This window comes from Dama dama, chromosome 23 (assembly GCF_033118175.1).
Source record: "Dama dama isolate Ldn47 chromosome 23, ASM3311817v1, whole genome shotgun sequence".
In the NCBI taxonomy this organism is placed as follows: Eukaryota; Metazoa; Chordata; class Mammalia; order Artiodactyla; family Cervidae; genus Dama; species Dama dama.
The window spans coordinates 17,847,115-17,965,694 of record NC_083703.1 but is presented as its reverse complement, the minus strand read 5'-3'; the positions used below and the strand labels follow the sequence as shown (position 1 = coordinate 17,965,694).

The 118,580-nt window shown below is 38.8% G+C and overlaps 1 protein-coding gene and 1 pseudogene across 1 annotated transcript; both read left to right on the top strand.

The window, feature by feature from the left end:
- Positions 1-9,805: 9,805 nt before the first annotated feature.
- On the top strand, positions 9,806-100,354 carry UPF2 (UPF2 regulator of nonsense mediated mRNA decay). Its single transcript, XM_061126074.1, has 22 exons — positions 9,806-9,919; positions 14,920-15,299; positions 17,941-18,720; positions 28,126-28,286; positions 31,231-31,428; positions 31,898-32,047; positions 33,267-33,370; positions 35,921-36,006; positions 47,397-47,505; positions 54,579-54,692; positions 57,296-57,412; positions 64,957-65,142; positions 67,084-67,287; positions 68,002-68,277; positions 70,615-70,798; positions 75,575-75,714; positions 80,584-80,688; positions 80,997-81,095; positions 86,001-86,168; positions 93,475-93,616; positions 94,888-95,008; positions 99,072-100,354. Exons 2-22 carry the CDS (start codon positions 14,938-14,940, stop codon positions 99,079-99,081), a joined length of 3,816 nt encoding a protein of 1,271 aa, XP_060982057.1. The 5' UTR covers positions 9,806-9,919; positions 14,920-14,937; the 3' UTR covers positions 99,082-100,354.
- Positions 62,929-63,048, top strand: LOC133045378 (small nucleolar RNA U3; annotated as a pseudogene).
- Positions 100,355-118,580: the final 18,226 nt, after the last annotated feature.

Sequence of the window (118,580 nt, the reverse complement as noted above, 5' to 3'; positions counted from 1 at the left end):
ATGGATATGGATTTATCGGCACTATGGACTGACCCAGGCAGAGATTCTTGTTTTAGTCTATGTGTTGGTTGGTCTTGTTAGGACTAAATTATAAAATTATGTCTTTTCTTATTCTATACTCTGTGTAAAACGGCCATCTGTATTAACCTGTGTATGGTATTGTACACAGTTGTGTAAGGTAGAGAAAACACGCTAGAAAAGGAGGAAATATTAAATAAGGCTGTGAACTTTAGAATCAGATGGTCCAGAATGGAGGTTCTATTTAGTAGCTGTATCATACTGGGCACATTATTAAACTATGTTAAGTCCTAGTTTTGCCATTTATAAAAACAAGAAAAACAGTAACTACCAAATAGAAACATTAGGTGGATAAATGCCTGATACACATTAAGAAAGAGGTGTCTATCTTTCCATTCATCCATTCAAAAGTAATTCAAGTTTTTAACCTCCCAGTGTTAAAAATTTGAATTACTTTTAATGGAAATCACGAAAAGGGAAATGGAATCCTATATTTGGATTGTTAAGATTTACTATTGTTTTTGCCTGAATGCTTTAGTTGTGTCCAACTCTTTGTGACCCTAAGGACTGTAGCCTGCCAGGCTTCTCTGTCATTGGAATTTTCCAGGCAAGAATACTGGAGTCAGTTGCCATTTTCTCCTCCAGGGGATCTTCCCGATCCAGGGATTGAACCCATATCTCCTGCATTGGCCGGCAGATTCTTTTACTGCTGAGCCACCTGAAAATGAAATTTCAGTCTTTAAAATATTCTGTTCTTTTCACTCTAGTTTAATTGTACACATTCCTGCATAAGTACACAGGTTTTTCTGTCTCTTCCAAGAAAAAGTTTTATGGAAAGGAAAATTCTTTCTCTCTACCCTTTTAGATTTAGCACCTGGGGTGTATGAACTAAACTGACAACAGATTAATACAGGGAAAAAAGTATATAAATTTAATTGATGCTTTTAATTTTGCATGAATGGGGCTACACAAAAAAGAAGTGAAAGCCCACTGAAGCAGTTAGACTCAGAAACTTATACATCGTTTTAACAAAGGGTGACTAGAGAAAAAAAGGGGTGAACTTCTGGGGCAGAAAATTGTAGGAAGGCAAATACATGAAGTAAGCAATGGAACTAATATAAGATGTATTACCTGTATAAACTATATGTAGGCGTTATTTTCCAATGCAGAGTCGGACACGGCTGAGCGACTGAACTGAACTGAACTGAATGGTTATTTTAATAAGGTTTGTTTGTGTAGATTCATCTTCATGTTGGCTTTTCATCTTTAGAGCCATAAATCTCCCAGGGAGGATATTTATGGCAGACTCCATTTCTCAACAGTTTCTGCTTTTAGTCAGATAAAGGGAGCTCCAAGAAGTTTTCTTTCTTCATCTGTTGACTCTTAATTGCCTTCAGCTCAAAATAATCCATAGGCCAAAGTCTAGGCATATGTCGAGGTGGTATATTCTAATCCTTTTCATATTCATTCATTTTTTAAAAAAATATTGGAGTATAGTTGATTTATAATGTTATATTCATTTACTTTTATTTCTTCTCTCAAAATGTGATTGTGGCCCCAGGACACAAAGATAAATATGATACAAATCATAGTCTCAAGGAGCTCACAGTCTTAATGGGAAAGCAAATACAAACAAATGACTTCAATATAATATAATGAATGTTGGAATTGAGTTGTTCAGAGACTACTATGGGAACCCAAGTAGGGACAGAGACTTAATCCAACATATGTAGGGTGGTGGGGATGAAGAATGCCTTTAGCGACTAGGCTGAAAACATTCATGGGAGAAAGTATTCTAGGCAAAGTCATGATATGCGCACCAAGGGAAGAGGAGGCTCAGCTCACGTGCTGTGCTGTGCTAAGCTGCTTCAGTGGTGTCTGACTCCGTGAAACTATGGACTGCAGCCCGCCAGGCTCCTCTGCCCATGGGGTTCTCCAGGCAAGAACACTGGAGTATGTTGACACACCCAACTCTCCTCCACAGGATCTTCCCAACCCAGGAATCGAACCTCTGTCTCCTGCATTGGCAGATGGATTCTTTACCATCTAGCGCTACCTGGGAAGCCTGGTTCAGTACATGCAACTTATTAACTACAGCTAGAACTCAGACCTGTGCAGAATCAGCCAGAAACTAGATATACAGGCAAGAGCTATGAAGATCTCCTGCTAAAGACTGAATTTTACCCTCTGAGTCAGTGGTTTCCAAAGTCACTTGGAGATATGCAAAATGATCTATTCAGGCAAAAATATTAGAACTTCTAACTAGGGGTGTGTACTATTATGTACAAATTTAGGTAGTAATACATATACACACAATTTATATCTAAGTAAATAGACATGACTTTGGAGTGTATGCCCTCCTCCCCTCCCCATGGGATTGTGACCAGAAAAGTTTGGAGACTATTGCCATTAAAGGGTGTTTTGCACAGGAGTTAAACAGTTAGATTTGTGCTTGAGATGATGCTAAGGTCAGGAGGGGACAAAATTAAAAGTAAGTAGGTAGAAGAATTAACATTGTTGCCAATGTTGAATTGATGTTGGTCTCAACTAAGGTTGTGGCAGAGGGATACAGAGGTAGACCGAGGTAAGATCTTTTTTAAAATTTTATTCATTTATTAATTTTGGCCCTGCTGAGCGCAGCTTGTGGATCTTAGTTCCCCAACCAAGTATTGAACTCTGGCCAAGGCAGTGAAAATATTCTAACCACGAGACTAGAGAACTCCCAAGGCAAGATCTTTTTAAGACACACCAATTTTGGGCTTTACTGGTGGTTCAGTAGTAAAGAATCTGCTTACCAATGCAGGAGACACAAGTTTGATCCCTGGTCTGGGAAGATCCCACATGCCATAGAGCAACTAAGCCCGTATGCCACGACTACTGAGCCTGTGTGCCCTAGACTGTGCTCCACATGAGAAGCCACCACAAAAAGTAGCCTGGGTACAGTAACTAGAGAGTAGCCCCTGCTGGCCACAACTAGAGAAAAGCCTTCGCAGCAATGAAGACCCAGCACAGCCAAAAATAAATAAATAAATACAATTTAAAAAGAAAAAGAAAAAAAAAAAAGACACTGATTGCATTTGGATAAGAGATGATGAAGGACAAAGAAACTATTGGGGAGGAATAACTTTTCCTCTATCCTCTTATGGAATGCTGGGCTGGATGAAGCACAGGCAGGAATCAAGATTGCCAGAAGAAATATCAATAATCTCAGATATGCGGATGACACCACCCTTATGGCAAAAAGTGAAGAAGACCTAAAGAGCCTCTTGATGAAAGTGAAAGAGGAGAGTGAAAAAGTTGGCTTAAAGCTCAACATTCAGAAAACTAAGATCTTGGCATCCAGTCCCATCACTTCTTGGGAAATAGATGGGGAAACAGTGGAAACAGTGGCAGACTTTATTTCCTTGGGCTCCAAAATCACTGCAGATGGTGACTGCAGCCATGAAATTAAAAGATGCTCACTCCTTGGCAGGAAAGTTATGACCAACCTAGACAGCATATTAAAAAAGCAGAGATATTACTTTGCCAACAAAGGTTCGTCTAGTCAAGGCTATGTTTTTTCCAGTAGTCACAGATGGATATGAGAGTTGGACTATAAAGAAAGCCGAGCACGGAAGAATTGATGCTTTTGAACTGTGGTGTTGGAGAAGACTCTTGAGAGTCCCTTGGACTGCAAGGAGATCCAACCAGTCCATCCTAAAGGACATCAGTTCTGGGTGTTCGTTGGAAGGACTGATGTTGAAACTCCAATACTTTGGTCACCTGATGCAGAGAACTGACTCATTGGAAAAGACCCTGATGCTGGGAAAGATTGAGGGCGGGAGAAGGGGAGGACAGAGGATGAGATGGTTGGATGGCATCACCGACTCAATGGACATGAGTTTGGGTAAACTCCTGGAGTTGGTGAGGGACAGGGAGGCCTGGTGTGCTGCAGTCCATGGGGTTGCAGAGTTGGACACGACTGAGCAACTGAGTTGAACTGAATTTATGTTCTTAATTGAGACTGTGCAGATTAAACTAACAAAAGATAGATTATTAGGAGAAAAAGGAATTTTCACTTATATTTATGAGTTCACAGAAAGTGAAACACAAAGCAGTTAGACTCTGGGCTTAGGTACCATTCTAACAGAGGAAGGGGAGCTTGGTTCTCCAGGGATGACAAAGTTGTGTTAAGTCACTAGAAAATATATGGGGGAACTAATGGAAGATAAGGATTATTTTAGTAATGTTTTTTTTTGTTGTTGTTGTTATTATTATTTTGTTTATGTAAACCCATCTGGGTGTTGTCTCTCCATCTCTGGTGACAGTTCTTGATGCTGGGGTTGAGGGTTGGGGGATACACTTTCACAAAGGGAAATCCATGCTCTGCTTTTAGGCAGTTAAGCATAGTTCTAGAGAACTCTTTCTGAATATGTTGATTCTCAGTTGCCTTCCTGGTGGCTCAGACGGAATCTGCCTGCAATGCAGGAGACCCAGTTTCAATCCTTGAGTCAGGGAAGATCCCCTGGAAAGGGGAATGGGAACCCACTCCAGTATTCTTGCCTGGAAAATCCCATGGACAGAGGAGCCTAGTGGGTTACAGTCCATGGGATCATAAAGAGTCAGAAAAGACTGAGCGACTAACACTTTCACTTTCAGAACAATCCTTAGGATAAACTAGCACATTTTGGTGTGGCCTATCTGGTCCCCTTTAGCATCATTAACTGAAAGAATAAAAACAGAAAAAGAAACAGGTGGGATTGGAGGCCAATATTAAGTTCAATTTTGGACATTTTAGGTTTGAAGTGTATGTGGTGTATTTCATCACAGTTATCTCACAGCAAAGACTTAGAAATATAAGTCAGGAATTAAAGAACTGAGATCAATTAGATGACATAGGGTTAGTTTTCTCACCACTTACTTACCCATTAGTTTCCCCAAAGAATACTGAGGATGGTTATTCTACTGGGCAATAAAGTGAAACCAGAATTAGAGATATTTACACACCTCTGTCTTTATCGTTTACAGTAGGGGAGAACACAATTTCTTTTTTCTTCTCTTAGTCTTATTGGGGTATAATTGACAAAATTGTAAGAAATGTAAAATGTAAACTGAGGTGATTTGACATTTCCCCTTTCTTTTTTATCTTCCTTTTTAGTTTCTTAGCAGGATACATAATGTTGGAGTAAAAGGTTCCTGGTGCACCAGTTGCATACCAGTGGGAGGGCAAAGAAAAAACTGCAAAGCCATTCAGACGATAGTGTTTATTGTTAGCAAAATGATTCAGTAATAGCTAACACTCAAAGAGCATAAACTATGAACACTGTGTTAAGTGCTTTTATTTAAATCACCTCAATTACTATTCACAAAACCCTAGAAAAAAGTACTGCTATTATCACAATTTTCAAGAATAAAAAGCTGTGAAGTTTCAATAGCTAGTAAATACCGGGACTAGAATTTGGATTTACGTAGTCTGATTTCACGGAGAAGGCAATCGCACCCCACTCCAGTACTCTTGCCTGGAAAATCCCATGGACGGAGGAGCCTGGTAGGCTGCAGTCCATGGGGTCGCGAAGAGTCGGACATGACTGAGCGACTCCACTTTCACTTTTCACTTTTCTGCATTGGAGAAGGAAATGGCAACCCACTCCAGTGTTCTTGCCTGGAGAATCCCAGGGATGGGGTCGCACAGAGTCGGACACGACTGAAGTGACTTAGCAGGAGCAGTCTGATTTCAGAGATGCTACAGTGTTTCCGGTTTCCCACCCTAGCTTCCAAACCAGTTATCTTCCAAGAACTTTGACCCTGTTGGGCTTGCTTCTTCTGTCTACACTTCCTGCTATGGTAACTCTTCAGAACCACTTTCTGATGTCTTTGTCTGTCCCCATTGACTCACTCAAGGTCTGGTTCTTTTGTCAGTTTTCTTTGCAACCTGTACTCCTATCAATCTGTTAACCCCATCCATACTCACATATAAACATTTCCCTTTAACTTGCCTCCAAATCCAGTGTAGATCCTACAATCCTTCATTATAATTGTTCTTTTGCAAACATCCACGATACCTGTAGTTGTCTCTCTGCCATTAGTCTCATGGGGCGGGGGGGGGGGGGGGGGGGCGAGGCGGGGGGAGGCAAGCTGATTAAATCTAACTGTCCATTTATTCTGGGGATATTGGCAAATGTAGGCTGGATGGTTTTAAACTCATGACCACATGGTGCTCGAGAAGACTCTTGAGAGTTCCTTGGACAGCAAGGAGATCAAACCAGTCAATCCTAAAGGAAATCAACCCTGAATATTCATAGGAAGGACTGATGCTGAAGCTCCAATACTTTGGCCACCTGATTTGATGAGCTGACTCATTGGAAAAGCCCCTTCTTCTATCAAAGACACTCTTCCCATTTGTACTTTATCTTTAATTTTTTGACTGTGCCACACAGTATATAAGATCCCAGTTCCCTGAGCAATGATCGAACCTGTGCCCCCTGCAGTGGAAGCTTGGAGTCTTAACCACTGGACCACCAGGGAAGTCCCTCCACTTGTACTTTAGATGCTATTCCATCACAGTGATTTTCCTCCTTTGCTATCTTTTTTCTCCCTCTTGCAACCCCAGTATTTCCCTATTAGATCATTCCTATTAATAAACATTCTCTGTATTTTTCATTAAAAAATACAAAAACAACATAAAAGATACACAAACAAAATCCTCCCTGACTTCACATTCTCCATAGTTCATTTTCTACCAATCTTCAGAGTAAAATGCCTCAAATACTTGTCTTCACTTTTTTCATCTGCAATTTCAGTTCAGTTCAGTTGCTCAGTTGTGTCTGACTCTTTGAGACCGAATTTAGTCAACTATTCCAATCCATGCCCACTACTTCACTGATCTGGTTCTGAAAAACTCAAGTGTTGAGCCCCACAGTGTCAATCCAATGGGTTCTTTCCTGCCTGATGTTACCTGTTCTCTCAGTAACATTTGAAATATTTAGCCACTTCTTTTCTAGGCTTTTACAAAGCTATACATTCCAGCTTTCCCCTCTCTGCTCTGTCTCCTTTTCAGGGACTTTAAAGTCTATATTTGGAAGTTTTTCAGGGCTTAGTCCTGGACCTTCTTCTCTTATCACATTTTCTTTGATCTCATTTTTTCTTACGACTTTATGTATGTGTGCATTTATTGGCCACACAGTACAGCATGCGGGATCTTAGTTCCCCGACCAGGGACTGAACCTGGTCGAGAAAGTGCAGTCCTAACTAGACCACCAGGGAAATTCCCTGTTTTTTTCATGTGGTATAGTTATGTCAAGTGAAGCAGGCAAAAGGAGAAAAATGGACGTTTCTGAGAATTTTCTGAAATACTTAAATAAACACCGAAAAACTTAATTTAGCTTCAAGAAATAGTGAAGTTTTGAGTCATCACAATGCAAAAATGATGGCTTCTTCAAAGCAACGTATTCCCTGAAGGTAAGATTCAATGACATCCCCACATCAGAGGGTTTTTGGTGGTTTGCCTGACATGCTCCTTTGGAAAGAAAACGATTGGCAGCATTTTCAGTCTATGTAAAAATGTGCATTAAGGCAGTGGGATACAGCAAAGAGAGCTTGGGTTTTTGCAGTTAAGAGTTCAGTATGATAGTAGAGAATATATTTACTAGTTTTTTTATCTTTAATAAATTAATCTTTTGTGATTCAGTTTCTATAAAATTCAGAATACTTACCTACAGGATTATTGTGATTATTAAAATAACAAATGTAAAATAGCAAATACTCTCTTCTTTTTTCATCCCCGTACTCACATGGTTTCTTTTTAATACCTGAATTCTTTTTAACACCTGATGACAAACAAAGGATTGAGAAGGATTTACTGATCAACAGCACATGTGAATCTTCTTAAGGTAATCAGACAAAATGCAAAAAACTTCAAGAACTTGGTGGCTTGGTGTTTTAGGACTGTTCTCTCATAATGGCTCATCAATGATACAAAAGCAGTATTTGTCTGTCTTTCTCTTTCACTGTCCTTTAAAGGTGGGCCTATCGGTAGGGTTTTTTTTTTTTTTTTTTAAGTACAAGAAGCATCAATGCTAAGATAAATGGTCTAAGTGTAAGCAACCCATGTCCACCAACAGATGAATGGATAAAGATGTCACACATACACACTCAAGCATAAAAAAGAAGGAAACTTTGCCATTTGCAACAACACGATGACCTTGAAGCATTTTGTGCTTAGTGAAGGAAGTCAGACAGAGAAGTACAAATACTGTATATTATCACTCATGTGAGATCTAAAAAAAGAAAAGAAACTAGTAAATATAAAAGAAACAGACTCAGATACAGAGAACAAATCCATGGTTACCAATAGAGAGCTGGCAGGGGAAGGGGAAACAGGTAGAGGTTAAGAGATATAAATTCTATGTACAATAAATAAGTTACAAGGATCTAATATACAGCTCAGGGAATATAGCCAATATTGTGAATCACTATAAATAAAAATTGTGAACCACTATGTTGTACACCTGAATCTTATATAAGATTGTAAATCAAATACACAATTTTAAAAAAGAACGGTAAGTAAAAACAGTAAATTGAGACAAATGTACAAAAGCTGAACACAAGTGAACTTAGATACGCGTCAAGGATTTGAGGTGGCTAGTAGCTTACTTTGTAGGCGGAGCACCGCACGTAAAAACAAGAATGAAGACCAGCTCTGCACCTCTGTTCCTTTGGCTCCTGACCAGCCAAAGCCGACAGTACTTAACACCCAGATAGATTCTGTTGGCAAACCTCACACTTTTTCGATAAATATTAGAGGCCTGATGCACGAATTCATCAATTTAAGAGAAAATGAGTTTAGATAAGCTGGGCCATTAAAAAAAAAAGACTCGGTTCCAAATTTACAAGGAATGGCAAGACTGGCCAATTTTTTAACCTGGGGATTTCATTCAGTAATTCGGGGAGATGATGCTACTGTAAAAAAACTTCCTGGCTCCAACTGGGTACTTTCTAAGACCTGTATGAGCAAAGCCTTGATCCTTCTTCAGCCGTGGGGTACTTACAGATTGAACAGCTAAAACTGCTTCTGGAAGTTCCCCCACGGGACTTTCTTAAATCTAGATCCGTCCCTTAACAACCTGTACCTTCCTCACCATACATATTCTTAGCTTCTCCAGTTTTCAGCTTCCTAAATCCTCAACCTCACCCCACGAATTAGTCCAATCAAACTCTGCCTTCTTAGACTCTTCCTTATATACACTCCAGGAAACTCCCCTGAGAAACACGTGGCTAAATTTGTCCTTAATGGCGCTCCGTAATTCGCCTACTCCTCCACCGCCCTTCCTCACCTCCTGTTAGCTCCGCCTCTCCCCATTCTCGCTTTCCCCCTCCGGCCTCCCGCCCCCAGTGCCTGCGCTTGCGCACCTCCAATTCAGGCGCTTTCCCTTTCCTGGCGACCAATCCACTTCCTGCCTTCGGTCCTCCGAACACTCCTCCCCTCCGCTGAGGTCCTGGCTGGAGGTGCAGGTTATGGCTGCCCTGCGAATTGCCTGTGTGAAAAATTAGCTCCTCTCCTTGAGTTGGGTAGCTTGAAGCCGCCGCTCTGTGTGTGGCACCTATCTGAGCATTCACGCGCGATCCTTCGCCCCGGAGCTAAGCTAAGAGCGAGGGAATGCCGGCGGAAGGGAAGGCCGGACTGTTTTCTACCTGGCAATAGTGGGGACAGCTGCTTCCTTTCCGCCGTCCTCCGCCCCGCCCCCACTCGCAGCCCGGCCGCGCTGGTGAGTGGCGGACAGGAGGGCCGCGGGCGGAGGGAGGAGGGGGAGGTGAGGGAAGGCGGGCCCTCGGCTGCGAGCTAGGTGGGGGGAGGGGAGGGGAGAGCCCGAGCGCTGGAGTTGGTGCTGGGAAACCCGGGGCTAATGTTGACAACAGGCTCGAGGTGAGTCCCGGGGAACCTCCTTCCCCTCAGCTCCAACGACCAGGAGGGAGCGGGGCTGGGGGGGCACCGGCCTGGACTCCTACTCCCCCGGGGACCGTGAGGCGACTCGGCACCCCAGCGCTCCGGGGACGGCGAGCAGGAGACGGACCGCGGGTCCGGCGTCGTTCTCCTCAGACCCCTCTCCTCAGGAGGCTCCCTTCAACGCGGGAGGGAGGCAGGAGAGGCTGTCGAGGGGGTGCCTGCTCCATATGCCCGGGGTGGGCCTCGGGGCCGGAGGCGGGGAGCCCGCCGTGGCGGGGTGAAGAGGTTTGGGGGTGTGGAGGAGAGCGAGGGGAGGCTGGGGAGAGCTCTTGGGGAGCCGGGAGGGAAGCGAGGGCGAGGAAACGGGGAGGGTGTGTGTGGGAGGATGTGGAGCCGGGAGACCGGCCGGAGCGTGTCGGGCTCCGGCGGTGAGAGTGTGTGGGGTGCGAAGTTAGGGCTGGGGCAGGGACGGTCCGCGAAGGTGACCGTGGACCCCGGTGGGAAGGGGAGTTGTGGCGAGGAAGCGAGCGGAGCTGAGGCGTGTGGAGCGAGAGCAGGGGGTTGTGGGAGAAGAGGGTGAAGAGGACGGGGTTCGGTGGATCGGAGAGTGGTGGGCAGGCTTTCCTGGGTGGACTTCTTTTTCGTCCCATGGGCTGAGGAGTCTTCACTTTGCCTTCATCCCGGGCTTCCCGGTCCTCCTGTTGAACTAAAGAGGCGAGCGCGGGGTGTTTGGTTGGCGGAGCAGAGCCAGCTTATAAGCTTGAGGGGACAGTCTGGACCGGACCGTCGGCTCTCCTGCTCTTTTAGGACTTGCACGCAGTGATGCATCAGACCTGAGGAAAACTCTCCCTCACTTTTCCCCTTTAGCAGAGTTATTAAGTGTTTAGAAGAACTGTACCACTCATCAAGAAGACCATTTTTGAATTCTGGTGGAATTTGTAAAAACTTTGAATGAGTCCTTTATACTGAGGACGTTCTTTAAAGTCAGAGACTGGGAGGTAATGCCCTTGGGCTGTTCTGCCCTTAGAACATTTTAAATGAATAACCCAGAATGAAAAGATTAAATATCATTCTTTCACTCTGGAGCATTTTCAGAGCAGTCTCATTGTGATTTCATACATAATCCATATGATCCTTTGCGGAGAAATAGCTTTAAAGGGAAACACCCCTTTCTCTGCACTCTCCCAACAGACCGTCGGAAGTACCTGTTTTACTAGTAAAGTAGTTTTACTTTCTTCTGGAAGTTCAGGGTATATTTAGAAAACCAAAGAAAATATACAGCCCAAGGGCCAGGACACTATTTTGGGAGCTAGAAAGGTGGTTTTAAAGCATGGCTTCCTTTTAAGGACTGTGGGAATGTAATTATACTGGCTTGTAGGAGCTAATCATATTCCAATTAAAAAGATCACTAATTTTTATCTTACAGACTCTATTTAAAAGTTCTAGTTTTTATTTGAAAGACTTGAGGTAAAATATTAAACCATGAGTTTATTAAAATGTGAAATGCTAAAATTAGCATTTCACAATATAATTTTCATATTTGAAATTTGATGTGATACAAATACATACTTAATCTGAATTCTGTAGCTTGTATTTTTTACTTGGCTTTTAAAAAATATTTATTTGTTTGTACCGGGTCTTAGTTGGGACATGCAGGATCTTTAGCTGCACCATGTGGGATCTTTAGTTGCAGCATGTGGGACCTAGTTCCTTGACCAAGAATCCAACCCTAGCCCCCAGAGTCATAGCCGCTGGATCACCAGGGAAGTCCCTACTTGACTTTTTAAGTCTTAGGATATATAGGGGGAAAGAACACTGGACACAGAGTCTCAACCCAGTCACTAAGCTAGTTGTGTAGTCTTGGGCAGTTCACTCAGTGTAAAAACTGAGAATTGGAGTAGTTAAAATCTAGTACTCCTAACTCTAAAAAATTCTTATTTTAGGCTTAACTCTTCAGTTTTCTCTGTGAAAGAGAATAAGCGTTTGTCGAATGGCTCTCTCATGCTCTCTTCTAGACTTGAAGTTTGAGCAGTCTGTAAGAGAGGTAGCAGTATCTTCATCTTATTGATGGACTCAGAGAAGTTACATTGCACTGTTTCCATAGCTAGCAGGTTGTAGAGTTTGCAAACTTAAAAAAGTCTGAGTGACTTTAAAGCTCATATTATTTTCTCATGGTGCATTGCTACCTTAACATGAACCTTAAAATTTTCATCATATTTTTGTTCACTTAAATTTAGTTCCAGGTGTACTTTGGGTATATGTTTGTAGTATAAGGATGAAATGGTTCAAAGAAGGTACCACTGCCAAGACTTGAGGGACTTGTTGAGAATCTGTTTTTTCATGCTCTAGAGCAGAATCTAATTCATGAAAGACTGCTGCAGTTTGATATAAAAAGCATTTAAAAGTCTGTTGAATATATGAGTACTGTGGAAAATCACAAAAGTTTGGGGGGACTGTTGTGCTGATAAATGATGATCCTTTATAAATTTGTCAGATTCCAAGTATGTTTCTTAATGTTTTAACAGAACTTAGTGTCTAATTTTTGTCTTCATAAATGAAATAATATAAATTTTGGTACCATTCTTTTTTATATTCTGAGAACTGTTCTTTCCCGTATTAGCTGAAGTGTTGCATGTTGCTGCTTCACATCAGAAAGTACAAATTCTATATAAAACTTATTATTTTTTGCATATAATTGCAGATATCCCTAAGTAAGTTTATCTGATTACCTAGGAATTACCTGTCCCCATATCTTTTAGCTAGAATATGCCAAAAGTTAAAACATAATGTAAAAACTGCTTAACCATTATCAGGGACTCTTTCTACTCTGAGATATGTAATTCTGATTTGTGTAGTCAGCATCTCTTGTCAGGTTTTCCTGACAAGAATCCTCTTCAGGATTCTTAATAACTTTGGTTAAGCTCTGTCACTAGCTGTAGAAGCCTTGGTCAAGTTACTTGGTCAGGTCTCTTTTTACTAATTTATTAAATAGGGAAAATAAAACTTATCTACTGAAGATTTTATTATTAAATGAGATAATGTATGTAAAATGTTTACTTTGTGAGAAGTAGCTAATAGCTATTAGTATTCGCTCTTGAAAGTTTGCTTGCCTTAGGGCAGTCACTCAGTTTAGGGCAGTGGTGGGTATTTAATTGAAACTGCATGAGAAGTTGATACTACATTTTCCAGGTAATATAAATATTAACAATGTCTTCCCACATAAATAAGTAGTTATGCTCTTATTTTGATGAATGTTTAAACAGGATTAACAGCCCTTTTTTGTTCAAGTTCCACAAGTAGGGTTATCTGAAGCCTTTGGCTGTCATTGTCCAAAAAAATGCATAGAACATGGAAGTGGAGGAGAATAAGAGTAAAACAGAAAAGGGGAAGGAAGAGGTGGCTGAGATAAGATACAGACTATGCCATGTGCCTCCAAAAATCACTGAAAGTGCTTCAGTTGGCTTAGACTGTCTTTCTCTGGTAATATTTTATTAGAGGGCTGAAATAAATGCTTTGTGTTTATAAAATATTTATTACTGCAAATGTTTTATTTGCTAATATAGTTTTTATTGATGTAATTTAAAACGTATATTGAAAATACTTGAGTACCGTGTTTAGCTTAAAATAAAAAAAACCCTAGGTAGTTTAAGTAATTCTATACTTCTTAAATGGAAAGTATTTTGATTTTCTTGTGTACAACTTTCAAATGATTTAGGAGTTAAAACATGAAGTATTGTCCATAAAAGAAACGACATGAGAACACTGAGCTCTAAGTAGACATGTATTTTTAGAAAAGAAAATCATGAATTTTGCTGGAGAATACATTTTTTGTTCCAGAGTTTATTTCCAGTAAACTGTATGAAGCCTGTACTATAGACCAGTGGTCTCCAATAGAACTTTCTATAATGATGAAAATGCTCTATATCTGCACTGTCTGAGGCCGTACCCACTAGCGGCATGTGGAGTTGAGCACTTGGATTATGGATAGTGATGGAGAACTGAATTTCAGATTCTGTTTAATTAATTTACAGTGTAAGTAGCCACGTGTGGCTAGTGTGGTGGTTTTCAGCTGGTAGTGATTTTGCCCCCAGGGGAAATTTGGTGATGTCCGAGTAATTTTTGTTTTTTAAAACTGGGGCGATACTACTGGCATCTACTGTGTAGAAGGCGGATACTTCATTTACACTTTGTGCAATGCACACGGTAGCCTTCCCTCCTCCTACCAGAGAACTCTTGCCCACAATGTCAGTACTCTTGAGGCTGGAAAACCCTGGGCTGGTGGCTTTTATATTGGCAAATATAGAACAGAATATTTAACTTACGTATTATTTATAGTAATCATTATGTTTATAGACTAATTTTGACTACTAATACAGAGATGAAAGGTATAGTCTAGTTTGGGATAGTTAGCAGTTTTTGTGTTTGAAAGTTTGATACAGTTAGAGCAGTGAGATGAAATTTACTAGTCTTGTCCATTTTACTAGTTGCTTCATAGGAGGTAAGAGCTTGTTTATTCTCCCACTTAAATACTTGAATATTGTATGATGTAGTGTCACCAGCATTTCTTAATGGTTATGAAGTATGGTGGGTGAAACTGGTTGAAAATATTCTCACATAGTACTGAAGTACTTATGATTAAATGATATGTCATTTAATATCAGCTGTGAAGTTGATAGTGGTTGGATGTAATGGGTACATGGAGGTTCCTTATATTGTGCTCTCTACTTCTTGTAGAGACTTATTTCCTGACTAAAAAGTAAAAAGAAAAAAAGTGCTTAGACATAAGCATAACTAATAATGATAGAATATGGAATATGATCAGTGAATTATTTTATCACTGAAATAGTATTTGTTTTGTATGCATTTTATTTAATCTCACAGTTGCCAAGTTGCATTAATATGTTCCACTTAACAAAATAAGTGTCACATTACTAAAAAAAAAAAGTCACTGCGATTATAATGCTGACATTCTTTTACAGATTGTCTTGGGTAACATAATGCCAGCTGAGCGTAAAAAGCCAGCAAGTATGGAAGAAAAAGAATCTTTACTAAACAGCAAGGAAAAAGACTGCAGTGAAAGGCGGCCAGTGAGCAGCAGGGAGAAACCAAAAGAGGAGATCAAGCTTACCGTCAAGAAGGAGGTTATTAAGGTCCCTGAAGATAAGAAGAAGAAACTGGAAGAAGATAAAAGAAAAAAAGAAGACAAGGAACGAAAGAAAAAAGAAGAAGAAAAGGTGAAGGCAGAGGAGGAATTAAAGAAAAAAGAGGAAGAAGAAAAAAAGAAACATGAAGAAGAGGAGAGAAAGAAACAAGAAGAACAGGTGAAACGTCAGCAGGAAGAAGAGGCTGCCCAGTTGAAGTAAGAACATTTATTCTAACTATTGATGTGTAGAAATAGGAAGATTGGAATATTTTGGAAAAACAGTGATTATTTGAAATAAAATTTGCAAGGTGCAGTTGCTTGAGAGTTGAGAGTATCTTAATTCACTTGTTCTGTTAGTTTCACTGACTACAGGCATGCGTACAGTGCTTTAACTTTTGAAATTAAATAGTAACCTTTAAAAAGTTTTTTTTTGAGGTGGGGCAATTTGAGCTGTTTGTGGTTTTTAGAAAATCTTTTTTTCATGGTATAGTATGTCGTCTTTCTAAGTTGAAAATCTTTCTTTTTTGGCCATGCTGTGTGGCTGGCAGGATCTTAGTTCCCTGACCAGGGATTGAACCTGAGCCCTGGTGGTGAAAGTCCTAACTGCCAGGGAATTCCCGAAAATCTTCAGTTCTTAGTGGCTGCTGTTGCATTTCTTATATATGCCAAACTCTATATTTGTATCAGTACCTGTCTTTAAGGCAGTCCTAATGAAGTAAGCTTGTTTTGTGGATTAATAAAATGAAGCTTCAAGAGATTAAATGACTTGCCTAAGGTCACAGTAAATAGTAGAGCAGCTGATTTTTGAACCTAGTAGTAAAGCGCATCTGTCTGCAATGCTGAAGACCTGGGTTCGATCCCTGGGTGGGGAAGATCCCCTGGAGAAGGAAATGGTAACCCACTCCAGTACTCTTGCCTGGAAAATCCCATGGACAGAGGAGCCTGGTAGGCTCCATGGGGTCGCAAGGAGTCGGACACGACTGAGCAACTTTACCTTTACCTTACCTTAGGCTGACCTTAAAACCATTGTCTTTAAGTACAATTCCAAAATGCTTCCCTTTTTTATCTTTATCAAAATCTATTTGTAACCTTGTAAATCTGTGCAAGTGACATAATGAACTGGTGAAAAATGAGGTAGTCCTCTTAGGAAGACTACCAGGATGTAGCTGAAATGACAGTTGATGAATAGTGCATGAAACCTAATCCAATAATGCATGGGCTCTTCCCTTCATATATGTAATTTAAAAGCTGTTTGCAAATACGAATTTTTATGAATCTCTTGAACAGCTCAGTTACCTACTTACCAAAGTTCTTTAGTACCTCTGTTTTTAATGAGGAACTGGAGTCTTAGGTCTGAAAAGCAATAGCAATAGTTTTGGAATATTCAAAACTATGATTCTTGAGAGTTTCTTGCTTATTTTACTTAAAATAATTTGGAAGGATATTGCATTTCACCATTAACTTTTCTCTCACCCTTCCGATAACAAAGAGCTTAAAAAAAACAATAGTAACCAAAATGCCAACTTTTTATTTGGAAAAATTCAAGCATGTAAAAGATAGAATGGAATAAATTAGTACCCCTTCCCATCTACCCAGCATCTGCAGTTACCCTTTTTTTTCCTTGAGTATTCTAAAGCATCACATTATTTCACCTGTAAATAAATAAATATGTAAGTATAAATATTTTCATTTTGTGTGTATATATATATATACATTATATATCAAAGTATTTTTAATAAAGATCATATTTGAGTTTTTGAATGCATGTAAGTAATGAGTTATACTCTCTTAACAAGTATTCTCACTGCTAGTCTTGTTTTTGTGTGGCTGGGAGGCCTCCAAGAGATTCATGTCCCTGTTTTCAGTGATAGATGTAACTCTTTGTTAGCATATTGTGGAAATATAGCATATATTTGTTAGCATATATATAGCTAATATATAATATAGCGATAATAGCATATCGCTATTAGTGGAAAAATTGTAGAATTATAGAGTAACTCAGTAATGGTTATCTTAGAAAGATGAAAATCTGTTTTATTAGAAATATATATTTTAAAGTTACATATTTTGGTGTCTCAGAAACCTCAGATTATCCCCATTCTCCCACTCGTGCCCAAGTTATTTTACTACTTCTGCAGTTTAAACATGTCCCATCTTTTTAGTGGAAACATAAGTAGATTTGTTTTTAAATCTTCTCAGGGTAAACAAAGTCTGCTAACCTTTTATTAAAGTGCTTTTATCCTATCGTTTTTCTGGTTCCTAAATGAGCTTTTAATTATACTTGAATTTTAAGGCCTAAACTTTTATTAAGAAAGGTACTTTTATTAAGAGAGGTTTATTTAATGCTGAAGTATGGAAAAATGGTACCTAACTCAAAGCATTTTAATGTATTCTTTTGTAATTTTGTTCTTTAATTATTTTTTTGTGGATTTTTTTCCCTGTTTCCCCAGTGCTTTTATTTGGTTTAGGTTTTATATTTTCCCAAACATATTACTTTGTTTTTTTGTATTAAGAATCCTGTGTTTTATCCATTTATTTTTTTCAGCTTTATTGAGTTACAGTTGACAAGTAAAAAGTTATATTCATTTAGCTTGCCAGTTGGCAGAATGATTTTTAATCTAGTTATTAAAAATGCTCCACTCTGCCACTTTTGGTGTTATCAGTAGAATGAGTTCTCATTATCTTGTCATTAATCAGATGTCTTTAAAGTGATGAAAGGGCCTTTTGCATCTTTTGTTCCTCTTGGATTCTGTTGCTTTTCTAATTACTTTTTCATTGGCTTTCACTCTTATGGGATTCATCAGTTATGCTTCAAAATATACAAGGTATCTTACTTATTTGTTTGTTTTTTATATAGAGAGAAAGAGGAATCCCTTCAGCTTCATCAGGAAGCTTGGGAACGACATCAGTTAAGGAAAGAACTTCGTAGCAAAAACCAAAATGCTCCAGACAACCGACCAGAGGAAAATTTCTTTAGCCGACTAGATTCGAGTTTGAAGAAAAATACCGCTTTTGTCAAGAAACTAAAAACTATTACAGAACAACAGAGAGACTCCTTGTCCCATGATTTTAATGGCCTAAATTTAAGCAAATACATTGCAGAGGCTGTAGCTTCTATTGTGGAAGCAAAGCTAAAAATATCCGACGTGAATTGTGCTGTGCACTTATGCTCGCTCTTTCACCAGCGCTACGCCGACTTTGCCCCATCACTTCTTCAAGTTTGGAAAAAACATTTTGAAGCCAGGAAAGAAGAGAAAACACCTAACATTACCAAGTTAAGAACTGATTTGCGTTTCATTGCAGAATTGACAATAGTTGGGATTTTCACTGACAAGGAAGGTCTTTCCTTAATCTATGAACAGCTGAAAAATATTATTAATGCTGATCGAGAATCCCATACTCATGTTTCTGTGGTGATTAGTTTTTGTCGACATTGTGGAGATGATATTGCTGGACTTGTACCAAGGAAAGTAAAGAGTGCTGCAGAGAAGTTTAACTTGAGTTTTCCTCCTAGTGAGATAATTAGTCCAGAGAAACAGCAACCTTTCCAGAATCTTTTAAAAGAATACTTTACGTCTTTGACCAAACATCTGAAAAGGGACCACAGGGAGCTACAGAATACTGAGAGACAAAACAGGTGATTTTTCAAATGTTTCTCAGAATTGAGAATTTATTTTGGAGCTCATACTTTAAAAAATGTAAAGTCTTCATGCCACTGAAAGAACTTGTGGAAAAGGGCTTATTGCAGGTGTTTCTTAACATTCCAGGAAAATTTCACAGGGTAATAATAGTCTAAGTACTCATGTTTAAATGTGAGTCTTTGATAGATTTTGTTTCTGATTTAAAAAAAAAGAAATTGGGCAAGTATATGATGAGTTCTACATTGTGGATTTTTACTGTGATTTAAAAATCTCCTTAACGTTGAGGGATAAGTTTTCTTTTTCTATCACTTTAACTTATCTGCTATTATTTTTTTGTGTGTTTCACTGTTTCTTTTCTATAGCAGGTTTGCTTTTGTATTTTAGTTGATTGACATCACCATTGATACTTGCTCTTTTCAAGAGAATAGGTCATACATTAGTGATATCTTAGATCAGAAGTTTGAAAAATAGTGTACCGAAGTAACTGTGAAAAAATTCTTTAAATGCAACTATGTAAAGTGCATTTACAGGAGTCTTTCTCCTGGGGACATCCATTCAAAATTCTAAAGGAATAATGTTTTTGCCTGTGGTGAAGATCCCTAATTTAGGCCACCCTTGATTATAATATACTGTAGACTACTGTGTATCATCTGCACCTAGAAGGCATCAAAAGGCTAGAAGTTGATGCAGTTGGTGGATATTAGGTCAGTATGGAGGTGTGTATGTGGAGCAGGGCTGAGGGTGTGCAGAAAGGAGGCAATAAGCGGTAGCCTTTGGCTGAATACTTTGCACCTATTGTAAAGTTCCTGTGTGGGGAGAACATTTATTTACTCTTTTAAACCTGTAGTTGGGGAGGACTGGTTTACGTAGTTACCTCTAGAAGGTGCTTAACTTAGCCACAAAAGACTGCAATAGTGTATGCCAGTTGTTCACTTAGGTAAGGGATAAGATAGGAGCAGAGGCTATATGGATAAATCTGTGGTGGCTGAAGCTCACTCAGAGGTGAGAATTTAAGATGGCAGTGGTGTTCCTTAATGTTTCTTTAAAAAAAAGTCCTCATTTTGTGCTTTTGAATATCAAGGACTGTTTTAAACTTTGAAGAGGCAACTTCAGAATGTACTTCTGTAGTCAGTAATGGGTTAAAAAAGAAAGTAGTGTGTCTCTATTAATAATTTTCACATATATTAGCCTTCTTAGTTATGATTTACATAGTCATTTGTATAGTCTTTTTCCTTTTCATATATGTTTTATCTAATATGTCACAGGTTATTTTGAAAGTATGCTTTTTTTTTTTTTTGGCAACTTTCTAAGTTTTTTTTTTTAGTTAAACTTTTTATTCTGTGTTGGAGTATAGCTGATTAACTGTGTTTTGATAGTTTCAGGGGACAGCAAAGAGACTCAGCCATACGTATACATGTATCCTTTCTACATTTTCTGTTTTTGATTGGCCTCACAGAAGCTTTTAGGGTCTTAGAGTCTATAATGATTTAATCTAGTCATCCTTCCAATGCAAAATGCAATCCATTTAATAGATTATCTGACATAAATTATTCTGAAAACTTCTTGAACTTAGTGCTCTGAGCCATTTCACTGTTGGACACACCTATTCCTAGCCTGTTTGCTGGGAATTTAAGCTGAAATTTAACTCTCTATATAATGGTTCCCTTTGATTTACTTGTTTTTTTCTGGTACAGACAGAATAAAGCTACTCTGAGTGGGGTTCCATGAACTGTTTACCTGTTCCCAGTGAATTAAGTAGAGAAACTGAGACAATACATTTAGACATTTTGATAGCAATTTTTCATTGCCATGATATTGTCATTATATTTTATAGCTGTGCAGTGACTGGAAAGAAAATTATTCCTTTACGACAGATAGTTTGAGAAGCATTGGCATGGGACATGTCTCTTCTTTTACACCATGATGTCTCAGAGTATTTGCAGACTGCCAAGGTGTTTCCCTTCGATCTTCTCCAGGCTCAGTATGTCTGGTTCCCTCAGTTTGCTGCCTGATTTTCAGACACTTTGGATGTTTGTTTTTGATGCCTTCTTTTCTGCCTGTGGCCTACAGTTTTTATAGCTGCAGTCTTTTGACTTTTTGTTATACCTAAAGACAAATTTTTCAAATGGCATGCTGCCAAGCCAGTTCTTCACTTTGAACTAGAGACATAATTTTTTATTCCTGATACAGACTTAATTCTTAAACTTTAGGTACTTTTGGCATATTATGTTAGCCTAATGATAATTGATGGTGATAATTGATATAAATATATATATATTTTTTTCCATGCCACATGGCTTCTGTCATCTTAGTTCTAGGACCAGGGATTGAAATGGTGGCCCACGGCATTGAGTGCCCAAAGCACTGAGTCCTAACCACTGGCCTGCCAGGGAAATCTCAGTGATGTATATATTATTAATTATACTTATCCACTGTTCACATTTAGATTAGATTTCACATTTAGATTAGATAGGCAGACCTGTTTTTGTTCATGATTAAAGTCACAGAAGAAAATTTTGAAACAGGATACAGTGTTGAGACCACAGCTTTGTGGCCTTTTCCTAGAAACTTAGCTCGTGTTAATACAGAGCTGTTGACCTATGGTTGGTTATTAGAGGAGGCTATTTACTAAATGTAAATTGACCTTAGCCTGGGAGCAGTTATTTTATCACAGGAACTGTCTAATTATATGTAATTATTTGGAGGATGTGAGAATCTTAATCACAGTGTAGAAAACAATTGGCATACGGCTTAGTAAGTCACTCATGCCTTAGGATAGCTTCAATTTGAAGAGCCTTTGTAAGTGAGGATTTAAGTGCCTCACTGAGCAAAGACAGGAGGAATTGGATTAATGCAGAGTCCCTACTTGGCCTAATGTTAGTCTCCTTACTTCTAAGAGGGTATTTTACAATTAAAATGGCCAGTTTCCAGAAGTTTCTTTCTGCCAATCATTATCCAGTAGATGTTTTGAAGTTTTTCTCTATCATAGGAATAGATCACAGATGGTTGTTTTTCTCAGTCAGGTTTCTCTTAGGCATGATAATGCTAGAAATCTAGGTGCCAAGCTAGTGAGTATTTAAGACTCATGTAGTTAAACTACCTTAAGCCTTTATCCACTGTCTTTAATGATGGTTTTTAAAAATGTGAAATACCCTGTGTTTTTAATCTATGAATTGTAAATGCTCTTGGTCATTCTGGTTAATTTGGGAGATGGCATGGTGCTTAGGGATTGTGAAGTGTTAGTCTGTACTCATTGAAGTCTATATTTAAAAATTTATTTAACCAATTAAAAGAAAAGTAATAAAACCTCTCGTGTTTTCTTAAAAACACTATAATGGATGAATGAAGGCATGACTGAATGAGACCTGTTGAGTCTCAGCTGTTCCTTTCTGCTGTTAGCTATGCTGATATGTATTAGTTACAAGCCCCTGAGGATTTACGGTTGTTAGCCAGCAATAAAATTCATCCTAGGGTTGGGTGAATTCTAATAAATGTGAATTTATAAGCTTTTTGTACTTGCTAAGTACAAAAAATCTTATTTTTAAATGCATTTTGGTTAAGTAATTGATCTGAAGAGTTAAAATTAATATTTGCACATTTAAAATATCATCTAGTAGTATTTTCCAGTCTAGAATTAATAGTTTTACCTCTTGCCAAGTGTTATTTTTTATTATTTTCAGTGCTGTTACTTTATACTCGAAATGCTTTCTACTTTGAGATTTTATTCTCATTGAGGTAATATAACCTAGTATTTTTTTGGCATTTAATAAAAATTGGTTGAATAAATGATTTAATTTTATTGGATATAACTTAGTTATGTAACAGTTAATTTTTTGCAGTATAGTGAAATCATGAATTTAGATTCTAAGAATACTTGCTTCAATAATTCTGAAGTGTCTTAATTTCTTTTTTTTCTCCTTTATTGGTGGGAGTGAGGGCACATTTTCTTTTCAGTACTGGTGAATTATGACCTTCATGATTGCATGCTCAGTTCAACAGCAGTAAATGATTTGATTTAAAGTTTTGGAAGGAAAAAAATGTAGGTAGAATGTAGACTTTTCCCTTGTTAACGTAACCAGAGAGGTTTCTTTTATTAATGCAAATTCATGAGGCATTACTTTAACAGTGTTGAAACCTGAAAACACATTCACCTGACATTCAGTAGTATTGCTTTTACCTTTCATATTCTTTCCGGTTAAGTTGTACCTTGCCTTTACAGGAAGATTGTTTATTAAATGCAGTCCATGGGGTCGCAAAGAGTCAGACATGACTTAGCGACTGAACAGCAAGTATTAAGCACTATTAAAATGTTATGTATCACTGTACTTTATATTTACAGAGACTTTAGCAATTTTATAAGTGTTTCAAAATTGTTACCTCCTAGATATTTTCTAATCGAGTCAGTGATGTTGATATAATTCATTAATCACTGGGTACAGTTATGCTTAATTGTTGCTCTGTGCTCTTCATATAAGATTGTACAGCATTCATAACCAACTTCAAAATTGCTATCTCCTTCTAGATATTTTCTGAGTCAATGACTTTGATATTAGTTGATTAATAAATCTCTGGGGACAGTTATGCTTAACTATTGCTCTACTCTCTTCATGTAAGATTGTTCAGCATTCATAACCAAATTCTAAAATGAAACCAGAAGAAAATTCAAGTTCTCATGAGAGTTTGATAGAACAGTAAAGATGAAAAGTGAAACCTAGTAGTTTTTCATGGGTCTGCTTCATGGTTATTTTTTCAAGATTTGGCCATGTGTTCTATGTTATTTTACATGAGTGGTTAAGGACAAAGCTAAAATAGATTTTCTGTATTCAAGTTTTTTTTTTTTTAATTTGGCTGAAAGAAGATTAAAATAATACTTAAAATTTTAAGTTCTTGCCTTTGCTACAGTGGACTCTGGCTTTTTTTTTCCCTCATGAAAATACTGTTTTACTTTGATATAGTGCATCAGGTGTATGATCTCATTTGATCCTCACAGTACCCTTGAAAGAAATACCTGTATTTTGAAGGTGATAGATCAGATTTAGTTATTAAAGACCTTGCCCAATATGACTTTGATAGCAAATGACAGAATCAGTTTCTTTCTTATCTCTTCATTCTTTATTTTTCACATCCTCCATAGTATTCATCTTCATCTGCATTTTGTTTAAGGTGTCTAATAAACCCATTAGCTACTCAGAATTTATAAGTCAAATCCAAATAAAAGAAGGACCCAAAAGAGAATATAAAACCAGCACCTTGGTTTGGGAAAACTTGCCTTTGATATATGCATTTGAGAGACATCCTAATTCAATATATGGTACCAAGTGGATAATTTGAGAGGCAGTGTAATCCAGGAGTTAAGAGAATGAACTTTGGAACCAGACTGCTTGGGTTCAAGTTTTAGATTTGTCATTTACTCTGTAACTTTGGGCAGGTTACCTCACATCTCTGTGCTTTGGTTTTTTTCTTCTGTAAAATGGGATGACAGTAGCACCATATCTCTGAGGTACATGTGAATGATGCATATGTGAATGCATATGTGTAAAGGCATTTAATAACAGTATCTGGCACATTGTAAGTATCAATAAATGTTGCCTGCTCAATTCTTCAGAAAGTTTTTCGAATGAGAATTTCTTTTTGTGCCAAAATGATGCCCAAAATGTGTATGTTAAACTTTTTAAACTTTCATAGCTTATTTTTAAAAATTCATTTTTAAAAGCAATATAAAGCAACAGAATAAACACTGTACAAAATAAAAGAAGTAGCATGAAGGCCAGGCAATAATAAAAATTTTAAAAATGGAAAAAAATGAATGTCTCAATATAAGAATTTTTTGAGGCATATGTGGCTTTCCTTATGAGATATATTGCTTGATTCCAGAATGGACTATTTGAGATAGTCAGATTTACAATATTAAATTAATGTTAAATATAATATAAAAAACACTCCAGAAATCAAGGACTGATGTACCTTAGAGGTGCTCCCAGATAGTGATATCTCATATTTTAGGTGCAAGACATCTACTTTCTTTTTTTTTTTTACAGTGAATAAGACTTCGAATTAATTTTGTTTTCATTGCTTGCTTTTCATATCTTTAAAATAGTACCAGTTCCTCCCTATCATGCAGTGAAACCAGGAGAGGGAATGAACTTGTTTATAATATATTTAACAGTTGTACTTGGTTATCTCCAGTTATGACAAGGATTGGCAAACTGGCTTTCAGGCCAGATTAGTAATTACATGATGTTCAAATTTCAGTGTCCATAAATAAAGTTTTATTGGAACATAGTCACACTCATTTGTTTACATATTGTCTGTGCTGCTTTTGTGCTATGCCATCAGACTTGAGTAATTGCAGCAAAGACCATATGGTCTGCAAAGCTTAAAATTATTATTTGTCCCTTTGCAGAAAGTTTGCTGACCTCTGATTTATGACAGCCTCAAAAGAATGGTTTCAGTGCAACTTTCTGTAATAGATGTGCTTCTGAAGAGATCATAATTAAAATGATACATTATGAACCATATTTTCAGCTTGATTTTGCTTAGTGTTATATTCCCATGGAATTTGAATTCACATAAGAAATTTTGGTGAGATTTACACTGATATACAGAAAATGTACTCTGGTCAGATGTGCTGTGTATGTGTAGTTCCCTTATACAGGCCTTCTAAAATTTAATCAAACTGAAAAAATTTCCTGTGGACTTCATAAACTTATAAGAACTGACTTATATAGTGCATTCATTAGAAATTGTTTCATTTAAATTTCTTTAGAACTCCTAAATGACTAGGGATTTTGAATTTTCAGGCACCTGCGATGGCTTCTTTCTCTGCTTGAAGTTTGTAGTCTTACTACATGCTGTGGAATTAGATATTAAGGAAATATATTTTAAATAAATGGTCAAGGAAAATACATATGACACTGTATGTTTTGTATATAATGGATCTCTTCTAATGCCTTTTCATTGTTGTCCTATACTGCTTTCTGACTGTACAGTGTAAGGTTCTATTGGAAAATCAACCAAAATCTAAGCCCCCCTGCCCTCTAGGACTGTTCGTATTAGACAGTAACCTAAACATGTATGAATTAAGTAGTTAAGTAAATTAGTATTATTAAAAGTTTAATCATGGAATTGAGGTTTTGAGGAGAGCGAGGAGTATCTCCGGAGCTTCAGAGTTTTAACTGGTTGCAGGAGGACTGACTGGAAGAGAATCCCTCTGCCAATGCAGGAGACGCAAGAGATGTGGGTTCCATCCCTGGCTCGGGAAGATCCCCTGGAGAAGGAAATGGCAACCCACTTCAGTATTCTTGCCTGGAAAATTCTGTGGACAGAGGAGCCGGGCAGGCTACAGTCCTTGGAGCTGCAAAGAGACGTGACTGTGTGCATGCGCGCGCGTGAGGACTGGATAGGAGCTGAATGCACACATAGGATAGAATTCAGTCATTTAATTGACTGAATGCAAAGTCCAGGCCAAAGTTTCAAAGTGAGGTTGATACGGAAAAAAGTGTTCACTTTCTGTTTTGATAAAATAGACACCGTCTTGCTACAGCTTGTATGTCATAAATCTTTAGTGAATATTGTATAACCTAAACTGGATGTGTTTTCTTCAAATGACCAGAATGCTAAATTATTAGAGAAGCAAAGTTCCATGTTATGGTATTTTGAGATATTTTTAAATTTTGTTTTAAGCACCGAAATAATTTTGAATCTTAGTTGTCATTAGAGGTTTTGAAATTCCTTGGAACTTGTATCCCTTTTAACATAATTTGCTTCTGAATAAACTTTAAAAATTTTTATTAATATTTCTCCTAATTGTAGAACATTCTAGAGTAGCCTGCTTTTGAGTATAATTTATTCAAATCATTTATTTAATTTTAATGGCTTTTTTAACTTGAAAAATGATGTGACTTCTAATTAAAAGTTCTACCAAGCTCATTTGAAGTAATGTCAGTCATTTTTCATGGCTTGAATATTTTTAAATGCTTGAGTTTTTGTTTTAATTTAAAAAAATTCATTCATAAAGCTTAATGAAAGGAAAGTTAGTTTGAAATAAATATTTGAAGAGAGAAATTGTTCTTTAATGACAGTGTTATTAGAGGAATACTGTTTGGCCTGGATTATTATGGTTAAACTGTCTTGGCATTTTACTAATTTGTTTGTAAAATGATATTATCTAATGTGTATTTAAATCATAAGAAAATGAGTGAAAAATTCTCAGTTTAGATCCTACTAGGCCAGATGTTGGGGAAAAAAGGATTGGATTTAATGAATTGTAGTTGTTCTTTGTATTGATCTATCTAGTGTTTGTAAATGGGACCTGATATTCCTAAAAATAGAAAATGTTAATATTTTAAATATTGTAGCATTGAAACAGAAGTTCCTGTTGATAAGAATGGGGGAAGATGGGGAAGTTTAGAAATGTTCCAAATAAGCAGAGATAATTAAGTGTAGGCAAGGATTTTTTCTTCATGAAAACTTAATTTTATATAACTTTTAAGAAAATGACAACACAAAAAAAACCCATCTAACTTATTTTCTTCTCTGTTCAGAAGAAAACTCAAGGAATAAAAATACTTTTATATATTACTTTTGAAAATGACTCAGTTTACAATTTATAATTGACTTTTTGAAATCCGTATTGTATTTGCATTAAGGTTTATAAATTTCATGTCTTACACTACTACATATTTAGTTGTAGAAAAATTGAGTCCAATTATAGACATTTCAACCATCTAAGCTAATATAGTAAAATTTTTACTTGACTGTACAATTGAAAATTTTCATTACTTTTACATTTCTGTTAATAACTGGGGGTGGCTTATTAATGAACTGTTGCAGAGTAGAAGAATACTTGTGTCCTCTGCTCCTCAGAGTGGCCTGTCCTTGATTAAGTGGGTTGCTCCCGTGATATTTGTTAAATGACTAGATAAAAGTGCTTACATAGTAGATTGAGAATTCACTGTAGGGAAGATGCAGTCTATTTCAAGATAATCTTGAATCAAATCATTGTGAAAGTTTAAAGGTACTGAGTCTCTAACCTGTTTTTGAAAACCAACTTGTGTATCTGGGGTATATGACTGTAACAAAATACTAAAAATCGATTAGTGGTATACTGTTAAATTCTGTATTTCTCCACGCATACTTGTTAATCACACTTCATATTTTCTGAAGAACCAATGTTAAATTTTAATTGCTTACAAAATGTGTTTGTTTAGATGAATTTGATGATGTAAGTTTTGATTTTCAGATACATCTTATCTTAAGTATTAAACATAGGTTATTAAAGAAGGTTGTGCTAATAAGCTTGTTTGAAAATTTCAGATTTTTACGGAACATTCCCAGTATAATAATAGATGATCACATCTGTTTTGATAAGATTGTCAGATTATTTCATCATTTGTTTATAGGCGTATTCTACATTCTAAAGGGGAGTTAAGTGAAGATAGACATAAACAGTATGAAGAATTTGCTATGTCTTATCAAAAGCTATTGGCAAATTCTCAATCCTTAGCAGACCTTTTGGATGAAAATATGCCAGATCTTCCTCAAGATAAACCAACACCAGAAGGTAAGATATCCTTAAAAATAAACACTGATTTTTTTTTTTTTTAGTAAGCATTAATCACTTCTATCTCTCTAGTCTTCTCAGATGTATATTATTGAAATTGGATGTTTTGAAATGCCTTTAAAATTTTTTTAATGAAGTAGTATTAAGACCTAATAAAAATCTTGGAAAGCTACTTAAAATGCTTCTCTGAATGGAAAAGTCTTTGTGCTTAGAGCAGTGAAGCCTAACTCATAATGATATGATGGGTTTCTTTAGGTTCTTTTGTAATAGATATCCTTAGATTGTATCTAACAGGGCCTGTCTTAAACCGTATTTGGGACTATATAAAGATTTACGGTATTTCTCAGGTAATAAGGTGGATTGGACCTTTGGGATACTAATATTTCTATGTTTATTTTTATTTTTAATTTAGTTGTTTTGAATGGTGTATTATCATAAATTGTTACTTAGAACTAAAGCCTACTTTGCAGTTTTATAAGATAAACTTACCATTTTGTAAAATGAGTTATTTCTCATATTATTGCAAAGGTTTTAAACTTCCTTTTTGGTAGGGCTCCTAATACATTACTTTAATATATTATACCAACTACTTGAGAAGTAAGTTGATAAATGTTAATACATTATTAATTTTAAAACTATCTGAAAATCCTGTTTACTTAAAAATCTTAAGAGTGAAGTATTTGTAAAGTATCCCTTTATAATACAGGAAGGTATTTTGTATTTTACATCCTCAATAAGAAAATATCCATTGTATACTGTGAAAACATTTATAGTCCTTCCTTGGTATCTTCAGGGAGCTGGTTCCAGGACCTCTGAGGATGCTCAAGTCCCTCATAAAATGGCTTAGGATTTGCATATAACCTGCACACATCTTCCCATATACATTAAATCATCTGTAGATTACTTATAATACCTACTACAGTATAAATGTAAATGCTATGCAACAAAATTAACAAAATTCTGCCATCATTTTAAAAAGATATTTTCACTTGGTACAGAATTTTAGGGTGAGATTTTTTTTTTTCTTTCAGTATTTAAAGATGTTGTTCCACTGTCTTCTATCTTTCATTGTTTGAAGTGAGAAAGCTGCTATCATTCGTGTCTTTGTTCTTTTTAAAATAATGTGTATTTTTTTCTGATTGTTTTAAAATATCATTATCACTGATTTTAAAGAACTTAATTATGATACTGGCTTGGTGTGGTTTACTTCATGTTTCTTGTGCTTGGGGTTTGTTGGGCTTCTTGAATCTGGGTTTATAATTATCAAATTTCTCAAATCTTGACCTTATTTCTTCAAATATGTATTCTATTCCTGTCTCCCCTTCTATGGGAATTCAAATACCACTATGTTTGAAGTTGTCTTCTCTGTGCTTTAGTATTTTTTTTCTGCCCTGTTTAGTATTGGTTAGTTTCTATTGCTGTGTCTTCCAAATCACTCTTTTTTCCTGTTATGGTATATGATACTCTCATGTAGAAGCTAGTTATGTTTTCCATGGTCTCCGGTATGCTTAGTGTATCTTCTAGCTTATTGAGAATGTGAGATATAGTTGTAATAACTGTTTTAATGTCCTTGTCTTAGTTATATCATTTATATCACTTCTGCATTTATTTAATTGATTGATTGATTGATCTCTATACCTTTGGTAATTTTTCTACTTTGGTGATATCAATCTTTTAAACATAATCTAATGGGTCAAAGTAATAAATGCTTGTTTATTTAGCATTATCCTGATTAGTACTGAGGTTAGGATCTTTTCATATACTCTTTGACTTATCTGTTCAGAGGCTTTATCCATTTTTTTCTATTGAGATTTTGGACTTTATTTGCAGAAGCTCTTTATATCATGGATATTAACTCCTTTGTATAAATATTGCCAGTATTGTCTTCTGGTTTGTCCTTTGCCTTTTTTTTGCCACACAGCATAGCTTATGGAATCTTAGTTCCCTAACCAGGGGTTGAACCTGAGCCCTTGGCAGTGAAAGCTCGGAATCCTGACTGCTGGATCGCCAGGAAATTCCCTGCTCTTCTTTATGTTTTTGTTAAAAAGAAATTAAATTTATCACTCTTTTCTCTTATATTGGTTCAGTGTCCTGTGTTTAAATATGTTTTTTTGTAAGGCATGTAAGTAATGAGTTAGAGAGCCAGTCCTTTATTGTTTTTGTCCTGTTCTTCCTAAATGACTTTTAATGAATAATCTAATTTTTCTCAGGGTTAATTTTAATCTGCATGATCATTTTCTTATAATTCTAGTTTGGAGAGAAGTACAGTGAGAATAGATAAAATCATGAATGGTCTTGTGATCATGAAGTAGGAAATTGTTTTTAATGTTCTGAGTTTTAAGCATCTATAGTTGTATGCAAATGTAGACTATGTGTGTGTGTACAAACACATGGTTTTCCACTCCCTACTGAAATATGTGTATATGTCTTCATCATTCCTTCCCTTCGTTTCTAGTTATTTATCAGTTGACCATTATGGCAATCTGTTTTATACCAAGTGTAATACCTAAAGGAGGGATGCTTCTTAAGGGTTTATGGTAAGATAAACCATAAACTTGTGAACATAATTGAGATAAAATCATACAGAGTGTTGGGAGTAGTAAAGATGCTTCACGGCGGAGGTGGGACTTCAAGCTAAATGTTTAGGAATTGCCAGACTTATGTATTTCTTACGTTGGTTTTAAGCTTTGTGAAGATGGGCCTAATATATCAAATAGATACTTAATCTCATATCAGTTGTTTAAAACTTCAAGAGAAAAGCATGTTTATCCTGTACTTTTCTTTGATCTGTTCTGGTTTAGAGCTTTACTTAAAACAGAATTTGATTTTCTGGTAAAGATGGTTACATGCATAATCAAGAGTGCTTGTTGACTGAAGAAGTATCTGTTACTTGAAACATTGAAGATTCGTTGGTTTTAATTCCCTGTGATTTATTTTACTGTAGAGCATGGGCCTGGAATTGATATATTTACACCTGGTAAACCTGGAGAATATGACTTAGAAGGTGGTATATGGGAAGATGAAGATGCTCGGAATTTTTACGAGAACCTCATTGATTTGAAAGCTTTTGTTCCAGCCATCTTGTTTAAAGATAATGAAAAAAGTTGTCAGAATAAAGAGTCCAGCAAAGATGATTCCAAAGGTAAGTGCTAGAGGACAAATTTTTATATTAAAGTGCTAGAAATTTTAGTTTCAAAATAATATTTGTAAAAAAAATTTCTTTACTTACTAGTTTTGTTATATGAACATTAAGTCACTAGATTAAATGAATGACAGAATAATATGGGCATCTTAATTAATTTGAGTCCACTTTATCTAATCAGATTTATTTTCTCCTCAACATTACCACAAATCCTTATGGCCTGTATGTCTCCATTCATCAGTCCATCCATCCATTCATTTCTTCACTGAACAGATGGCATACACAAAGAAATTATGGTTTTTGTCCTCCATGAGCATAATGTATTTTTAAGAATTTAAACATCAAATTTGCCGGATATAAATGTAGATTCTAAGAAAAATGTTGCAGATTTTGTGAATACTTAATTTTTTGCAGCAGGATTTCAATATGACTTTTAATTCAGAGATACTGATTCTTTGATTTCAAACAGAGACAAAGGAACCTAAGGATAATAAAGAGGTATCAAGTCCTGATGATTTGGAGCTTGAGTTGGAGAACCTGGAAATTAATGATGACACATTGGAGCTAGAGGGTGGAGATGAAGCTGAAGATCTTACAAAGAAACTTCTTGATGAGCAAGGTAAACACTTTTGCCCAAAATTTTAATTTTTGATGTTTTTTAAAAAAATGTAATGTTTTATTTATTTTTTGGCTATGCCATGCAACTTGTGGGATGTTAGTTCCCTGACCAGGGATTGAACTCAGGCCCTAGGCAATGAGAATGCAGAATCCTAACCAATGAATTGCCAGGGAATTCCTAACTTTTGTTTAGTGTTTATACACAAAGCTCTTGCCTGTGAATATGGGTCTTTACTCTAATTCCTTGTTCTCCTGTTGTTTCTAGGCCCTCACTTTTTTGGAATTTGATTTAGAACAGAAACACTACATGTCCCATATTATGTGACTACAAACTTTAGTGATAATCTAAATCTTAATATTTTTTGCACTTCCGTACTTTTAGCATTGTCCTTAATGTATTTTATTTCTGATATAATCTTTACAATCTTAACATAAATGCATTTGAAAGTTGAGAGATATAAAGACAATTGGTATATCAGTTCATCTGTCACTTTTATCCATCTTTACTATTGAGTAATGTTTTGTATTTAGTAATAAAAATATCAGTTTATTATTTCCTGAATACTTCTGTCAAGTTTCTTTATTAGTTAGGATTCTTTATTAGGAGAATGCCTTTGTCAGGGTTGCCTTTCTCTGTGGGCTTCATTGTTTCCTACTGCAGATTCTCTAGCTCTCCACGTCATGAAGGGAGGGAGGCATGGCTGGAGGGTGCCCTCGGCTCAGACCAGCTAGTGACATCTGAGAAAAAGAAGGATTCTCTCCCACTGTCTGTATATAAATATCTTGGAAGGAGTTGGCTAGTCCTGTGTCATGCTTGCCTGTGGCGAGAGGAGTAATGGTATCTGTGCTTGGGCAGCACCCTTTCCCAGCAGAATCCCGTGGATTGCCTTTGAGGGCAAGCAGTGATCATACTGTTAATTGAAGACATGGGAAAGTGGATGTTCAACAGATAAAAATAGTAGATCTGCTCTTAAAACTACATGTAACTTACGACTTCTCATGTAAAATTTGCCCTTTTATAGTTGATAAAGACTAGTGATTTAGGCCTATGATTCTAAAGATACCCTTTCTTTCAAGGGTAATATCTGAAAAGTGCTTCATTTTTCATAAGAAAAGTGCTTTAGATTATCTGTGCCTCAGATAACATCTTATTAAAGGTTTTTATTCTCACATTGTCTTTGTATATTTCTGAACCTACTTAAAATCCAATTTCATATTAGAACAAGAGGATGAAGAAGCCAGCACTGGATCTCATCTCAAGCTCATAGTAGATGCTTTCCTCCAGCAATTACCCAACTGTGTCAACCGTGATCTGATAGACAAGGTATGAGTGCCTCTGTGTAACTTTACTCAAAGCACGTAGGATAGCTCAAATTGGGAATGTCTGTGGTTTTTGCAGTTTTGCCTGTAGAATGAACCATTTCTTCAAATGGAATCTAATATAGGAATTCAGAATGAACACAGTTGGAGCCATTTGTAGATACTGTGTTTGGGGGTGGGACCCTCTAGAATCCTGTAGACTTGACACTTCTCCCCTTCGCATATTGCCACAGTGTGAAAAATACTGTTTTAGAGCAGATGTTTTTAAAGTACTCTCTGTAGATTCCTGGTGTCTTTTCAGGTACTTTCAGGGTGTCTATAAAGTCAAAACTCTTTTCATACTAATACTAGGAGTTTTCCCCCCACCTTTTCACTGTTTTTGACATTTGCAAAAGGGATGATGTGTAAACCTGGCATTTTAATGTGAAGTCAAGCTGCATTGGTAGCAGACTCTTAATAGTAGCCGTTGTAGTCTTCATTGCTGTGCATTTGCAATTAAGAAACAATGTCACTTTAACTTAAAGATCTCTTTGATGAATCTATAAAAATTAGTGATTTTGTTTCATTTCAACCTCTGAGTACACTTCCTTTTAACTTGATAAAATGAGAAGGATGTGTAAAGCGTGTCTACTGACTCAAGGTTGCTTCGAGCAAAGCCATTTGTATGACTGATTTGCAAGCTAAACTGCTGCTTTTTATAGAGAGTACCATTTTTACTTGAAAGAATTGAGGGATGAACCATGGTTATTCAGACTTGGGTATTTAACAGCCATTTTTCTAACATGAACAAAATGAGCCTCTCACTTCAAGGGAAACAATTAAAAAGTATTTACTGCCAGTAGATAGTAGTTGCCAATTTCCTAATTTTTGTTGAAACCTAGTCCATTATTAGCCGTTAAATGTTTTTCTTTATTTTTTCTTTTTATTTTTCAAAAAATGTTGACTTGAGAGGTGTGTGTGTGTGTGTCTGTGTGTGTGTGTGTGACATTTTCTAGTGTTAACCAGTTTTTTTCTGAGTGGATGACCTTTGGGGTTTTTATTATCCTAGTCCACAATTTTTCAGTATTTCATGTGGGTGATTTACTTGAAGGAATTTTAGTGTGCTTTCAGCTTTTCTTTTTGTTATTCTAATTAGCTGTAGAAAGCTTTAATGTTATAGAATATAAATTTTAATAAAATTTATTATACTCCCTTTACAAGCAGAAGAAAAAGTTTAAATTGGTTTTACTGTTGACTAATTCAGTCTTGGTGAATACTTTCAATGTGCGTTTACTGGGTTTGAATCTAATCAACATTAATTGGGTTTTATTTCATCAAAAGTTTTTAGCAAATGGAAGGTGTTTCAGTGAGTGTGTCGCTGAAAAGTTGACATCCCTTATAGGGAAATCAGAGAATCTTTGTAGAAAGAAAGAAAAGTGAAGTTGCTCAGTCGTGTCCAACTCTTTGCGACCCTGTGGGCTGTTGCCCACCAGACTCCTCTGTCCATGGGGATTCTCCAGGCAAGAATACTGGAGTGGGTTGCCATTTCCTTCTCCAGGGGATCTTCCCAATCCAGGGATCGAACCTGGGTCTGCCACATTGCAGGCAGACTCTTTATTCTCTGAGCCACCAGAGAATCTTTGTATTTGATCCTCAAATCTATCTAAAGGTTGAGAAATTAATGATAAAATAATTATGTGAAGCTATAGAAGGAAAATACTGGTGATAACCAATAGGGTTATTTGATAATAGTTATTTTCTTTTTAAAATCATCTTAAATGTTTTCATAAACTATGTGTATTGAAAACCTTTAAATAATATATATACCTGTATTTTAAAAATACTGATTACTCATTGTTTTGTTTTGTAGTGGTTTCCCAGAACATATACTTCTCCCAGCTTTTCTTCTACACTTACATTAGATTTTAGATACATGTATAAAATATTTGACACATTTTTGTTATTAAAATATAGAATAGTGGATTGCTATACTAAATAACAATTATAGTCCTATGATGTGGTTTCTTTAGTTACTATATCTGATTGTCAACAGTAAACCATTTTAGTTGGTGTTGAAGCACTTACTCTTAAATGTTTCTGGTTATAATCTGTGTCTATCTCTCATACCTGGTTTGTCTTTATTCTTTTTTAATCCTTATTAGCATTAATAATTTTCTTGGTTCCTGGCTTCTTGCTACTTTGTAACTTCTATCAGAAAGCTTTCCTGATATTAACATTGATCTATGAGATCAAAAGCATGGTTTGCACATTTCATGCAATTATTTGCCAAACATGTCACCATAGGTCTTCAATCTACCCACTGGAAGTTCTCTTTTTAGCACTAGATTGCAATTAATAAGTTTGTGAAATATGTTTTGAGATATATAAGGAAAGAGCTTAAGCTTGATGATGGTTAAAGTTTGAAATATCCTTGTAATACTAGTGTCTTAAAACCATTGTGAACTGTTTAGGAACTGTTAGGAATCCATTTTAGCATACTGTTTTAGTAGGTAAATTGAGTTTTTTGTTTTTGTTTTTATTTTTTTAAGAAAAAAGTTTGCTTTTTCTCCTTTAGGCAGCGATGGACTTTTGCATGAACATGAACACAAAAGCAAATAGGAAGAAGTTGGTACGGGCGCTCTTTATAGTTCCCAGACAAAGGTAGGTTTAAAAAGAAAAAAAGAAAAGTAATTCTTAGTGTCTTCCTTGTCAACGGAAGTTATTATCATTGTTAGCATATTTTCTAGAACTTAACTTCTCACTGATTTTTGTTCGTGAACTCTAGTGGAAATATTCTGTCTGACGCTTTCCTGTTATTTTAAGAACAATAGGTACTTAATAATAACTTAATCATTGCTAGAAGCAATTTATTTACAGCTTCTCCTCTGAGGAGAAAAAATAAATAGTATTTTTTTTTTTTTTGGAGAATTTTTATTTTGTGGAAAGATCAGAATAAATTGATTGTATCTAGTTCTTAAGTGTTGTGTTTAAATGAAAATTTTCAAGGTTTATTTTGGTCATTATGCTGGTTTGGACTTGAAAGTCACATTGGTGATTATGTTGCTAGTAATTCAGGAGGTGTATTCTGTTTCATAATGCTGATAGAGAGTTCTAATGCTCTCTTAAACTAAGTTAAAGCCTCTACTTCACCCACATATTTTAGGACCATAGCAGGTCATAGGCTGTTGACTTTAGGAACTTGGAGAAGATCTACTTCTGTTTATTCAGTATGGAATAATTACAGGATTTTGTTAACTGTTACGATGATTACATACATCACAGGTAATATAGATACTTCCTCCAGAAAGATTCTGTGGGATTTCACTAAAGATTTCTTAAGCAAAATTTTAATTTGGTTCATTTGTTGGTCTCTGATTGGTAACATTACTCAGTGAAACCAAATCACTACTTTTTTCATTTATATTGGTTTTTATCCCTGTCAGCAGCCTTAATATGAGCATTTGGTTTTTCATTTTATTGGGGTAAGGGAGATAGGATGTGCTAATGTAGTGAGTAGTAATTCAGAATTATCTAATTGAGAAAATCTTAGATGAATTACTTTTATTATGTAAAATTATATACTACATTTCATCAAATCTGAGGTGCCATCATTGACGAGGTGCACCTTTATTTCATGAACAACTAAGAATATAATATTGCTGGTTGCTTAAAAGGTTTCTGATTGTCAGACACATTCTGCTCTCAAACTCAAAATTTCAAATAGTTTTTGCCTTAATATTTTGGACCATTTTTAAAAAGTGGTTCTTTTTTACCTTTGCAATGGAATGTTTACTTGCATAGTTTTCTTTTCAACTGTTTATATGAATGAATAAACACGTAGTAACAATTATCTGAACTTCTAGCATAGAATGAAGAAAATTAAGCCAAAATAAAAGGCTTTTTTAACAAAAGAATTATGCAGTGATATTAAGTAGTTTGTTTATAAAAGAGCATTTTGTCTCCCTCTATCCTCATTCCATCCCACTTCCCTGTCCATGGAGAAGACTGAAAATCTATATATATACACTCTTACTTGGTCTTATGCCAGTTACATTCTTTGTTACTGGATTTGTCTGCTTAGCTCAGCAGTTAGCCGCAAACTAGAAGTAGTTGGAATCTGCTAGAAACAGACTTGAAAGTAATAGGAAGTGACAGTTTATGGTCTGAGAGGAGAGAAAAAATAAAGATATATGTACTTAAAATGCATGGCCTTTTGGAGCCATGAGGATATACCTGAAATATAAAAATAAAATAATTTAGGTTTCTTACAGTCAGCTTGAGTGATCAGGAAAGTTAAAATTATGTTCTAAAATTTATTCATTCACTAAAGATCTACTCTATACTGTGATTAGTGCTGGAGGTACAGTAGTGAACAAGACAGATTCAACTCTTATATCCGTGCAGCTTACAGTTTGGAGAGGAAGAGAGAATTCCAAGTGCAGTTGACAAGAAGAATCCCAGCGCTCTTTGGAGTATGAAACAGAGGAACTGATTGATTTAGTCTCGGGAGTCAGAGAAGGCTGCCTGGAACAGGGGTCATTTAATCCAGTTACTGGGAAAGGAGTGAGTGAGGCGAGGCATGGGTGAGGAGAGGAAGTGTCGAGAGCATTTCTGATAGAGGCAACGTTGTGTGCAGAGCCAGAGACAAGGAAGGTCACACAGCAGACTACTGCAGAGACCTCTTTCTTGGCTTCCCCGGACATTGTTGTCTAGATTAAGCCGCAGGAGGGAGGCGTTTTTACTTCTTTTTTTCCAGCACTGAGCACAATGCCTCACAGACAGAAGGTGATAAACTTGTGTAACATGGTATTTAATGCTGTTTCTTATCTAGCCCCTTTTCAACTTCTTCAGTCTTCATTCTAGCTATTCTTCGTCTTGCAAAATCCTGCTCTGTAATGATTTCTTGAATACCCTTTGCTCTCTACTTGCAAGCCTCTGCTTTCTGCTCTGTCTGGTATATCCTGTTTTTATTTACCGAAAACTTCTGACTTAATCTTGAACTCTTAGGATGAGAATTATCTTCTCTGAACAACCATCCTTATTTTCCTTATGTATATATAGGTGCTCTTTTATAGACTTTCAACATAATGTCTTCACACACATGAAGAATTTGGCACATCACATTAGGCATATTAGTTACAGCCCAATGTTGGTTTGCTGCCTGTATTCCTATGAAACTAAAAATACGGGGCCTTTAAAAGAGGACTAGATCTTTTCATTTTGAACCTCCTCAACATCAAGTATAGTATTTGGTACACAGTAAGTGCTTCAAAATATTTGATGAATTAATATTGGTCATATGCAAATTAAAATTTTTATTAAAAAATAAGTAAATGAATTCATAGGACGCAAAACACTGAAGTGAAAAAGCTTGTGCTAAAAAGTGTCTTTATCCTTGTCTCCGCATCTACTCTCCTCCAAGTAGGAAGCCACTGTCTTGATTATTGTGTATCCTTCCAAAATTTCCTTTGCATGTGCAGGAATATGCCAACATTCTTATATTTCCTGTTTTTTACACAGGAGCAACTTATTGTACTTATTCTTCCAAATTTTACTATTTCACTTAACAGTATCGCTTGGAAATCTTTCATATCAATAATTAAGACTTCTAGTGTTATTTTCTTTTAAATTTAGCAGCAGTTTCCTTTTATGAATGTACTATATTTAATCATTTTGGACATTCCAATCTTTGCCATTACAAACAATCCCAATTTTGTACTTTTCCTCTTTTTTTTGTACTTTTTGTACTTTTCCTCTTTTTTTTGTACTTTTTGTACTTTTTTTGGTACTTTTGTACTTCATCCTCTTCATTATATTAGCTAGTAGATTATTCATTTATTTATTTTTCATTATTTTAGTTTTTTTCACACACATGCACACAAAAACCCAGTTTCTAGATTACCTGTGTGTTCTACCTGTGTTTTATTATTTTCCTATTGATTATTTTTGGATTTTATCTTTTATTTTCTTCTTTTTTGTTTCATTCATTTTGTTCCTTTTTTGGCATTTAATATATTGCTGTCCTCTTACCTGGTTTTAGCTGTATCTATTAGTTCTGACATGTGATTTCTATTTTTATGTTTTCTAGAAATTCTTCATTTTCTGACTTGGTTAGTAATTCATATTTTTATCATACTATGATTAGAGAATACTGTGTGATTTTTGCTTTTTGAAATTTTAAAAAATTTTATTTGTGGCCTATTACATAGTCAGTTTTCATGAATATTCTCAAGCATATTTGGGGAAAGGGGGTGCCTCCCTCTGTGTGTGGCATTTCCCTCCCCTTTCTGTAAGGGACGTGAATCCTAGTGAGTGTCTTTATTTTTCTCTATGGCCAAGAGTCCCTCCTCTGTCCATTTAGTCCATCTAGCCTGAGTTGACGAAAAAAATAGAATCAATTATTTAATAGTTACTTGAGTGCCTATGACTGTGAGGACCCAAAGGTTTTATATGTGTGTATATGCGATAGAGAAGTTAGCTGCCTTACCTTGTCTGTATAGTTTGGTTAAGGAAGCACTAAACTAAATAAATCTTAAGAAGGTCTTTACAGTTCTTTTTTTTTTTTTTTGGTTTAAAAAATAACAGCAACCAGCTTTATTGTGATATAATTCACATAACCATACAGTTCACCACTTTAAAGTATATACAGTTTAGTCTTTTAAATATATTTAACTATCACAATAATAAAAAGTTTAAGACATTTTTGTCCTCCTAAAAGAAATGTTATATCCTTTAGCAAGCAGTTCCATTTTCCACCTCCCCATTGTCTCCCCTGTCCTGCTGCTACTGCTGCTAAGTCACTTCAGTCGTGTCCGACTCTGTGCGACCCCGTCCCTGGGATTCTCCAGGCAAGAACACTGGAGTGGGTTGCCATTTCCTTCTCCAATGCATGAAAGTGAAAAGTGAAAGTGAAGTTGCTCAGTCATGTCCGACCCCATGGACTGCAGCCTACCAGGCTCCTCTGTCCATGGGATTTTCCAGGCAAGAGTACTGGAGTGGGGTGCCACTGCCTTCTCTGCTCCCCTGTCCTAAGAAACCACTAGTCTACTTTCAGTTTCTATGGATTTACGTATTCTAGGTATTTCTTATAAGTGAAATCATAAAATATGTGGCCTTTTGCACCTCACTTCTTTGGCTTAGAATGATGTCTCCATGGTTCATCCATGTCATAGCATGTATTAAAAGTTCCTCTCTTTTAAGACCGAATAGTATTTCATTGTAGAGCTCTACCACATTTTGTTTACCCATTTGTCAGTTGATGGACGTTTAAGCAGTTTTCACTTTTTAGCTATTACGAGTGTGGTGTTGTGACTCTATGCAAGTTTTTGTGTGAACATACGTTTTCAGTTCTCTTGGGTATCTATCTATGAGTGGACTTGTTGTGTTATGGGGTAAATATGTTTATTTTTTTTTTTAATGTATGTTTAATATTTTTAGTAACTGCTGAACTGTTTGTCACAGTGGCTGCACCATTTTACATTCCCAGTAGCAATGTATGAATGTTCCAGCTTCTCCATATCCTCACCAATACTTTGCTTTTAGCTGTCTTAGTGTGGAGTGGAATGTATCTCCTTGTGGTTTTGTTTGCATTTCCCTAATGGCTAATAATTGTGAGCATTTTTTCATGTGCTTATTGGCCATTTGTCTGTCTTCTCTGGAAAGCTGTTCAAATCCTTTGTCTCCTTTTAAATTGTATTATTTGTCTTTTTATTGTACGAGTTCTTTGTGTATTTTTTGTACACATCCCTTATGGGATATAATTTGTAGATGGTTTCTTTCATTCTTTGAGTTGTCTTTCACTTTCTTAGTATCATTTGAAGGACAAAAGTTTTAAAAATGGATTTATTCCATCTTTACAGTTCTTCAAGTTCTGATCTGAAGCACTGATTTAATTTTCAGTTGTATTCTTCCTTCATTAAATAAATAGTAGTTAAAATCTTTTTTTGAAAAGGTTGGACTGTACCTCTTAGCCTGTTGATTTGAAGGAATCCACTGAAATGAAATCTATAGAAATCCCCTCAATTATATATTTATATATCATTCTATAATTAATTTGTAGCATAACTTCACACATTTAATTGAAATTTCACAAAAAGTGCTAATATCTTGTTTTAAAATTTTATTAAAGTGTAGTTGATTTACAGTGTTAATTTCTGCTCTGCAGCAAAGTGACTCAGTCATATATATTCCTTTTCATATTCTTTGCCATTTTGGTTTATCAGAGAATATTGAATATCCCTGTGCTGTTCAGTAGGACCTTGTTGTTTATCCATCCCGTATATACTGGTTTGCATCTGCTAATCTCAAGTTCCCAATCCTTCCCTCCCCTACCTGACTTTGCCTTTGGCAACCACAGGTCTATTCTCTGTGTCTATGAGTCTGTTTCATTTCCTTAGATATATCTGTTTGTGTTGTATTTTAGGTTCTGCATATGATATCATATGATATTTCTGTTTTTCCTGCCTTACTTTACTTAGTGTAATGATCTCTAGGTCCATCCATGTTGCTGCAAATGGCATTGTTTCACTTTTTTGTGACTGAGTAGTATTCCATTATACTACCTTATTTATCCATTCACCTGTTGATGGAAAGTTAGGTTGTTTCCATGTCTTGGCTATTATTAATAGTGCTGCTGTGTGAAATAGGGGTGCAGTATCTTTTTAAATTATAGTTTTGTCTGGGTATATGCCCAGCAGTGGGATTGCTGAACCATGTGACATAAAGTGTTTACATCTTAAGTATTATGTGTGTATCCACACGTAGATCAAGGTAGAGAACACTCCTAGCCCCCTCCCAGGGCTTCCTCACCTAAGTGAACTTTCAGGTATGAAGTCAGCCAGAATCAGGGAACATTCCTAAGCATCTCTTAGTTCTTCATTCTGAAAATTGATGAACGTGGTATTGGTTTTCATGACTTTGAAGACCTGTGGATTTTACCATGTTTTAGAAGATGGGTGGATGTTCAGAGTCTCTTTACGTTAATAAAGACAGAATACTCTTCAACAGTGAAGTGCTTCACTTAAATCTTAGCTTTTCCTGATCCAGCTTTTAGGAGCATTTGCTGGAATTTTGGGGGGAGAGTTTCTAATTGAAGCTTCCCTTGCTAAAAATGAGAAACTGAGTTTTGGGAAATCTCTTAGCACTGTACCACTTGATGGCACTGTTGCATGAGGAACATGAATGTTGTGGGAAAAGTTACCAGGGCATTTGCTTGTCTGTTTCAGAGTAAATGATCTCATTTTTGTTTGTTTGTTTTGTCCCTTTTGAATCATCATCTGCTTTAGTGTTTCCTATGAAGAAAAACCTTTGTATTCTTCAAATAAGCAGTAACAGTGTTCTTTCACATTAATTTTTTCCAGGCATTTTTGAGCACAGAAATATAATAGCTTTCAGCAGTTAAATTCTTTAGATTTAGAGAGAAAACAGCTAAAAAGCTGATAGATTATGAGGTTAAAAACCTTTAAGATTTCCCTGCCCACCTTCCCCCCAACACCCCACCGGTCAGGAACAAAACCGTTTAATTCTGCTTTCTTGTTTTTACTTGTAGTTAATGACTAGATGTTTACTTACTTGATGATCATTAACTGCTTGTAGGATACTTAAATGTGTGATTTGGGAGACCTTGAAAGTATAAGCAAGGTTTTATTATTGTTTAAGAAAGAAACATTCTTTTTAAATTGTTCACTCATTAACTGTTGGTAAAAGTAATTATCACTCAGAAAATTGTAAAATTCAGTTTTTTAAGTTTATTTTCTAGTTCACTTTCAGGAAAGTTAAATAAAATATGTTTAGCTTAAAATTTAATGCAGGAAATTTGCTTTTTATATTGATTAAAGTGTCTTATAACATTTATGTGATTGGTACAGCATTTAGCACTCCATTTCCTTTGAGCTTGCATTTTTAGGAAAGTGAAAAAGCAGGAAGGTTTTACTTAAATAGTTATGAATGTTGAAAAATATGTAATTTCTTACATTATGTACAATATAAGGGATCTTATTTTGTGAAATAATGAATATTCACAGAACTTGAAGGTTTAAATGGGCAAGATGACTTTTAGTATCAACTGTCCATTTAATTGTAAAAAGTATAGGGGTAAAAGAGGAACTAGGAACTTCTTGGCTCGAGAAGGATTTGGTGAATTTGCTAGGAGTAGAGGATTCTGAGAAAATGGACTCTCAAAAGAAACAAAAACTTGGGTTACTGACTACTTGGAAGGTATAATTAAAAGAGTTAAGATCTTCTAAGGTTTCCTTAAACTAATTTTTAAGTTCCTGTTGAAGCTGAAAGCACTGACCTATGTTAGTAGTTTAATGATGTGAGTCTCCGTGGATAGCAAAGGCTGCTTTACTTTCTAAATATATATATATATATATATGATATTATTTATATTTTTGGTTGTGCTGGGTCTTTGTTGCTGTGTGGACTCTTTGTAGTTAGGATAGCGAGGGTTGCTCTCTAGTTGTGGTATGCAGGCGTCTCCTTGCCGTGGCTTGTCTTGTTGCAGAGCGTTGGCTTGAGTGCACATGGAGTTCAGTAGTTGCAGCTCCTGGGCTCTAGAGCACAGGCTCTGTTGCTCCATGGGATGTGGGATCTTCCTGGACCAGGGATCAAACCTTTGTCTCCTGCATTGGCAGGCATATTCTTTACCACTGAGCCACCAGGGAAGCCCAGGCTGCTTTTCTTTAAAATGGATGGGTCTACCCATCTTTCTTTTAGAATTGGAAAAAAGCTTTGAAGTAGATTGAACTGACTGGAAGAAGAAAATAATGAAGCAAAGTATAGATGACTTGCCCAGGAGAAGAAGGAAAAAGGAGATGACATATTTCAGTTAGGTTTTTGATGCTGCATGTTATAATCTCAAATTTTATTGAAAAATACATTGAAAAAGACAACCAAGAATTGATTTTGTAAACTCAGAAGCTAGTTCTTAAAAAAAAGAGAACCGTTTAGCAAATATAAAAAAAGTAAAAACTTTAAGAATAAGCCAGCTAATATGCTAGAAATATTTAAAAACCACTTGAAAACCTCAGTGAAACAGGTAATTTTTTGTAAAAAATATACATTTTCAAAATTGATTCAACACAAAATTAAATAGACCAGTGATTATGGAAGAAAATGTAAAAAGAGACCAGAGTTATGTCTCTGCTCAATCTTTTTTGCCAGAGCATAGGAAAGAAAAACTCGTCATTTCATAATATGGAAAAATAGGCAGAATCTTACCAACAACAAAAAAAGAGCATAGACATCAAAAGTATGGGTCAGTCTCACTTTTAAGTGTCGATACAAAAATTCTTAAGTAGAACTAACAAATTATATTTACTAGTATATTAAAAATAAAAATGCACCTTGATCAAAGATAATTAATCTTAGGAATGAAAAGATACTTTAAATAGGAAACTTATTAATATATATAACAGCAGGGACAGTAAACTATGATTACCCCACTAACTACATAAAAGATATTTGATAAGCTCTTGTTTTATAAAATATAAAACTTGATCAATTTAATATTATTTTTAAAGAAATAGAATGATATTTTCTTAATATGTTGTAGAATATTTTAGAATAAGAGGTAACAGTATTTATCTAAGAAGTATCTGTCGAGCACTTATTCTACATACTGTTTTGAGTGCTGACGAAACTGTTTCCCGTGGAGCTTACATTCTAGTGGGGAAGGGTGACAGACCACAAATATAACAAGTAAGTAAATTATGTATGTTGGAAAGTGATAAATTTTATTTTTAAAAAAACAGTGTGGGATAAGGAGATGGGAGTGGGATGTATTTGCAGTTTCAGTGGCATATTCAAAACGGGTCTCATGGAGGGGGTGTCATTGGAACTAAGACTTGACCTTTGTGAGGGAGTAAGTGGCAGAGATATTTGGGGAAAGTAGACTCCAGCTGCTGAGAACAGCCAGTACTGAGGCTCTGAGGATTAGTGGGGGTCTGATGAGACTGGAGAGACTAGTAGGAGATGAGGTCAGGTCAGTTCTTGAGATCACGCAGGTACTGTTTGGGAGAATTAGTACCTGAGCCTCTCAACTCCCAGTGCGTAACTCTTTGTTATCCCATGACCTCAATTTTTGAATCTTAATTTTTCTGACCTGCAGTGTGGCAGTTGGGAGGGGTAGAATTTGGGCACAGATTTAAAGCCCTATATTTGTAATTGATCATGAACTGAAGGGAAAAAAAGTATTTGTTACTAAAGTGAATATGAAAAAACCAACATTGTAACTAAAATATAATAGCAATATATTAAAATGTAATATTCTAACTGAAGTTTGAATATTTAGAAAGTAAATTTGATATTAGTATGAATCTGTCTATAATGCTTGAAAATTAAGTCTGCAGTTGCTGTAGGCTTTTTTTTGGGGGGGGGGTTACTAGCACATGTTAAGAGAATTATTACAAATTTTTGAGAGTGTTTTACAGGATACCTCAGTTCTTTACAGAGTGGATTGTGCTTTTCATTTCTTTAAAGAAGGATGAAGTGAAATGAACGTCGCTCAGTTGTAGCTGACTCTTTGCGACCCATCCATGGAATTCTCCAGGCCAGAATACTGGAGTGGGTAGCCTTTCCCTTCTCCAGGGGATCTTCCCAACCCAGGGATTGAACCCAGCTCTCCCACGTTGCAGGCAGATTCTTTATCAGCTGAGCCATAGGGGAAGCCCTAAAGAAGGATAGAATGCATTTAAAATATGTTGAAGTACTACTATGGAGCCACCATATTCTTGACTTCTCAGCATCTGTAGCCTTGTTTCTGAAGTGGTGATTATGGTTATTAGGATCCAAGATAAATAATGGATATCAGATGCCTAGGACAGGGCCTGGCACGCTTGTAAGAAAAAATAAATGATAATTTAAAAAATTGTGATGGTCAAAGAGGAATATGAAGTGTTTGAGGCTCTGAGGCATGAATTTAAGTACTTCCCTCCCCTTGACTCCACCTTTCAAGTTTATCTCCATTCTTCCTTCCTCACTATGTCCCTTCTCTCAGCTAAGGCTTATATCGATCCACACTGGGAGTTTTGCAGATCTAATTTAAGTCTTTCATGGTAGGCAGAGTTTTCTCTGATGATAAACCATTTTCATGGTTCTGTAGTATAATGATACATTCAGAGATGTGTAAGACTTGTAGAATTATTTCTGTCCGTTCTAAATGGCTTTGTGTTGTAGTTTTTGAGCTTTTGTTTTGAATTTTTCTAGTTTTTTGCTTCCTTCCTGACTGTTAGCTCCCATTATTGGCTGCTTTTACTTTTTCCTCATGACTTCTCATTTTCAGAGTCTGATCTGCTGAGTGTTGGTTGATTCCTTGGATAATCGGGTTTTATAAAATAATGTGTGGCAGGAATTGAAAATAAATTTTTAGTTTGTGTGTTGATTCTGATTAGTATTGGCAACCTGGAGTGCTGAATCCTGGAGTTGTATCCAAATTTGGTGAGAAGGTGCTCTGATGATGAAAGGGGGTGGCAGCAATGCATATTTGCAGTGATTGTCTAGAGAAAGGGTAGGTTGGCCCCATGTGAGTGAGAGTCCAAGTGGGCTTTATAATGGGTAAAATAAATTAGTGTATGGGTTTTGTGCTGTTTTTTTGACTTACTCCTTTGGTTATTGGTTAACCCTTTTACTTTACTTTGAAGCTTCTAAATAACTTCTCTGTGGATAAATGAAGGAAATGATTAAAAAGGATTGTTTTGTTCTATTTAAGTTATCTTTATGTTTCCTTCCCAATAATTGTGTGATTAAAATTTTAAGCCATGTTTTCTTTGCTATTTCATATTTTATCAGAATTGTATACTTGATGAAATTTGCAGATGTGCAATAATTGCACTGAATGGAAAATACCAGATGATTAATAAACTTTCACAAGGCAAATTGAATTGAATTTCCAAATACTTCATTATAATGGCAATAAATGGGCATGTCTATATGATTACTAGTTTTTATAATCTTTTAATGTGTGACTGTATCTGAGAAAGTTTAAATTATTTTAAAATGAGTTATTTCTGGTGTGCTTTTCCTTTTACACATATCACATATAACTTTTGCAGGTTGGATTTGCTACCATTTTATGCAAGATTGGTTGCTACATTGCATCCCTGCATGTCTGATGTAGCAGAGGATCTTTGTTCCATGCTGAGGGGGGATTTCAGATTTCATGTATGTATTTAAGCATTTATTTTGTAATACATATATATATATATATATATATACACACACACTTATGAGTGAGGATTCTTTAGTTTAAGAATATGATTATTTTATTGGTAAGCACATTTTGAAATCTGATAGTGGTATAACAGTTCAGAATGTATGGACTTCTAAATTTTTAAAATGTGAATCTATTCAACAACACTTGAATTTTGTAAATGCTATTACAATTTGGAGATGAGTGGCTGCTGCTACCTTGTTTTCCCATTGTAGGTCCTGTACTCTGCTTTCGTAAAGTAAAACCATTCTCCAAAGTCAAGAGAGCCAGCAGTCCTCCTTGGGGTCACCAGAAGAAACATAGGGTTGGCCGTGATTCAGGGCACAGTGTCAGTAGGATGCCTGTTTAGGTGTTGGGGTCCTGTGTTTGGGGCACATGAAGTTTTGATCTCAGTGAATGCTGAGATCATAGACCATGTTTTTATTCATTCTTGCCTTAAAAATCTTTACCTTAAAGATTCTTAATAGAGTGTCTGTGAGTGGTTCTCCCAAACCCGTGTTACCCCATCATCTTGGCTTGAAAGAAGTAAAATGATACCTTAGGAGTGACAAAGTGAACATTGGTAGAATTTGAAAAGACCTAAAATGCAAGTGTTCATGTATGCCAGTGGAAAAATTGTTTGTAAAATTTAGCTTTATATATCAAGTTGCTTGGAATGCACATAAATGTTTGCTGAGCTCGATATGTACTTTATTATACTTGCTCTAGCCATGTCAGTAGTAGGACTGAGCACCAGAATAGAAATAGTTCTTGAGCTCAGGAGTCTCATGATATAATTAGGAAGATAAGGCATAAATACAAAAGCAAGAGTGAAATAAAAAATTAAACCCTAAGTGTATATTGATGTTATAAGGAAATACATGCTTAATTGCCAAATGAATTGTTGGCGAGTCAGTACCTTGAGTGTAGAGGAGGCAAATTCTCTGTGGAGGTGGGTGGTCTCTGAAGGCTTCTTGCCATAGGTGTTAATCGTTAGTATGAGATTTGTGGGTGAATTTTTCTGCACCAGCTTTTCTGCTGAAGTGTGTTTCAGACATTTGTAGATATTACTACACAGGGACAAGTTTCTGTGTCTAGAAAAGTTTGGAAACACTGAGATCAAGAAAGTCAGACCATTTTGTTTTTGCTTTATGGTAAGAATTCTCAATGTTTTAATAGGATAATGAGCACTATGAACCTAACCGGAAGGGGCTGACTATACACTCGAAGGACACATTTTGGTAAATGCTACTAGTTTAGGGGCAGATGGGCCTGAAGGCATATAGTTGATATCCCCTCAGGCAGATACAGACAAGACAGTGTTTTACTAGCAGGCAGTATGACAATATTGTATGAGTTACATGCACATACCCCTCTACCAAAGCTACAGTCAAACAAAATATAAGTTGCTGGACCACACATGATTAGTGCTTTTGGTGAGAAACCTAAAATTATGGAAATTCTGTTTTTGTGTACTTCTCTCCCATCTTTGAAAATTGGGGTGAGAGTTGAGGGGATTGGCATTTTTGTTGCTGTTGTAAGGTTTCATTACAACACGGAGAGTATCAGGATTCCAGAGAGTATTTGGGAGCTGCTGCTCTCAGGGGAGAGGAGAAAGGTCACTTGGTGTCAGCCATCACCTCTGCTTCCTCTTGATTCAGGCTTTCCCACCATCAGATCTGCAGACTTGCCATTGACCTTTTATCAGGCAGTAAATGTGCTCAGCCCTGTCCTGTCTTTAAAATAAGGTATAAACAAGAATTTTTACGCACCTGCAGCCCTCCGCATCCTCTTTCATTTCCTTCTTACTGGAGTGCTGTAGAGTATACTTGTGTCTCACACTTCTGACAGTTGCTCTTTGTTTTCCATCATAGTGCCCTGGAAGAAACCTTCACTGCTCTCCTAAGCACCTCATCCTAGTTGATGTCCCTGAGGATTCTGACTATCACTGTGACTCCACAATGACCAAGTTTTCCTTTTATTAAATGAGATAATTTGTATCTTTTAAAATAGGATTGTTCTCAGTGATTAAATGAGATAATGCATACAAAGCTCATCACACAGTGCCCGGACACAGATGTCCTTATAATAATAATGACCCCTTTTGTGTACCACGCTCTCCTGCTTTTCACTTCTGACTCCTTTCCTCAGTATGCCCTTGCTCTTTTTTCCAGCTGAGTTTATGTGGAGGTATTCTTCCTTCACACTCCTTTTTAACAGAATGCAGTTTCCCTGGGGTTTGGTTGGTATTGATTTCCCAGCAGCCTCACGTACCTGTCTCTTACCAGAGCCTCTCTCCTGGTGCTTAATAAGTTGTCATGTACTTTTAGCTAAATACGTCCATAAGACAAACTCATTTTCTTTTAAAAAATATCTTTATCTTTCCCTTCCTCATACAAACTTCTGTATTCTTCCTGTAAATTTGCAAAACAGTTTATATAATTACCAAGGGAAATAGCTTTACTTTTGCTCCTCTGACATTCAGGAACCCGTGTTTGCCAAATTCTGTTGATAATACCTTCTAAAACTCATCCTTAGGCTAGTATCTCTGCTTCAGTCCCAGTGCCACTCTTTCACTTTCTGTAGCTTGAATTAGGAGAATAGCTGTGTAACCAGGTTCCCCATCTCTGCCTTCTCTCTAGCTGTAACATATTGTCACAATCTGATCCTATTTGCTCCTTGCCTAAGAAGCTCACCTGAGAAAAAATTCTGGATGGCAAAACTATATAAAATCTTATCTGGTAGTCAAAGAAATTCTAGTTAAGACAACAGGTTTGTTAATTTGACTGACTTCTTAGTGAAGGTAATAGAAAAGAGAAACCATTCACATATACTTGAGATTGGAATTTGGAGAAAGGAATTTGACAGTATGTTTCAAGATCATTGGAGGTATTCATACGGTAGACAACTCTGAGAATCTGTTCTAAGCAAATGATCCTGAGTACCCCAAAAGCTTTATTCACATCATGAATTATAATAGGGGAAAAAAGGAAAATAATCTAGAAGTCCAGCAATGGATTAATCAGAAAATGGTTGTATAATCACAATGCCAAAATGATATAGAGCCATTGAAAGTCTTATTTACCAAAAAGTTTTCAAATCATATATAAAGTACTTTTAGGGGAGAAAAAGCAAGCTCTAAAGTCTTAAACATGATAAATTTACAGTTATGTTAAAATGCTTAGAAAGTAAACAATAGAAAAAAGTATATATCAGTATGTTAGCAGTGGCTGTTAGATAGTGAACTTATGAGAAATTCTTTTCCTTTCTAGTTTTCTGTGTTCACATTTTTAGCAAGGGCTGCTTGAATAATGGAGAAGACAGCTTTTACTTAAATATAGATTAATCACCCTCACTGTTCAACATTTTTGAAATCTGGTTTTTTAACTTTTTTGTTCAAACCTCTCTGTTGGTAAAATAAGTTGACCACATATCCCAGTATAGGCATATTTATTTATAAGTTATATGCATTTTTAATTCTACCAGGTATTTTATGTATATCATAAAACATATAAAGGTAACTTTAAAGTATGAGATAAAAAACAAAAACATAAGTAGAAGTTTTATCCCCCCACCCCAGTATATCAAGTGTCTTATCCTCCCTACTTTGGCGATCAGTAGTCCTTAGAATAATATAAATTAAGTTTCTTTGAAGGCAGATTTATTTATTTATAAACCCAATGCCTACTTAGTGTTTAGTGTATAGTAGATTTTCCAAAATATTAGTTGAATGATTGAATGTTTGTGTAAAACAAATAAGCTAATTATGGAGGGCATACAGTATGATATTTGGGTGAAGTTATTGAGGGACCAGTTGGGGGCAAAGAGTTCTTCCTTGGGGGAATAATGAATGATAGGCCTTGGAAGTTCTTTCTTTTGTATGTTGACATCGCTGAAGAGATTTTAACTCATTATATGAATTTAGTTATTCAATTAATCTCGGTTTTAGCTGTCACTAATACATGAGTTGTAAGTAGCATTTTTGCTGAATTTGATTATATAAATAAAATCTTTTAAGACATTATTGAACTAAAACTATATAGAAAATTTTATATTCATCTGTATTTACTTTTGCAGAAGTGTTTGACATACCTTTAGATCATAAAGAATCAACAAATGAGATTAGAAAATATTAAATGAGGAATCAGAATAAGTTAGTCTTTTTTATCGGTCAGTCTTTTGAAAAACCTTCAGTTTTTTTTTTTTTTTTTTTCATTTGAAAATGAGGGAGTGAGATGATTCATACCTCATTTTAAAAGTCTATAATCTTGTCATTTTAGTTAGATTGTACCACCTTAACCTCAATAATATGTAAGAATAATTGTGAATGATACACTGTGTTACTTGTTTTAGAAACTATGATGCTCGGTAATACTTAAAATTGTATGATCCTTACGAATTTGAGTCAGTTCTAGTGAGGTGGATGTACCCAGAGCCTGCTATACAGAGTGAAGTAAGTCAGAAAGTGAAAAACAAATATCATATATTAATGATATATGTGGAATCTAGAAAAATGGTACTGATGAACCTATTTGTAGGGCATCAATAGAGATGCAGATGTAGAGAAAAGATATGTAGACCCAGCAGGGGAAGGAGAAGGTGGGACAAACTGAGAGAGTGGCATTGAAGCAAACACATTACCATATGTGAGATGATAGCCCGTGGGAGTTTGCTGTGTGACCGCAGGGAACTCAACCCGGTGCTGTGACCCCCTAGAGGGATGGCACGGGGTGGGACGGAGTTCAGGAGGGAGGGGACATGCATGTACCCATGGCGGGATTCGTGGTGATGGATGGCAGAAACCAGCCTAACACTGTAAAGCAGTTATACTCCAATTAAAAACAAATAGTTAAAAAAATTATGTGATCCTCCACAGCACAGAGCTTGTACATCTAGAATCTCCCAAGGAGCTTTGTGAAAGCATATGTATGTATTTCCTTCCCAGCTTTCTCCTTTTAAAGATTCAGCTTCAGTATATCATTTTTGAAATGCTGCTTTTTACTTTTTCTGCTTCTGTATTTCTTTAATTGTAAAAGAAACACATACTCAGACTGGATGTTTTAGAAAATACAAAAACACATAAAGAAGAAAGTGGGGGGCAATCTCATAATTTCATCACTTAAACCTTGTTAATATTTTAGTTTAGTTTTTTTGTTTCTTACTTTTTTGCCTTTGTAGTTTTTCATGGATGAATTTATATTTAGTACAATTTTTCATTTTTTATTTCTCAAAAGCATTTTACTGTATCATTTAAAACACTTTGCAGGCATCATTTGTATAATCTTTTTCCTGGACATTAGTTGCTTAGTATTAGGTGAAGTGTAATTATCATCATTACCGCCCACCATCATCATCCTTGTTTTTATCCTTATTTTTCCAAGTGAGTGAGTAGGTTCAGGGAGTTTTATATGCATTGTCCAGGATAATATACCCCCACCCTCACCCCTAAAAGGCACAGAATGACTACATGAGCTCAAGTGTTGTGAACTGCACATCTTAATTCTTTCATGGCACTGCAATACATGTGTAAATATTAAGCATTTTCATTAATTTGTTCAGTCAGTGAACATCGATTTTGTGCCCATGTATTAGTGATGCATGTACAAATGTGGATATAACTCATAGTGACTAGTATTTATTGAACTCTTTATGGTCCCAGTCACTACATTATTGATTGTGCTTTGTATGTATCAGTTCATTTAATAACCACAACCCTATATGATACAGGTTACTTTAATTAGTTCCATTTTACAGATGAGAAAATTAAGGCATAATGCTTGCTACAGAAAGTTGGTCCTTAAAAGGAAGATGATGAATTCCATTTAAGTGTAAATTGTCTATGTAGAAGATTAATACCTATGTAAAAGATTGTCACTCATTGTCCAGGTGTGGGTGAGGTTAGAACACACAGACACACACACACACTCACAGACACACACACAGATACACACACAGACACACTCTCACACACAGACACACACACACACTGTCTTAACCACTGGACCACCAGGGAAATCCTGGTTAAGACTTAATTTTGAACCCCAGCACATGCTTGAGCAGTTAAATTCTCAAATGTGAGTTAGGAGACTGGGATTTTGGTACTGATCCTTGATCAAGTCATTTGACAGCTTTGTGTTCTTCTGTTGTTGTTTTAACTATTAAATCAGATTTATACAGATTTTACTCCTTTCTCAAGAGTGTTGTTGTGTGGAACAAATAGGAAGTATTCTGAAAAATAAAGACAGTAAACTCAAAGAACTGCCATATTACTGTTATTGTTCAAAGAAAAGTCTTCTGTACTGTAGGTTTGGTTTTCTGATGAAAATATAATTCTGAGGTTAAATCCATTTACAGTTATCTTGATGTGTCTGTTCACATTGTACTGTTGTAATAGGATTTTGTTATGTTCAGTATTTTTTGAAATGTGTGCCTGAGTAGAGGCTTATATATGCAAAGGATTTGAACTTTGATATACGACTGTGACTATTGATAATTTAAAAAAAAAATAGTGGTTGTATTGGAAATTTCGTTGTTGGAAGTACTAATGTATTTACAATAAAAAATGTAGTATATGGTTCATAACTATAATACACTGACTAAGCCTTAATATTTTTTGCTTAAGTGAGCTTTATGCATTTATTATTTTTAAAGGAACATTTCCTAATGTATATTCCTTATAATATTAATTTAACAAACTAGTAGTTGTTAACATTTCAAAATCGGGATTTATGTTTTATGTTGCCAAGGAAATTTGAGGAACTTTGAATGAAGTTAAACAGGTTTCTTTGTTTGAGAGCCTCTTTAAGGCTGCTGAAATGCATTGTTTCCCCAGATTACTTGACCATGAAACTGTTTTGGAAAGCACCTCCTGGCCCTGGTGTTCCACGGAGCTAATTTTGTCTTAACTTAGAATAATTTGAATATAGCAAGAAACTATACCCAAATTTATTTAAAATATCTTGAGTGAATTCAGTCTTACTAAAATAACAATTCTTATCACAGATTTCAGACTATTAAGCAATGTCTCTTTTCTTTTAATTTGTAGGTACGAAAAAAGGACCAGATCAATATTGAAACAAAGAACAAAACTGTTCGTTTTATTGGAGAACTCACTAAGTTTAAGATGTTCACAAAAAATGATACACTGCATTGTTTAAAGGTAAGTGCTGAATCATTTGAAATATTTTTAATAGATAAATCTAAAGTTTTAATGCTTTAGTTTATAAATGCTGGGAAATGATGCAATTAAATAATTAATCTGTAGGAAGACAAAAAAAGGAGTAAAAAGGAACAATTAATAGATGAGCAAACTAGAGAACAAATAACAAGATGGTGGATACAAATACAGCTATAACAGTAATCACATGTAGTGTAGAAGGACAGACTACATTAAGTAAAAGCCTTAAGAATATAAGATTTGATTGAAACAACATTATATGCTGCCTACAAGGAAGATGCCCTTAAAATATTAGGACCAGGAAGCCTAAAGTGAAAAGATGGGGGAAATATACCAAGGAAGCACTAAAAAATATAAGATAAAGCATTTGGCTTCATTATTGTCAGACAAAGTAGGCTTTAAGGCACAAAGCATTGTTAGAAATAAAGAATCATAGTTCATAAAGATAGTGTTACCTTCCTGAATCAGTATGCATCCAATATTGTATTTTCAAAATACATGAAGCAAAAATCAATAAGGAGAGAGAAATCTGCAGTCATAGTGAAAGACTGAAAAACACCTTTTAGTAGCCGAAAGCATAGGCAGGCAAGTGAGTGAGTGAGTATGTACCAGATTGGACAATGCAATTAATAACCTTAATCTAATTGACAATATTTCCAACAGAATCAGAATGTACAGTCCCTTCAAATGCACATGAATGAACCAAAATCAATCAGAAAGTCTCATCAAGTTAAAAAAAGGAAATTACTCATATTACAATTTTTTGTCCACTAAGGAATCAAACTAGAAACTCATTAGTAACTAACTAGTTATGTGTGGTAAAGCTGATAACAGCATCAGTTCAGTTGCTCAGTCATGTCTGACTCTGTGACCCCATGGACTACAGGCTTCCCTGTCCATCATCAATTCCCGGACTCTACTCAAACTCATGTCCATTGAGTCGGTGATGACATCCAACCATCGCATCCTCTGTTGTCCCCTTCTCCTCATGCCTTCAATCTTTCCCAGTATCAGGGTCTTTTCAAATGAGTTAGTTCTTTGCATCAGATGGCCAAAGTATTGGGAGTTTCAGCTTCAGCATCAGTCCTTCCAATGAATATTCAGGACTGATCTCCTTTAGGATGGACTGGTTGGATCTCCTTGTAGTCCAAGGGACTCTCAAGAGTCTTCTCCAACACCACAGTTCAAAAGCATCGATTTTTCGGCGCTCAGCTTTCTTTATAGTCCAACTCTCACATCCATACATGAGTACTGGAAAAACCGTAGCTTTGACTAGATGGACCTTTGTCAGCAAAATAATGTCTCTGGTTTTTAATATGCTGTCTGGGTTGGTCATAGCTTTTCTTCCAAGGAGCAAGCATCTTTTTAATTTCATGGCTGCAGTCACCATAACAGCACAGATGAAATAATTCTTCTACATTTGAAATTGGTCATTACTAACAATAACAAATTTTTTATCAAGTTGATTTCCTTGAGATACCACTACCTATGTCACACAAAATTGGTCTCATGGATTCGGATACATTTGGAAAACCCTTAGTTAAATAAACATGTTTCTTTACTGCATGATTTCTTAAGAATGTTTAAAATATTTTTAACAATCGTTGCAAATATCCAAGGGGTTTAGTTTCTTAAACCTACCTGGAGCATCTCAGGAGACTACAGAGTACATTAGGGAAACTTTGGACAGCATTTTAAGAGAGGTGGTTAAAGTTTTTTCAGTGCTGTCATTGAAGGGAATCATGCCATGAACAACTTAAACATTAGTATATCTCTGTGTTAATTACTGACATATATAGGAAGAATATACATTTGTTTGACTCAAGTTCATTTCTGTAAATTTGGTTTAAGGAAATAATCATAAATGTATTTAAATTTATCTACAAAAATGTTGCACTACACTGTTGTTTATAGTAGCAAAAAATCATAAAAACATTCCATCAATAAGAATTGGGGAAGTTTTAGTATAATTCATAAGTACTATGTACCCTTTAAATTATACCATAGAAGGAAAAATAAGGACATGGAAAATACTCATGTTAGCCAAAATAAAAGCCAAAGTATTAAATGATATGACTAAACCTGTTTCGTTTAGAAAATATGCACAGAAAAATATTGGGGAGATAAATAGTAAAATGTTGTAATGTGTTGTTAAGTTTCATACAAATAAGCCTTTTGTTGTCAAAATTTTAAAGGTAAATGTCATGTAAACCCAAACCAGAAAATATTTAGAAAATGCTAGCTATTTGTATGTGGCATTTATTTAAATATGTAGCATCTCCTGATAAATATGAGTTTTGATAAATTAATTTTCATATATCTAAAAGGAATGACATTAAATATATTGATGTTTTTAGATAAAATTTTATGGTTGAACACAAAAGATACCCTGTGATAAAGCTTGACATCTAAAATAGACTAGTTTTTTTTTTTAGTTGAAAGTATAGTTGATTTATAATGTTGTGTTTAGCTTTTCTTTTTTGTACAGTGACATTTTTTAAAGGTGTTCCACATAATAGGTATATAATGTTTTCTTTAATAGGACTGAAATGTCTTTTGGGTTTTTATCATTATTATTATTACAGATGCTTCTATCAGACTTTTCCCATCACCATATTGAAATGGCATGTACCCTACTGGAAACATGTGGAAGATTTCTTTTCAGATCTCCGGAATCTCACCTGAGGACCAGTGTACTTTTGGTAAGGTCTTGAGGATAGTAGCAAGATCTTGAAGTTCTTGATTTATTCCAGGGGTTAAAAATTTTGACCAGTGCTTGTTACCTTGATCAACCATTTAAACATTTTTACTTAAGTAAGAACTCCAGCCATTCCTGAAGAACTATGGGAGATTTTCTCATTTGGCTGTCAGTGAGCTCACACTATTGTAGAGTGGGATTGAATTCAGCCCCAGATAACTTTTGATAAACTTAGAGCCATCTTTCTGAATGTTCTTGGTACATTGTTACTGTGCCATAACCACATAAATGATGGGGCTTAAATTTTTAAAATTAAAAAACAAACATAAGCTTAAAAAATTAACTTGGAGAAGAAGGTATTTCTTAAGCTAATTAGGATGTCAAAATGGCAATCATGTTTTTAAGCAGTTAAGTTATGTTTATTGGTAATATCCATGCACTCACTTGGAGCCTCACAGGGGAGACAGTGTGGTGAGGGAGGGGAATCAGAATTAGTGTCAAAGAGAGCACTGGGTTAGGAATCTCTGGACATAGACTGTCATTGCATCAGTGTTGCTTTTATAGAAGTGCTGATTGTGTCTTTTTCTCTATGTGTGTTGTTTTTTTAGAATCTAGTTATAAGCTTGACTACTTCTCTGACAATGATATTTAAAATGAAAAAACAGTAATTTATTTCTAGTAGACAGAAATATTAATGGGACAAGCATTAGTATTTTGTCTAGTAGACAAAAATATTAATGTGAAATCATATGGAGTTGACGTCCACATTCTTTTTAGGCTTATGCAAGTGAATAATAATCATTCCAAGTTCAAATTTTTATTTTAACATAGGAAAAACTCTTCCCCCTCTTTGGCTCTAGCTGATACGGCTAAATGAGACACTACATATCATAAGAGATGCCAAGAAAGATTAGCTTTTAAAAGTGACTATATTTTGTTTGTAATACTGAACTGTCTATGTTTACTGTTTGCTGGGGAAAGTTTACTAGTCATGGTATGGATGCTTATCCCATTGCTGCAAACCAAAGTCCTTCTTGCTTGACTGGCTTTCGTGGCTCAGTGTATCTTTCCCTGTCTTGGAGTAAGAGCAGCGAGCCTTATCATTGATTGTCTTGCTTTCTGGATAGGAGCCTTGTTTATCATATAACATTTTGGGGGCTTCTCCTGTGTGTCAGGCACTGAACTGCAGGGATGATGTTCTTGCTGATTGGGAGGGGTTAGTACAAAGAAACAAACATAGTTGGCATCCTTAAAGTGGTCCCTATCTAGTGCTAATTCCAGTATAGTGTTCTGCGTGTTTTAACAGGGAAAGGTGTGCAGAGGATCTTATGCACTTAACAGAGGGAGTACTTTAAGCTAGACTTAATGAGTCAGAAAGGATCTTCCCTAATAGCTGCTTGGTATTCATTGAGTGCACACTCCTCTGTCAGACCCTTGGGATATAAAAGTGAAAAAGATAGTCCCTGGCCTCAGGGAATTTATAGTCTTATAACACTGATGAGTAATTAGACAACTGAAATACACAGAAGGGGAATGTGATGTGATCTAATACTGTGGGTCAGCATAGGGTAATATATGTCTACATAGGAGAGGTGCTTCATCTAGTCTTGGTATGTCAAGAAAGGTTTCCTGAAAAAATAGTATTTATTTTAGAGACTAACCTAAACCTCAGAGGCAGAGAAGAGAGACACACTCAGAGGCTGCAGATAACACTGGAGAGGTGAACACAGCCTAGATTATAAAAGCACCCTGAGCCTGAGTGCTATGCTAAGAAACTCATACCCCCTCCCCCTAATGGCAGTGAGTAGCTACTGAAGGAAGTTAAGCAGGTAGGATAGGTATGATCAGATTTAATTTTTTAGAAAGATCAGTGTCGAGGAGATAATTGAGGTGGCTGAGGCTGGAGGTAGACAGAACAGTGAAATGTCTGTTTTCAGATCTTACAGAGAAAAAAAGAAATGGTAAGGGTGGGAAGATGAGGAATGGTAACTGGCTGTATGAAGAATTTTAGGAGGTAGAACTGATGTGATGTGGTGAGATAATGAGAAAGAGAAAGTGCCCTAAGGTAAGACCCAAGATTCCATCTTGAGCATGCCAGCAGATGATGGTGCCAGTCACAGAGATGAGAAAATAGGAGAAAGGAAGAGAGGGTGAGTTTGGTTTGAAATACACCGATGCTTATTGGTTCAGTTCAGTCGCTCAGTCGTGTCTGACTCTTTGCGACCCCATGGACTGCAGCACACCAGACTTCCCTGTCCATCACCAACTCCCAGAGCTTGCTCAAACTCATGTCCATCGAGTTGGTGATGCCATCCAGCCGTCTCATCCTCTGTTGTCCCCTTCTCCTCATGGCTTCAATCTTTCCTAGTATCAGGGTCTTTTCAAATGAGTCAGTTTTTTACATCAGGTGGCCACAGTACTGGAGTTTCAGCTTCAGCATCAGTCCTTAATGAATATTCAGGACTGATTTCCTTTAGGATGCATTGGTTGGATCTCCTTGCAGTTCAAGGGACTCTCAAGAGTCTTCTCCAACACCACAGTTCAAAAGCATCTATTTTTTGGTGCTCAGCTTTCTTTATAGTCCAACTCTCACATCCATACACGACTACTAGAAAAACCATAGCTTTGACTAGGCAGACTTTTGTCAGCAAAGTAGTGTCTCTGCTTTTTGATATGTAGTCTAGGTTGGTCATAACTTTTCTTCCAAGGAGCAAGCATCTTTTAATTTCATGGCTGCAGTCACCATCTGCAGTGATTTTGGAGCCCAAGAAAATAAAGTCTGTCACTGTTTCCATTGTTTCCCCATCTATTTGCCATGAAGTGATGGGACTGGATGGCATGATCTTCGTTTTTTGACTGTTTAGTTTAAGCCAGCTTTTTCATGCTCCTCTTTCACTTTCATCAAGAGGCTCTTTAGTTCCTCTCTGCTTTCTGCCATGAGGGTCGTGTCATCTGCGTATCTGAGGTTATTGATATTTCTCCTGGCAATCTCGATTCCAGCTTGTGCTTCACTGAGCCCAGCATTTCACATGATACACTCTGCATATAAGTTAAATAAGCAGGGTGACAATATACAGCCTTGGCATACTCCTTTCCCAGTTTGGAACCAGTCTGTTGTTCCATGTCTGGTTCTAACAGCTGCTTCTTGACCTGCATACAGATTTCTCAGGAGGCAAGTAACGTGGTCTGGTATTTCCGTCTCTTGAAGAATTTTCCACAGTTTGTGGTGATCCACACAGTCAGAGGCTTTGGCATCATCAGTAGAGCAGAAATAGATGTTTTTCTGGAACTCTCTTGCTTTTTGATGATCCAGCGGATGTTGGCAATTTGATCTCTGGTTCCTCTGCCTTTTCTAAATCCAGCTTGAACATCTGGAAGTTCATGGTTCATGTACTGTTGAAGCCTCGCTTGGAGAATTTTGAGCATTACTTGCATGTGAGATGAGTGCAATTATGTAGTAGTTTGAACATTCTTCAGCATTGCCCTTTTTGGGATTGGAATGAAAACTGACCTTTTCCAGTCCTGTGGCCACTGCTGAGTTTTCCAAATTGGCTGGCGTATTGAGTATAGCACTTTCACAGCATCACCTTTTAGAATATGAAGTAGCTCAACTGGAATTCCATCACCTCCACTAGCCTTGTTTGTAGTGATGCTTCCTAAGGAATGTGTAGTGATCACATTCCAGGATGTCTGACTCTAGGTGAGTGATCACACCATTGTGATCATGTGGGTCATGAAGATCTTTTTTGTATTGTTCTTCTGTGTGTTCTTGGGCTTCCCTGGTGGCTCAGAGGTTAAAGTGTTTGCCTGAGTCTGCCCGCAACGCGGGAGACCTGGGTTCGATCCCTGGGTCGGGAAGATCCCTTGGAGAAGGAAATGGCAACCCACTCCGGTATTCTTGCCTGGAGAATCCCATGGACGGAGGAGCCTGGTGGGCTACAGTCCACAGGGTCGCAAAGAGTCGGACACGACTGAGCGACTTCACTTTCTGTGTGTTCTTGCCACCTCTTAATATCTTCTTCTGTTAGGTCCATACCATTTCTGTCCTTTATTGAACCCATCTTTGCATGAAATGGTCCCTTGTTATCTCTAATTTTCTGGAAGAGATCTCTAGTCTTTCCCATTGTATTGTTTTCCTCTATTTCTTTGCACTGATCACTGAGGAAGGCTTTCTTATCTCTCCTTGCTGTTCTTTGGAACTCTGCATTCAAATGTGTATATCTATCCTTTTCTCCTTTGCCTTTAGCTTCTCTTCTTTTCTCAGCTGTTTATAAGGCCTCCTCAGACAACCATTTTGCCGTTTTGCATTTCTTTTTCTTGCGGATTGTCTTGATCGCTGCCTCCTGTACAGTGTCACGAACCTCCATCCATAGTTCTTCATGCACTCTGCCTATCAGATAGATCTAATCCCTTGAATCTATGTGCCACAGTCAGCTCCCGATCTTGTTTTTCATGACTGTATAGAGCGTTTCCATCTTTGGCTGCAAAGAATATAATCATTCTGTTTCGGTATTGACCATCTGGTGATATCCATGTGTAGCGTCGTCTCTTGGGTTGTTGGAAGAGGGTGTTTGCTATGACCATTGCGTTATATTGGCAAAACTGTTAGCCTTTGCCCTGCTTCATTTTGTACTCCTCAAGGCCAAATTTGCCTGTTATTGCATGATTCTTGACTTCCTACTTTTGCATTCCAGTCCCCTGTGATGAAAATGACACCTTTTTTGGGTGTTAGTTCTAGAGGTCTTGTAGGTCTTCATAGAACTGTTCAGTTTCAGCTTCTTCAGCATTACTGATTGGGGCATAGACTTGGATTACCGTGATATTGAATGGTTTGCCTCGGAAATGAGCAGAGATCATTCTGTTGTTTTTGAGATTGCACCCAAGTACTGGATTTTGGACTCTTCTGTTGACTATGAGGGCTACTGCAATTCTTCTAAGGGATTCTTGCCCACAGTAGTAAATACAATGGTCATCTGAATTAAATTCACCCATTCCAGTCTATTGTAGTTCACTGGTTCCTAAAATGTCGATGTTTACTCTTGCCATCTCCTGTTTGATGACTTTTAATTTACCTTCATTCATGGACCTAAGATTCCAGGTTCCTATGCAGTATTGCTCTTTACAACATCGGACTTTACTTCCATCACCAGTCATATCCACAACTGGGAGTTGTTTTCACTTTAGCTACATCTCATTCTTTCTGGAGCTATTTCTCCACTCTTCTCCAGTAGCATATTGGGCACCTACTGGCTTGGGAAGTTCATCTCTCAGTGTCATATCTTACTGCCTTTGCATACTGTTCATGGATTCTCAAGGCAAGAATAGTGAAGTGATTTGCCATTCCCTTCTCCACTGGACCATGTTTTTTCAGAACTCTCCACCATGACCTGTCTTGGGCGGCCCAACACGGCATGGCTTATAGTTTCATTGAGTTAGACAAGGCTGTGGTCCATGTGATCAGTTTGATTAGTTTTCTGTGATTGTGGTTTTCATTCTGTTCACCCTCTGATGGATAAGGATAAGACTGTATTTTCAGGGATCATTTCTATGGTTTGTTACTAGAGAAGTTTCTCTGAACACGTAGAGCACCCAAATGCTTATGGGATGATATAAAAAATATATTCATTTTATCTGGGAACACATATAACCTTTTAACTGGTTTGCATTTAAAATTATTCTTGGCTGATGTTAAAAGTAGTTTGGTGTGTGTGTTAGGGGAAATGGTTCTGAATAACAGAACAGTAGTCTGCATAACAGGTTGAAACTTATGTTGATTTAAAACTGGATTATGTATGTACAAATGATGAGTGATGCATTCCTTTTGTTTGTCCAAAGAACCTAAAAGGAGTGGTCATTATCTCTAGCCCTGTTCAACAGGGAATTGTTCTGTCTGGAGGAGCCAGCATTAAATAAGCATTCACAGATTGTAGAATAGATGTCAGGAGAGGAGCTAGGCTACAACCCATATACTTTAGCAGATTCATAGACAAGTGAAACAGTTGTGAACCTTGGTATACCCATAATTGAGCTTATGAAGAGCAAAACTTCTCCCCAGTATGTGATGGCTTTACATGTATAGAAACACGGACCATGGGAAAGATTAAATGTTTTTTTAAAAAATTCATTTATTAATTTGTGTATTAGTAAACGTTAATTGCAAACCTCTGATACGTGCTAGGCCGGACACTGATTAGGTGATGAGTTTATAAACCTGCTGCAACCCATGCCCTTCCTGAACTTACAGACACAAGTGTCTTTCCAAAATGTGAACTCTTGCCTCCATCTGCCACCCCCCGCCACCCTAGTCCAGACACCTTCTTAAAGCTCATTGTGCTTCCCTCTACATGCTTCAAACTCCTGTTCCTACCAGCTTCTTCAGAGTCTGGTCTCACTGAACCCCTCCCCACTTGGAGCTGACCTCATGCCATTCTGTCTTGGCACCATGCTGGCCTGCATTTAGTTCCTGTAGCGGATCCTTGCGTTTCCTCATTGCCCCTTGTCTGGCTGTTGCTTCTGCCTCAGCTGCTCTCAGCCTTTGTCATCCTTCAGAGCACAACTTCATTGTCACTTTCCTAGAGAGGCTGTCCCTAACCTGTCCTGACTAAAGTGGGCTCTTGTTACTCTTATTATTTTCTTTCGTAACACTAATCACAGTTCGTATTTAAAAGATCAGTTTATTTGTTGCCTTGATTGTTCTGTCTTCCTGCAGCAGACTCTTAGGCTTCACAGAGGTGGGAACCATGTCTGTCTTGTTCATTGGTGACTTCCAGCATAGTGCTAAGTTAAGTGCCAAGTAAAATGTTTGATGAATGGCTGAATAAATGCAGTAATTTTAATTCTTACTATAGTGCTGTTTTAAGAACTAGGAATACTGTTTGAAGATCTTCAACTCGTTCATCTCTGGTTCTCAACTGGCATGTGGTGGGTATAGGTGAAGGTTGCTACAGAACATCCCACAGTGTACAGAACAGTTCCCACTCCCACCAGACAAAGAACTTTCCAGTCCAAAATGTCAGTAGTGTGAGGCTGAGAAGCCTGAAGTAGGTGATGATTGATTGTTTTAATAACCTCCTTGAGCTGATGCTGAGGTCACTGGATGAGCTGTAAGACATTGAAAGGCTTTTAGTTTTCTTGTCTGTAGAGATATGTCAGATTTACCTGGTACAACATTGGATGGCCCAAACTCTATGAATAAAGTTATTCTCAGCCCTTGTCCCAGCCCTTAACTTCAGTAACTTATATATAAGCCTTGTTTTATGTAGAGTTCATGTGGTTTGGCAGAGTTATAAGTAAAGTTAAGTTTGTATCAAAGTTCTGTGAGTATTTTATTGGACAAAGCCTAAGACCAAGTAGTTATGGAGTAATTTGTTCTAAAAACATATGACTAGTGATACAACAGTTACTACGCTTGTATACTCTTAGAAATACCTAGTAATTATTTTTTTCCCTTTATCTTGAAACCTTATCCGAGAAAGGGCACCTTTAGTTAGGAACAAAGAAACCTTAGAATGAAAGTATTTTGACTGATTTAAGCTTTATATATTTTAGGAACAAATGATGAGAAAGAAACAAGCGATGCATCTCGATGCTAGATATGTCACAATGGTGGAGAATGCATATTACTACTGCAACCCACCTCCAGCTGAAAAAACAGTGAAAAAGAAACGTCCTCCTCTTCAAGAATATGTCCGGAAGCTTTTGTACAAAGATCTCTCCAAGGTTACCACCGAGAAGGTAAATTTTAATGAAATAGAACAGTAGTCAACTTGTGATTTGTGGTAGTGCTGAGCTTGTATATTAATAACATTCAACCAAATTAATTCTTTTTCATCCTAATGATAATTGTACTGATTGCAGTTCACTTTCTTTGTAGCCTTGCACCAAATTGTTTTAGGTCAAGGACATATATTTCAGTCTTCCTAAATCAACTCAGTTTATCAATTGCTTCAGTGCTCCACAAAGTATAGATAAGAAATGTAAGTAATTTGCAGTATTCAAATCTTGTAAATGGAGAAATTGAAGCAGAGCTATTAATGTCTCAGCAGTGGAGTGATTGATTCCATATAAGTCATCAAAAGAGGGAATTTATGTGATGATACTTAGTTTATGGGACATATGTTTTGTTTTCCTTTTAAACCTAATTAGAATGGTAATTCTCTTCTGTATTTACTGTTGATGCTGTGTATATTTGAAACTATTACTTAGTCTCTGATACTCTGTAGTGAATTTACCTTTAAATATTTTGCTTCAGTACAGGGGTTCTTAACCTTTAGTAGGTTTTTGGAGGCCCGTGATCCTCTGACATTTAATAATTTTATTTTTGTTTTGTTTTGTTTTTCATTTATTTTTATTAGTTGGAGGCTAATTACTTTACAATATTGTAGTGGTTTTTGTCATACATTGACATGAATCAGCCATGGATTTACATTTAATAATTTTAAATCTCTGAACCTGACTGTATTTTTCTGGAAGAGGGTCTATAGCTTTCTTTAGATTCTCAGCAGGGGTCGATTTCCAGAAGAGATTAAGAACCACTGACCTGTTAGCATAATTATTGTAGTTACCTCATTGGAACCTTCACTTCTAAGTAAGACGTGTTGAATAAACATTTCTTCGTCAGCTCAACAAGTTGAAACAACATGGCATGGGACTTTTTTCTTTTTAGGAAAAAAAATAAAGCAAATTAAATTCTGGGCAGAGGACACCTATGGATAAGAGACAAGGAATAATACGTGTGTCATAAGTGGCTGGGGAATGATAGTGCAACTTTGAACATCAAAACCACTTTCAGGGAGCCAGAGACAGTAGGAAATTAGGATTTGAAAGGGGCTTTAGAATTGGCTAAAAGTTTGAGAAGTATGGAATGTTTATGCAGTTGAGATGACATTAACATTTCCATTGAAACTGACACAAGAACATACTTAGTGCTTGAAAGATGGATTGTGGGTACAGAGTAGAGATAAAAGGACTACTTGACAAGCTGCCAGCAGTATCTATTTTCTTTCAGAATAAATCTGGAAAGAACTAGATGATAAGTAGAGCTCTGCTGATTTCCTCATCACCAGTAGAGTTTTTTTTAAAGTAATAGGTAACTTCTATGGGGTGCTTATAATGTGCTAGGCCTGTTCCTGTGTACTTCACACACTTGAACTCGTCTAACCCTTAGAGCAGACTTATGGCCTGAGTGCCTGTCATCCCCACTTTACATGCAAGGAAACTGTAGGTGTTGTGTCCCCATCTTACTACTTAAGTGATCTTTTAACCAATTGGTCTTGATATTTCCTTATTGGGCATATTTCATTTATATAAAGAAGTGTCTGAGATTATTTACATCAAATGATGCACAAAAGAAAATGTTATTTTTGGTAAGTCTTGGGTATTTCAGTGACCTGAGTATGAGTGTATACTGCTAGCTTGATTGAAACCCTGGAAACTGTAGGAAATTTGAGGATGTTAATGAAAGATAAAGGGAAAATGTGAATACATTTTGCCAATAATTAGAAAAATCTTATTTTTCCTATCTGTAAAATGAAGAGGCAGATAGAGAATCTCTAAAATATTTTCCATTTCAAAAGTTCTGTGACTGTACAGTCATAATAAAATATCTGTATTATTGGATATATTGGGCTACTTTGTGTTTATATTAGTAATTTAAATAAAATTCTCTTCATTTAGGTTTTGAGACAGATGAGAAAGTTGCCTTGGCAGGATCAAGAAGTGAAAGACTATGTGATTTGTTGTATGATAAACATCTGGAACGTGAAATACAACAGCATTCACTGTGTAGCCAACCTCTTAGCAGGGCTAGTGCTCTACCAGGAAGATGTTGGAATCCATGTTGTGGATGGAGTTTTAGAAGATATACGATTAGGAATGGAGGTAACAAAGACTTGCACCAAATTGAAATCTGTGGACAATTCAGACAGCTTTTAAATCCTATTATTGAAAAATAAGGATTTGAAAACCTTCCTTTCCCCATATGATGTCACTTACTTTTACTCTTTTGGAAATAGTGATTTCTTAATAAACCCTACATGTGTCAGATTTTCTAGTCTCCTCTCAGACTAATGCTAAAATATTTTTTGCCTCTTTTTCTCAGTCCAGTTAAGGTTATTTTAGAAGAGTGTAGTAAATTTTTATTATTTCTGGGTCACTCTTGGAGTTCATGTTATAGGAACTCATAAATTTATTAATTAGGAGAATTGATACTCGATAAGAATTTCTGTAAGCAGCTTCCTCTTTCTATAAGCTTGTTTCCTTAAAATTCATGGATTACAGAGAAAATAAGTTACGATGGGCTGATAGGGAGAATTACGTTTTAACTTTTTCCATAAACTATTAAATTCATTTAACAATTTAGTATTTAATATTTAACATGTTCTATTTACTAAAACATTTTAAAGATAGACATTTCCTGCAGTGATTAAAAAAGGATACCTATTATTGGAAAAGAAGAAAAGAACCCATTAGTTTTTCTCTGTTCAGTGAGTGATGTTGTCAAGTGACAGAGATGATTTTTAGCTCTTCTCAAACACATTTCTGTTCATTAATGGAAATCTGCCTTTTTTTTTTTTTTTTTTCTTCCTGCTTCAGGTTAATCAACCTAAATTTAATCAGAGACGTATCAGCAGCGCCAAGTTCTTAGGGGAACTTTATAATTACAGAATGGTGGAATCAGCCGTTATTTTTAGAACTCTTTATTCTTTTACTTCATTTGGTGTTAACTCTGATGGCTCTCCAAGTTCACTGGACCCTCCTGAGCACCTTTTCAGGATTAGACTGGTGTGCACTATTTTGGATACCTGTGGCCAGTACTTTGACAGAGGTTCCAGTAAACGAAAACTCGATTGCTTCCTAGTGTATTTTCAGGTATACAAATTAAAATATGCAATTGGGCATCATATAATGCATTGCTTGTGTTACAAAAATATTAAAGCAGTGGAAATTCCCTGGTGGTTCAGTGGTTAGGACTCTGCACTTTGACTGTGGAAGACCCAGATTCAATCTCTGATTGGGGAACTAAGATCCTGCAAGTCACATAGTGCAGCCAAAAAAAAATCAAGGAAAACATTAGAAAAGAATGCTGTAGCATTCATATATTATGTATAAGGTATATTCATAAATTAGATTTATTCTTGTAAGGATGCTTAGCTTTGGATATTTTAAATATATGATGTGTTCTATCATAAACATTCTGATTGCATTTTAAGTTTTGTGATTAATCATTACTTTGGGAAATTATTTTGGTACAGTTTATAAATTTGGTATAGTATGGGTTATTTTGTATTTCGTACAGAAATTCATGAATTAAATGTAATATTTTTACATTTGATAATATTCTTCTTACTCATCTGTGTTCTGGTTTTATATCTAAAATTCTTCTTTCTAAATTTTTTTTAAAGAGAAAAAAAAATCCTATCATTAACCCTACAAGAAATATTTATTCATTCTTTGTTAAACTCTTGGGTTGTGCTTTCCACGTCTTAAGTTACTTATGTTGTGATTTAGAGCAAATACCGTGTAAATTAAATCAGATACAAATACAGAGACATTTCTACAACTTCTTTGCAGTTTGTGTTCCAAAAGTTAGCCTGTAGGTTGGTTGTTTGGAATCCAGTCACTGTTTCCCATTAAGTGCAATGTTATAAGTGCTATTAGGGGGGCTAGCTCCCTATTGAGTTCTTCAGATGTTACTGAAATAAAGTACAAATGGTAGCATTCAGTTCTGTTTGATCATTCCTTTCTATATAATCTATTGTTAGAGTTGTTTTCATTTATCCATTGAGGAAGAAAATAAATTTAAAACTACAACTTGAAGTATCAAAAATACATCCACATAGTAACTGGGGTTAGGTGGGGGTAACTACTCTTTGGGTAAGAGCTGTTTTTTAACTTTCTTCTACCACTGTACCTTTGCATTAAAGGATAACTTGTTACTCCCTTTCTGAATTGATGAGCCAGCAATGGGGAGGTGGTGTTGCAGATTTGTGACTCAGATTCCTTGTTGCATGGAAGGACTGCCTTAAGTTGGAGACAGCCTGTATTGAAAACAAGTTTTGCTGCAGAATATCAGCTGTCACTGTCAGTGTCCAAAAGCAGGGCTCCTTTAAGAAGAGTATCCTTCTTTGCACTCACTCTGACATCACTGACAGAGAGAAAAGAGCCAGTCAGAGATATTCAGAAGTAGGAAGAGACAAAAGTATTCTCCACATGATTAACAGCAGGATATACTTAGAGCATGGATATGCTTAGAGCATGTGGCAGGGATATACTTAGAGCATGGAAGTAAGATGTGGGTGAGGCCTGGAAGAGGGGGTCAGTGTATGCTACCTGTAACAGTGTCCAGTGATGTACTGGAAGTCAGATAGAAAGATCCCCTGCAGCAGAGCTTCTAAACTCCGGTGTGCACACACATTGCCTGGGGATATTTTTACAATGCACACTGTGATTCAGCTGGCTTAGGATGGGGGAGTCCTAAGATTCCATATGTCTAACAAGCTCTGAGTTCCCACACTTGGAATAGCAAAGATCTAGAACAAATTGGAGAAGATGATTAAACACCCAGAGAAGTAGCTGTTATACAAGTAAATTTGTGGGTTGTGCTTTTTAGTTAAACTTGAGAATTACAGGTACAAAATAGAGCGAAGGAGCCAGGCTAGGATATGAGAGGGACTATATCTGAACAGTGCCATATACACAGTAGATGTTCAATAAATACTTGTTGATTTCTGGTTTTTATATATTCAGTAACCCTATCTTCAGATACTTTGACTCTTTAAAATATCAAAGCAGGTAGTATAGAGAAAATAAGTAACATTTATCAAAACCCTGGCCTTAAATTTGGTTGTTTTTGTAAAATTAAATACTTAAGCCCTTTTTGGGGTGTGGGAATGGAGTTTCTGCCTGGTTTCAGTACCTGAAAATGTATTTGGTGTTTATTTATAATTTTTCCTTGCTTTTAAAAGAGATTATGACAGATACAGTAAAAAATGTATTTAAAGTTACCAAATGGCTTAGAAACAGACTAGATGGAGAGAAATAAATGTGTTAATGACCATTGCTATTGACCATTAATAAAAATGTAGGTGTCTTGTACAACTCTCTAGCTTAGTTGTTATAACTAGGTGAAATCACAATACAGATTATTATTTTAAATATTTTGTTATTAATTTCTTATAGCTAAATTTATTTTTCGTTTGTTATCAGCGTTATGTTTGGTGGAAGAAAAGTTTGGAGGTTTGGACAAAAGACCATCCATTTCCTATTGACATAGATTACATGATCAGTGACACCCTAGAACTGCTAAGACCAAAGATCAAACTCTGTAATTCTCTGGAAGAATCCATCAGGCAGGTACACGACTTGGAACGAGAATTCTTAATAAAACTAGGTAAGCAATTAATTACAGAGAGAAAGTAAAGATGGTATTTGGCAGATTGTTTCTAGGATTTGCTTTATAATGTTTTCAGTTAGCTTTTACTTTTTGTATACTTTTAATTTTTTGATGTTGAGTGTTACATAATAGTGTTAGGTAAGAGCTGGGTGGCTTACTTCTTCATTAAATAATCCCAAATTAGAGGAAAACAGTCATGTAAAACTTGAAGCAAATGATAGTGATGGAAAAACAATCCTGTCAGCCTCTCTTAATTTTATGGTTTTTGGTTGCTAAAGTCTACTTTTGATTAAAGCATCTCATATACAGTATATATTTTCAACAAACACTATTTCCTGAGACAGAGCAGGCTTGACACTATATAAAGGGAGTGCCAGTTAGAAGAAGTTTGAAACTATCCTGCAGAATTTCAGACCCTTGTCACTGGGGGAGTTGTCCCTGTTTCTAAAGACTAGAGGACACGTGAGAAGCATGCTGCTGGAGAATTGGTCTCTTTACTTTCTCAGTGTCCTTCAGCTATTGTTTTGGAAGAAGAGTTGGTAAGGAACTGTATGAGCTGTCTAGCCTTGCCAGTGGAAATGGAATAAGGTGGGGCCTTTCCAGTGTGGTTTGCTTGCTGATAGTTCTTAGCATGTGGTAGTCATATCAAAGTGACATGATTTCAGCCTATAAATTTAGTATTTTATTAGGAGATCCTTACCATGACCAGTTGTAATAATTGTATACATTTACTTTATTGCATTTCTGAGAAACCACTTTTCATGGCAAAAGCATTGGTGATTCTTTTCCTCTAAAACTATTTTTTTCATATTACATCCAGCATATTAATAGGGTTTCTTTCTCCAAGGCAAACCCTTTTTTGAAGAATGTGATTGCTGTTATCTATCTGAGCATTGCTTTAAAGATGCTACTGACTATGTAACTATTCACTTTCCTACTTACCAACCCATAAAGACACATGTGGTTCTTTTTATTGTTTAACTTTGTCCCAAGTAATCCACTTTCTTTTCCTTTTCAGATTTCTAACTGTATACAGTGATTATTTCAAGTAGTTTGTTTATCTACTTGTTTATTTCATTTACTTTATATGCTTTGAAATAGTCTTGTTACCCAAAGACTTAAGAATGAATGGTAAAAAAAAAAAAAAAGAATGAATGGTACTCCCTATATAGTGGACATAAGGAAATACTAATTGGATACCCAATTTGGTAGCAGTTAAGAGAGCAGTATGATTTATACCTTAGAGAGTGAAGAATTAAAGAATTTGAGGCTTCTTTTGAAGAATCTATCCTTCTTTAGAATGTGGAAAGGAAAAAAAGAGGCCATCATTTGCAAATGCAGTTCTAAAGATGGTGTCAACTAGGATCATTATGCCCCCAAGTAGACCTGTTTTCCTTCTATTTTAGAGTTTAAATATCAGAGAGAAGATACACATGAATAAATCTATATTAAATCTGTTTCCTGATGCTAAACCATAAGATAAAACAGCATCTTGCCTTTGGTATTTTTTGTTTTCAAGCACTTGCAAATTTATTCTCATTCTAATTTTATAGCAACCCACTGCTAAACTTAATAGAATTTTCTTATATTTAAAAAACCATTTTAATATTATTAAAAGTAATAAAAATGTTCATGGCAGAAAATTTGAGGAATGCCAAGAAAATAAAAATCACTGTTATTTCATATGTAAGGATAATCACGTTATTAACATTTTGATGCATGTTCTGTTTAAAATTTTTTTCACATGTTTGCAGTTTTATAACTGGACTTTTTTCTATGTAATATATGATGAAATTTTCTGACAAAATACTTTTCTAAATCTTTAATTTTAAAACAGCTGTCTTATTTTCCTTTGTGTGAATGCATTAATTCTGTTTGACTTTGGGTTATCAGTTATCACTATAAATAACATTGTTATTTTTGTGTATATCTTGATTTTCTCAAGATAGAATTACTAGCTCTATGACCTTCTCTTTAAGAACAGAACCAACATGGTAGTAAGCAATGTAATACAATTCTGGTTTTGAATTATATTCAGGAACAGAATGGAGGTAATAAAAATGAAAAAAGTCATATGAATAAATTGCTTATGCAACAGAAGAGTATATTCATAAATTATAAATAAAATTAGCATAATAAAATGCCCAGAAGTTACCCCAGTTAAATACAAAATAATTTAGTGTATGATGAAATAGGAGTCTTAAAATAGGATAAGAGCAACAGGTGAGCATTTGGGAGGAAATAAACATCTTATATCATCAAACTCCAGATGTATTAAAGAATTAAAATTTTATTTTTAAAAAGTTAAAAATAGATCTGATCATCAGATATTTGGAGAGATGTTAATTTTCCTAAATTTTAAAATGATATAGGAAAGCATGCATACGTTGACATATTTGGGTGTTTAAAACTTTTGTACAATGAAAAAAATAAGTCTGAAGTGAAAATAGCTCCTGTGCCAAGGTATCATCACTTACATAAAGAGCACAGGCAGATTGATGAAAGTGGAACACCCAGTAGATGAGTGACGGTAACACAATCAAATAAGTGAGGGCAAGAAGAGTTGGTATTTTTATTGAGTACCGTCTGTTTCCCAAAATTAAAGTGGAAGGTATTGTTCATACTTGACAAAGGAGTTAGGTAACGCCCAAATCAAAACACTGGGTTAACCGATTGAGCCAGAATTCAGACTGCTCTTTCTGACATACTGGGTGTGTGGGGAAAATGCTCAGCATGTCTAGTTGAGCAAAGAAATAACAGATGAAAACCATTTGGAAGAGAGGGAGTGTTAACGATTACTGCTGTCTCTGTTAAGAACAGGAAAACTGAGGCACCAAAGTAGTTCACATTCAAGAGAACAATGTTTGACTTTGGTCCCAAGTACACTTCATTCTGACCCATACTGTGAACATATTGCTCTCTAGGTTTTACGTTTTATTAACACCATGTCCTTTGTATGTACCTTTTTATCTGCCTTACTTATTTTAGTCTGAGTGTGTCCTAGAGGTCAGCAACTGAATAGTTTATTATCCAGCTTAGCAAATGCAAAATATGTTTATAAACTGCTTTTGAAACCAACTTGCAATGCAAATGAAAATGTGTTAGAAATAGTAGTATTTTCCTTACAAATTATGGCTGTCAAAACAAAGGTACTTACCACTACAGTTCTTCCCATGACACATATTTTAAAGTGGCTATAAAAAAGGTGTAATGATATATTAGGCCATGTCAGTTTATCAGTGCTGTGATATTTTTAGGCTTATACAGTCCTGATTTTTAATTTTTTGCCTTTGATAACATAAAAGCCCAGTATTTTGCTTCCATCCAAATAAATACATGAATAAAATAGTGAGTTAGTGGTATCAACCGGAGACAGCAGTTTTTTCTATCAGTATTATTATTTTTTTCCAAAATAGATCTCTCTGAGATTCATCCATCTTTCCTCACCTTTTCAATTTCCAAACTTAATTGTACCTACTTTCATCGCTTTGTAGTCTCTGTTTTTGTCAGTTCTTAATTAATTGCTTTGACTTAAGACATTGGAGTAATTTTTTGCTGTTGATCGTGTTAGTTTTTCAGACTTTTCTGGACTTCAGTATACCTCATAGAATGAAAGGGCTAAATCCCATCATTACTAAAGTTTCTGTCTGCTCTACTTATATATGAATAAACAAGAGTTTACTAAACACCTACTGTGTATTTATCAATATATGGCCTCTAATAAGTTTTGAATATATAAAAGAAGTTTTTTGTTCTCAAAGGCTTTATACTGTGACGTAACATTTATTGAAATCATTAGAAAAACCATCGCATGGTAGTATATCTTTAAATGCAGAGTGCTATGATCAATTCTCCAAGTAGCTTTAGGAACAAGTAGGAGGAAAAGTAATACTCATTGAGTTTATGCAGGAAAGGAAACTTAGACTGAATTTGAAGAATGTATAGGATTTAAAAGAACATATTGAAAAATATTCTATATTGAGAAGCAATTTGATGAGCAGGACCCCAAGGAAGTATGCTTTATGATACGGAAGAGTCTGCCCCAGCTACAGGAGAAGGCTTGATTAAGACTTGGAAGTGTGGGGAAAAGATGAGGCTGTGGAATGTGTACCTTCAAAGTAGAGTGTAGTTTGGAACTCAGAATGATAATAAAGAAGAATTTACTAGGCAGTGAGATGTGGATGAACGTGGGAGGTGGCCCAGATTCACACCAGGATGTTGCCTCTGGAGGAGCACACTGTTAGGAAGGAAAAAACAGCTCTGTGATGACACACATGTTAGAAGTGTCACCATGTATCTGCCTCCTCTTAGTCTTAATTTGCAGATATTCAAATTAATAGCCAAATGTGATTTCTGTATTAAAGCAATGTAATTTTATTGTATCTTATAAGTTTTTAGAGATTCTTGAAATGCCATTTGATAAAATATGTGACCACGGTTGCCTTGTGTGTGGCTAAAGCTGCACCATATGTGCTGTACTGTTTGTTCACCTGAGACTGAGATAGTTTGAAGCTCTGAGAAAGTTAAAAAGAAAAAAAATTTTTTTTTGCTAGTTTTTAAGAAATGGATCTGTGCTCCTTTGTTGAAATAAAGGACTAATTTAGTTTTTTTAAATGGTTCTTAAAATAGCTTTAAATTCTGTTCTTAATTTACTGAACTGAGAACATGACTTCAATTATCTTCATGTATACTTTAAGTGGTATAATATTCACTGTGGAAAATTTGCCTTTATCTTGTTTTGTAAAGTCTTTTCTATTTTCTTCTCACTTCAAGGCCTAGTAAATGACAAAGACTCTAAAGATTCTATGACAGAAGGAGAAAATCTTGAAGAAGATGAAGAAGAAGAAGAAGGAGGAGCTGAAACGGAGGAACAATCTGGAAATGAAAGTGAAGTGAATGAGCCAGAGGAAGAGGTGATGACTTTTATTTACAGCAGATAGGTAACATTTGTGCAAGAGTATTTAGGTTATATGAGCCAAAATTTTCTTTATAAAAGAAGATCTTCCTCTTAGTTTTATTAGAGTAAATGTAACTAGTAGTTTATATCTATTATAAGACTGTTGGATTAATTCAGAGTGGTTTTTTATGAGTAAGAAAATACTGATCATAGGATTTTTAAAAATTACTATTATTAAGAGCATTTTTAAAGAGCAGTTTTAGGTTCACAGCAAAATTAAGGGGAAGATAGCAAGATTTCCTGTATATCACCTTCTCCTATCTACTCACACAATCTCCCCCAATCAGCATCCCCCACCAGAGTTGGTACATTTGTTACAATTGATGAACCTACAGCAACACGTCATAATCACCCTAAGTCCATCATTTACATTATGGTTGACTCTTGGTGGTATACTTTCTATGAGTTTAGGTAAAAGTATAATGACATGTAACCATCAGTATGGTTAGAATTTTTATTTAATAAGCAATTTGAAGACAAAAAATTACTTGATCTGCTCTGTAACTTAATATCATTTTTGAGTGTGGACTTTTTAACCTATGGGTTTTATGAAGAAATTGCTGACTAGATATTAGTAACTTTCTTTTCCCCAGATCTGGTAGTATAGGAAATCTGAAAATCATCATGTACCATCATCTTTGTTGTTATAATTCTATTAGGCCAGACTGTATGAAATGACTGTTCTACCAAACTGTCATTTTTATGTATGATTCAACATAATAGTTCTAATTCTTCCCACTTTTTTCTTCTAAACCTGCTTTAAGTTTTAAAAATTCCACCTAAAAGATTGAGTGTCTGGGGTTTGTTTCATCATCTGGAAGTAGACTGGGCAGTGAATTAGGGATGTAGAAGACACTGGAACTGACCGTTAGCTGCTCATTGTTCAATTGTGTAATGAGTAAGTAAGGGTTTGTTATGCTCTTCTGTCTGCATTAATATATATTTAAGGAAAATGGAAAGTCGGGTAAGAATAACAGTAACATACTGATGAGTAAAATTTATACCATGAAATTAGGACCTTTTCACTTTTTAAGCTTATAATATGATATCATGTGTATGGCTTTTTGTGCTTGGATGCCAAAAGCATTTAGGAGAGAGTGATTGTTTACAACTGGGATTTTAACTAAATACTGAAAAAGTTTAAATGTATAATCAATACTTATAATCAATACAATGTTTTATGGAAATGGGATTTATTAAATTTTTAAGTTTAGATTATAGTAAATAGAATGCAAATGTTTGGAGGTTATGAGTTGTTTAATGTGTAAAGGAGTATAGATTATTTAAGGCATTCATAAGATAGATTCATAAACTGGGCTTTTTGGCTGTGCTGGGTCTTCATTGCCACACATGGGCTTCTCTAGTTGTGATGAGCGGGGGGTGTTCTCTGGTTCCAGTGTGACGGCCTCTCGTGGTGGTGGCTTCTCTTGTTGCTGAGCACTAGCTCTGAAACTAATGTGCACAGGCTTCGTAGTTGTGGCTTCTCCTGCTGCTGAGCACTGGCTTTCGCGTGCACAGGCTTTGTAGGTGCGGTGCGTGGGCTTAGTTGCCTCACAGCATGTGGGATCTTCCCAGACCAGGGATCAAATTGGTGTCCCTTGCCTTGCAAGGTGGATTCTTAACCACTAAACCACCAGGGAAGCCCTAAACTAGATTTTTTAAAAGCTTCATTTAGCATGAAAGAAAAACGACCCATGCATGCATACATGCTAAGTCACTTCAGTTGTGTCCGATTGTTTGCGGCCCTATGGACTGTAGCCTGCCAGGCTCCTCTGTTCTAGGGATTCTCCAGGCAAGTATACTGGAGTGGGTTAAATGACCCATCATATAAGGTAATTAAGATTTTCTATAGTTAGAAGTAAAAATCCCTAAGTCTTTGTTTCTTTTAGCCCTAAAGGTCTGTAGCTATTAATGAACATTTTGTTTAATTTGACTACATAGCAAATAGCTTCGCTGTTAAAAATGAATGATTGTATAAAAGGCAGCTTGTTTGTTTGGCTTTTAAAATTGGCTGGGCTTCCTGTGTGGCTCAGCTGGTAAAGAATCCACCTGCAGTGTGGGAGACCTGGGTTTGTTCGATCCCTTGGTTGGGAAGATCCCCTGGAGAAGGGAAAGGTTATCCACTCTAGTATTCTAGCCTAGAGAATTCCATGGACTGTATACTCCATGGGGTTGGAAAGAGTTGGACTCGACTAAGCGACTTTCACTTTAACATTGGCTAGCATTTATAGGCAGTGGAAATGCATCTTTATATTGTGTTATTTTGCTACCACTTTTCCCTGTTTTATTGCGATATAGTTGATAATAGCATTGCATTAGTTTAAGGTGTACATACAACAGTGATTTGATATTTATATATAGAGAGAGATGGAAATGATTACCATAATAAGTTTAGTAAACATCCATCACCTCACATAGTTATAAATGTTTTTTCTTATAATGAGAACTGTTAAGATTTACTCTCTTAGCAAACTTCAAATAAACAGTACAGTATTGTCATCACTTTCTCTTTCCAACCTGACAGCTCCCCTAAAGTAGATATAAATAAGCTGATAAAAATTTAGAACTGGAATATGTTTCTATAATACATTTCTATGAAATAGACATTGCTATATTACTTTTCTAAAAAATGAGGTCATAGAAACATTCAATTATATAATTTAAATTGGCTTATTAAGTATTTTATAGCAACAAAAGGAAATGAGAAGTGTAGACTAATATTCCATTTTGTATTTTTAAACTAGTCTTATGGCTATCTATGGATTTTGCACTAATTTGATAAAGAGTCTAATAAGTGAAACATCCTCAGTAAATGTGACATTAAAGAATAGCTCATTTTCCTATAGATTCCTCATTTGAATAGTTGTGATATTTTCTCCAAATGCATTTCACCTTTTAAAAAGTGAACTTTATAATTTTAAAAATGGTATCATTTTAAACTATTTCTTTTCTGGTTGTAAAGTGGATATTATACATAATATATGTGAATTTGCTAAATGGAAAAACAAATTCAACAGGATGACTCCTGAGACTTGGCTGGGAGGAGATGTGAAAGGAATATGGTTGGTTTACTTTAAGAAATGGAATTGGAATTGTTACTCTCCCACCCAGGAGAGTAACCTTAACCGCCCTTTCCCATGACTATCCTCCAAACATAGGAGAACATTTTCAGAAAGAGAAGATGGGTTGATTATAAAGTAGTAAGGACAATGTGTAGAATATTCTATAAATATTTGCCTCAACTGAGAAAAGAACAGTGCTGGAGTGGAACTCTTCAGAAACATTGTACTTTTCTTTTCCATCTTGCTCCACAACTCTTCCAAGCTCCGGATGGCCTTTTGAAGTTATTCTTAACACCTCAGTTCAGTTTAGTCGCTCAGTCGTGTCCAACTCTTTGTGACCCCATGGACTGCAGCACGCCAGGCTTCTCTGTCCATCACCAGCCCCCAGAGTTTACTCAGACTCATGTCCTTTGAGTCGCTGATGCATCCAACCATCTCATCCTCTCGTCCCCTTCTCCCACCTTCAACCTTTCCCAGCATCAGGGTCTTTTCAGATGAGTCAATTGTTCGCATCAGGTGGCCAAAGTAATATAAAAATTGGTGAAAGAAAAAAAATTCATGCATTTTAGCTTAGTTTTTGAATAGGAAGTATCTTTCCAGTGTTAAGAAATGATTAATTTTTTGCAAGAGCCAGTTTAAGTGCATTTCTAATGCAAATTTAATTTTGAATTATAGAATTTTGTCAAAAAAGTTAATGCATTTCTGTACTTTGCTCAGATATTTCCATTTCAGAAATTCTAGAAGTTTTCAAATATCTATAAAGTATTAATAGTTTAGAGTTTTGAAATTAATTGCTAGGTATATTAAGTGTATTATAACAAATTTAAATCGTTTGTTTTCTCATAGGAATTATTTCTCATTCACTTTATTTCTCTCAGCACAATGAGAAGCAGCACAATGAGAAGTGCAGAATTTTTTTTTTTTCTTTTATGGAACAAAGTGGGAGTGAATTGTGTTGAAAGGTTCCTCAGATGGAATGCTGCCACCATGTGGCTGTGTTTTTTGGTTTTGGTTATGGTTTCTTTTTTGTGTCTCTCTGAAAATCCATTGGAGTTCTTCCCAGTCTTCCATTTGAAGAGGAATTTTGGCTGATAGACGAGGATGTGGGGGTACTGACAGAGGATGGGGGAGATGTAATACTTGAAAGCCACCAGCAAGGGGAGTCAGAATGTCTAGCTCTTCGGCTTAAAAAAGCACGTGTCCTTGGGCAGGTCACTTAACTTTTCCAAGCCTTAGTTTTTTCACATACAAAAATGAAGACAGTAAAGCTTATCCGTCCTTCTTCAGAACTGGGTGAGCAGCAACCACCCTGAGATGCTTTGTACAGTGAGATACTTTATAAAATGTAGTGTCATTGCTTTCAAATGGCGATGATGTTACATTTGAATTGTCAGTTTTCATTGCAGAGTTACATGGGTATTAAAGAACTGCTGTGAGAAAAATCAGTCTCAAGTTTGTTAGGAAGGAGAAAAATATGAAAGGTGCAAGAAACTTGTTCCTTGTGGAATTCATGGATGAGTTTCTAAAAAGGATCTTTGTGTTACTAGGTCAGTGGAAGATGTAAAATAGGTTTTTTAGCTACTGGTGTGTAGTAAGAGTTGCCAGCTGACTTTGCCCTACATTCTAGGCAGATTGCATAAAAGGCTGAAACTGGAGAATAATAAATAATTATACATAAATTTTAACATCTTTTTAAGGCATGTAAAAGTATTAGTAAAGTTTTTCAAAAGTTTTAATCTTCTATAACTGTTAAACAATTTCAGGAGGGTTCTGATAATGATGATGATGAAGGAGAGGAGGAAGAGGAAGAGAATACAGATTATCTCACGGATTCAAATAAAGAGAATGAAACTGATGAAGAAAATACTGTACGTATCATTAAAACTTTGCTCTTCGAAATTGTGCATCATTTTCATAATATTTCAATTTTAGCCACCAAAGTTTTGGTTTTTGTGATTATTGAAATATTTCTTTAGAAATTAATTTTTGATTTGTTTTCTTATCTAAACACTTTTCTTTATTTGCAAGTTCTTTGAATATTTAATAATGTTATTATTTTACCACTAACTCACTCTTTGAGTTATGTTGAACAAGTTATCAATACAGAAGGCTCTGCCATATAAAACATTACAGTTAGAATTCCCAGTTTGAATTGTTTCTGTTTTGTTTTAATAAGGAGGTAATGATTAAAGGAGGTGGACTGAAACATGTACCTTGTGTAGAAGATGAGGACTTCATTCAAGCTCTGGATAAAATGATGCTAGAAAACCTTCAGGTATTAAATGTTGCTCTATTCCAAAGTACTCGATACAAAATATTGCAGCACACTTGATTGTGATTGGAGAGCCTCTGTTATCTAAACATTTACCTCTGCAGCAGCTTTTCCTAATTTAGTCAGTTTCAGGCTGCCAATACTTCTAGCATCCTACATCGTGATTTGCTATGCTTCTTTGAAATAGAATAGAAAAAATAAGTGTTATCAGACTTGGAGCAGAGTAATTTTATTGTATTACCCTCTGCCTTTTCTCCTCTTTCTAAGACCCTTTACTTGCAGTTTGTTTAGGAGTCAAACTACAGAAGATTAGAATTTGGGGAAATTTAATTTAGTAAATTCTTTAGTTTGACTTATAATTTGAATAACTTGTATATAAATATCTAGAAGAATATTGGTTATTTGATGTTTAAAGTACTCATGATATTAAGATACTGGACTTTATTAAAAGCTCCATCTTGCAGTGATTTAGGTAATTGTGTTTTATGTTTTGCTGTAGTTAGGAGTAAAAGCCCATGAACCCTATTTGTAGCTATTGTTAAGCCCTTTGGTGATTTGAGGGCTTTTGTCATTGGAGTGGTAGGTGAAAGCTCCATGGAGTGGGCTCAGTGGAAAACGGAAAAGGGAGAAGTGGACATACTGGATACAGGTAGAGCTGATTTGAGAAGTTTTTACTAGAAAGGGGAGAAAAATGGGCATGTGGCTAGAGAAAGTCATTTGAAAGAGGAGGGTGTTTTTAAGAAAAAGATTTATGGAGTACATGCTGATGGAATAATTCTTTAGAGAAGATGGATTTTACTTTCATTGTCGCTACTAAGGCCAAAAGCTGTGATAATGTATAAATTAGCGGTGCAGGTACATTAGTCTCAGGAACCAAAAGAACAGAATACTTTGGTAGAGTGTAAAGGGAGAGCCTTTTTTAGATGAGATAATCAGAGAAGACTTCTCAGATCATGACTTTCAGACAAGACAGGTACAGAGGAACCACCTAGGTGAAAAATTAGGATTAATGTATAAAACTGTGTCAGAGGTCCTGATCAGGGCAGAAAAGTACTTGTTTGAAAAACTTTAAAAAGGCCTCAAGTAGTAATAGAACATAGTCTGTCTGTGAGAGGGTCACAGCATGAGACAGGTAATTGGGAGTGGCACAGTCCTTTACGGAGCTGGTTCAGACTGTGTCTTAGTCGCTCAGTCATGTCCTACTCTTTGCAACCCCACAGACTGTAGCCCACCAGGCTCCTCTGTTCACAGGATTCTCCAGGCAAAAATACTGGAGTGACTTGCCATTCCCTTCGCCAGAGAATCTTCCTGACCTAGGGATCAAACCCTGGTCTCCTGAGACGGGACTAAAAGCAGAGAGACTAACCAGGGATGTGGTTATAAGGCTGTGTGGTGGTAACCTAGCTGAGAGATGATGGTCATCTGTCTAGGAGAGTGGCAGGGCACATGGACAGAAGTCTGGATTTGAAAACTATTTAGGAGGCAGAATGAATTGGATTTATTTCGTGCTTGATTGGGTAGCAGTATGTGGGGCCCAAGGAGTCAAGGATGATACCCAGCCTTATGGCTTGGACCACTGGCTTGTCTCTAAGAAACAGGAGAGTGCAAGTAAGAGTTACACTTGGTAAGTTTGAGGAGCCTGTAAGGCGTCAGTGGAAATGTCTAGAGAGCAGAAGAGAAACATAAACAGAGCAGTTGTTAGAGTACTTTTAAAGCCATGGCAATAACTGGCTCATCCAGATATAAAGTGTGGAGACAGAAGAGAAGCAGGTTCAGGGTTGAGCCCTGACAAACCCCAACATTTAGAAAAGGTGGAAAAGTTGATGAAGTCAAAGGAATGGGAGATTTCGGTGTGGTTCCGTGGTCATCGCTTACTGAGAGTTCTTAAGAAGTGAGCTGGAAGGGTGAGAGGATGTGATCAGAGAAGAGGGAAGTTTGAATTCATATTTTTGCAGTTGTGTTTATGTATAGGAGAAAATTTCATCCACTGTTAGGCCCTGATTTTAAATCATTATCAGATACCCAAAATGAACAGTTGTACAGACTTTTTCCTTTTGCTAAAAATCATAGGAAGACACAGTATTGTGAAGACATCATTTCTCCATAAATCGTGTCCTTAAATTTCATGCAGTCCTCATTCTGTCCCATCAGGGAAATTTGGGGGATGGGGTGAGGGTTGGAGATAGAGAACAGGGACATGGATGCAGAATGAACCTAATAAAATTATTCTTAAATTCTTAAAGAATAACCGAACAGTTAAGAAACTTGGAGAAAATAAAGTGTGACATACAAGATAATAAACATTTTAAACATATAGCAATAGTTTGGTACAGGAATGGATAGATTAATCAAACAGAGGAGGGTCTAAAATAGACCTTGGATTGCATTGCGTGTGTACTCAGTTGTGAGCGACTCTTTGAGACCCCATGGCCTGTAGCCCACCAGGCTCCTCTGTCCATGGGATTTTTCAGGCAAGAATACTGGAGTGAGTCACCGGAATCTAAAATCGACCTTCGAACATGGCAGTTTAATCTTGATGACGTTAACATCTCAAACCATGTGAGGGAAAATAGTATCTTCAACAAATGGTCAATAAAAAATAAAGCTGGATTTCTATTTTTAATTTCCACCCCAGAATTAATTGCAGATCTCTCAAATAATTTTAATGACTGTAAAGACTGTTGAGCACTGCATTGACTTTACGTTTATTCTTCATCCAGTGCCATTAGCTGTTAGATACTGTTCGTATTCCCATGTTTCAGTTAAAGAAACAGGCTTGGAAAAAAAAAAAAAAAAAACTTGCTTAAAGTGAAAGGGTAGTGAGTGGTATAGGCTCTTATCAACCATTTGTTACACTACTTTCCAACACAAAATGCCACAGAAATCTTTTAAGAAATAACTAACCAATTGCTTCTCGGCCTTTTGGCTAAGATCAAGTGAAGAAATAACTAACCAGGAGAAAAAAATCTATAGCTGACACAACACAGGATTCAGTATCTGTACTATGCTAGAGATTGTACAAACCAATGAGAAGAAATGAATGACTCATTTTGTTGTTGTTAGAATATAGTGCTGAAGCTCACTGACAATCAAATGACAAGCAAACTATGAAGGGCCTTTTTATCAGGTCATCAAATATTAAGATTTTAAAAGTGATGGTACCTATTGTGGTTAAGTGTGGGTAAACATCTATACTTGGTAGATGTAAATGAGTCTAGCCTTTTTTAGAGAGAAATTTAGTAAACCTGTCAGAATGACTTGCCATTTGATCTAAAAGTGTACCCTTAAAAAAAAAAAAAAAAGTATACCCTTAATAGTCTCTCAAGTGCATGAAAAGTGTGACATTGTAATAGAAAAAAAAGTCTAAGCTGTCAGTAGAGGGCCAATAAAATAAATAATTAGCTCTGTACTAGATGCCCAAGATACAGAATCTAAAAGAAGAAGAAACATGTAAGTTTAGTATAGAATAATAGTCATCATGATTGCTCCTGTTGATGGTGTTACATTGTATATGTCATGTATATATATGTTTCATATATGTATATATGCAAGAAAAAATCTGGAAGGACAGGACCCATTGTTAATAGTTGTTGTGTCTTAGAGTCAGGCAGAGGGAGATAGGAATTATAATTCCTATAGGAATAAGCTGTAGGAATTGGTATGGACACACTTGATAATATATTTTTGTATTAGTTTATGAAAAGAATATGTTAGTTTTATAATCAGGAAAGATAATTTACATATCAAGGTTCCTCTGACATGATTGTTTCAAATTTTAAGTTGAAAAGTCTTTATAAATAATCTTATGAACTTGGAAGAACTTCAAGCAAATTCTAACAGTTGGAGCTGAGAAATCCAAAGCAATAAAACCTTACACCTTTATTACCATTTTGCTGATTTGCAAGTCTCTTGCAAATATGGTGCCTATATCAAAAGACTATTTAAATGGCAGTAAAGAAGTTTTAATACCTTCATGCCCTTTTAGCATTACTTGCTTAGCTTTGAAATATCATGTTCAGCTCTTTCCTCATTCGTGCTCCATCCGTTCAGATTTAGAAAATTATTTGCAGTTCCCTAAATGCACCTGCTGTTTCACATCTTTGCTTTTGCACCTGTTCTTCCCCTGTGTAAATTCTCTGTGTATCCCCCACACTGCTCTTTTACCATCTGGTTGGAAGAAGGCCTGTGAAGTCTTTAATGTTCTCAAATGTCCCGTTTTCATTCAACCTTTTGTGAAAGCACCCACGCACTCTCAACCAGTCGCATGTAGTCACTCTATTGTACACGTTATACACAACTCAGATGAATCGTAATTGATTTCTCTTTCTTACTTAACAAGCTTATGAGATCTTTGAGAATAGAGATTATCTTTTTAATGTTAGTATCTCCAGGCTTAATGTGTAGTAAGTCACCCATCAGTGAAGGTTTGTTTCAATAATTGGTTGATAAATCCAGTGTAAATGTTAAAAAGAATTGATACTAACAAGTAGGAAGTTATCTGTTCACCCCTAAATACTGAGCACTGACTGCATGTGCTCACAGCAGGACGCACCAGAGAAAGGGCGCAGTGATGAACCCGTCGGTCAGGTAGGGGTTCATATGGGTAAAGAGGCAGTTGTGGCCCATGATAACTACAAAGGAAGACGTGTGCCCTGAGGGAGAATGAGAGGGCACCGTGTACTCACACAGGACAGTAGAACCTGCAGCACCGTGTGTGTGAGTTTGGGAGAGGCCTGACCCGTCAGCAGGAGCCAAATCATATGGTTCCAAGGCGTGTGTGCAGGTGGGCGGCGGCTCTGGTTTCAGAAAGATTACTTGGCTCTAATGATTGTTCTAAGAAGTGTAGCACTGAAGGAATTAGAAACAACTTATTGAGCTATTTACACTTTTTTCATTTCTGTTTTTAAGCAACGAAGTGGCGAATCTGTTAAAGTGCACCAGCTTGATGTTGCCATTCCCTTGCACCTCAAAAGCCAGCTAAGGAAAGGACCCCCACTTGGTGGTGGGGAGGGAGAGACAGAGTCTGCAGACACAATGCCGTTTGTCATGTTAACCAGAAAAGGCAATAAGCAACAGGTGAGAATCTGTCCACAGTATATTCCCAGTTCCTTGGTAGTTACCAAGTGTAAGTGGTAATTTTGTTTTATGGGTTCTTGCATACAGGGGGAAAAGACTGGTATTCAGTGGTAGAAATAATTTTATCTGTTATGTGCACAGAAGACACACGTAACTTCCATCAAGTAGATGGGTGTTTTTTAATGGAAAGAACATTTAAAATTTAAGTCATATGCATTTGTTAGAAGATACACATACTGACTTTGAGTAGGAAGCTCACAGTGAGAAAGGAAAGGAGGGTGATGGCGGATAATCTTGAAAAAAATGCTCACTTGCCAAATTGCTTTTGGAATAAAAAAACCATTGTTTTCGGACCCCTGATCCTTCTCCTCCATTCTCCTTAAACCACCTCCTCTTTCTTTCCCTTATCTCACAGATGGCCCTCACAATCATTTCCCTGTCTGCTAAGCTATCACTTTGATTCATACATTCAGTCCTCAAATATTATTTGTCTGCTCTGCCAAATACCAGCCCAAGTGTGAGGCTACAGTGATGAACAGGATGTAGCCCCTGGCCATGTGAGCACACACCAGCTGAGGGAGAGAGACAAGCATAATATTATATTTGCTGATTGTGGAAAGTGCTCTGAAGGAAATGGAGCCCGGCTCCCAGATCTAACTCGAAGATACATCATTTATTACCAGTCCTGTTAAAAAATTCATACTTTATTATTTCTGAGTTTAAGCTGCCTCTTAGAGGTGATGGAATCTTAGGATAATTGACAGCATTTTTTTCTGTTTTAGTGGTATGTAAAATAATGGTGCATCTTATAATTAACAGAAGCATCTATGAAATATGGTGGCTAGAAGAGCTTGTTAGATCAGTCTGATACCTGGTTCCCACGTTCATTTAAATTGTCATTTAACAGCTACTTATTGTTGACTTGTTACGTAACAGGCACTGTTCCACGTGCAGAAATACAGCAGTAATAAGTCCCTCCTCTCTTTGGAGCTTTCATTCTAGTATTGAGAGGCAGACAAGAAATAATGTCAGGTTAAGGACAGTGCTCTGTTGGAAGATAAAGCAAGTTAAGAGGATAGGAAACTGAGGTGGGGAGGAGGTGATCAGAGGGAGACTGCTGTTGTAGAGGGTGACCAAGGAAGGCCCGGAATATCCTCTGTGAGGGGAGGGACATTCTGTTCCTTCCCTTCCAGAGCAGGCTCAAGGAGATGGTGCCTACCTTCATCTTTTATCTCTGCTTTGTCAGGTAATTTCTTGTTACTCAAAAGATCAGAGTTGTAGAGCGTACCATCATTTTGCTGTAGTGCAAATAAGTCTTGAGATGTGAAAGCTGAATACCAGTTAGGATCACAGAATGGAGGGCTGGGAACAGGCTTTCCATCATGACTCACATTTAAATAGTTAACTGACTTCGCTTCTGAGCACTGCTGGATCTTTGTCAGATATTCTTCATAATTCCTTTCCAGTCAACAGGACTTTCCTCCATCCTAGACTTGAGGGTTACCAAGGTTTTATGAAAGCTCCCTACTTTCTCACCTTCAGGCCAGAGTTGAGCCCTGACATTTCCCCTCTCCCTCATCTTCCACCCAGTCCCTCGAAAAATAAGGGCTTATTTTTGATCAAGACCCTAGACTTGGTTCTGGAGTCTTTGTAAAAGTACTCTTTTTAGCACTTGGAACTGCTGGTTACCATGGCTAGCAGGATTCTCAAAGTCTAGAGTTTCTGCTTTTCTTTTTAGGGATAATTTAGTTCTCTGAGTAGACTTTTCCTGTTTTTTTTTTTTTTTAATAATTGTCAAGGGCAGTACATGGCAACTTCATTTCCGTAGGCTGAACTATCACATGAGAATTGGTTCCCATTCCTATACAGCTCCTGAACTTTCTGTGCTACATTGACGCATTTACTAAGCCTTGCTTTTTCTTATTTAAAAGGAGCTTTAGGAATATCTTTCTGTGAAGATCAACTTGTTGTTGCTGAGTCACCCAGTCGTGTCCGACTCATTGTGACCACATGGACTGCAGCACACCAGGCCTCCAAGTCCCTCACCATCTCCTGGAGTTTGCCCAAGTTCATATTCATTAATCGGTGATGGCATCCAGCTACCTCATCCTCTGACGCCCTCTTCTGCTCTCCATCTTTCCCAGCATTAGGGACTTTTCCAGTGAATCATCTGTTCACATCAGATGACCAAAGTACTGGAGCTTCAGCTTCAGCATCAGTCCTTCCAGTGAGAATATTCAGGGTTGATCTCCCATAAGATTGACTGATTTGATCTTCTTGCTGTTCAAGGGACTTTCAGGAGTCTTCTCCAGCACCACAGCTTGAAGGTATCAATTCTTTGGCTTTCTGCCTTCTTCATAGTCCAGCTGCCTCAACCATACGTGACCACTGGGACAATGAGGTAGCTGGATGCCATCACCGATGTAATGAATATGAACTTGGGCAAACTCCAGGGGATGGTGAGGGACTTGGAGGCCTGGTGTGCTGCAGTCCATGTGATCACAAAGAGTCGGACACGACTGGGCGACTCAACAACAACAAGTTGATCTTCACAGAAAGATATTCCTAAAGCTCCTTTTAAATAAGAAAAAGCAAGGCTCAGTAAATGTGTCAATGTAGCAAAGAAAGTTCAGGAGCTGTGCTTTTCAACACACTGTCTAGGTTTGTCATGGTTTTCCTGCCGAGAAGCAGTTGTCTTCTCATTTCATGGCTGCAGTTACTGTCCGCAGTGATTTTGGAGACCAAGAAAAGGAAATCTGTCACTACTTCCACCTTTTCCCCTTCTGTTTGCCATGTGGTAATGGGGCCAGATGCCATGATCTTAGTTTAATATTTACTCTTAAGCTGGCTCTTCCATTCTCATCAAGAGGCTCTTTAGTTCCTCTTTGCTTTCTTCCCTTAGAGTGGTATCATCCACATATCTGAGGTTGTTGATGTTTCTCCTGCCTATCTTAATTCCAGCTTGTAATTCATCCAGCCCGCCATATCTCCTGATGACAGTGTTCGGTTAAACAAACAGGGTGACAGCAGACAGCCCTGTCGTACTCCTTTCTCGATCTTGTATGGATCAGTTGTTCCACACAGGATTCTCGCTGTTGCTTCTTAACCGCATGCAGGTTTTTCAAGAGACAGGTAAAATGGTCTGGTATTCCCATCTAAGAGCTTTCCACAGTTTGTCATAATCCACACAGTCAAAGACTTTAGCGTTGTCAATGAAACAGATGTTTTTCTGAAATTCCCTTGCTTTCTCTATATAATCCAGCAAATATTGGTGATTTGATCTCTTATTCCTCATGCTTGTCTAACCCCAGCTTGGACATCTGGAAGTTCTTCATTTGCATAATGCTGAAGCCTAGCATGTTAGATTTTAAGCATGAATTTACTAGCATGGGAGATGAGTACAATTGTCTGATGGTTAGCACACTGTTTGGTACTACCCTTCTTGGGGATTGGGATAAGGATTAATCTTTTCCAGTCCTGTGGCCACTGCTGGGTCTTCCAGATTTGCTGACGCAATGAATGTAAAACCGTGATGGCATCATCTTTGAGAGATTTGAAGAGTTCTGCTAGAATTTCATTGCCTCCACTGGCTTTATTGACAGTAGTGCTTCTTACGGCCCACTTGACTTCCCACTCCAGAATGTCTGGCTCTGGGTGACTAACCACAACATCATAGTAATATTATTAGTTCATTAAGATCTTTTTTATACAGCTCTTCCATGTATTGTTTCCATCTCTTCTTGATCTCTTCAGTGTCTACTAGGTCTGTACCGTGTTTATCCTTTATTGTGCCAATCTTTGGGCAGAATGCTCCCTTGATGTTTCCAGTTTTTCTGAAGAGATATCTACATCTTTCCCCTTTGGTTGTATTCTTCTGTTATTACACATTGTTCATTGAAGAAGACCTTCTTATCTCTTCTAGCTATTTTTTGGAACTCTTACATACACCTTTCCCTCTCTCTCTTGCTTTTCTTTTCTTTGTTTTTCCACTATCTGTAAAACCTCCTCAGATAACCACTTTGCCTTCTTGCTTTTCTTTTTGTTTGGGGTGGTTTTGTTCGCCACCTCCTATACAGTATTACAACCTCTGTCCATAGTTCTTCAGGCACACTGTTAACTAGATCTAGTCCCTTGAATCTATTCATTACCTCTACTACAAATTCATACAGGATTTGACTTCAGTTATACTTGGCTGGCCTGTTGTTTTTCCCAGTTTTCTTTAGTTTAAGCCGAGTTTTGCTCTGAGAAGCTGATGATCTGGGCCAAACTCAGCTCCAGGTCTTGTTATTGCTGATTGTATACAGCTTCTCCATCTTCAGCTGCAAAGAATGTAATCAGTTTGATTTTGCTATTGACCATTTGATGATGTCCATGTGTAAAGTCGTCTCTTGCGTTGTTGAAAAAGGGTATTTGCTGTGACTAGTGCATTCTCTTGGCAGAATTCAGTTAAGCTTTGCCTTACTTTGTTTTGTTCTCCAAGGCCCAAAATTGCCTATTACTCCAAGTATGTCTTGATTTCCTACTTTTGCATTCCAATCCCCAGTGATGAATAGAACACCTTTTTTAGGCGTTAGTTCTAGGTGGTCTTCTAGATCTTCATAGAACTGATCAACTTCAGCTTCTTCAGCATCAGTGGTAGGGGCATAGACTTGGATTATTGTGATGTTGAATGGCTTGCCTTGGAAATGAACCAAGGTTATTGTCATTTTGAGGTTGCACCCAAGTACTGTATTTCGGACTCTTGTTGATTACGAGGGCTACTCCGTTTCCTCTATGGGATTCTTGCCCACAGTAGTAGATACAATGGTCATCTGAATTAAATTAGTCCATTCTCATCCATTTTAGTTCGCTGATTCCTAGGATGTCTATGTTTATTCTTACCATCTCCTCGACCACATCCAGTTTTCCTTGATTCATGGACCTAACATTCCAGGTTCCTATACAGTTCCTTAACCGCATGCAGGTAGCTGGATGCCATCACCGATTAATGAATATGAACTTGGGCAAACTCCAGGAGATGGTGAGGGACTTGGAGGCCTGGTGTGCGGCAGTCCATGTGGTCACAAAGAGTCGGACACGACTGGGCGACTCAGCAACAACAAGTTGATCTTCACAGAAAGATATTCCTAAAGCTCCTTTTAAATAAGAAAAGGTACTGTTCTTTGCAGCATCACCAGACACATCCACAACTGAGTATAGTATCTGCTTTGGCCCAGCTGCTTCATTCATTCTGGGGCTATTGGTAATTTTCCTCTGTTCTTCCCCAGTAGCATATTGGACACCTTCAGACCTTGGGGGACTTACCTTTTCGTGTCATATCTTTTTGTCCTTTTATACAGTTCATGAGGTTCTCACGGCAGGTATACTTGGGTGGTATAATCAGATATAATCTGGGTATAACTAGGTATACCCAGGTGGTATAATCAGGTTTGTCAATCCCTCCTCCAGTGGATCACGTTTTGTCAGAACTCTCTGCCCTGACCCGTCCATCTTGGGTGGCCCTGCATGGCATGGCTCATAGCTTTATTGAGTTATGCAAGCCACTTCACCACAACAAGGCAGTGATCCATGAAGGGGGGCGATCAACTTATACAACAATAAATAATCAATTTTCTTCTTTCATCCCTTTGTTTTCTGAGGCACATATGAAAAATTCACGATACCTGTGTCAGTTTGCACACCCTTTTGATCTTTTCAGAATGTGTAGGCATAAAATTAAAACCTACCTTCAGAAACTTTTGAGCTTTGAAAAGTAAATTCATTTCAGTAGTCCTGAATTCTAAATTCTATGGGTCAAAGTAAGACTATGTGTCTGTATTTTAACAGAAATATTTTTGGTTCAAAGTAGATAGATTATATACTGTGTAACCCATGTAACTTCAGAATGAGGAGTGAAGTCCTTCTTAGTGAAGTTTTGTTTAAGGAAACATTTTTATTGAACTTTATTTTTAAAATGTTAGCAAACATGAAATGAGAGCTCAGAGTACTTGGTTATTAAGTTAAGTTTCAACTCATAAACATTATTTGGAATTTTGGAATATGTTCAACTTTAGGAACATTATTTGAAGAAACATCACTGTTATTTTGTGGTTTGAAGAAGAAAGTATATTTTGTTCTGATTTTTCTTTCTTTATTTGACTTTTGGGTGTTGGTTCTTCTGGTGCAACGTTTTTTCTAGAAATGTGAAATGCGTAGCCTTATAGGAATCTTTAGTTCTTAAGTGAAAGATCTCTTTGTGGACCAAATTTGTGCCCAGAAATAACTTTCTTCTGTAGTCAGTAGGAAAAGAAAAATTTGTACCAGTGAAGTAAATAGTTGAAAAGAAAGGAAAATACTGTTGATAATTTCTTTCTAGATTCAAATGTCTATGAATTAGAATAATGAATTGAAAGAAAATGTCTTATTAAAGCAAAAGTTTTAATGTAATAGAGCCATTATGTAATGTTTTAAAGAATTTTTGTTTCAAACAAATGCAAAAGATATTTATTTTGGTTTAATAGTTGTTAACAATCCTGAACCAGGAACATCCTGCTAAAAACAAAACATTCCATAGATAAGAATTATTCCCCCATAACTAATTGTTCAGTTGCTAAACTCTTTCTCTTTTCCAGCATCACAGCTGTCTTTAGAATATGAAGACTTGATAATCGTAAAGGTGGACTAGATTTGTTCTGTATAGTCAAGAGGGAAGAATTAATTCCAGGGGGTAGAAATGAAGAGGGTGCAGATTACAGCTTGCTGTATAAAACCCTTTCTGACAGTTAGCCGTGTGTGACAGGGTCTGCACAGTGGACAGTGATCCCCTGTTGATTAGATGTGTTGCTTCCGGACAGCGTGCAGGAAAGAGGAGTGTCTGCTTCTCATGGACGTTGAGCCTGATGGCCTTCTACTTCTTACCCAGCCCTCACGGGTTTCTCTCTTAAGTAGAGTAACACTATTGTCTGTTTATGTTTTGAGATGATATTGTCTTTATTGACTTATTAGGAAAGGAGAAATTAATTTTCTAACCTCATTTAGTTCTACTTATTTATTTGGGTTTCCCAGGTGGCTCAGTGGTAAAGAATCTGCCTGCCTGTGCAGGAGACATAAGAGACTTGGGTTCAGTCCCTGTTTTGGGAAAGATCCCCTGGAGTAGGAAATGACAACCCACTCTGGGAAATCCCATGGACAGAGGAGTCTGGCAGGCTGCAGTCCAAGGGGTCCAAGTTGGGAGTGACTGAGAATGAATGCATCCACTGATTTATTTGAAATCTTTGTTTCTTGATTTTCTGAAGCCATTTGTGGTTTCTTTACTTTTTTTTCTCAGTTTAAGATCCTTAATGTACCCATGTCTTCCCAACTTGCTGCAAATCATTGGAACCAGCAACAAGCAGAACAAGAAGAGAGGATGAGAATGAAAAAGCTCACACTAGATATCAATGAACGGCAAGAACAAGAAGATTATCAAGGTATCAAATCATTTCCAGGACAGAAGTGGAAAATTGTGATGCCTTTTGGATTTTTAAAATATACAACGTCAGAGCTATTACTCTCCTTTTCATGTCATGTTTGTTTATATTTAGCCTGAGAAGTTGATTGTTTTTTGTATTCCTTTCTGTCTTTATTTTTCTTTCACTTATTTATAAAATAACACTAATGTAATTTTTATCATACTTTGCTTCCCTTATAATTCAGTTAGATTCTGTACTGTAAGAGCTGGTTTGCAGGTGAGGTAGTACCAAGTTTTAATTGCCTTGTGTTGCCAGTCAACTGTGAGCAAATTATTATTCAGCAAATATCCTCTCTTGTCTGTTTGGGAATCCTGGTCTTGAGGACCCTCTTCCTCCCAGATTTGAGGTCATCAAGTTAGGATTCCAGTTTTAATGCAGACATACTCAGCACACTTGGATTAGCTAAACTTTACATATGGAGTCCAGACACCTTAAAAGGCCCTCAGAGCCATAACATGGCTTTTATATAGTGGTGTACTCACCGACTGCTTTTTGTGCAAGAGATTGTTGTGTAAATAAATATTTGGTTTTCTATCTTTAAATCCCACTTTTAGAATCTTCTTTTTCAGTTGATGCCAATTTTTAAAAAAATAAATGTGTTTATTTATTTGGTCCTGACTAAAGGCATGCAGGATCTTAGTTCCCTGACTGGGTATCGAACCCATGTCCCCTGCAGTGGAAGCATGGAGTCCTAGCCACTGGACTGCCAGGGAATTGCCAATACTCAGTGTTCTTAATAATAAATAATGGTAGCTAACACTCAGTAGAGGTGCTTATTATGGCCAGGTGCTTATGTACTTGATCATAGCTTTTAACCCTCACAATAATTCCATGAGATAAATGAAACTTTATGTTTAGGGAAACTGAACCAAAAGCCCCATAGCTAGTATGTGGCAGAGCTGGGATCCAATCTAATGTTGTTCAGCTCTGAACACCATGCTCCCAACTGTTGTACTCTACTGCTTCTGACACTGTTTCACTGCCTCACAAGACACACAGTTGTGGCCCCATTGACTGTAAGGGAGCGTGATGTTATATGGTGCACAGGAGCATGTCTCCTCTCTTGATTGCTCTTCCAGTACTTCTCAATGATTTTAGCCCATATAATGGTGATTTTTCTTTAGTTAGCTACCTGACACAACTAATAAATTTGATCTCCCTTTATTTGCTTATTGGGAGAAGTACATTTACCATTGTTAACGCCTTTTCTGTTTTGCGCCTAACTACAGAGATGCTGCAGTCTCTTGCCCAACGCCCAGCTCCAGCAAACACCAATCGGGAGCGGCGGCCTCGTTACCAACACCCAAAGGGAGCGCCTAATGCGGATCTAATCTTTAAGACTGGTGGGAGGTATGACGATCTCGCTTGTTTCTGCCTTAGCTAGTTCTTTTTCATGGTGTCTGTGTGAGGAAGTTAGATAGTTCTGGATTGTACCTAATGATAAAGGCCCAAGGATTAGCACAATAGAAAAGTCTTTGAGTTGTAGATATTTGAGGGGACAAAAAAAAACCTGTTTATAAAATAGTTACCTTTTTTTTGTTTTATAAAATCTTGATTTTAGTCATACCAGTATTGGTTTTCATTTTCTTTGATTTTATTGGATTGTTAAAGATTTTCTCTTTTGCATTTATAGAGAGGGCTAGTTATCGATTAATTGGAGAGAAGTCACAGGCTTTTTTGTTAGAATTTCTTAAGCCAGTGTTAAGTAATCATAATGTTTATAAAAACTCAAAACCTGTTGCTAGACTTTGAAGCATGCAGATTGAGTTTGTTTTTAGGTATTTTTTGTTTGTTTTTAAATTATAAAATATCCTGCTGGGATTCGTGCCAGTTCTTCTTAAACTTGAGTTGCCTGATGTGAAATAACTAAAACTGTAAGGTATTTCACATAGAAGATATTCCCGAATAAGACCTCACTCATCTTGTTTTTAAGAAACAAAATTGTTGAAAGTTTTGCCAGGATCTGATCTGAAGACCCTTCCCCATCAATTTCGTTCTTTCTCTTGTGTTTGGGTTATTATCAAAAGTGACATAGGCTTCGCTGCTCTTACAGGTCTGCCTCGGGGTATTAGTGTTCAGACTGAGGCTATCAGAGCCCTCAAATACCAACGTGTTGTTGGGAATAGGCGAGCGGGTATAGGAGAGAGGTGCTGGGGTTGCAGAAATGGTCCATCCCTGGAGTAGTAGCACTGCAGAAAATGCAGATGTTCAGCCTGTGTCTTTACTCAGTAAGAATATTTGTGTTCCTGATAACATTTTACTTTGAACTGTATGCTCAGGCCCTGATAGCTCAGTTGGTAAAGAATCCACCTGCAATGCAGGAGACCCCGGTTCGATTCCTGGATCAGGAAGATCCACTGGAGAAGGGATAGGCTACCCACTCCAGTATTCTTGGGCTTCCCTTGTGGATCAGCTGCTAAAGAATCTGCCTGCAGTGTGGGAGACCTGGATTCAATCCCTGGGTTGGGAAGATCCCCTGGAGAAGGGAAAGGCTACCCACTCCAGTATTCTGGCCTGGAGAATTCCATGGGTTGAATAGTCCATGGTGTTGTGGAGTGGGACATGACTGAGTGACTGTCACTTCACATATGCTCAGACAACTCTAATCAAATTTTAATTGAGGAAACTGGTTTGTCAAACTGAGTTCTCACATCCTTCAGGGTTACTCATGGCTTGTGGGATAAAGTCCCAGCTCCTCACTTGATAACATGACCCTGGATGATAGGGTGCATTCTATTTACTGGCTTTCTCTCCTGCTGTTCTTTGCCCTCCTCCCTACCCAGCTGGCCTCTTAATTCTCCTAGTTACACTGTCTTTTGCCTCTCTCCGTTTGGAACCCTCTTGGGCCCTTCCTCTGGATAACTCTTGCTCCTCCCGTCTGGTCTCACCTTGATACTCAGGAGTCTCACCTTGGTGCCCTGAGTCACGGTGCTTCCCCAAACCTTAAGTGCTTCATCACCTGCCAGCCTGTCTCCATCCCCCAGAAAACTGAGGACCCAGGAAGCCCTGTCTTGCTTTCCGTTTTGTCTCCTCCACAGCTTTTGGTGCCTAGCATGTAGTAGATCCCCAGTAATGTTTGTTGAATGGACAGAGAAACTTCAAAAAAAAAAAATCTGTTTAATCATTTAATGAACTTTCTTCCTATGTTATGCTTCCCAGCACTCTCATTCCCTTTTGTTTTCCTGATTTTGTGAGACTCCAGTTCTTGAGCTACTTCCTTTACCTATTTTAAATCTCTTCCTAAAATACTGATTTGGAAAATAAAATCCTAACTTCTACAGTGCTCTTTAAAATGACCCTCTGTAAGGTCTCATGGTTTTGTGGTATTTTTAAAGCCAGAGCTCTCAAAATGCAGGTATGGATGAATATTGGGGAGGAATACACAAATGTGTAAAAGTGAGTCTCTGAGCCTTTCAAGTACCATGTGTTTTTTGCTGTTTTTTAAACTTAAATTTAAGTGAAGACGTGTAGTCATGTGGAAGAACATTAGCTGATGGGGTGGTATCTTTTGGTGGTTTGGCTCCTCTTTATTTTCTTCTATTTTTAACGCTGGGCAAGATTCATTGGGAAGCTGTTTATCTAGAGCCATGGTCCTCGGCTCTCTGGGTGCTGAATTCCTATAAGAGAAGGCAGAAGAAATTCTGTGAGGTCTGAAGAACTGTTTTCAGTTGACTCCTAACTTAGCCAGTACTCTTTAAAAAATTATTAATATTGTTCGCATTGTATGGCAGATGAAGGGAAATTTACTAGAAACCTGGTTATTAAAGCGGTTTTAAGTTTTTCTTGTCTCTAGATTTTGATAAGGCTCTCAGACATTACTTGTAATGATTTTTATATTTTCTAATCAGTATTGAAATAGGGCTGTAAGTTAAAATTTCAGCCCTTCTCCCTGGGTTTTTATGTCCTAACAAAGTATAAGCGTTTTGCTTATAATGAATTAAAATGGCAATAGCACTCTAAGTAATACAGTTACCCAGGTGTTTTGTAAGGCAGGACAGGGTTGCTTTCCATTCTGCTAGCGTTGAAAAAACTGTGAAACTCAACATCATGGGAAAGATTGAGGGCAGGAGGAAAAGGGGGCACCAGAAGATGAGATGGTTGGATGGCATCACTAACTCAGTGGACATGAGTTTGAGCAAACTCTGGGAGATAGTGAAGGACAGGGAAGCCTGGCGTGCTGCAGTCCATGGGGTTGCAGAGAGTTGGACATGACTTAGCAACTGAACAATAGCATCTTTGGCAAATGTCAGTACTAATACAGTTTACACTCTATAAATTCGTGTGGATTATACTGTTGCTCCTCAAACTTTAAAATACACATTTTAACCATCTTGACTGTCATTAAACTGCTGGTTCTGATTAGTTTCTAACAAGCTGTCAGGTGATGTCAAAGTTGCTGGAGTGTGGACCACTCTCAAGAGTAGTGAGAGATTTTATGGCAAGTGTGTCTCACTTATCAAAGACTGTGAACACTTTTCCTTTATTCACTGCATTTGTCTAAAATATTCTGTTTTAGACCATTGCTTTGTCTTGACATCAGAGAGAGACTGTTTCTTTCTCTCAGGGAATACTCGTGTTACTGACCTTTTCCCTTTCTGTTCAGTTCTGTACAACTTGCAGATGTATCCAACTGAAGATAGACTTTTCCATATCTGCATTTTAGTCTCTGAAAGTTTCTTGCTAATGCAGCTGGCCTTGTGTAGGCAACCTGTGTTAATTTGCTAGAGCTGCCGAAAGATAGCATTGTACACAGTGTGATTCACACAACAGAACTCCCGTCTCACACTCTGGAGGCCGGAATCCAAAGTCAAGGCAGGGTTGGTTCTTTCTGAGGGCTGAGAGGGACAGTCTGCTCCCAGCTCCCTACTGGCTCCTGGTGGTTTGCCAGCAGCCCCTGGCACTCCTGGCTTCCACAGCACCTTCTGATCCCTGCCTTCCTCTTCACGTGGGGCTCTCCTCAGCTGTGTGTCTGTCCAGATGTCCTCCTACTGTGAGAACACAGTCATACTGGATTAGGGGCTCATCCGATTCCAGTCTGGCCTTCTCTTAACTAATTACATCTGCAGTGACCCTTTCTCCAAATAAGGTTGCATTCTGAGGTTCAGAGGTTAGACTTCAGCACATAAATTTGGGGGTTACGCAGTTCAGCTGACACAAACCATGAGTTTTCAGCATCTTAGAAAGTAGTTACAGGAAAGCTGATGGGCCCACCCTCGCCATCACTGTCAGAATTGCCCTATTTAGTGCCCCTCTGCCCCCTCTTGTTTCTTCAGTAGGAATCTGTACTCTCTCTAAAAAGCACTGACTTCTCTGCAGTCAGTGAACAGTGGCTGGTGGTGCTCAGGGGGCATTTTCTTGCTGGAGGGGCATCCTCAGTCCTGGTTCTTTAACATTGCCCTGTTTGTGCCTCTAGGAGACGTTGATCCAGCAGCACGTGTCATTTCATTAGGTCCTGTATCTGATGTTGTGGATAGTGGAGTCCTCCAGCAATTGAATGAGAGCAGTGGACACATCTCAGCATGTCGGTCTAGAGAGTTGCGAATCTAAACCTGGGACAGGCTGGGGCCATGAGGCAGAAACAGCAGCCTCTGCCAACACCGGAACAAGCCGACGCTTCCAGACAAGGCGGAAAAGGCCTTTTGTAATGGAAATCACGTGAGGGTTCATCTTCTCTTGAGAATGGCAGTCAAGAAATGAGGTGGTTGACTTGACTCCTGAGCAGTTACACCAGGAAGAGCGTCAGTGAGATGACTGAGCCGGAGAAGAGACGGTTGTAATGGTAATGGTATGGGGGAAATGAACTTGAGTTTAAACTTGATTTGAGTTTCAGTGTCTCTGAATTGAACATCCCATGTTGAAAGAAGATACATTTGGGGGCTCCAGAACTACAGTAGAAAAGTATAGAGCAAGCAGTAAAATCTTCTAGTGAAAACTTACATGCAGGACAGCAAAATGATGAAAGATATCCAGGTACCAGATAATCCACCAGGAAGGCTTTTGTTTAGGAATCTCTTTCATGAGGAACAAGGGATGGGGGAGAAAAATCAGTTTTATCCACCAGAGTCAGTAATACAACATTGCCTATTAGGGTAAAGGGAAAATGTGAAGATGATTAGTACACACAGCATGAACCCAGATGGCTTAGGGGGGTCTGACACCAGCCTCAGAACAGGGACAGTCGAGCCCATTGTAAGTATCATTGAAAACAAACAGCGTGCCAGGCAGACACCACAGAAGATGGACGAAGGACAGCGAGAAGGGGATCCGGAGATTTTGTTGACCTTCATGGGTTTACAGCCTCTGTCTCTAAACAAAGTATGGAAACAGTAGAGCTTTTATTTTGCTTTTGTTTTTGTTTTGTTTTGTTTTCCCCCCACTACATAGAAATGAGAGTTCTTAGTCTGTTTCTGGCCAATCTGTTAATTTATTAGGATAGTTGTCTTTCGTTTGCTTTCCAGTAGGCATAGTGAATTTAGTTGAAGAGCAAGCACATCTGTAAGCTACAACTTGATTACATCTTTTTTTCCTAGCTGTTTTGCATTTTTTTCTTTTACCATGTTTTAGTTTCTGCATGTAGAATTAAATAAGAAACAAAACTGTAAAGTTGTAACATTTCACATGGAAATGCTGCCCGATCTTCACCAGCTTCAGAAATCTGACCTTTGCCGATGCTGCAATAAAGTGTTGTAATTTAGATTTGGTGTGGTTGTGTCTTATTTGGTTTGGGTGTTGGAAACCTATTAAATGGGTAAATCAGTATCTTCCATGGATATCTTTGTTTTTCATAGTCTTAGAGACAATTTTGTTTGCATTTCACTTGTATCGTTGCTCTCGTTTTAGCATCTGTTATTTGCATTGTTTTCTTGGGTGCCTGAGTCAGCTTAACTTGGGGTCAGTACAGAAAGTAGCCTGTGGAATCCAATCGAATAAACATGTTTAGAAGAGGCTTGAACCAGCTGCAATGGAAAATGCTAGCAGAGCACCATCTAGTCTGGGTGGTGTTATGTTCTTACCTGAGGGTGGGCAGCAGGGTTGATAAACGCTGCCTTAAGGCAGGCGGCTCAGAAGGGAATCGTGAGAACCATTGTTTTCAGCTTCTTTCAGGTGTTCATTCCAAGGTTGACTGAGACAATCCAGAAGGTGTGACTGTAATCACTCTTGATAAAATCAGCTGAGAGTCATTGATATTTGAAAAGAAAAAGACTTAATAAAGTTTCAAAACTCAATTCTCTCAGCCCTGTTTCCGAATGCCCATTGCCGTCTCACTTGCCGGCTGCACTTGGCACGGTATCCATCCCTGAACCAGTGGTCAGTGGTCAAGTGGGCAAGTTCTGTGAAACCACTGGCTTCACAGGCAGGCACGTTAAGAATTGCCTGGAGGAGGCCGCTTCCTACACTCATCCATAACTGGGGTTCACTCAGATTTTAAACATGAAGTTTTTCCACATAGCTACAAGTTTATTTCTAAAGTTTGGCTTTTAAAGAACCCCAAATGTTTTATCTATACAACCTCTCGTTAGAACATCTCACTCTGCGTGGCCGGCACTGGAGTGTCGCCGCGCCAGCTCTGTCTAGTGCTCTTCCCTAGGCTTGCTTTGGATGAAGACAAAATGGAGGTGAAATCAGTTTAAGAATCCTTAGGATGCTCTAAGTAAAGTCACGTTTTTGGCATTCTTATTGTGATGTGTTTTTGAACCTTTGGACAAAGTACAAAGGACAGTCAGCCATCTTCTGTTATCTCAGTAAGTGCTGCTTTCTGGAGGAGTAACTTTGGAAATTGTTGGGTTATTACTCAAATGTGTGTTTCGTTGGAGGAGGTTTTAGTTTTATAGTTATTGGGGAAAGCATTTCAGATTCTGCTGAGTATGTGCATGTATGTCTACAAGCGCTCATTTTTTTTTTTTTTTTTTTTACCTTTTCTTTGGTTTCCTATGTGACACTGGATAGTCAGTCTGGTTGGATTTATGGATTTAAACATTTTGATGAATACTTGGCAACCATGGGAAGGGAAGGATTGATTGACCCCTTTCCGTTTACGAGGCACTGGGGATACAGAGGTGGGGGGTGAGGGAAATCCCTGCTCCCATGGGACTAATACTCTAGTAAGGGAGAAATGTGACAATTCTGTGAAATTAGGTGACCATATGTGGAAACTGCTTATGCAGTGCGTGGCATGTAGGAAGGGTCCACTTGATGGCACTGTTTCTATAATACCTTGTTCTCTCCTTACTTCCTGGCTTGGTTTCTTTCAAGGTGTAGTTCAAGCTTTGTCTCCTCTAGGACACCTTGCTGTTCCCTCATCCCTGATTTGATTTAGATGCTGTCCTTCCCTTGTAGCCCAGTTGGTAAAGAATCTGCCTGTAATGCAGGAGACCCAGTTTCAGTCCCTGGGTTGGGAAGATCCCTTGGAGAAGGAAATGGCAACCCACTCCAGTATTCTTGTCTGGAGAATCCCATGGATAGAGGAGCCTGGTGGGCTACAGTCCATGGGGTTGCAAGAGTCAGATACGACTTAGTGACTAAACCACCACCTTGAGCTTCATCATAGGTGCTGCCCACCTGCCCCTGGGTGGGATGAGATTAATTGCAGGGTGGTGCTCAGCAGCTGTTCTGCAAGAGTTACACAGAACTCCTGTCTGTAGGAGCACCAGACTGGACTGGGGGACCCTGGGAGGTGCTCATCACATGCTCCCCTTGGACGCCGAGAATTCTGAGGGAACTTGCTTTACCCCAGGAAGCGTGTGTGGCCACATTCTCAACCACCTGTCTTGCCGTGTCCACAACAGGACTTTTGCACTTGACCCAAATGCCGCTGAACCCCAGGCTGGGTATGTGATGGGTTCTCATCTGCTTGAGTAGGTGAGCTCAGGAATTTGGAGAGTGGACACAGGTCCCACTAGTCTCCCATTTCCCAGTTCACTCTGACTCTGGATGCTGGCCTGGAGATTATGGGGTCAGCACTCGCAGGGCATTTCTCGTTTGGACTGATGGGCAGAGTGTCAGTCTAGTTTCATGCACTGTTTGTAATCTAGGAGGTAAGCAGGGGGACTTCATATGTCTCCTGAGATCTGTGTGTACCTGTACACACTTGCCACTAAGGAGCCGTCAGGCCTGGAACATTTTCTCACTAGTGGCCCAGAGGCCAGAAACACCTATTCCCAAAGGGGATGTGGAGGCGCCAGGCGGACACCCTCAGTAACTCATTAGATGTTTATTGAGCACCAACTCCAATACTTCCTACTTGAATGAACTTGGGTGGTCATTGACCTCTAAACTTCAGTTTTTTCTCTGTACGACAGTTGACTAGGGTTATCTGAGGAGTTAACGAGATAATGGACTTGAGGGTCTTAACAAAGTGGCTCGGGTTGATATACAGTAAGTGCTCAATAAAGGTTGACTGGTAGTGGTAATAATATTAGCACCACAGCTCCTGTGTGCTATGCGCATGGTACATAGTTGGATACAAAGTTGGCCAAGCTTGGCCCTTGAGCTCATAAACCCTTCAAGTGCGCAGAGAATCCTGTGTTCAGACCTGCGCGGCTGAAAATCAGACAGAACTTCCAACAAGTTCCACTTTATTACCCACAGAAAACTGTTCCTGAACTGCTGTGGGAACCTTTCAGTGAACCAGGCCTGGACCGTGTCCCGTTACCTTGTCAGAGAGAAACAGTATCTGTCTCCCCAGAGATCACTGGCCACTTGATTTCAGGCATAAACCTCTTATTTTCTCAATTTTCCCCTCTATATATCTCTTGCCAGTAACAGGGTTGAATATTAAGGAGAAACGCACAATGTCTTAGTTCCTCTGACTCCAGAAGTAGCACAGGCGGCTTTGGGGTCTTCCAGCATCCCAGAAAAGCATGGGCTTTTGGCTGAAATGCATCCCCCACCCAGGACAGGTCATGGATGGGGGTCAGATTGACAAGATTTAGCCCTCTTGAGGCTGGTGGGGTTTTTGCCAGGCTTCCTCGAGAGGGCATGGTGAAGGGGAAGAAGCGGATGCAGCAGGACAGGCGGCAGAGTTGAAAAGAGGAAGCAGAATTGTCTTCTGCTTTATCAGATCGCCCCCCACACCCCTGCTCGGGTGCAGCACAGGGCACGTAGCCCAGGGTCAGTACGACTTCTGTGTGGGGGGGCCACTGATGTAACGCTGAGCCCGGGAGGGATTGTGAGGTATGACCCAAATCCTCCTGTAATTGATAATCTGTTCCAAGGCACTCATGAATGTGCAGTCTCTTCCTTGATTCTAGCAAGGCAGGGGCGCTGGCTGGGATTGCACACCTGCCGCTCCTTGGGTTAAGTTTCTCAACGGAAGCTTCATTGACATCGCCTGTGCGATGAGAATCATATAGTGGGTTTTTCAGGGTGATGGAGAGTGGAGAGCATTCACTCCACACCTGCCATATGCTAGGCTAAGGTCCTGGTGACACGGCAAATCCTGCTTCTGTGGAGCTTCTGTTCTTGAAGGAAGAACACAGAGGAACAAAAATTTAAGAAGAATATAAAAAATGAGAGAAGCTGGATACTGTGATGCTGAAGGCCCTGTTCTGGGATGGACTTGGCTGCAGGTGAGCTAGGGGGTCTGTGGGGGCCCACATGCAAGGGCTGCTCGGAGCAGGAACACGAAGGCCTGGTGTCCTTAGCCTGAGTCAGGACAACATGGGCCAGTCCAGCTGTCGTCAAGCCTGCCCTGCCCACCCTGCTCCTTGGCTGCTGGTCCCCAGAGTGCTCCCTCATGAACACTGCACTCTAATCGCCTTCCCAGGCTCTGCTTCCCTGACAGACTGCAGCCCATGTGCTCTGGGGGTGAGGTGTCGTGGTCTGTGGTCCCTTGAGCTCGATTCCCTGAATGACAAGGATCAGCCCCTGGAAGACAGGGAAGGACATTCCAGAAGAGTGATTGGAGATGGGGGTATGAGCTTGTCCTGCTTGAGGAATGGAGGGAAAAACCAGTGAGAGGTGGGCACAGAGCTGTCTGTGTCAGAGAGGACTCATGAGCCAGAGGGGGGCATGTGAATTTTCTTCTGGGTGTGGTGTAATTGATTCTGTCTGACCATGGGATCGTCTGGCTGCTGAGTGAAGGTCAGATTGTAGGGGCTGGAGTAGAACTGGGGAGACTTGGAGGCAGGAAATGGTAAGAGCCTGGCTGAGAAACGATGGGGTGATGGTGGAAAGGGGACAGGTTTCCCAGGTAGAGGGGAAAGGGCTGGCTTAGGAGGGGCAGGTGTAGGAAGGGGTGGGATGAAGGGGTGTGGGGTCCTGAGCTGTGCAGTTGGGTGGGCGGGGCATGCAGAGTGGGACAGAGTGAGTGTAGACGGTCCCCAGGTGATGTTCATGTAGGGGTGCTGCCTGGAGGCCCCCACGGCCCCTCTTTGAGAGTTTGCATACCCTGGCTCCACGCCTGCTGGGGAAAAGGGCCACTGCCAAATGGCCCTGGTTTCTGGAGTTGCCTAGCCTGCAGGTGGGCAGGCCAGGGTCTGCCCTGGTCTGAGGCCATGACGTCACCCTGGGCAGGGGGAGGAAAGCACAGGGCCCCTGCTCCAGAGTGCTGCCCCACTGTGCGCTGGAGCTCAGGCCTGCTGTGAGGAGCAGGCCCTGGCAGTGAGCCAGGGGACGCTCCCACTGGACCCTGTGCATACTGGGGAGACGGGCTGACTGTAAACGGATCACTGTTCTGCCTGACCTGATTTTCCCTTCCTTTTAATTTGACTTTTGTTTGTTTGCTTTGCATTGTTTCTGAGAGACCCTGGAGACAGACCTGAGACAGCCCGCACTGGTAGCTGCACACCGGATCAGGCCGGGGCCTTCTGGCCTCAGCCTGCCCTTGGCCCTCCCAGAGGCCCAGGCCTCCCTCTGCAAACCCCTGGCTTCCTGCAGTCACAAAACCAGGCAGACCACACCCACCAGGGCCTCTCTTCCCCTCCTCTTCACCGCCTGCTGCAGCAGGAATCTGATAGAGCCACTGGCCCACACGGCCCCCTCAAGAGAAAGCCTGAGGAAGTACTGGAGGGTGAGAGAGAAGATCTGTGTATTTAGGTCCCTAGAGCCAGCAGCCTGTGACTTTGGTATCCTACCCCTTGCATGGTTCACCCAGGTTTCTGCACCAGCTCCCAGGTGCTCCATTCCTGCTGCTGGATCTGCAGACAAGTACGGAGGGCCAGGGCCTGACAGTCAGCCACCCCAGTGTTACTGAGGGAAGGAAATCAAAAACAACTGCAAAATCCCCTAATCGCATTTTACTTTTAAAAAACTTTTTATCTCTAAATAATTACAGACTCACCAGAGGCTGCAAAAGTAGTCGAGTCCTGCAAACCCTTTGTCCAGCTTCCCCCAGTGGTAACGTCTTCTATGACGACAGTAAACATCAAAACCAGGATATTGACACTGGTTCAACATCGGTAACTAGACTCTGGGCTCCATTAAGTTTCCACAGTTTTTACGTGTGCACCTACGTGTGTTTCCACAGAATGGGATTGCATGTGTAGATTTGCCACTCTCGAGGTACAGAAATGTTCCATCACCACAAAGGAACTCCTTCCTGTGTGCTACTCCTTGATCCCTGATGTAGTAGTTCTTCAGAGAAACAGAACAAAGGATAAATAGAAATGTGTATTTTATTCTATTTTATTTATAGGACTATTTAGGGATATTATAGGAATAGGCAATTACAAATTATGCAGGCTGAAATGTCTCAGAGTCTTTCATCTGCAGACTGGGGAAGCATAAAAGTCAATTCTACAGTTCAACACAAGTCTGAAGGCCTGAGACCCAGAGGTGCTCACAGTCCAAGATCAAGGGCGCAAGAACCGGGGGCTGATGGTGTGAGTCCTCTCTGAGTCTGAAGAAGAGAACCAAGAGCGCCCTTATTTGAGAGCAGGGGAAGACGGACGTCCCAGCTCAAGCAGAGTGAGCAGGTACCCCTTCCTCCACCTTCTTGTTCTTTCCATGTTTTTGATGGTTTGGTGGATGCCCGCACACATTGGGAAGGGCCGTTTTCTCTACTCAGTCTACTGATTCAGGTGCTCATCTCTTCTGCAGACACCCTCACGGACACACCCAGAAATGGTGTCCCATCAACAAACTGCGCATCTCTTAGCTCAGTCAGGTTGACACATAAAATGAGTCATTGCACCTGGAAACAACTAACCTGGTTTCTTCTGTAGAGTTTTGTCATTTTGAGAGTGTTGTGTAAATGAAACTGCACAATATAGATTGATGATGGATCTGTGATACCCTTGAGATTCCACTAAAGCCAGTGCATTTGGTTCCTTATGGATGAGTGGTAACCCTGTTGGGTGAATGTCCCTGAGTTTAAACATGCACCCTATTGAAGGACATTTGTGGTGTTCTCAGTTTGAGGCTATTTCAAATAAAGCTGTTGTAAATATTTCTGTGCAAGTTTTTTTTTTTTAATTTTGATAAAATATACATAAAATTTACCATTGTAACCATTTTTAAGTGTACAGTTTAATATGTGTACAGGTTTCTGTGTGGATGTGAGTTTTCAGTTCTCTGGGACAAATCCCTAAGAGTACAATTGCTGAATCATGTGGTAAGTGCATGTTTAGTTTCTTAAGAAACAACTGCCAAACTGTTTTCTGGAGTGACTGCACCATTGTCCATTCCCACCAGCAATGTAGGGGAGATCCAGTTTCTTCACCTTGTTGCCAGCATTTGGTCTTATCACTGCTTTTTTTTTTAATTTTAGCTGCCATAGTCAGTGTATACTGGTGTCTCCTTGTTATAATTTGCATTTCCCTAATGGCTAATGATGTTAAGCATCTTTTTGTGTGATTGTCATTCATATATCCTCTTTGGTGAAATGTCTGTGTGTGTCTTCTGCCTTTCTAATTTAATTAAAAGCAGGGTCTGCTTTCATGTATTGTTTTTGAGTTTTGAGAATTCTTTCAATTCTTTTAGAGATTCTAGATATAAGTCAGATATGTGGTTTTCAAATGATTTTCTCCCAATCTGTAGCATGTCTTTCATCCTTTTAATGGCATCTTTTGCTCAGCAGAAGTTTCAAATTTTGATGAAGTCCAACTTATCTTTTTTGGTGATAACTCTCTTTTTTGCCTAGCCCTAGATCTCAAAGGTTTTCTGTTGTTGTTCTTTCCTAAAAGTCTAATAGTTGTACGTCTTACATTTAGGTCCATGATCTACTTTGAGTTAGCTTTGGTATAGGATATGAGGTTTAAGGTTTCCTGTTTTTGTTTTGTTTTTTTTTGTGCCCATGGATGAGCAGTCACTCCAATGCCTTTTGTTGGAGAGGCGCCATTCTCCATTGGGTAAGTTTTACACCTTCATCAAACCAACAACAACCACAGAACCTACCATGTGGGTGTATTTCTGGTGTCTCTGTTCTATTCGACTGACCTCTGGGTCTGTCACTTCACTAATACAACACTGTTCTACTGTAGCTCTATGGTGAGTCTTGATATCAGGAAGAGTGAGTCCTCCTACTTTATTCTTTGTTAAACTTGTTAGCTGATTTAGTTCCTTTGCCTTTGCATTAAATTTTGGAATAAGCTCGTCTCTGTCTACAAAGTATCTTCCTGGGATTTCCATAGAAATCGTGTTATTATTTTTGAGCTGTCATGGATTAAATGGCTTTTGTAATCTTATTTTCAGATTGTTCATTACTGATATCTAGCGATGCAGTTGAGTTTTTTACACTAGGCTGGTATCCTGTGATGTTGCTCAACCCAATCTGTTCTAGTAGTTGTTTCTAGTAACGGATTCATGTCATCTGCAAATACAGTTTGACTTCTTGCCTTCCAATCTGGATGACTTTTCTTTTTCTTACCTGATTACATTGGCTAGAATCTCCGGTACAGTAACCAGTAGAAGTGATTGGAGTAGGCATCCTTGCCTTGCTCCTGATCTTTGGAGAATCATTCTGCTTTTAACCATGTACTATAAGAACTACAGAGAACACCATATACTGACCCAATACCAGGGTCCTGAGAAAGGGGGAGGGTTGGGTGAAGGCAACTGGAGCTCCTTCCCAACACGATGGGTTGGGAGGAAGACAAGCTTACCGAGGTCAGGAAATCTGTGAATCTGTACTGACATCCCAGTGTGGGAACTGACAGCTGGAGAAGACAGTCTCAGCATTGCTGATGCTATTGCAAGCTCAGCTGTCCTTCCCTGACAAGGTCGACCTCCTCTCCCTCCCCGCCATACCCGTAAATGAGACAGACAGCCTCTAGGGGTCCTGTACCCTACAGATTGTGTCTCATGCCCCATCACTCCAGAGTTGGGGGCTAGAGTGGGGCAGACAAACTGAGAGGCTCCCAAGTATTCCAGGGAAGAAAGGCAGGACCAGACATGTCAAACTCTTGCCCCAGGACCCCTGGGGCGGCTGCCATCAATAAGAATCCTGTGGACCTTCCTCCCCTGTTAGGAACCTTTCCTCCATTGATCCATTCACTTATCTAATGCATTTGTCTGATACCTGTTAGGTGCAAGGCATCGTTTGAGACATGATATGGGATGAAATAGACTAACGAGGTCCTTACTTACCAGACAATTGTAGTTTACAACAGAGGGATGCATCTTAAATGCTTATACCTTAAGAACAATGTGAGCCCTGGGACAAGAGAAGCATAAACTAAGTGCTGTGGTTGTTCTGAGAAAGGAAACAGACACGTGCGTGTCTGTGTAGGGGTGTATGTGAGGGGGGTGTTGTTAGGCCAAGTGGGATGGGGGCTGTGAACAGTTGTGGGGGCTGTAGGCAAGCTGAACCCTAAATGATGTACAAGATTTTAACTGACGACTGGCAGGAGCTTTGCAGGCACCGTGACTCTCAAACTCTCATGAGCATGACTCACATGAGGTCTTGTTAAAGTGCAGATTCTCTTTCCATGTGTCTGGGGAAAGACGTGAGAGTTCTGACAAGCTCTCAGGTGGGGCAGATGCGCAGGTCAGAGGGTCACCCTGAATAGCAGGAGTGCAGAGATTGCCTAATGTGATTTGGCTGCAGAACAGTGGGAAAGGAGGAGAGCAGAACGGGAGAAGGAGGTGGGGGCCAGATTCCAGGCAGAGGAGTTTGAACTGTATTTGGCAAGCAGTGCACAACCTCTGAAGGTATTTGGGTCATGCCATGAGCCAAGCTGGACGTTAGGAAGATTAGCCTGGAAATTACTTAATGGAGAGACAGAACAGGCGAAACTAAAGGGACATCCATCCATGTGTCCACCCATCCCTCCATCTATCCACACATCTGTGCACCTACCTAACGTCTGTCCGCCATCCACTAACATTTGTTAGACACATATTATGCTCCAGAGCCTGGGGAAGGATGGAGAAGACCCAGTTCCCCGCCTCCCAGAGCCCAGAGGGATTGAAAGATCTACGCTTAAAGAAGTCTGGAAGCAGAAACACACTGCCAGAGGTGACATCAGAGACAGAGCTCCTGTGAGAATTTCTGGACAGACAAGGGTTTCCTGCTGGGGTTCCAGCCATCTTACTGACTCCAGGATGGCAGAGACAGAAGGGCCTGTCTGCCTGGGCTGCCATAACCAAGTTTCGCAGACATTTGTTTCTCACAGTTCTGGAGGCTGGAAGTCCAAGGTCAAAGTGTCAGCAGGGAGACTTCCCTGGTGGTCCAGTGGCTAAGATTCTGTGCTCCCAATGCAAGGGGGCTGGGTTCCATCCCTGATTGGGGAACCAGATCTCATATGCCTCAACTAAGAGTTTGCATGCCACAACTAAAGATCCTGCATGCCTCAACAAAGATCGGAGATTATGAGTGCCACAACTAAGACCTGGTGCAGCCAAATGAATTGATAAATAAATGATAGCAATACAGTGTTGGCAGGGCTGGAGCCTGGAGAGGCCTCTCTCCTTAACTTGCAGCTCGCTGCCCTCTCACAGACTGTCCTCTGTGCACTGGTGGGAGTGAGAAGGATGCCCTGATGTCTCTTCCTCTTCTTCCAGGGACCCCAGCACTAACCACCTCATTCAATCTTGGTCACCTCCCAAAAGGCCCTGTCTTCAAATATGGTCCCATCGGGGTTATTTGGGCCTTCAACACATGGATTTGGGTGGACACACGTCCAAGAGATCCTCTAGTTTAGCCCTGTGACTTTACTGGTGAAGACATGGAGGCTCAAAGACGTTAGGGGATTTGCTCAAGGTCACACAACTGGCTGGCAGCACATCCAGAACAGGAAGTCAGGCCCATCATCTCCCAAATGTGCTGGGAAAAAAGGACAGTGTCTTCCAGCTGTTGAGGCTTGTGCTGAGGCCTGCAGTGGCGTGCCCTCCAATACCAGCCCTGAGTTTATGTGAGAGACAGGGCCGGAGGGGGATAGGCCCACCCCGAAACCAGAAGGATTTAGCTCAGACCTCAGAAAGGCTTCCTGTCCCTGCCAAGTATGACCAGTGGTGGTTATGGGGCTTCTTCCTCTGAAAGTGGCAGAAAGCTGGCCAAAGGGCCAGCGGCAGGACTTTACAACTGCTTCAGGCTCCTCCTAGACTTAGGGTTCTCTGATGACAATTAAAGACCTACTCAACCGAAACCACTTGAATCCAGAAGTCCTGCCAGGAGGAAATAAGTCACCAAAAAAAATCACCCCGTGAATACCTTTGGCCCAGCAGCCCAACCTTGAGGGTGAGGGCAGGGCCTGGGCCCTCGAAGGGCTATTTACCTTGGTTAGGCAATGCAGATAAGTGGCCTTGTTTGTGTTTACAGATGGGGTCAGCATTTGCGTGGGCATAGTCTGGAGCAGTGGGAAGCCAGCCTTAGGTCAGGGGCTGTGTTGGGGCCTGGGGAGGGGAGGAGCAGCTGCAGCCCAGCCCAGAGGCCCGTCTCCATGCCCGCCTCCCCTCCCTGTCCACCCTTGCTCTCCCGGGCTGCTCTGTCCCTGCAGTCCCCCCATCTCTCCACAACCCACCCCTGATAACAAAGTTCTGCAGTGATCCTCACCCAGAAGAATTTTTCTTTTTGAGAAAATGTTTTCATTGAAAAATGAATTCAGGCAATCCCTTTCAGACCCACAAATGCCATTTTTAGGAAATTAGGAGATCCTGAGACCCACCCTGTTGGGTCATAAAGAGGGTTTGCCTTTCTGAGCGCTGTCCCTCCTGATTTGTGGTGGGAGAACACACTCCAGAGAGGCTTGCTCTCAGTCCAGTGTTTTCTGGCTCTGTGTAATAAAGGCATCACCCCCTGGGAGGGGGTCAGGAAGAACACCTATGGTGGAAGTGGGGATGGGGAGGACGGGAGTGCTGTCTGCTGCTGAGAACCCCACTTGCCCCCAAGCCTGTGTGGCCACAGCTATCTAAGCCATAGCCTCCCTGTAAAGAGATTCCGAAAGAGTTCTAGAACACACATACCTCTTGGAACCTGTGACTGCTCTGGGAGAGAGCCGTGCTCCATGGGGTCCCACGCTTCACCACACCTCATGACTTCCGTGGACCCGCTGGCCAGTGGAGGAGTGACACAGGCTGGTGGGGCTTGCTCAGTTTATTTTGGCCAGGCCCACCCTTGGGGGAGAGGGGGAGTGGAGAGAGGGAGAGTCACGCCCAGTGATGGCGGGACCCAGGATTTGGTTCACTCCTGGCTTCCAACACTTGGCTCCACTGTCTGCAGAGGCAGCCCCTGGTGGAGACTGTTGATTTGGGAAGTGTGGTCAGTGGGCATAGAGCCTTCTCAGCGCCTGGTTTACTGAAGAAATGAGTACATGTGAGACCAGAGTGGCCTCTGTGGACAGAGGAAGGCCCTGCTTCCTGCTGACGTGGCAGAATCTGTGCCCATCCTGGGACACTCCTTTATCTGGGGTCCCAGTGCCCCCTTGAGCAGGGTGTGACTTCGCCTGGGCCCTCAGGTTCTGCCCCGCAAGGATGGAGGTTGTAACCCCTTCTCATGACCTCTTCTAAGCCCTCCATTTACCAGTACATCTTCCTACGTCCACCAGCTGGGGACAGGATGTTGGATGGTGCCCCAGGCCTGGCTGATCGACCTCAGACATGGGGATGCTGCCTCACTGGCCTGGGTGTCCCTGGAGCACCCTCCTCCCACCCACAGGGGCTGGTTGTGGGGTCAGCCGGTATCAGAAGACAGGTTTTTCGTCCAGTGTCGCCTTGTCACTTGCTGGCTCTGTGACCTTGACCTTGGTCTCTCTTTCAGTTTCCTCATCCTTCAGCGGAGATGGTAAAGGAATGACTGGCAAGTCTATCACGAGAAGAAATTAAGGTGACCCAAGTCCAGCCCCGAGCATGAGACCTGGCCCAGAAATGCTAAACCCTGGGAGCTCCCACTGGTTATGGGTCATGAGCACGCTCACCCGAGGTGGGATCACACCCGAGATGCCCACTGCTTACTCGGCAGTGAAGACAGTGAGTCCCCACATAGACGTGAGGGGTCCAGCCTCACCCCAAACGGCACAGTCTCACCTCCCAGGAGTCTCATTGGCCCTAAACAATAAACTGAGCTCGAATAATCAGACTCTGCTCCCTACCCCTATCACAAACTCAGGCTAGGGGCGTCAGGGAGACCCCCTCCCATCCCAGCAGGCCCCAAATCATCCTCAGTTGAAAGGACTCCTGGGGTCCCAGAGATGCACGAGACAGGCTGCTTTAATCTCAGATGAGCCAGCTCGAACCCCTTCGAGACCCCTGAGACCTGGGAGTGCAGCTGGCAGCAGCCAGAAGTGAAGACAGCACAGGGAACATTCCAGCAACCTATCCTCTGGGCCCTGCAGGAAAATTCTCAAGGCCCGGAGCCATGATATCATTTCTGGCCCGACCTGTAAGTCACCTTTTGGGTGGGTCTGGCCACCCCAGATCAGGGCCTTCTGCTCCCCAAGGGCGGGACGGGCAGCCTAAAATTTGAGACTGTGTGGAGCCAGAGGTGCCTGGAGATTGAAAGGATCTCCTGGGCTGATCAATACTGTGGCCTGAACTCCCAGCCAGGTCCCAGTGGGGCTTGGTCTCCTTGGGGCTTCCATGCAGCCCTCCCCTGACAGGGGGCCTCAGAATGGAATGTTCTGGGACTAGCAGGTGTGTAACAAATACTACAAATGTTTGCTCACTGATGTCAGAGCATCAGGGCTGGCCCTGGGCCAGACGCAGAGGTGAAGGCTGACTTTGTTAATCCCAGCTTCCCTCTCTCTTTGTACCTTCTGCTGCCCTTACCTGTTCTGGGCCTCTTCCTTGCTCCTCTCTCCTGACCTTGAAAAGTCTCCTCAGGAAAGGGGAGGAGAATTTAGACTATAGTGTAAGTGACTGATTGCTTTAAGTGTCTGATCCCTTTAAAGCTCTGCAGCCCCCCTTTCTATTTTTTTAACAAGCTAGACATGTCCTCAGTCTTGGGCTTCTGAAACAGGGATCATGAATCCCTGGGGATATCTGCTGATGTTCTGGGGAGCAGACAAAGCCACAGGATAACCCAGATAACCTGCTATACCTTCCTGGAACATTTTATTCAGTGAAAAGGAAAAAGTTGCCTGGATTTTAAAGACAAAACAAAGAGTCTACTCACCATTCACAATAGTTAAATTTGTTTCCACAAAGCTCAGAGGAGCATAGTTCCCACCTGATTATTCCCACCATGGACTGTAGAAACATCTGGTGATGACAGGACATCCCCTTCTGGTCACAGTCATTTATCATCTTGGTTGGTAGTGACCTGCTCTGCAGGACTTAATGCTTTTCTATAATCAATAATATTTTTGAAACAAAGATTAGACTTTGTATAAGTGTAAACCCACGTTGCACCATCTGGACCTTACACAAAGCTAAAAAGGGCATCTAGCAGATTGACCTGTGTTTCTGAGCACATGTTTACTTAAAGGTTTAAGAGTCTTAAGAAATACAAACATGACTGTTCCAGATGTAAAACTCTGAGAAATCACAGGTGGAAACTGTTCATGGAACCTTAGTGGAGAGTGCAGGCTACAAGTACAGAACAAGGTACAAGGAGCACACATATGGACTTGAGAATATGAATGAAAAAGAAGAAAGCTTGGACACCAGGTGAGAGGGCCATCACAAGGAGATCACAGAAGACCTGGACAGGAGAGTCAGGAGCTCTGGGCTCTGCAGCGCCCCAGACCCTGTCCTCCTCCTCCACTTACATCTGTACATACGTCCTGCAACTCTAAAAGGAGAAAGTTCCCTAGAGTCTAGCCATCTCCAAGTCAAAGTCATGGTGTCTGACTTTTGACAGAATCTGATTCTGTTTCCAAAGCTTCTATTTGCTCTCTGATGACTTTTGCTGCAATGAGATTTCTCTCAATATTCCCAGTGTTATCATTAGTCAGTGGATGCTGGAGAAATGAGATGAATCACGTTGGTGGTGTGATGGGTGAATAAGGAAGTAGATGAGTTCATGTTTTGCTTAGGACTGCCTCCTGGAACTGGGCAAGGATGGACCCCACCCTCGGGGCACTGGGGTCACTCCTCAAAGTCCTCCTGTTTCCTCCTGAAGTACCCTGATGTTCTCCTGGTGTGCCTCTATCCAGCGCCCCTCAGCCCCAGTGGGCTCCAGGGCTGATGGTGATAACGTTCTTTGTGATGCTTGAGGGGCTTCCCAGGCCATTGCCCCCCAGCCCACACCCTTTGTCTCTAGTGAGCACCAGGCACCCTGTTTGCCTTCCTCTGTCCTCAGCTACGTCCTGTCAGTCCCCTGGGTCATGATGGGCCAGAGAACAGAAAAACAGGGCCCTTGCAGACCCATCTCTGGATTGAGAGCTGGTGTGAATTCTCTGGGCTTCCCAGTGGCTCAGTGGTAAAGAATCTGCCTGGAGTGCAGGAGATGCAGGTTCAATCCCTGGGTCAGGAAGAACCCCTGGAGGAGGGCATGGCAACCCCCTCCAGTATTCTTGCCTGGAGAATCCCATGGACTGAGAAGCCTGGCGGGCTACAGTCCGTGGGATCACAAAGAGTCGGACACAACTAAAGTGAGTGAGCACACACACATACATGTGAATCCTCTGGGGGGCAGGTGGGGGTAGTCATCTGCCACCCTCTGATCTGTAGAGAAGCCAGACCCAGGAAAGCAGAGAAGAAAAAAGAAGGGGAACATGCACACACAGAAAACCTGCTAGAGTTGCAAGACACTCACCCTCAGTGTCCCTTGCTGGGTGTGGGAACAGTTTCCTCGCTTACATGCTTGAGGAGTGGAGGCCCCAAGATGCTGAGGAGTAGGGGTGACTGGTGTCACCCAGGGCCTCATGACTCACCCACCCCATCCCGTAGGCATGGTGATCGCCGTTTTATGGATGGGAAACTCAGACGTAGAGATACCAGGTAACCCACCCACAGGTCAAGCTCATAAATGCTGGAGCCAGGACTGCAGTCTCAGGGTTCTGACTTGAATTTGTGTGTTTCACCACGGTGTTGTTCTGCCCTCCAGGCCTCAGGGCTTTTAAACGCTAGACTCCGAGTTCCCTTGTCTCTGGCCTCAGCCAAAGGGGTCCTGAATGCCAAGCGTCTGAGGCCACCTGGCACCTCCCTCAGTGCAGAAGGATGCTCCGAGTGGCTCAGTGGAGAAAGAAAGGCAAGGATGCGGCTGCCAGCACATGTACAGCGGGCCCCTCAGCCTGGCTTGAGGGCAGGTATCCCCGATCTCCCCAGGCATCTGCCACTGACTCTGGTCCACAGGTGTGTGAGGGTGGTTTCCACCTTTCCCCATCTGCCCAGAGGACCAGCTCTGGCTTCCACCCGCAGCCTCAGCTGCCCTGAGAGCTGGTTGAGAAGTCACCCTTGGCCAAGATAGAGGCTCGGTTCCCCCGGGGCCACACCTCTGTTGTCCCCTTCCATGACCAGATGAGTCAGGTAGAGTCTTGGTGTACAGATGGAGGTACCCCAGCAGCTCTTCCCCCGCCGCCTTCCCCATGACAGAGTAGGAGCCCAGGGGCTGAGCTCAAAGCAGAAAAAGATGTGGAGACAACAGGGAGAGTGTAGGATATTAGGACAGATTCCCGAGAGAGACTGGGGGCTGGGTGGGTGACACTGACCACTGTCTAGTGTGGCTCGGATCCTGCGTGCACTTCTGAGCACGCAATTCTGAGAAAATTGGTTCCAGTTTAGACCTGAAAGTGTCAGTTCTTGAGAAAAAGACTTTCCTGTTAATTCTGACCAGCTAAAATGCTTCACTTGTGTGACAAAATTGCTAGTTGATGCTCCAGTATACATTTGTTACATAGTACCATTATTATTACACATCACTTAGTGCTCGAGTTGCTAGGTTCTTAGCCTGGTTCTTAGCTAGCTGTGACCAGGAGACAACATCCTGGCTAATGGAATATGCATGAAAGTGAGATGTGTGTAAATTCTGAGTCATATCCTCAAAGGAGGTGGTGTGCCCTTGCCTTTCATCATGTTGCCTTCCTCATGGCTGGAATGTAAACATGATGGCAGGAATTGGAGCAACCATTCTGGGCCACAGTATGGAAGCACATATTGAGGATGGCAGAGCAAAGAGTTACAGAGTCCTGGATCCCTGATGGTTGAGGAGCCACCCTGATACTTCCACCTGTGTGTTTGAACTTCTACATGACAGAGGTAGAGATTTCCATCTTGTTTAAGCCAATATGACGTGGGTCTCTTTGTTATAGCAAGCAACTTGATTACTCACCAGTGCAGCTCAAAGATCAGACTCTGTAATTACCCTTTGGTTGTGAGGTTCTGTAATTCCTCAGGTAGATGAAACACCATGCTATAAGGCCCTGCATATGCCTCATGGGTGTAAATCATTGGCTGAGTTTGTAGGGAAATGGGCAGCCTCCTTCTCTGCTAACCCATGACTGCTTTCAGGCAGGCTGACAGGTCACTGCTTCTAGAACAATGGGACCAACCTTGGCTCCATTTCACTAGACTGAGGTTCCCTTGATGGCAACAGTTGGCAAGGGAAGAAAGGCCATGGGGACAAATGGGAGGAAGGCTGTGTTCTGATCCTGATGCTGTGTTACCAGTCCCTGCTGTGGCCCTGGACCAGTTTCTCCAGATGTGAAAATGGAAATGACCCTGACCACCATCCACAGGGCCTCGTCCCCATGATCTTTCCCCCAGGAGCCTGGGGAAAGTCTTGTCAAGCTTAGGACAGCTTGTTTGTTCTAAAGATGACTGCCCTCTTTGATTTGATGTCTCAAGTAGTTTGACTTCAGGGGACAAAGCTGTAGGAATCTCCAGCCTGGCGTCACATCGGTGTTTCTCGAGCTGGTCCTTCTATGCAGTCACACCCCAGCCACGAGACTTAACAGCTTTTCTTATTCCTCCTTTTAAATAACAAGCCCGTCACTAAAGGAAATCAACCCTAAATATTCATTGGAAGGACTGATGCTGAAACTGAAGCTCCAGTACTTTGGTTACTTGATGCGAAGAGTTGACTCGTTAGAAAAGACCCTGAGGCTGGGAAAGACTGAAGGCAGGAGGAGAAGGGGACGACAGAGGATGAGATGGTTGGATGGCATCACTGAATCAATGGACGTGAGTTTGAGCAAGCTCTGTGAGACAGTGAAGGATGGGGAGGCCTGGCGTGCTTCAGTCCATGGGATCACAAAGAATCACACAAGACTAAGCGACTGAAAAACATCAGCCATCACGCCAGCATCCCGCTCCATCTGGGTCATATGCAGTGAGGGGAAGCTGGTCTCCTGCGGGCTGACCCCTCCAGGCACAGACAGGACGTTCTCTCACAGCCAAGGGGAAGAGCGGCCGGTGCAACCTCTCCCATCTCCAGGTCTGCTTCTCCCAGAGACGCTCTCCCTGAAATAGATGTCTGTGACTCCTTGTCCTTCCATAGGTAATACCTACCTTTCTCCTGGAGCAGGCTCTTCCTAAGAAATTCCTTCTCCCTGACCCTACGGGCTGCAGGGGCCCTGAATGGGCTGCAGCAGGACCTTTTCTTGCTGGGAGGACTTGAAAACAGGCAGAAGGTTCTCAGCCATCTAGGTTGAGCCCTGACCATCCA

Bases quoted from the DNA above. Each gene is read 5' to 3' on its own strand.
- UPF2 (XM_061126074.1), top strand. From the start codon at position 14,938: ATGCCAGCTGAGCGTAAAAAGCCAGCAAGTATGGAAGAAAAAGAATCT. The intron at 65,143-67,083 runs GTAAATTTTAAT...CTCTTCATTTAG, and splicing joins CCAAGGTTACCACCGAGAAG to GTTTTGAGACAGATGAGAAA. The intron at 81,096-86,000 runs GTATTAAATGTT...TCTGTTTTTAAG, and splicing joins TGATGCTAGAAAACCTTCAG to CAACGAAGTGGCGAATCTGT.